General features: G+C 42.1%; 2 protein-coding genes across 2 annotated transcripts; one reads left to right on the top strand and one right to left on the bottom strand.

The window, feature by feature from the left end:
* Positions 1 to 20878: 20878 nt before the first annotated feature.
* LOC139384066 (fibrous sheath-interacting protein 1-like) lies at positions 20879 to 65007 on the top strand. The gene is made up of 10 exons (XM_071128703.1): positions 20879 to 21049; positions 23672 to 23729; positions 23834 to 24003; positions 24095 to 24176; positions 24470 to 24565; positions 27952 to 28088; positions 28270 to 28383; positions 32701 to 32868; positions 50329 to 50463; positions 64765 to 65007. Exons 1-10 carry the CDS (start codon positions 20879 to 20881, stop codon positions 65005 to 65007), a joined length of 1374 nt encoding a protein of 457 aa, XP_070984804.1.
* A 9523-nt stretch (positions 65008 to 74530) lies between these two features.
* On the bottom strand, positions 74531 to 87867 carry LOC139384062 (thrombospondin-1-like). The gene is made up of 22 exons (XM_071128699.1): positions 87526 to 87867; positions 87307 to 87387; positions 86608 to 87167; positions 86244 to 86319; positions 85934 to 86026; positions 85711 to 85820; positions 85262 to 85387; positions 84533 to 84629; positions 80577 to 80750; positions 80295 to 80471; positions 80028 to 80201; positions 79643 to 79923; positions 79308 to 79526; positions 79108 to 79215; positions 78554 to 78713; positions 78317 to 78435; positions 77608 to 77842; positions 77215 to 77442; positions 76819 to 77090; positions 76607 to 76704; positions 76360 to 76499; positions 74531 to 76256 (listed from the first exon to the last, which is right to left on the bottom strand). Exons 2-22 carry the CDS (start codon positions 87368 to 87370, stop codon positions 76249 to 76251), a joined length of 3519 nt encoding a protein of 1172 aa, XP_070984800.1. The 5' UTR covers positions 87371 to 87387; positions 87526 to 87867; the 3' UTR covers positions 74531 to 76248.
* Between the last annotated feature and the right edge of the window lie 26713 nt (positions 87868 to 114580).

The raw sequence follows: 114580 nt of genomic DNA, 5'->3' as shown, positions 1-114580 counted from the left end.
TCATGGTTGAACATTGAAAAGCTTGAGGTAAATGATGACACTGGGGCAGAATTGTTTTACAAATGGGACAAAAAATCTATAAAAACCATCACAGACAACCCTTTAATCATACATTCTGTCCTGGCATGGTGCAAACTGCATGAGCTGTTCAGACGAGGGGGATTCCTTTCCCCTAAAACCCCTTTATGGAACAATAGATTGATTCCTATGTTTTTCCAGAATAGTAACTTTAGACCATGGTCTGATAAGGGGATCACTCTTCTGGAACATTGTTACGAGGAGGGAGTTCTTATGACTTTTGATCAGCTGAAACAGAAATACCACTTGCCTAACAGGGACTTCTTTAGCTACCTACAACTATGAAACTTTATTAGGGTGACTCTCAAGGGACAATGGAACCTACCTAAGATGTCACCTATTGAACAACTCTGCCACGCAGACCAACCACTGTTCAAGACCATTTCCCGTGTATACGATGCTCTTATGTCAGGACTAACACTGCCTGGGCTAGATAAACCCTGACTTAGATGGGAAAAAGATCTGGGTATTGATCTTGTTGAGGGTCTATGGAGTGACCTATGCAGGGATGGTGTTACATCCACATTGAACTCCAGATACAGACTGATCCAGTTTAATTTCCTCCATCAGCTCTATATCACCCCATCTAGACTGTTTCCTCATGGAATGCAATGTAATCGGGCATAATCGGCATCCAAAAATGCAGATTACCGATTGTTATGAAAACTTGATCGCCCCTAATTAATCGGCCGTGCTGATTAATTGGTCGTCCTCTAAATGATAACTTTGAGGTTCGTAAGGATAGCGTAGCCAACGAATTGTCATCCAACATAATGTGTAGCGTAACTTATTCGAAAGTCATTACTTTATTACATTGCTCAACATTTTCTTAACATTTGTCAGAATTAGTTAAAACAATGAATTTGTATCCGCTCTCGTCGGACTTTGGCTGGTTGTGAAGCACAGCCCCTTTCCTGAAGTATTGTGTTATGGGCCCGGAAAGTATGGAAATAGTGTCCACTATGTGTATACTTCGTATTTTGGTGAATGAAGTACGACATCCGGGAACTTCTGGCATACTATCTAAATCCATACTTTGACCAATATCCATACTATATACTCAATTTACATCACAAATAATAGGGTTAGTGCGGTTTGTAGTAGGTGCCTGACACAGGAGGTTGTTGGCCCCTTACTTAGGGAAGATGGGCTCACTGTAATGGCTGTAGTGGAATGATATCAAATACAGCCAACATATGGTTTCCATCTGTTTGATGCCATTCCATACTCTCAGTTCCAGACATTTTGAGCTATCCAGCAGCCTCTTGTGTTGTCATGTGCATCGGTTTGTGTAAAGAACTGCAACGCTGCTGGGGTTTTCGCACTCAACAGTTTCCTGTGTCTATAAAGAATGGTGCACTACCCAAAGGACATCCAGCCAACTTTACACAACTGTGGGAAGCATTGCAATCAACATGGGCCAGCATCCCTGTGGAACGTTTTCAACACATTGTAGAGTCCATGCCCTGAGGAATTGAGGCTGTTCGGTGGGCAAAAGGGGTGGGTGCCACTCAATATTAGAAAAGGTGTTCCTAATGTTTGGTATGTGTAAATATACATGTTTTTATGTCTTAACATAAATGTAATATGGGAGAGTATGTGAGTTTCAACATAGATTATATCAGTTTCAATCTGGCTTTCCAATTGTTTACTTCTGAACAGTTAGTTCTGACCCGGTTCCAAACTAAACAATATTCTGGTTTATATGGTTCCTGTTCCTTTTTAAACCTCAGAAATGTACTTTTAGCTTGACATTAAATTACTTCACCAATCACTGCGGATAGAGCAGCTTGCTATAGGTTGCAAGATGTGACAGAAATTTTGCGAGTGAGGAGAGAGCGATAATGATCAGCTTTAATATTGCACATTGTGGATTCTATCAATGTAATTGTGTGCATCATTTCCAATCCCGCATATATATATATTTTTTAAATTTCCTTTATTTTTTTCCCTTAACGCTACCACCCCTCCCCTAGGCTTGTACTTTCAGCTTATACATACAATATACATTTTACGGACATTTTCCATGTTCTCTTTAAAAAAATAATAATTGTCCCACCCTTCAGCTACCCTCAACACCTCCCATCTATCTCTGAAAACCATCCCGTTTTGATTTCTAATCGACATATATTTTTAAACTGTGCTGTAATGTTTCACAAAAGTTCTGAACATTTCTATTCTCATAGTTTCTACAGATTGTAAATTAAAGATGAAAATGTTTACTAAGAGTATGATATTATTGATCAATGGACTATGGATTTTCAAGTCACCCAGCAGTGCTATTTGCAGAGTTCGCTCCAGGTAAATGTTGCAACTCTTCAGCCATCCCTGAACCTGCGACCAAAAACAAGCTGCAGTTCCAAAACAAGTGATCTAATGAGTCTCTTCACAGCAAAATCTGCAAACCTGGGATGGTTGTATCCCCATATACAGTGGGGCAAAAAAGTATTTAGTCAGCCACCAATTGTGCAAGTTCTCCCACTTAAAAAGATGAGAGAGGCCTGTAATTTTCATCATAGGTACACTTCAACTATGACAGACATAATGAGAAGAAAAAAAATCCAGAAAATCACATTGTAGGATTTTTAATGAATTTATTTGCAAATTATGGTGAATGAACGGCCTCTCGAAATCAGGGTGAGCTAGCATGACACAATTCCAAAGAGCATCCTTCAGCTTCTGGAATGCAACGACACACTCCTCAGTCCAATCCGATAGCGTCAGCTTCCGGAAAATCCCACTGTTGCCCTTCTTCCCATCTCTTCCTCTTCTCTTTTGACCCCCAGTGAGTGCAAACAAAGGTCTGGCTATAGCAGAACAATCAGGAATGAAGTGCTGGTAATATAATGCCATACCCAAGAAGGATTTCAGCCTCCGAGCAGAGGGAGTGCATCCATCTGCCTCCATCAGCTGAGCTTGGCTCATCTTGGCAATGGCCTCCACCTTCTCAGGATCCACTGACACACCGTCCTCTTTAATGATATGTCCGAGGAATTTCACTGTTCTTCGTAGAAAGTGGCATTTTTTGGGTGCTAGCTTGAGATTGTTGGCTCTTAGACGGCTAAACACAACTTCAAGTCGCTGTAGAGCCTGTTCCTCGGTGGGTGCAAAGACCAACAAGTCATCTAAGTAACAAAGGAGATTTGAGAAGTTTAGGTCCCCAAATATACTCAACAGGCCGGCCAAATCCACCTCTAACCCGGACGACGCTGGGCCAATTGTGAACCTCCTCATGGGTCCCCCGGTCATGACACAGCCTGGGAATGAACCCCGGGTCTATAGTGACACCTCTGCGCCACTCATGAGGCCCCAGTGCATGGAGAAAGTAGATACTTTTTCGACCTTATTCATTTTCCTTGAGCTTGGAATTATTAGAAAATAATAAATTGTGTGGAAGACACACCTCTACCACACAATTTATTTTATCTCCAGACCAAACAAATAGCATAGCATGCTATTGTAACTGGTATGAAATGGCTAGCTAGTTAGCGGGTGCGCGCTAATAGCGTTTCAATCGGTGATGTCACTCGCTCTGAGGCCTTGAAGTAATTGTTCCCCTTGCTCTGCAAGGGCCGCAGTTTTTGTGGAGGGATAAGGTAACGATGCTTCTTGGGAGGCAGTTGTTGATGTGTGCAGAGGGTCCCTAGTTTGAGCCCAGGTTGGGGGCGAGGAGAGGGACGGAAGCAAAACTGTTACATTGATGCTGTTGACCCGGATTACTGGTTGCTGAGGAAAAGGAGGAGGTCAAATGGGCGTCAAATGGTGGGGGGTGAGTGTAACCGGTGTGAAATGGCTAGCTAGTTACCGGGGTGCTTGCTAATAGCGTTTAAATTGGTGACATCACTGAGACCTTGAAGTAGTTGTTTCCCCTGCTCTGTAAGGCAAGTAATGATGCTTCGTGGGAGACAGTCGATGTGTGCAGAGGGTCCCTGGTTTGAGCCCAGGTAGAGGGACTGAAGCTACACTATTCTCATGCTTAAATTCAAGGTCAGAGAAAAGTGCATTAAAGACAATTACGTTCCATTTACGCACGCTTAACTCGGGTCGGAATTCCCCCGTAAGGGAATAGTATGGTCACATCAATATGAATGTGAAAAAAGAACAAACAGAGAAAAAACAAATGAACATATAACAGTATTTATTCATCGTGTACATATTCATATTAAGGATCTATGTTTGTGTATATTAAAATATTTGTAAGAAATATGAGAACTTTATTTTGAAGTTAAAATTACATTCTTTGCCAATATAAAAAACATATTTTTCCTAAACTGCTTTACCCAGGAGATGGTGATGTGAGTCTTTCAGGTGCTTCTAGGGCGCCGTAAAATCTAGTGGACGGGACGCTTCTTCAAGGCTCTGTGCTATCTGGGATTGGCATGAAAAATCTCCATTGAAGTTTAAGTGTTTAGGGTAGGGATGTCCAAATGAGCCAGGATAGCACTGACCTTTCCTCAAGGCTTCCACTATTTACCACAGTCAATATTGGATATATTGTAAAAATTCCCCCAAATAATAAAATAGCCTTTTGGCCTTAATTTAAGGTTACAGTGTGGTTAAGGTTTAAAATCACATTTTAAGAAGATACATTTTATAAATGGGTGGGGTGTGTGACTGTGTGGCTGTGGTAACTAGTCATCCTGTTGTGTTGTTTCACGTTAATTAATTCTGTGTTCCTGGTCCAAAATGTCTGCCCCATTATAGCTGATTCTAAATCCATAATAATACATATACAGTGCCTTGCGAAAGTATTCGGCCCCCTTGAACTTTGCGACCTTTTGCCACATTTCAGGCTTCAAACATAAAGATATAAAACTGTATTTTTTTTGTGAAGAATCAACAACAAGTGGGACACAATCATGAAATGGAACGACATTTATTGGATATTTCAAACTTTTTTAACAAATCAAAAACTGAAAAATTGGCCGTGCAAAATTATTCAGCCCCTTTACTTTCAGTGCAGCAAACTCTCTCCAGAAGTTCAGTGAGGATCTCTGAATGATCCAATGTTGACCTAAATGACTAATGATGATAAATACAATCCACCTGTGTGTAATCAAGTCTCCGTATAAATGCACCTGCACTGTGATAGTCTCAGAGGTCCGTTAAAAGCGCAGAGAGCATCATGAAGAACAAGGAACACACCAGGCAGGTCCGAGATACTGTTGTGAAGAAGTTTAAAGCCGGATTTGGATACAAAAAGATTTCCCAAGCTTTAAACATCCCAAGGAGCACTGTGCAAGCGATAATATTGAAATGGAAGGAGTATCAGACCACTGCAAATCTACCAAGACCTGGCCGTCCCTCTAAACTTTCAGTTCATACAAGGAGAAGACTGATCAGAGATGCAGCCAAGAGGCCCATGATCACTCTGGATGAACTGCAGAGATCTACAGCTGAGGTGGGAGACTCTGTCCATAGGACAACAATCATTCGTATATTGCACAAATCTGGCCTTTATGGAAGAGTGGCAAGAAGAAAGCCATTTCTTAAAGATATCCATAAAAAGTGTTGTTTAAAGTTTGCCACAAGCCACCTGGGAGACACACCAAACATGTGGAAGAAGGTGCTCTGGTCAGATGAAACCAAAATTGAACTTTTTGGCAACAATGCAAAACGTTATGTTTGGCGTAAAAGCAACACAGCTCATCACCCTGAACACACCATCCCCACTGTCAAACATGGTGGTGGCAGCATCATGGTTTGGGCCTGCTTTTCTTCAGCAGGGACAGGGAAGATGGTTAAAATTGATGGGAAGATGGATGGAGCCAAATACAGGACCATTCTGGAAGAAAACCTGATGGAGTCTGCAAAAGACCTGAGACTGGGACGGAGATTTGTCTTCCAACAAGACAATGATCCAAAACATAAAGCAAAATCTACAATGGAATGGTTCAAAAATAAACAGATCCAGGTGTTAGAATGGCCAAGTCAAAGTCCAGACCTGAATCCAATCGAGAATCTGTGGAAAGGACTGAAAACTGCTGTTCACAAATGCTCTCCATCCAACCTCACTGAGCTCGAGCTGTTTTGCAAGGAGGAATGGGAAAAAATGTCAGTCTCTCGATGTGCAAAACTGATAGAGACATACCCCAAACGACTTACAGCTGTAATCGCAGCAAAAGGTGGCGCTACAAAGTATTAACTTAAGGGGGCTGAATAATTTTGCACGGCCAATTTTTCAGTTTTTGATTTGTTAAAAAAGTTTGAAATATCCAATAAATGTCGTTCCACTTCATGATTGTGTCCCACTTGTTGTTGATTCTTCACAAAAAAATACAGTTTTATATCTTTATGTTTGAAGCCTGAAATGTGGCAAAAGGTCGCAAAGTTCAAGGGGGCCGAATACTTTCGCAAGGCACTGTATAATCACCTAATGTTGTGTTAGATCTTTGTATCAATTTACGTTCTTGTGAACATTACAAGTTTTGAACTTCTGTTTGCTATTTATGGCCTGTAGGCCTCATTGGCCTGAGCTCATACGACTCGTTTTTGAGTGAAAAAAAGCATAATGTATGGATTATTTTGACTATAATAAATACTCAGATGAAATGTATTGTGCTATTTATCACAGACTACTTTGTGTCAAAGTTTAACAAGGACTCTCACCTCACCAGTGTCATGATCAAAGATATGATCAAGAGCCTCACATATAGTATATAATTTGGTCATTGTGCTGCCACAGAATGAATTGTGAGCAAGGCCTCAAAAAATATTTTATATACCAGAGCTGCGAGAAAAGTTCTAAATATTATTGAAACAATGTTGCAATTGTTTGTGATAATGCCAACAGGTGTAGTTCCTGTGGGGAAAAGATTCTAGTGGGGGTTGCCATGGAAGCCAAGAAGGGGAGTGAGGTGTGTGTGTGTGGGGGTCTGGAAGATGAAGTGTGTCCATCTGATGAATGGGCATGTGCCTGAACTCAATTGTATACACTAATTGTAGTCTCACCCATTCATTTCTAAAGACCGGTCAATGACCGGGAACACCACAGGTGTACAAAAGTTAAATAAAACACCCACAATGTAATGATAATCATCAACATGTATTTTGTGTGTTCAGATGCCCTGTGTGGACAAAGTAATGGAACCTTATGACAATCAGATTAAATGAACTACATTTTTCAGAGAGAGAACTTGTAAATCGGTCCAATTCGACCGGAACACAGCAGGAGTGTTAACAACTCTTCAACAACAACACAGCTTCTAATTCAGCCACCTCGGTAACTTGCTAGACAACATAAGCAAAACATTGAAGCTATTTAAACTATTTTGTGTGTATTAACCTGTTTAAACAGTCTGCCAATTTAACTATGATTAAAATCCATTTCATATGTACGTTCTTAGTTAGTGATACTAGCTGGTTAACATAGCTAATCGCTAGTAATGCTAAATTACATTTTCACATTTTGTTACGTTTGTATTAAAATGTTTATTTCCATCAATCTTCACACAATACCCCATAACGACAAAGCAAAAACTGTTTTTTAGGCTTTTGCAAATTAATTTTTTGTGATATCACATTTACATATGTAAATGTATCATTTAGGTGCCTTTTGGCAAACTCCAAGCGGGCTGTCATGTGCCTTTTACTGAGGAGTGGCTTCCGTCTGGCCACTCTTTCATAAAGGCCTGATTGGTGGAGTGCTGCAGAGATGGCTGTCCTTCTGGAAGGTTCTCCCATCTCCACAGAGGAACTCTGGAGCTCTGTCAGAGTGACCATCGGGTTCGTGGTAACCTCCCTGACCAAGGGCCTCCTCCCCCGATTGCTCAGTTTGGCCAGGCAGCTCTAGGAAGAGTCTTGGTGGTTCCAAACTTCTTCCATTTAAGAATGATGGAGGCCATGGTGTTCTTGGTGAACTTCAAGGCTGCAGGAATTTTTTTGGTACCCATCCCCAGTTCTGTGCATCGACACAATCCTGTCTCAGAGCTCTACAGACCATTCCTTCGACCTCATGGCTTGGTTTCTGCTCTGACATGCACTGTCAACTGTGGGATGTTATATCGACAGGTGTGTGCCTTTCCAAATCAGGTCCAGTCAATTGAATTTAACACAGGTGGACTCCAATCAAGTTGTAGACACATCTCAAGGATGATCAATGGAAACAGGATGCACCTGAGCTCAATTTTCGAGTCTCATAGCAAAGGGTCTGAATACTGTAAGTAAAGTATTTGTTTTTATTTTTAATACATTTGCAAAAACGTATTAAACATTTTTTGCTTTGTCATTATGGGGTACTGTGTGTAGATTGAGGAAAAACAATTTAATTAATCCATTTCAGAATATGGCTGTAACGTAACAATATCGATGAAGTCGAGGGGTCTGAATACTTTTCGAATGTACCGCATATGGACTCACTGTGTGAAATGATAGGGGTTGACATGATTTTTGAATGATTACCCCTTCCTCTGTCCCCCATACATACATACATACAGTTGAAATCGGAAGTTTACAAACAACTTAACCAAATACATTTAAACTCAGTTTTTCACAATTCCTGACATTTAATCATAGTAAAAAATCCATGTTTTAGGATCAGTTAGGATCACCACTTTATTTTTAGAATGTGAAATGTCAGAATAATAGTACAGAGAATGATTTATTTCAGCTTTTATTTCTTTCATCACATTCCCAGTGGGTCAGAAGTTTACATACACTCAATTTGTATTTGGTAGCATTGCCTTTAAATTGTTTAACTTGGGTCAAACGTTTCGGGCAGCCTTCCACAAGCTTCCCACAATAAGTTGGGTTAATTTTGGCCCATCCCTCCTGACAGAGCAGGTGTAACTGAGTCAGGTTTGTAGGCCTCCTCACTCACACACGCTTTTTCAGTTCTGACAACAAATTATCTATTTGATTGAGGTCAGGGCTTTGTGATGGACACTCCAATACCTTGACTTTGTTGTCCTTAAACCATTTTACCACGACTTTGGAAGTATGCTTGGGGTCAATGTCAATTTGGAAGACCCATTTGCGACCAAGCTTTATCTTCCTGACTGATGTCTTGAGATGTTGCTTCAATATATCCACATAATTTTATTTCCTCATGATGCCATCTATTTTGTGAAGTGCACCAGTCCCTCCAGCAGCAAAGAAGCCCCACAACATGATGCTGCCACCCCCATGCTTCACGGTTGGGATGGTGTTCTTCGGCTTGCAAGCGCCCCCCTTTTTCCTCCAAACATAACTATGGTCATTATGGCCAAACAGTTCTATTTTTGTTTCATCAGACCAGAGGACATTTCTCCAAAAGTACAATCTTTGTCCCCATGTGCAGTTGCAAACCGTAGTCTGTTTTTTTTTATGGACGGTTTTGGAGCAGTGGCTTCTTCCTTGCTGAGTGGCCTTTCAGGTTATGTCGATATAGGACTCGTTTTTACTGTGGATATAGATACTTTTGTACCTGTTTCCTCCAGCATCTTCTCAAGTTCCTTTGCTGTTGTTCTGGGATTGATTTGCACTTTTCGCACCAAAGTACGTTCATCTCGAGGAGATAAAACACGTCTCCTTCCTGAGCAGTATGACGGCTGCATGGTCCCACTTGCGTACTATTGTTTGTACAGATGAACGTGGTACCTTCAGGCGTTTGAAAATTGCTCCCAAGGACGAACCAGACTTGTGGAGGTCTACAGTTTTTTTTGGTCTTGGATGATTTCTTTTGATTTTCCCATGATGTCCAGCAAAGAGGCACTGAGTTTGAAGGTAGGCCTTGAAATACATCCACAGGTACACCTCCAATTGACTCAAATTATGTCAATTAGCCTATCAGAAGCTTCTAAAGCATGACATCATTTTCTGGAATTTTCCAAGCTGTTTAAAGGCACAATCAACTTAGTGTATGTTAACTTCTGACCAACTGGAATTTTGATACAGTGAATTATATGTGAAATAATCTGTCTGTAAACTATTTTTGGAAAAATGACTTGTGTCATGCACAAGGTAGATGTCCTAACCAACGTTCAAAAGTTTGTGGTCACTTAGAAATGTGCTTGTTTTTGAAAGAAAAGCACATTTTTGTCCATTAAAATAACATCAAATTGATCAAAAATACAGTGTAGACGTTGTTAATGTTGTAAATTACTATTGTAGCTGGAAACGGCAGATTTTTAATGGAAACTACATAGGTGTACAGAGGCCCATTATGAGCAACCATCACTCCTGTGTTCCAATGGCAAGTTATGTTAGCTAATCCAAGTTTATAATTTTAAGGGCTCATTTATCATTAGAAAACCATTTTGCAATTATGTTAGCACAGTTCAAAACTGTTGTTCTGATTAAAGAAGCAATAAAACTGGCCTTCTTTAGACTAGTTGAGTGTCTGGAGCATCAGCATTTGTGTATTCGTTTACAGGCTCAAAATGGCTAGAAACAAAGAACTTTCTTCTTCAAGAACAATCTATTCTTGTTCTGAGAAATGAAGGCTATTCCATGCGAGAAATTGCCAAGGAACTGAAGATCTCGTACAACACTGTGTACTACTCCCCTCACAGAACAGCGCAAACTGGCACTAACCAGAATAGAAAGAGGAGTGGGAGGCCCCGGTGCACAACTGAGCAAGATGAAAAGTACATTAGAGTGTCTAGTTTGATAAACAGACGCCTCACAAGTCCTCAACTGGCAACTTCATTAAATAGTACCCACAAAACACCAGTCTCAACGTCAACATTGAAGAAGCGACTCCGGGATGCTGGTCTTCTGATTTTCTTGTTGTTGCAGAAAATTAGAAATGAAAATAGATAGCGACAATTGTCTTACACTGTGCATTTCCATTGAACTGTCTTGTCGATAAAAACCAATACGGTCCAGCTGCGACGTCATGTCTCAGAGCAGTCATTCCTCAGGGTCTTTTGGTTGCCACCTACTGATATGTCATCTCTTGGGAAAAGTGGTGGTCGAAAGGAGTGGGGTTTTGAAAAGAACCATATAAGGAGAAGTGGGGATTTCGAAAGGAATCTTTTAAAACATGATATTTAAATTATTATTGTTATTTTAAATATTCAATAATAAATAATACATTGTAAAATTAATGCATTTTATATAAGTTAAGGCATGATGTTACAGCTGGACCCCTCTCATAAAAACAGCTGGACAAAATGTTGTCACACCAAAAAAATTCTATACTTTTTCCTAAAAAGCTCTCCTGATCAACACCTGTGATTGCTTTATGCCTCTCTCTAATGTCAATATACCTTGTCTACTGCTGTATTGGCTAGTTTTTATTGTTTTATTTCACTGTAGAGCCCCCAGTCCCGCTCAAAATGCCTTAGATAGCTCTTTCGTCCTACCCCACACACATACGGAGACCTCACCGAGGTTAACTGATGCCTCCAGAGATGAAACCTCTCTCATCGTCACCCAACGCATAGGTTGTCTTTACATTATGCCTTGAATCTATTCTACCACGCCCAGAACCCTGTCCCCAACGCACTAGACGGCCAGTTCTTATAGCCTTTAGCCGTACCCTTATCCTACTTCTCTGTTCCTCTGGTGATGTAGAGGTTAACCCAGGCCCTGTAGCCCCCAGTTCCACTCCTATTCACCAGGTGCTATCATTTGTTGACTTCTGTAAACATAAAAGCCTTGGTTTCATGCATGTTAACATCAGAATCCTCCTCCCTAAGTTTTTTTAATGCTTTAGCACACTCCGCCAACCCTGATGTCTTAGCCGTGTCTAAATCCTGGCTTAGGAACGCCGCCAAAAATTCTGAAATGTCCATCCCCAACTACAGCATTTTCCGCCAAGATATAACTGCCAAAGGGAGTGGAGTTGCAATCTACTGCAGAGACAGCCTGCAGAGTTCTGTCATGCTATCCAGGTCTGTGCCCAAACAGTTCGAGCTTCTACTTTTAAAAATCCACCTTTCCAAAAATAAGTCTCTCACTGTTGCCGCTTGTTATAGACCCCCCTCAGCCCCCAGCGGTGCCCTGGACACCATATGTGAATTGATCTCGGCGTTACTCTGGACCCTGATCTCTCTTTTGAAGAACATATCAAGACCATTTCAAGGACAGCTTTTTTCCATCTACGTAACATTGCAAAAATCAGAAACTTTCTGTCCAAAAATGATGCAGAAAAATTAATCCATGCTTTTGTCACTTCTAGGTTAGACTACTGCAATGCTCTACTTTCCGGCTACCAGGATAAAGCACTAAATAAACTTCAGTTAGTGCTAAATACGGCTGCTAGAATCCTGACTAGAACCAAAAAATTTGATCATATTACTCCAGTGCTAGCCTCTCTACACTGGCTTCCTGTCAAAGCAAGGGCTGATTTCAAGGTTTTACTGCTAACCTACAAAGCATTACATGGGCTTGCTCCTACCTATCTCTCTGATTTGGTCCTGCCGTACATACCTACACGTACGCTACGGTCACAAGACGCAGGCCTCCTAATTGTCCCCAGAATTTCTAAGCAAACAGCTGGAGGCAGGGCTTTCTCCTATAGAGCTCCATTTTTATGGAACTGTCTGCCTACCCATGTCAGAGACGCAAACTCGGTCTCAACCTTTAAGTCTCTACTGAAGACTCATCTCTTCAGTGGGTCATATGATTCAGTGTAGTCTGGCCCAGGAGTGGGAGGGTGAACGGAAAGGCTCTGGAGCAACGAACCGCCCTTGCTGTCTCTGCCTGGCCGGTTCCCCTCTTTCCACTGGGATTCTCTGCCTCTAACCCTATTACAGGGGCTGAGTCACTGGCTTACTGGGGCTCTCTCATGCTGTCCCTGGAGGGGGTGCGTCACCTGAGTGGGTTGATTCACTGATGTGGTCATCCTGTCTGGGTTGGCGCCCCCCCCCCCCCCCCCCCCCCCCCCCCGCCTTGGGTTGTGCCGTGGCGGAGGTCTTTGTGGGCTATACTCAGCCTTGTCTCAGGATGGTAAGTTGGTGGTTGAAGATATCCCTCTAGTGGTGTGGGGGCTGTGCTTTGGCAAAGTGGGTGGGGTTATATCCTTCCTGTTTGGCCCTGTCCGGGGGTGTCCTCGGATGGGGCCACAGTGTCTCTTGACCCCTCCTGTCTCAGCCTCCAGTATTTATGCTGCAGTAGTTTATGTGTCGGGGGGCTAGGGTCAGTTTGTTATATCTGGAGTACTTCTCCTGTCCTATTCGGTGTCCTGTGTGAATTTAAGTGTGCGTTCTCTAATTCTCTCTTTCTCTCTCTCGGAGGACCTGAGCCCTATGACCATGCCCCAGGACTACCTGACATGATGACTCCTTGCTGTCACCAGTCCACCTGGCCGTGCTGCTGCTCCAGTTTCTTTCAACTGTTCTGCCTTATTATTATTCGACCATGCTGGTCATTTATGAACATTTGAACATCTTGGCCATGTTCTGTTATAATCTCCACCCGGCACAGCCAGAAGAGGACTGGCCATCCCACATATGCTCTCTCTAATTCTCTCTTTCTTTCTCTCTCTCGGAGGACCTGAGCCCTAGGACCATGCCCCAGGAATACCTGACATGATGACTCCTTGATGTCCCCAGTCCACCTGACTGTGCTGCTGCTCCAGTTTCAACTGTTCTGTCTTATTATTATTCGACCATGCTGGTCATTTATGAACATTTGAACATCTTGACCATGTTCTGTTATAATCTCCACCCGGCACAGCCAGAAGAGGACTGGCCACCCCACATAGCCTGGTTCCTCTCTAGGTTTCTTCCTAGGTTTTGGCCTTTCTAGGGAGTTTTTCCTAGCCACCGTGCTTCTACACCTGCATTGCTTGCTGTTTGGGGTTTTAGGCTGGGTTTCTGTACAGCACTTTGAGATATCAGCTGATGTACGAAGGGCTATATAAATACATTTGATTTGATTTGATTTGATTATAGACCCCCCTCAGCCCCCAGCGGTGCCCTGGACACCATATGTGAATTGATCGCCCGCCATTTATCTTCAGAGTTTGTACTGTTAGGCGATCTAAACTGGGATATGCTTAACACCCCGGCCGTCCTACAATCTAAGCTAGATGCCCTCAATCTCACACAAATTATCATGGAACCTACTGGGTACAACCCTAAATCTGTAAACACGGGCACCCTCATAGATATCATCCTGACCAACCTGCCCTCTAAATACACCTCTGCTGTTTTCAACCAGGATCTCAGTGATCACTGCCTCATTGCCTGTGTCCGTAATGGGTCCGCGGTCAAACGACCACCCCTCATCACTGTCAAACGCTCCCTAAAACACTTCAGCGAGCAGGCCTTTCTAATCGACCTGGTCCAGGTATTCTGGAAGGATATTGACCTCATTCCGTCAGTAGAGGATGCCTGGTTATTCTTTAAAAGTGCCTTCCTCACCATCTTAAATAAGCATGCCCCATTAAAAAAATGTAGAACTAAGAACAGATATAGCCCTTGGTTCACTCCAGACCTGACTGCCCTTGACCATGCAAACAACATCCTGTGGTGCACTGCATTAGCATCGAATAGCCCCCGAGATATGCTACTTTTCAGGGAAGTGAGGAACCAATATACACAGGCAGTTAGGAAAGCTAAGGCTAGCTTTTTCAAACAGAAATTTGCATCCTGTAGCACAAACTCTAAAAAGTTATGGGACGCTGTAAAGTCCATGTAGAGTAAGAGCACCTCCTCCCAGCTGCCCACTGCACTGAGGCTAGGAAACACTGTCACCACCGATAAATCTACGATAATCAAGAATTTCAATAAGCATTTTTCTACGGCTGGCCATGCTTTCCACCTGGCTACCCCTACCCCGGTCAACAGCTCTGCACCCCCCACTGCAACTTGTCCAAGCCTCCCCCATTTTTCCTTCACCCAAATCCAGATAGCTAATGTTCTGAAAGAGATGCAAAATCTGGACCCCTACAAATCAGCTGGGCTAGACAATCTGGACCCTCTCTTTCTAAAATTATCCACCGCAATTGTGGCAACCCCTATTACTAGTCTGTTCAACCTCTCTTTCGTATCGTCTGAGATCCCCAAAGATTGGAAAGCTGCCACGGTAATCCCCGTCTTCAAAGGGGGAGACACTCTAGACTCAAACGGTTACAGACCTATATCTATCCTACCCTGCCTTCCCAAGGTCTTTGAAAGCCAAGTTAACAAACAGATTACCAACCATTTCGAATCCCACCTTACCTTCTCCGCTATGCAATCTGGTTTCCGAGCTGGTCATGGGTGCACCTCAGCCACGCTCAAGGTCCTAAACGATATCATAACTGCCATCAATAAAAGACAGTACTGTGCAGCCGTATTCATTGACCTGGCCAAGGCTTTCAACTCTGTCAATCACCACATTCTTATCGGCAGACTCAACAGCTTTGGTTTCTCAAATGTCTGCCTCACTTGGTTCACCAACTGCTTCTCAGACAGAGTTCAGTGTGTCAAATCGGAGGGCCTGTTGTCTAGACTTCTGGCAGTCTCTATGGGACTGCCACATGGTTCAATTCTCAGGCCGACTCTCTTCTCTGTATACATCAATGATGTCGCTCTTGCTGCTGGTGATTCTCCGATCCACCTCTACGCAGACGACACCATTCTGTAAACTTCTGGCCCTTCTTTGGACACTGTGTTAACAAACCTCCAGACGAGCTTCAATGCCATACAACTCTCCTTCAACTGCTCTTAAATGCTAGTAAAACTAAATGCATGCTCTTCAACCGATCGCTGCTCGCACCTGCCCGCCTGATTAGCAATCACTACTCTGACGGTTCATATTTAGTACTGTGCACCTTCCATAGTCTGTTCTGGACTTTGGGACTGTGAAGAGACCTCTTGTGGCATGTCTTGTGGGGTATGCATGGGTGTCCAAGCTGTGCGCCAGTAGTTCAAACAGACACCACGGTGCATTCAACATGCCAATACCTCTCATAAATAAAAGTAGTGATGAAGTCAATCTCTCCTTCACTTTGAGCCAGGAGAGATTGACATGCATATTATTAACATTAGCTCTCTGTGTACATCCAATGGCCAGCTGTGCTGCCCTGTTCTGAACCAATTGCAATTTTCCTAAGTCCTTTTTTGTGGCACCTGACCACACGACTGAACAGTAGTCCAATTCATTTGTAAAGATTGAAAAAGTAAAGGGCCTAGACAGTTGCCTTAGGGATTTCCTGATTCTACCTGGATTATGTTGGAGAGGCTTCAATTAAAAGAACACCCTCTGTGTTCTGTTAGACAGTTAACGCGTTATCCACAATATAGCACGTGGTGTAAAGCCATAACACATCAGTTTTGCCAGCATCAGACTATGATCGATAATGTCAAAGGCTGCACTGAAGTCTAACAAAACAGCCCCCACAATCATTTTGTCATCAATTTCTCTCAGCCAATCATCAGTCATTTGTGTAAGTGCTGTGCTTGTTGAACGTCCTTCTCTATAAGCACGTTGAAAGTTTGCTGTCAAGTTGTTTACTGTAAAATAGCATTGTATGTGGTCAAACACCATTTTTTCCAGAAGTTTACTAAGGGTTGGTAACAGGTTGATTGGTAGGCTATTTAATCCAGTAAAGTTTTTTTTACTATTTAATCCAGTAAAGGGTTTTTTACTATTCTTAGGTGGCGGAATGACTTTTGCTTCCTCCCAAGCCTGAGGGGACACACTTTCCAGTTGGCTTAAATTGAAGATGTGGCAATATCGTCCGCTATTATCCTCAGTAATTTTCCATCCAAGTTGTCATTGTTGATGGACAACAATAATTTTTTCACCTCTTCAAAACTAACTTTATGGAATTAAAATGCCTGTCTTTCATAATTTATTCAGTTATACTTGGATGTGTAGTGTCAGCATTTGTTGCTGGCATGTTATGCCTAAGTTTGCTAATCTTGCCAATTAAAAAATAATTGAAATAGTTGGCAATATCAGTTGGTTTTGTGATGAATGAGCCATCTGTTTCAATGAATGATGGAGCTGAGTTTGCCTTTTTTCCCAGAATTTCATTTAAGGTGCTTCAAAGCTTTTTACTATCATTCTTTATTTCATTTATCTTGGTTTCATTTTTCTTCTTTTAATTCATTTTAGTCACATGATTTCTCAATTTGCAATAACTTTTCCAATCGGTTGTGCAGCCAGACTTATTTGCCGTTCCTTTTGCCTCATCCGTCTCAACCATTACATTTTTCAGTTCCACATCAATCCATGGGGATTTAACAGTTTTTACAGTCATTTTCTTAATGGGTGCATGCTTATTAGCAACTGGAATAAGCAATTTCATAAATGTGTCAAGTGCAGTGTCTGTTTGCTCCTCATTAAACACCACGGACCAAAAGATATTCAACAACAGGAATCACTACAAAACTTATTGTATGACTTCTTATACATTATATTAGGCCCAGCCTTTGGAACTTTGTTTTTCCTAGATATGGCTACTATATTATGATCACTACATCCGATGGATCAGGATACTGCTTTCAAGCACATTTCTGCAGCACTAGTAAAGATGTGATCAATACATATTGATGATTTCATTCCTGTGCCGTTTGTTTACTGACATATTCAATATCTCCCTATCCCAGTCTGCCGTCCCCACTTGCTTCAAGATGTCCACCATTGTTCCTGTACCCAAGAAGGCAAAGATAACTGATCTAAATGGCGATCACCCCGTAGTACTCACTTCTGTCATCATGAAGTGCTTTGAGAGGCTAGTTAAGGATCATATCACCTCCACCTTATCTGACACCCTGGACCCACATCAATGTGTATATCACCCCAATAGATCCACAGATGATGCAATAGCCCTATCCCATCTGGACAAGAGGAATACCTATGTAAGAATGCTGTTTATTGACAATAGCTCAGCCGTCAATACCATAGTACCCTCCAAGCTCATCAATAAGCTTGGGGCCCTGGGTCTGAACCCCGCCCTGTGCAACTGGGTCCTGGACTTCCTGATGGGCTGCCCCCAGGTGGTGAAGGTAGGAAACAACACCACTTTGCTGTTCCTCAACACTGGGGCCCCACAAGGGTGCGTGCTCATCCCCCTCCTGTTCACCCATGACTGTGTGGCCTCGCATGCCTCCAACTCAATCATCAAGTTTGTAGATTACACAACAATAGTAGGCCTGATCACCAACAATGACGAGACAGCCCACAGGGAGGAGGTGAGGGGCCTGGCGGAGTGGTGCCAGGAAAATAACCTCAACAAAACAAAGGAGCTTTTTGTGGACTTCAAATTAAATCAAAGTTTATTTGTCACGTGCGCTGAATACAACAGGTGAAATGCTTACTTACAGGCTCTAACCAATAGTGCAAAAAATGTATTAGGTGAACAATAGGTAGGTAAAGAAATAAAACAACAGTAAAAAGACAGGCTATATACAGTAGCGAGGCTATACAAGTGGCGAGGCTACATACAGACACCGGTTAGTCAGGCTGATTGAGGTAGTATGTACATGTAGATATGGTTACAGTGACTATGCATATATGATGAATAGAGAGTAGCAGTAGCGTAAAAGAGGGGTTGGCGGGTGGGACACAATGCAGATAGCCCGGTTAGCCAATGTGCGGGAGCACTGGTTGGTCGACCCAATTGAGGTAGTATGTACATGAATGTATAGTTAAAGTGACTATGCATATATGATAAACAGAGAGCAGCAGCAGCATAAAAGAGTGGTTGTGGGTGCACACAATGCAAATAGTCTGGTTGGTCATTTGATTACCTGTTCAGGAGTCTTATGGCTTGGGGGTAAAAACTGTTGAGAAGCCTTTTTGTCCTGGACTTGCCATGCTGTAGTAGAGAGAACAGTCTATGACTGGGGTGGTTGGGGTCTTTGACAGTTTTTAGGGCCTTCCTCTGACACCGCCTGGTGTAGAGGTCCTGGATGGCATGCAGCTTAGCCCCAGTGATGTACTGCGCCTTACGCACTACCCTCTGTAGTGCCTTGCGGTCAGAGGCCGAGCAATTTCCATACCAGACAGGTTGTGTCGACTTCAGAAGACAGAGAGAGCATGGCCCTATTCACATTGACAGGACCTCAGTGGAGAAGGTGAAAAGCTTCAAGTTCCTCTGCGTACACATAAATGACAATCTGAAATGGTCCACCCACACAGACAGTGTGGAGAAGAAGGCGCAACAAGGTAGAATTGAGAGCATCCTGTACGGCAACTGCACCGTCCGCAACCGCAGGGCTCTCCAGAGGGTGGTGCGGTCTGTCCAATGCATCACCGGGGGCAGACTGCCTGCCTTCCAGGATACCTACAGCACCCGATGTCACAGGAAGGCCAAAAAGATCATCAAGGACATCAACCACCTGAGCCACGGCCTGTTCACCCCGCTCTCATCCAGAAAGCGAGGTCAGTACAGGTGCATTAAAGCTGGGACCGAGAGACTGAAAAACAGCTTCTATCTCAAGGCCATCAGACTATTAAATAGCCATCACTAGCCGGCTATCACCTGCTTACTCAACCCGGCACCTTTGAGGCTGCTGCCCTATCTGCATAGACATGGAATGACTGGTCACTTTTAATGGAACACTAGTCACTTTAATAATGTTTACATACTGTTTTACTCATTTCATATACTGTACTCTACTGTATTTTAGTCAATGTCAGTCAGACATTGCGCATCCTAATATTTATATACTTCTTAATTCCATTCTTTTACATTTAGATTAGTGTGTATTCTTGTGAATTGTTTGATACTACTGCACTGTTGAAGCTAGGAACACAAGAATTTCGCTACACCCGCAATATCATCTGCTAAATATGTGTATGTGACCAATAAAATTGGAATTGATCCCTAGCTTTTTGTTTTTTTTTGTATTCTAGGGAGTCTCGTGAGTAGACTGGACCCTGGTTTTATGGATACACAATCAATCGTTTTTCCTGTACAGTGAAATTTGTTTGTGCAACATAACAAAAATAAAGACTTTTCTTAAACATTACATCTGTAAATTAAGAATAATTATACAATCAGAATAATTTCTTATTTCTTAATTGTATATTTTTTGTCAGTAGGCTAATGTACCTAACCTTCATTTACTTAAGCTTACTTACTTAAGTTTCCGTTTCTCAATGTGCTACACCTTATTTAAAATATATATATAATTTAACTAGGCAAGTTAGTAAAGAACAAATTCTTAATTACAATGACGGCCTACCCCAGCTAAACCTGGATGACGCTGGGCCAATTGTGTACTGCCCTATGGGACTCCCAAACACGGCCAGATGTGATACAGTCTGGATTTGAACCAGGGACACCTCTGGCATGGAGATGCAGTGCCTTAGACAGCTGCGCCACTCAGGGAGCACTTATTAAATTCTTTATCTTATATGAAGTAGAAATGCTCGTAAACATTTCCCTGATTTGGTTATACTTTTTTAACCAAATGTTTATATTACGCACTATGCGAAGCTGCCAAAAATATTGATATCGTATCATACACATAGCGTTTTACCTCGGACTTGTATTTTGAAGGCAAAATCTGAAAACGGGAAGTCATGTGGATAGATGCTTCTACGGGTTTCTTTTGTGAAGCTAATGTTAGTGCAATCTGTGATCCTTGGGACGTCCCTACTCTAAACCCATATAACCTAACTATAACCATAACCTAACCCTACCATTTTAAATGTCAACTTCCCAAGGATTCCAGATTGCACCAACCGTGATGCTAATAATACATATGCTTTATATTCAAAGTTTGTAGTTACCACATCCGGGTCTTTTGCGTCCTTAGTTACCATTCGGAAAGAAAAACATCACCACCCTTGCCTACACAGCTATCAGGTATCTAGGCTATATTTATAATTTAACGAAAAATACAATAGAACATTTGATTTATTTACCAATATACTTATTGCAAAATGCTCTATTCTAATATTGGGTTACGTTAACGTTACCAGAGCACCCATGGATATTACGAGAGGCAGTTTAGATGATATCTCCCGCCCGGCATCCAACGAGCGTTCTCGCCCGGGTAGCCGTGTATCAACTGTGTCACTGCCTGACGTCGGAAGAGTTTTTCATCCCAGCCCGACGTCCCTGGTGGTCCTGAGCGATGATGCCCCCAACAATAAGCAGGTAATGTGCTTGCATGCACACTTTGTGCGTGTAGAACAAGATGACCTGACATATGCTCCTCAAGAAGTAAAGGGTCAAGTCAAGAAAACACATTTGGAATAATGTGCCAAGAAGGGGACACAGTTTGAACCTGATAGTATCTGGTTAATGTTTCACAATTTCCTTTGGGTGGTGGGCCATTCTTGATACACACAGGAAACTGTTGTGGTGAAAAACCCAGCATCATTGCAGTTCTTGACACAAACCTACTACCATACCCAGTTCAAAGGCACTTAACATTTTTGTCTTGCCCATTCACCCTCTGAATGACACACATACACAATTCATGTCTCAAAGGTTAAAGAACAATTTTCAAGCCACCTTCTCCCCTTCAGCTACACTGATTTTAAGTCGATGTAACAAGTGACATCAATAAGGCATCACACTGTAGCTTTCACCTGGATTCACCTGGTCAGCCTATGTCATGGAAATAGCAGGCATTCTTAATGTTTTGTATACTCATTGTATAAAAGCACCACCATATTTGGTTCTGTTAGCTAACTGTCCAGGTTGGAGCTTTGTACCTGAAGGTCCCATGTAGAGGCTGTGTTGTGTGGTTGCTGTGCATGTTTGTTCAAGAACCATTTGAGGACCTTAGAATAATTTGGTGTGGTGGAGTTTCTTACACTTTTGTACTGTGTTTGGAGGCTTTGATGATGGCTTTTGGGTCTGGGTAGACAAAATATCCACAGGAAAGTATTATTAAACCGACTTCAACACACAAGTCTCACTGTGTGGTGAATATTTGTTTGCTCGAGACCTAAGACGCATGCATGTAATTCATGCATATTAACTGAAGTCTTGCAGCTGTTTTACATGGTTTTGCGCATGTGACAAAAATTTAAACAGCAGTACTTTAAATAATACTTTCCTATGGATATTTTGGCAAAAATGTTGACCCACTGAAGGACCAATCGCACACAGACAACCGATAAAGTAAGTTCAAATGTATTGGGGGGGTACTGTCACGCCCTGACCTGAGTTTGCTTTGTTTTCTTTATTATTTTGGTTAGGTCAGGGTGTGACAAGGGTGATATATGTGTTTTTGTATTGTCTATGGGTTTTTGTAAGTCTATGGGTTTTCACTAGTCTAGGTATTTATATGTCTATGGTTGCCTAGATTGGTTCCCAATTAGAGGCAGCTGTTTATCGTTGTCTCTGATTGGGAACCATATTTAGGCAGCCATATTCCTTGGGTTATTTCGTGAGTTTTTGTCTATGTGTTAGTTGCCTGTGTCTGCACTTATCATATATAGCTTCATGTTTGTTTAACCCTCTAACCCTAACCCTCACCCTCTAACTCTAACCCTCTAACCCTCTAACCCTAACTCTCTAACCCTAACCTAACCCTTTGTTCTTCGTCTTATTAAAGAAGGTCTATTCATCTCACGCTGCGCCTTGCTCTCCTCCATACATCGAACGTGACACTTTCCAAGTTTTTGCAGTGCTCTGTTTCAGACTGTATACCAATAATTGGTATCACGGTCTGATTTATTATATTTTAGTCAATGCTCTTATCCAGAGCAACTTACAGGAGCAATTAGGGTTATAAGTGCCTTGCTCAAGGGCACAATCCCTGCTCAGGGATTCGTTTCAGCGACCTTTCAGTTACTGGCCCAATGGTCTTAACTGCTAGGCTACCTGCTGCTCTTATTATTAGGCAAGGGTTGAGCAGTGTAGCCTATTTTCAACCAGTAGAAAATGAATGGTGGCAGAAGGCGGTTAACTAACTCTATGTAAACTTTGATAACTTTCTGAACTATACAGAAATAGTAAGAGCATCTTGGTGTGTTCTCTTAACTTGTCTTTTTGTCTTTGACTGTTACCCAGTCCTTACAAGGCAAGTCAACCCTAACCTTTATCCTAAACGTTGCTTTAAATATACTACCATTCAAAAGTTGAGAGAATGCCAAGAGTATGCAAAGCTGTCATCAAGGCAAAGGGTGGCTACTTTGAAGAAACTCAAATATTACATATTTTGATTTGTTTAACACTTTTTGCTTACTACATGGTTCCATATGTGTTATTTCATAGTTTTGATGCCTTCACCATTATTCTACAATGTAGAAATATAGTAAAAATAAAGAAAAACCCTTGAATGAGTAGGTGTGTCCAAACTTTTGACTGGTACTGTATATATATCTACCTCTAGTAAGGTTTCTTATTGTAACATATTGCTGGTTATTTCTTGATCCGTGCCTGTTTGGCAACACTTTTCCCACCTCCGAAGGTACAGTATATCCATAATCGGTAGACTTTTCTGATTTGAAAAGTCGTCATTTGCATCACCAAGGTGTGCCCAAGAAAGATTGAAATAATATTGAGTAGTTATTTATGATGCAAGGTGATTTGTTGATTAGTCAGTTTCGACTCGCCTTTAAAGCCGGCTGCAATGTTGAAAGTGCAAAAGCGAAATTCATGGGAAACTATGCCTCCGCTTCTTGTCTGGAAAGCCCTTAAGACGGAATGTTAATGTTAAAATAACTATACTGTTTTTAACTGTAAACATGACTGCCTCTTGACTTTCCCCATCAATGGGCCTAGAACCTGTGGGTTGAATAGATGTTACAATTACTTTCCTAGGATCACAGCAACTCACATGAAAACCTCAGGTCTCCAGATGAAAGTCTTCCTGAGAAAGGTAGGCATAAGTACATATCACAATGACATTTTAGGACGTAGAATACTGAAAAGAAAATGGATGAACATATTTGTATGCATGCATTTCTTTGAATGGATTTCCAGATCACTCCATTGGAGATGTATCTGATGAGGAGAACGAAGATCCAGAACTCCAGAAGGCCATCAAGAAAATGAAAATACTTGACAAAATCTTGGCTTCAAGGATCTCAAATGAAAAAGAGGTCAAGAGAAAAGGAAAGGAGCTCCATCAGAAACTATGGCAGGAACTATTGGTAAGCACAGGGATACGCAGAATACACACATTAAATGACATTTTAAGAATGTCTATATGTTAAAGGATGTTTCCTACCTATTTCTGTGCAGCAGATAAAGCCCAACAGATCTTCAGAATGGGCAGATGAAGCAGAAAATACAAGGATGTTTTTGTCCCTGGCTCCTTCCAGTAGTAAGTGAAATATTAAACAGTAATTCCAGAACGCAGATCAGTGTGGATACTGTTTACAATGCACATTAACTGGAGCTTTGAGGACAATGTACTCATGCCAAATTACTATTCCAAGATATACAGTATAAATCACGTTTTGTTTTGTTTATCACCATTTTTGATCAGCTTTTTTTTGTATGGGATATGTCACAGCAAATTGATAACATTATTTAGATTCAGTTTCAGAATTTGAATATGGTCATTTACTATTAATATACAGGCTTAGTGTAATAATCCATTTTCATTTTCCATAGCTCATGGATCCAGTGAAGAATTGGACTTTGCTCCTGTGTTTGGGACTCAAGTGCCTGACAAAGAGTATGAAAGACACAACAGACAAGTGGAGGAAAGTGAGTTTGTTTAAATATGCTGGAACACAATTATACATTTTACATCATAAAGTTGCTCATATATCTGTATGTAGGCCAATGTACTCTGTAACTAGTCCTGTAACTCATGCTGCCAAACATACCCTCGTAAAACTGACCATCCTACCGATCCTCGACTTCGGTGATGTCATCTATAAAATAGCCTCCAACACTCTACTACTGGTTGAATATAGCTACTCTACTCTGCTAGGTAAAGCCCCGCCTTATCTCAGCTCACTGGTCACCATAGCAGCACCCACTCGTAGCAAGTGCTCCAGCAGGTATATCTCACTGGTCACCCCCAAAGCCAATTCCTCCTTTGGTCGTCTTTCCTTCCTGTTCTCTGCTGCCAATGACTGGAACGAACTGCAAAAATCTTTGAAGCTGGAGACTCATATCTCCCTCACTAGCTTTAAGCACCAGCTGTCAGAGCTGCTCACAGATCACTGCACCTGTACATAGCCCATCTATCTACCTACCTCATCCCCATACAGTATTTATTTATTTATCTTGCTCCTTTTTGCACCCCAGTATCTCAACTTGCACATTCATCTTCTGCACATCTAAAATTCCAGTGTTTAATTGCTATATTGTAATTACTTCGCCACCATGGCCTATTTATTGCTTTAACTCCCTTATCTTACCTCATTTCCACTCACTGTATATAGACTTTTTGTTTTATTTTGTTCTACTGAATTAATGACTATGTTTTGTTTATTCCATGTGTAACTCTGTTGTTGTATGTGTTGAAATGCTATGCTTTATCTTGGCTAGGTCGCCGTTGCAAATGAGAACTTGTTCTCAATTAGTCTATCTGGTTAAATAAAGGTGAAATAAAAAAATAAAAAAATAAAAAAGTAACAACGTTAGGACTATATTGCAATGTAGTTTTATTATTTTACGCTAGATGGCAGTATAACCCTAGGAAACAATGCAACTATTTTGTGGTTTCACTGTGTATTCAGTTTTCTTGATGCTTTCATTCCTGAAAACACTGCATAGGCTACATCTTTCCCTCCAAACTATCCATGAACAACTTTTCCCATCTTGAATTTGCTGTTTGCTGGATGACATGTCACTCAGTCATAGTTTGAGAGCCATGAACATTGTGGAAATGGGCCCTTTTCAATTGCATGTATTTCAGTGGTCCAGAAACTGTAATTGATACATGGTCATTTGGAATACTTCCTTAGATTGTTGACAATGTCTCTCCAAAGCGTCTCAGGATGATATCAGACAGAGCCTTCAAATGGTTCTTAAACTCCTAAGTTTACACGTTTACCTGCTGGAATCCAAAAATGCATGAACAGCTCCCAGCAGTGGAGGATCCTCAGAGGAGGAAGGGGAGGACCATCCTCAGTAAATTTAATAAAAATAGAAATAGTGAAACATTTTTTAAAAAGTTATCCATTTTAGATAAAACTATATTAAATACAGTGCATTCGCAAAGTATTCACCCCTTGACTTTTTCCACATTTTGTTACGTTACAGCCTTATTCTAAAATTGATAAATAGTTTATTTATCCTCGTAAACCTACACAAAATACCCCATAATGACAAAGCAAAAACAGGTTTTTAGAAATGTTTTCAAATGTATTAATAATAAACAAATATCACATTTACATAAGTATTCAGACCCTTTACTCACTACTTTGTTGAAGCACCTTTGGCAGCGATTACAGCCTCAAGTCTTCTTGGGTATAAAGCTATAAGCTTGGCACACCTGTATTTGGGGATTTTCTCCCATTCTTCTCTGCAGATCCTCTCAAGCTTTGTCAGGTTGGATGGGAAGCGTCACTGCACAGCTATTTTCAGGTCTCTCCAGAGATGCTCGATTGGGTTCAAGGGCTCTGGCAGGGCCACTCAAAGGACATTCAGAGACTTGTCCCGAAGCCACTCCTGCGTTGTCTTGGCTGTGCGCTTAGTGTCGTTGTCCTGTTGGAAGGTGAACCTTTGTCCCAGTCTGAGGTCCTGAGCACTCTGGAGCAGGTTTTCAACAAGGATCTCTCTGTACTTTATTCTGTTCATCTTTCCCTCAATCCTGACTAGTCTCCCAGTCCCTGCCGCTGAAAGACATCCCCACAGCATGATGCTGCCACCACCATGCTTCACCGTAGGTATGGTGCCAGATTTCCTCCAGATGTGACGCTTGGCATCCAGGCCAAAGAGTTCAATCTTGGTTTCATCAGACCAGAGAATCTTGTTTTTCATGGTCAGAGTCCTTTAGGGGCCTTTTGGCAAACTCCAAGTGGGCTGTCATGTGCCTTTTACTGAGGCGTGGCTTCTGTCTGGCCACTCTACCATAAAGGCCTGATAGTTGTCCTTCTGGAAGGTTCTCCCATCTCTACAGAGGAACTCTGGAGCTCTGTCAGAGTGACCATCGGGTTCTTGCTCACTTCCCTGACCAAGGCCCTTCTCCCCTGATTTCTCAGTTTGGCCAGGCAGCCTGCTCTAGGAAGATTTTTGGTGGTTTCAAACCTCTTCCATTAAATAATGATGGAGGCCACTGTGTTCTTGGGGACCTTCAATGCTGCAGAAATGTTTTGGTACCCTTACCCACATCTGTGCCTCGACACAATCAGGTCTCGGAGCTCTATGAACAATTCCTTCGACCTCATGGCTTGGTTTTTGCTCTAACATGCACTGTCAACTGTGGGACCTTATATATATATATATATATATATATATATATATATATATACACAGGTGTGTCCCTTTCCAAATCCTGTCCAATCAATTGAATTTTCCCCAGGTGGACTCCAATCAAGTTGTAGAAACATCTCAAGGATGATCAATTGAAACAGGATGCATCTGAGCTCAATTTTCGAGTCTTGGCTTGGATTGTTTTTTTCGCCTGGCCATATACAGCTGATGTGTATTGAAGTCTGCCAGCGAAGGGAAAAGGTGAGAGGAGGAGAGCTCATAGATGCGAGAAGGAATACAACCTGGCTCCTATGAAAGTGAACTGTGTTTACGTGTGGTCAGGGGTCTATTCATTCCGCCGATTCTGTTAAAAAAACGTTTCTAAAATAGAAGCAAATGGAACGAAACGGGGATAAACATACTTGAATTTGTCCACCCTAGATCAGCTAGATGCAGGCAAAATGTTCTCTCGACCTGTGTGCATCTACATTGTAAACATTCATTCATAGGCTAGGTTGTAGCAACCTCATGATGGGTATATGGAACATTTGAGTATCATTCATGTAGTAGCCTATCAATGTTACATTGAACTGGGTGAATGGAATATGAATGACAGTCATCCAATATGCTGTAATAGAAATAAGGCCATGCTCATGAAAAAAAAAAAAAACATCCTCCTGTACCAACCGCCACTCCTGTACCAACCGCCACTGACTCCCACACAGGTGAAAAGGATCTCAACACCACAGCAGCAGACTTGGCTGAAGTGTGTCACGAAGAGAGGGCAGACGAGTCAGAAGGCAGCCAGAGTGGGGTTCCCAGGGGCAAAAATAAACAAGACTTTGTGAAGAAAAATATTGAGGTATGTCAAAGTTCATGTTGGGCAAAGTGCATGACTTTGGAGTCTCACATTACTCATGTTATGTTTTTTCAATGGGAAATTAATATAGTTCTTCAACTCAAAGACTCAGGGGCCTGATTTGAAAGTAACTACAATCTGATCTGATGAATGATTGTTGTCACTACTTTGTCAAACATGACAGTTGGCGAGTGGTGCTGGAGGCCCAGTGCAGATGACACAGGAGGAGAAGTATCGTCTCGAGGAGCTCCTCAGAGACATGGAGGAAGGGGACAATGCTGGGAAGGCAGGCTGTGAGGTAGGCCAAAATACAGTCCTGATGGTGAGCATGTGGTGTAGGAGGACTCATGTTTTCAAGTGTCTAAATGTGGCAAACAGAGTTCATCTAGACTGCACCATTTGTCTCTCTCGCACAGCACTTGGTCTACACACAAACATTTCACTTAATATGTTTAGGGTAGTAGTAGCCAGTAATCACTCGTTATCATGTATTGAGCAACGTCTTTCAAGCACTGTGTTACTCACACAGCTGTTATGGTTGTTGATATGGCCATTACTCATGAGTACACAGAGAAACTGTTTAAATGATCTACCGTTTTGAAGTAATTTGCTAATCAAATCGAAGTGGCCTAATTAAACTGGCCTAAACGCTGACCTACTTTACAATTACAGCATACAGTGCCTTGCGAAAGTATTCGGCCCCCTTGAACTTTGCGTCCTTTTGCCACATTTCAGGCTTCAAAAGAACTGAAAACTGCTGTTCACAAATGCTCTCCATCCAACCTCACTGAGCTCGAGCTGTTTTGCAAGGAGGAATAGGAAAAATTTCAGTCTCTCGATGTGCAAAACTGATAGAGACATACCCCAAGCGACTTACAGCTGTAATCGCAGCAAAAGGTGGCGCTACAAAGTATTAACTTAAGGGGGCTGAATAATTTTGCACGCCCAATTTTTCAGTTTTTGATTTGTTAAAAAAGTTTGAAATATCCAATAAATGTCGTTCCACTTCATGATTGTGTCCCACTTGTTGTTGATTTTTCACAAAAAAATACAGTTTTATATCTTTATGTTTGAAGCCTGAAATGTGGCAAAAGGTTGCAAAGTTCAAGGGGGCCGAATACTTTCGCAAGGCACTGTATGTTGTAATATTCACTACTGTTCAAACGTTTGGGGTCACTTAGAAATGTCCTTGTTTTTGAAAGAAAAGCACAAAAAAAATGTCCATTAAAATAACGAAATATTTATCAGAAATATAGTGTAGACATTGTTAATGTTGTAAATGACTATTGCAGCTGGAATATTTTATGGAATATCTACATAGGTGTACAGAGGCCCATTATCAGCAACCATCACTCCTGTGTTCCAATGGCATGTTGTGTTCGCTAATCCAAGTTGATCACTGGCAGCTTCATGAAATAGTACCCGCAAAACATCTCTCAACATCAACAGTTAAGAGGCGTCTCCTGGATTCTGACCTTCTAGGCAGAGTTGCAAAGAAAAAGCAATATCTCAGACTAGCCAATAAAAAGAAAAGATTAAGATGGGCAAAAGAACACAGACACTGGACAGAGGAACTCTGCCTAGAAGGCCAGCATCCCGGAGTCGCCTCTTCACTGTTGACGTTGAGACTGTTGTTTTGCGGGTACTATGTTTAGCTGGGTAGCTGCCAGTTGAGGACTTGTGAGGCTTCTGTTTCTCAAACTAGACACTCAAATGTACTTGTCATCTTGCTCAGTTGTGCACCGGGGCCTCCCACTCCTTTTTCTATTCTGGTTAGGGCCAGTTTGCGCTGTTCTGTGCATGGAGTAGTACACAGCATTGTACGAGATCTTCAGTTTCTTGGCAATTTCTCGCATGGATTAGCCTTCATGGAATAGACTGACGAGTTTCAGAAGAAAGTCCTTTGTTTCTGGCCATTTTGAGCCTGTAATCGAACCCACAAATGCTGATGCTCCAGATACTCAACTAGTCTAAAGAAGGCCAGTTTTATTGCTTCTTTAATCAGAACAACAGTTTTCAGCTGTGCTAACATAATTGCAAAATCGTTTTCTAATGATCAATTACTTTAAAAGTGATAAACTGGGATTAGCTAACACAACGTGCCATTGTAACACAGGAGTGATGGTTGCTGATAATGGGCCTCTGTACACCTATGTAGATATTCCATAAAAAATCTGCCGTTTCCAGCTACAATATTCATTTACAACATTAACAATGTCTACACTGTATTTCTGATCAATTTGATGTTATTTTAATGGGCACTTAAAACCTTTGAACGGTAGTGTAGTTTAGATTTGGGCAAATCCACGGTAACAGAGTGATGCTGAGACTCAGAATTTTCACTTTAAAATGTATGTCAAACTAAGCACAATGGTTGCAAAGTTAAACAAGCCAAAGGTGAAATATCTGAGTCTCTGCCTGACTCTGTTACTGTTGAATTGCCCATATGCACGTTTTGAAACAATGACTACTTGGCAGCAACGGTAGCTGATTTTGACTCCCCATAGTCATTATTTACCAGATGTCATGTGCCATGCAAAGGTCACAGGGATTGCCACATCTTCTGAATATTAGACAGCAATCTTATTTAGGATTATGGTTTATTGGTATGTGCAGAAAATCTGTACTTATGCAGTGCCAGGTGCATTTGAATAGCCACCTGTATTCCTATGTTTAATATAATTTGTGAGAGTGTTTGCCACCTGGAGCAGACAGTTTTCTGTTCTGCAGCCACCCACTGACCCACACCCTGTAAACTTCAAATGGTTGATTTTTAGGTGCAATTTTCCCCTAATGGCTTAGCTGGCAGCTGTGGCTGCGAAGCCTGAATTTTGAGGTCAGTTATGATGAACCTTGCCCGTCTGATGAGAGGACCTAGACTAGCACTTCTCTCACATACGGTACCATTTAGTCTGACCCGGACTGCCATGCATCTCTGGAACATCTTGCCAACGTTTTGAAGTCTGGCTGCTGTATTTATGATGGTTTCCTTTACTTTTTTAGAACAATACTGCTGTAATTACGTGGCGGATATCAAACCGAGAGGAGCATACATATAGATGCTGGGGTCTTTTATTGGTTAGAATTAGACTTCCTGTTATTGCGTGGCGTGCTGTTATGAATGGCTGTTGAATAGGGAGCACGTATTTCATGTTGATAGTCAGGAATCCACAGTGACCATGCGGGCAAGTGCACCCAGATAGGGAACTTGGCAGGGCCAAGTAGGACTCATAATCAGTTACAGGCCATAGCGCTGCGCCTGTGTCTCTCCTCCTGAAACACTTTCATGATGGCCTTGCCTCCATTACTAGTACGATCCTCAACTGCATATTGTACTAGAAACCTGGGGTGATAAACATGGCATCACACTGAGTGCTCTTTGAAAGGCTGCCTTTCCATAAACACAGGAATACTTCTCTCTTTCGAAAGTGAATCGCTTAGGTCTACCTCAGGTCCCACTGTGTTTTCAGTGTAGGACAGGATACAATGTTCCTCAGATTTGGCTGTAGTTTTTCCTTAAATTAATCTTACAGATCATAGGTACAGTAATACAGTATATAGGCCTTTTGATACAGGGTGTTGAAGAACAACTCTGTGCGTCATTCTCTATGCCTCAACAATATAAATAAATGAATAATGTGTCCAGGACCCTGGATAGCCCTGTTTTATCATGTCTCCTCCTAGATCAATCCTGTTGTGCTGCACATCCAGTAGCTGACTGATTAGTCTGTTAATGTGTCAATTTGTGCTCCTAGAAATTAGACGGTCCTCTTTTTACATTCACATTCTATCATTCTACTGTATTCACATTCGATTGGTCGACTATATTACTGCATCTTTTTATCACAAAGTAATCTCCCACAAAAAACAACTGTAACTGGGCATATAACTAATGGGTTATAATGTTATTCAGATGGGTCATTTTGAAGTCTTTGGTTTGTGCTAGTTGATAGTGGAAGCTTTATGGCTCTGTTTGTTGATAAAATTTTCTCCTGTTCACTCATCTTCATGCACTGAGATCATAGCGTAAAAGGGTTTGGCTCTCTCTGTGGAGCCGCTACTGAGATCTCTGAGCTTAGCAGTAGAGCTGCTGGACATGTCTTAGCTCATTACTGGGCCCAAAATGAGCTCACCATCCACCTGCTGTTTCATATGATATAATGTAAGCCTTACGAGACAGTCACTCATTGTGAGGCAGAGGCAATTGTTAAATATTTGGCATTTTGTAGAGTTCTTGGCAAGACCCATGGAGCAGTGACCAGTAGTCTGTCTTCTCTCCAAAAGCGAATTCCGGGTGCAAGAAAGAGTTGTATTTAGAGTACCTTTCGTAAAGAGTGTGTAATTTGTGACAGTAGTTTGGATGGGAGGTCAAATAGTCCAATTTTATATTTGAATAATAACCGGAGGGTAGATTTAACTTGGACATGGCTTCGGTTCAGTTTTGAAGATATAGGGTTTGCCAAGTATTTCTGACAGAATTCTCAGTTGGGAGTCTGTTTTTTGGGCTCAACCTTTTTTCTTTTTCTTTTATTTGGGGGACATTTTTGTGCCCTTGCTACTTGGAGGGAGGGACCGCTTGTCATATACTACAGCCTATATGTTGTCTTCTTCCTAGGGAGACAAGTGGGCCGCTCCAGTGCAAGCGGGTGAGGGTTACACCCCCGAACCAACAGAACGAGACCAGCTAATTCACATTGACTCCAGACTGCAGCTTCTCCTTCCTGTTGAAGACTTCCTGTCTGTGCGAAGCCCCTACCCTGACCACAGTCTGCCCCAGGCCCAGGTATGTACTGTACAGCCCAAATGTCTACTGCCTAATAGGTCTGGGTTCACAAAGGTGCCATTAACTACTCAAAACACCATCTCTACTTGCAAAGAGCCAAGGTCATTAAGACTCATAACATGGTCAACACAGTGGGACATCAACTACAGACTCTTGTAAAAGCTCTGTTCATTGAACCTCAGGCAGACCCAGTTTCATAAAATGGGAAAATGTGTAATTTTGTGTTGTTAGTTTGCACCCTAACTTTAGTACTCTCATGTTGAGTCATATTTCCCCAACACCCATGCTAAATATAACATAGTTTACCCCTTGTAAATTGTAAAAAAAAACAACAACAAAAAAACAACAACATCAGCAAATTGTAGGCTACTTTTAAGTTACTGCTAGACTGAGCTTAAGAATTGCCCAATAAATATTCATTCACTTTTCATATGTTGCATGCGCAAATCTATCTGGGTTTGAGGCAAAGGATGATGGGAACGATTTCCCTTCATAGAACTACCACAATGGAAGAGGAACATTGTGTCCATTGATTCACATGAGGATTCCAACATCTCCTTGTGTGCTGTTTGAACGTATTGTTCTGGAGTGGCATGGTCATTTATCTGCTCATTAAAGAAACCTATGTGCTACTTGAAAGTCAACTCTCAACTGTTTACCATTTCATCACTGAATATATCATTTATCTTAGATTTGAATTTCAATGGCAGAATAATAAGGTGAATTCATTCAGCTTCTACATTAGGAAAGCAGAATATGTACCTTTTCTTCAGGTTAGGTAGATGAGACTGAGCTTGTTGAGGAGCCTAGATAAGACTTGGTAAGGCATGACTCCTGTGGCTCCCCTCGTTTACTGGGTCTTTGCAGAAGAGGAATCAACACAATAAAAGACAACAATAGTCATAATCAGTATTGATACCTCTTCGGTAAAGACCATTTTTGAGGACATTTAAGTTCATTGTATTGGCACCAGATTATCTTTTGTCCTCACTTTAGTGACTTCTCCCAGACATGAGCTCACTCAGAATTATCTCAGAACCTTATTGCTAAATTCACTAGGCCAGATGGCATCCTCATCAGTGTCTTCTGTTGAGGCCGTGTTCCTGGGGAAGATGTTTTTGAAGTCATAAAATGTTTTAGGATAAGAATTTTGAGCATCTAGGGTATCATTTAATTCTGTCACTGATTGGATCACAACTTGGAAAAAGAATGGCCATGGAATCCCAGCTTTTCAATGTCAAGTTCACGTTGTATTTCGTAATGTCCTGAGTATTTATTGTGCTGGAGAGGAGTAGATGAATCTCTGCCTGTCCGATTTGACTTTTTCTCATGCTCCCACCAGAGGCCTAGATCTTTTCAAACATTCAAAGAATATTAGTTACAGAATGTGACACTGAAGGGACCATGCAAAGTTTGATTTCGAAAGGTAAAAATAATATATCCAGTGTGATGTTGCAAGCGGCTGTGCCCATAAAATAGTTTTTAGCAGTTTGATTGCCATATCTGAGGGGGCAGGGACTTGATGCTATGGTCACAGTTATCACGCATTAAAGCTGGACTACAGTGTTGTCACGCCCTGGTCTTAGTATTTTGTGTTTTCTTTATTATTTTGGTCAGGCCAGGGTGTGACACGGGTGATTTATGTGTCTTGTCTTGTCTAGGGGTGTATTAGATTTATGGGGTTGTGTTTAATAGAGTTGTCTAGGAAAGTCTATGGTTGCCTAGAGTGGTTCTCAATCAGAGGCAGGTGTTTATCGTTGTCTCTGATTGGGAACCAAATTTAGGCAGCCATATTCTTTAGGTCTCTTGTGGGTGATTGTTTCCTGTCTTTGTGTTGGTTGTTTTGTAAATTGTTCATTTTTTCATCTTTCATTAAAGATGTATAAAGATAACCACGCTGCATTTTGGTCCTCCTCTCTTTCCAGAAGAAAACCGTAACAAGTGTCAATAAATCAAGACCTTGTTCTGTCTGCATTTTTGTCCAATTTTTGCTATTGACATGTTCTGTTCAATGTTCTCTACCTATATAGTACTCTGAATACCCCAATTAATGTTGTTAAGTTCAAAAGAATACAAGATAAAAATTGTTGACACCATTCAAACTAATGAGGGTTTGGAACTTTAAAGCCAATTATCTGAGAATCATCTTTTGGCAGATAGAATGTTATAGTCCCAAGCTCTCTAAATCACTATATACACCAGCCCTTCATTCTGCCTCAGTGGCGGTAAATCCAAGGGTGGTCGTAAAATTATATGCTTTTGTTTTGTGGTTGCCTTTCTTCTCGGCAGTAGCTTGCACGAGTCTGACTCATAATTGAAACCGTTTGGATGCACTGTAGTAACCTGCTTACGTGCCGTACACACACCGCCAAGTTATCGGAAAAAGTGATTTATTGGAAAGGTCTTCCTTGCTCACACTATACAAAATGAAACAGAGTGTGTCTTTTTGAAAAACACATGTTAACCTTCAACTAACAGATTGCTGTTGGAACAATCTCATTTCAGATCGATGATCTTCTACATTTGACATGGAAGAGGCAACTGTTTAAGAGTTAACACCCCATCATGCCCAGAGCTTAATGACAGGGCTGCTCAACATAGAGAAGTGCCAGCCCCACACATGGCACAACCTTATCCCTTTTATTTAGAGGCATCCTGATACAGTTGCAGCATACTACATGCAGATGGAATAGTGTCTCCTTAATCGTATTCTTAATCTCATCATACCGCAGTGATATTTTTTACTATTTTGGAGTCCGGTGTCCTCAGACCAAGGCAGAAAATACATTTGAAATGCCTTTTTTTGTTACTGAGACCTTCTACCGCTCACGCATATCTTAGTTAGGGTGTGGTCTTGTCTACATCCTGGTTTGTAGTCAGACATGCAGCCTTTGGTTTAGTGGTGGACCTAGCCCAAGTTGAGTTACTTGACGCTGACGTTTGATTTTGAAGTTCTCTTTTATACATACCTCCACTCTAATGTAAAACACTGGCATGCAGGTCTTGGTGGATATTGTACTGATTTAAATGAAAGATGCATGGATTCCTGAAAACCCATGTTGTTAAATGGCTCATGAACCAGATTCTAAGAAGCATCCGTCAAATGGCCCTTTCACGGCAGGGGTGTTTCCTGTCTCAGGTGGAAGGCTTACATAAGTGAGGCCCTGGACTCGTTCCCCTTCCATGTTTTGATTTTTATTCTAGGAAGTGGCCATGTTTCATATCAATCTCATACCTGTGTAAACATGTATAAACATATAGTTAACCTCACCTTGTTGCAAATAGGATGTGGTACTAAGAAGTTGTGGACATGGCTGCCTATCATTACTGTATATGCACCAGCCCCTTACAGTGTGTTTGTGTGGGAATGTGTGTACCACCCACATGTTAAATCTAGAGGTGGGGACTCAGTTATGAGCATCAGCTGTTGAGTGGTGCAGCTTTTACATATCTGTATAACACATGCTATTCCTGCAAGAGGGGGCTGGTAGAGAATGTAGTGGTCAAAAGGGGTGGTCACCATGGCAGCAGATGCAGTGGGATTTGACTATGGAACAATTTCCTTAGTGACTGTTGCGATTGCACCTGATCTTTCTCCCAAGAATATCAAGGCCTTGTTAACGTTTGCCTCGTAACTCCAGCATTTCTATTGTTGTGTGCTGGCAGGTTATTTCTGCTATAAGTCTATGAGGTCACTTTGTGGGTTTTGAAGAAACCTATGGTTTCACTGCACTGAATGGTGAGTCAGAGACCAACACAGAAAACGCCCTGCTGACCACCACATGAGCAGAGTGTTGACTAGGCCTATACTTTGCAAACTCAGCTTATTTGATATCTTAAAACTCCTTAGCAGCTTTGGCAATGTGTACTAGCCCGTCTTGCCATGCCATCGCTACAGGACTAACAAATTGCACCGAGACTTTACAGATGGTGTCATCTCTCAAGCAATCACAAATATTCCCTAGTCCTAGAATGACCTAGAATGTTGTATGAGGAGGTGTTTTGTTCCACGTTTTGAGCACTTCTGTTTGTTTTTCTTTCCCAAGACCCACTGTGATATTGATATGACAAAATGGGGCCGGTGTAGATTTCAACAGAACAACATCAGTTCCTCTAATCCTTTGCCAATAGGAAGATGGGAGTAGAATTCTTTGCCTTAATATTAGAAGAAAATGTCCTCCTTGATATATTAAAAACACTGCCGAAGGCAACAATACAAAAGGTATGTTCTGTTTCTGGGCATCTGCTTTAGTTTTAAAGTCCAACTTGTAGTACATTGCACATTGTTAAACCAATCTGACACAGTTGAGCACCAAGCCATTTAGACTAGCACGACCAAGGCAAGAGATGACAAGGCGGCCAACCTACGGTCTGGTATCAACCTTTGAGGATAAAGTATAAAACAGGATGGTAAAAGAGAGCTTGGCCTTGGGAGCAGTGAGATGTCATCTGGTGGCACTTTAATGTTTCTTGCCTGGGTAAAGAGACTGTACTCCACACCCTTCCCTTCCCTAGCCTGTAATTCCCATGAAACAGGTTTATAGACTCTTTATAAACACGTTTCCCATTGGTGTTATCCACAGGAACACTGGTGTTTATTTATTTGGTTAACTTACTTTGTTTTCTTTTTTATTCCGATGTTAGACTCATGAGATTGATATAGGCCTGGGCCTATACTAGTGATACAATGATACATGGATTTAAGAAACAAAGGCACTGCAAGCTATTTAAAATATGCCTTCTAATAGCCTAAAGCAGGCAATCCTTTATGGGAATCAATTCCCTAGTAACTTGCCTTGCCTGATACAGTTGTAATGATATTATAGATATAGCCAGTCGTTCAGCAGTAGGACAGGAAATGAACACATTTTCCTGCAGTCACTACTTGTCTGAATGTATGGCCCTGGCCAGCTATATATTAACTACTGGCACTGCTCCCTGTTCAGCAATCTGTGTCCTTTAATAAACGTAATTGTATAATTAAGCAATGAGGCCCAACGGGGTGCGGTATATGGCCAATATACCACTGCTAAGGGCTGTTCTTAATCCCTGAATGCTGATTGGCTGACAAAACATTTATTTTTACTGCTATAATTACGTTGGTAACCAGTTTATAATAGCAATAAGGTACCTCAGGGATTGGTGGTATATGGCCAATATACCACGGCTAAGGGCTGTATCCATACACTCGTTGCGTCCTGTGTAAGAAGTAAGAACAGCCCTATTGGCAATATACCACAAACCCCCGAGGTGCCTTATAAGTTTCTCAACTAATTCATGTGCGTCATTCTTTGGCTAAAGTTATCTCTACTTCATATTGTTGAAGGGTCTAAAGGGGGGATGCCAGTGGTTAGTAGTCTACAATGTCTCCCTATGCTTTAGCTGAAGTGTTGGGTTGTGATGTGTTGAATAGCATAAACACAGAGGCAATAGATTACAACTGATGTTAGTATAGGTCCTCCTTTGCCGAGAAATTTTACCCATGCAAGACTTCAAAAAGATTACACACTATAATTTCCTCCAAGCTTTACATATGGTTCAATTGTATTGCATGCCTGTTGTGAGACATAAGACATAATATTTGTGCAATATTGTATTCCATGTTCTTTTTGGGTACTAGATAAGCCATGAGGTTTTGATCTACGGAACAATGATTGCTCCAGACCACCCTCAGTTCCCCAGGAAGGAACTATAAAGTCCAGATGACCCACGAGTACGTCTTCTAATACCTCAGGAATGTCCCGCAATCAGAATGTCATCTGCTGATGATCCACATGCTGTTGTAAAAGCTGAACTCTTGTGTGAGGGAAGGAAAAGGTCAACTTCGACACAAGCTAATATTGTAACTAGGACATTTGAAAGATGTAAATATATACTGAAAAAAAATATAAACGCAACATGTAAAGTGTTGGTTTCATGAGCTGAAATAGAAGATCCCAGAAATGTTCCATACGCACAAAAAGATAATTTGCAATGATAATCCATCCACCTGACAGGTATAGCATATCAAGAAGCTGATTAAACAGCATGATCATTACACAGGTGCACCTTGTGCTGGGCACAATAAAAGGCCACTCTAAAATGTGAAGTTTTGTCACACAACACAATACCACAGGTGTCTCAAATTTTTATGGAGCATGCAATTGTCATGCTCACTGCAGTAATGTCCACCAGAGCTTTTGCCAGAGAATATCATGTTCATTTCTCTACCATAAGCTGCCTCCAACGTCGTTTTAGAGAATTTGGCAGTATGTCCAACCGGTCTCACAACCGCAGACCACGTGTAACCACGCCAGCCCAGGACCTCCACATCCGGCTTCTTCACTTGCGGGATCATTTGAGGGTGTGCTGAGGAGTATTTATGTTTGTAATAAAGCCCTTTTGTGGGGAAAAACTCATTCTGATTGGCTTGTCCTGGCTCCCAAGTGGGTGGGCCCTTGCCCAGTCATGTGAAATCCATAGATTAGGGCCTAATGAATGCATATCAATTGACTGATTTCCTTATATGAACTGTAACTAGGTCAGATCTTTGAAATTGTTGCATGTTGCGTTTATATTCTTGTTCACTCAGTATATGATCCAACATTGTCTTCTTTAAAAAATAAAAAAAGATTAAGTGTATATGTTTTTCTTTGTCAATCAGGTCTCTAGTAAGTAGAGGGATACTGAGAGAGATCCGTGTGGGCTTCAGTGTATGTCTTTGTCGGTTGAGTAGTGTGGGGTTAAGGGGTTGTTGCTGTTGGATTGACCTCTATGTCCAGGCATCACTGTGCAGGTGGAGCTGCATTTCACACCTCTGTCTGCGAGGTGGGGAGAAGGATTAAGGGTCATGGCTGGGCAAAGCGTCAGTCTGACTGAGAGGACTTTAGCCAGTGCTTCCGCACGGCACGGCAGACCCCAGAGCTCTCGCAGCGCAGAGCTCTTGGCGAGGCATGTGGAAAGGCCTTGGCAGATAGCCAGAGTCCACGTGGCACAGCCCAAATATGAAGCTCCGCTGTAGCCCAGCCTGAGAGGGGAGCATGCTTTTCTAAGAAACAACCGCTCTGAATGAGTCAGACTAGTTCCTGTTTTCATTAGTACACATTCATCTTTCACTGCTTAAAATGAAGAGCCCTGTCAGAAGGTCACCTGCAAGACAACAAAATGTTGTTAATTTATTAGATATGCAAAACAGTGAATAACCTTTTTCAAGCTAGACAGGGTCGAGCATGGTTAGCACTAGGATGAGAGTTTAAGCCCCTGCAAGAGCATTAGCCCTATGTCAATGTGCATCATGTCTATTGTTTTTAGCATTATCAGTGATCAGAATGCACTGTGGTCCTTGCTGCATTATTGGTTTGTTTATCTTATTTTCTACTATGTTCGGAAAACACAGGCCCTGTTTGGCTCCTCTTCAGTCTGTTGACAAGGGAATGGTGCAGTTTCGGTGGCTCTTGTTATTCTTACCTGAATCTGGACTCCTGTAGTCAAGAATAAATCCAGCATCAATATGCTTTCAAGCTGCTGCCATGCATCGACTGTCAGAATAAATATATGGCTCCTATGAGAATACACATGCTGATAGATAGTACGTGCAAATGTGACCTAATTAGTTGTCTTGTTGCAGTGGGAGGGCTATGAAGTGGTGTCTGTATCAATAGGGATCCAGCTGTTGATCTATCTTGGCAAGCAGCAGGACAGATGGGACCCACATTGGACTCTTGCAGGCACTGCTCAGTATCAGTCTCAGTGGCTGTTCTTCACGAATAAAACATTCGCGCAACGACATGTCACTTTTTCAGGTACATGACCTAAAACATATGATAAATGTCCACACCTCTGATATGATTCCAGGGGTTATCTTAACCCGTACCACTGATTAATTGAGTGTATTTTAATTTTGTCTTGAGTAGGGCTGTGGCAGTCATGACATTTTGTCGGCAAGTTATTGCCATGAAAAGGTCTGCCGGTCTCATTGTAATTAATGAACTGAAACACCTTTAGCATCTCCAGGCCTCCATGCGTAATTTAATATCCATGATTTATTTAAGTCAGGACTAAAGAAACATTATGATAGAAGAACAGAAAATGAGTTGGCCTAACCTACCCTATGTTATCTGGCTATGCTCCATGCCATAGGCTGTAGGCTTTTTCATTTATCTGACAAGATATACTTATAAGTCCTGTGCCATTATTTTATATTATATGATTTTAAAGAAAGAATAATATAATTTAAGGATATTTTTCCCGTTCTGGAGTGAGTGCACATATGAAGTGGCTCTGTTGAGTGTAAAAGTTATCATTTGAAATAACTCTAAATCTAGCATATAGGACCTATTTGGCAACGTTAGTTGTGAATGATACAAACAAAGGAACAGGGGGGGGGGGGGGGGGGGAAGACATGGCATCTGTATGCACTCAAATAGGCCGAGAGCTTTGCCGCCGATATGTTTTTCGATGATGCCGGGTAGGTTACTTCGGTTTTATAGTGGAGCTGTGCTTCATATGAGCTGCTGAGAAATAAATATAACAACTTATTTCACTCCATGCATCAACCACTGACGAAAATGCGCTCGCTACACAAACTCTGTATGCCATGGGCTCTCCAACCCCTTTCCTGCAGCTACCCAGTGCTTCATTTGGGAAACCAAGTGAAATCTGTTCGGGAACATCGATAGGAACATATTTTCGCAGTTGAACATATTTCACTAAACTGTTGACAGCCCCTCTGCGCACTTGAGAAAGTAATAAAGAAGAGCGAGGAAGAAATGGAAACGCATGGTGGTGAGATATTCTGTATAGCTAAAGGTAATGTGTCACCCAATTTTGTTATGAAAATTGAAAAAAATCCCTATTACTAGACTATTGAAAATCAAATACAAATTCACTATACTTGTGGGCTAACTGGAAGCCGCCCTGCACAATCAATGAACCAACAGCATTGCCTAGGGCTCTACGTTCTCTCCCAGACTCGTGGATATACATTTTGGCGTGAAGCAGTATGCATAATAATACAGTCCACACTCGAAGGTGATTACTCAAATTTGTTTAATTTTAGAGTATAGGCTAGACCAGTGGTTCCCAAACGTTTTATAGTCCGCACCCCTTCAAACATTCAACCTCCAGCTTTGTACCCCCTCTAGCACCAGGGTCAGCGCACTCTCAAATGTTGTTTTTGCCACCATTGTAAGCCTGCCACACACACACTATACGATAAACTCACATTTATTAAACATAAGAATGAGTGTTTGTCACAACCCGGCTCATGGGAAGTGACAAAGAGCTCTTATAGGACCAGGGCACATATAATAATAATCAATCATTTTTCTCTTTATTTAGCCATCTTACATATGAAACATTATTTGTTCATCAAAAATTGTTAACGACAGGTTAATGAGAAGGATGTACTGGAAAGGATGCACACAACTCTGCAATGTTGGGTTATATTGGGGAGAGTCTCAGTCTTAAATCATTTTCCACACACAGTCTGTGCCTGTATTTAGTTTTCATGCTAGTGAGGACCGAGAATCCACTCTCACATAGGTACGTGGTTGCAAAGAGCATCAGTGTCTTAACAGCGCGAAACTCTGAGCACAGCCCTATCCAGAAATCTGGCAATGGCTTCTGATTAAATTCAATTTTCACAGAAACGCTTGTTGCAATTTCGATGAGGCTCTTTCGTTCAGATATCGGTAAGTGGACTGGAGGTAGGGCATGAAAGGGATAACGAATCCAGTTGTTTGTGTCATCCGTTTCGGGAAAGTACCTGCGTAATTGCGCACCCAGATAACCCAGGTGCTTCGCTATATCACATTTGACATTGTTAGTGAGCTTGAATTCATTTGCACACAAAAAATCATACAATGATGGAAAGACGTGTTGTCCTTGTTAATGCAGACAGAGAAGAGCTCCAACTTCTTAATCAGCCTCAATTTTGTCCCGCACATTGAATATAGTTGCAGAGAGTCTCTGTAATTCTAGATTCAGATCATTCAGGTGTGAAAAAACATCACCCACATAGGCCAGTCGTGTGAGAAACTCGTCATGATGCAAGCAGTCAGACAAGTGAAAATTGTCAGTAAAGAAAACTTTAAGCTAGTCTCTCAATTTAAAAAACGTGTCAATACTTTGCCACTTGATAACCAGTGCACTTCTGTATGTTGTAAAAGCGTTACAAGGTCGTTGACCATATCATTGCATAATGTAGAAAATACACCAGAGTTCAGGGGCCTTGCTTTCACAAAGTTAACCATTTTCACTGTAGTGTCCAAAACATATTTCAAGCTGTCAGGCATTCCCTTCGCAGCAAGGGCCTCTCGGTGGATGCTGCAGTGTACCCATATGGCGTCGGGAGCAACTGCTTGCACGCGCGTTACCACTCCACTATGTATCCCTGTCATGGCTTTTGCGCCATCAGTACAGACACCAACACATCTTGACCACCAAAGTCCATTTGATGTCACAAAGCTGTCCAGTACTTAAAAAATATCCTCTCATGTTGTCCTGGTTTCCAGTGGTTGGCAGAAAAGGATGTCTTCCTTAGTTGACCCCCCATAAACATAACGGACATATACAGTTGAAGTCGGAAGTTTACATACACTTATGTTGGAGTTATTGAATCTTGTTTTTCAACCACTTCACAAATTTCTTGTTAACAAACTATAGCTTTGGCAAGTCGGTTAGCACATCTACTTTGTGCATGACACAAGTAATTTGTCCAACAATTGTTTACAGACAGATTATTTCACTTATAATTTACTGAATTTACTGTTTACATACACTAAGTTGACTGTGCCTTTAAACAGCTTGGAAAATTCCAGTAAATGAGGTCATGGCTTTAGAATCAAATCAAAATCAAATCAAATCAAATGTATTTATATAGCCCTTCGTACATCAGCTGATATCTCAAAGTGCTGTACAGAAACCCAGCCTAAAACCCCAAACAGCAAGCAATGCAGGTGTAGAAGCTTCTGATAGGCTAATTGACACAATTTGAGTCAATTGGAGGTGTACCTGTGGATGTAAGTCTGGTTCGTCCTTGGGAGCAATTTCCAAATGCTTGAAGGTACCACGTTCATCTGTACAAACAATAGTACGCAAGTATAAACACCATGGGACCATACATCTGTCATACCGCTCAGGAAGGAGACTCGTTCTGGCTCCTAGAGATAAGCATACTTTCCTGCGAAAATAGCAAATCAATCCCATAACAACAGCAAAGGACCTTGTGAAGATGCTGGAGGAAACAGGTACAAAAGTATCTATATCCTCAGTAAAACGAGTCCTATATCGACATAACCTGAAAGGCCGCTCAGCAAGGAAGAAGCCTCTGCTCCAAAACCGTCATAAAAAAGCCAGACTACAGTTTGCAACTGCACATGGGGACAAAGATTGTACTTTTTGGAGAAATGTCCTCTGGTCTGATGAAGCAAAAATATAATTGTTTGGCCATAATGACCATCGTTATGTTTGGAGGAAAAAGGGGGAGGCATGCAAGCAGAAGAACACCCTTCCAACCGTGACACACGCGGGTGGCAGCATCATGTTGTGGGGATGCTTTGCTGCTGGAGGGACTGGTGCACTTCACAAAATAGATGGCATCATGAGGAAATTAAATTATGTGGATATATTGAAACAACATATCAAGACGTCAGTCAGGAAGTTAAAGCTTGGTCACAAATGGGTCTTCCAAATGGACAATGACCCCAAGCATACTTCCAAAGTTGTGGCAAAATGGCTTAAAGACAACAAAGTCAAGGTATTGGAGTGGCCATCACAAACCCCTGACCTCAATCCTATAGAAAATGTGTGGTTAGAACTGAAAAAGGAGGCCTTTAAACCTGACTCAGTTACACCAGCTCTGTCAGGAGGAATGGGCCAAAATTCACCCAACTTATTGTGGGAAGCTTGTGGAAGGCTACCCAAAACGTTTGACCCAAGTTAAACAATTTAAAGGCAATGCTACCAAATGCTAATTGAGTGTATGTAAACTTCTAACCCGCTGGGAATGTGATGAAATAAATAAAAGCTGAAATAAATCATTCTCTCTGTAATGGTTTTCCTCCTCCACGTCTGAAGAGGAGAAGCGAAAAGGATCGGAGGACCAAGATGCGGCGTGGTAAGTGTTCATGATGTTTAATTTTAAAGACAAACTGAACACTAAAATACAAAAACAATAAACATAACGTGAATAACCGAAACCGAAAATAGTACAGTGTGGTGAAAAACACAGACACGGAAACAAACACCCACAAACAAACCCAGGCTACCTCAGTATGATTCTCAATCAGAGACAACTAATGACACCTGCCTCTGATTGAGAACCATACTAGGCCAAAACATAGAAATCCCAAAATCATAGAAAAACAAACATAGACTGCCCAGCCCAACTCACGCCCTGACCATACTAAATAACGACAAAACAAAGGAAATAAAGGTCAGAACGTGACACTCTCCACTATTATTCTGACATTTCACATTCTTAAAATAAAGTGGTGATCCTAACTGACCTAAAACAGGGAATTTTTACTAGGATTAAATGTGAATAAGGAATTGTGAAAAACTGAGTTCAAATGTATTTGGCTAAGGTGTATGTAAACTTCCGACTTCAACTGTATCTTAAAAGGACAGGAAAGTTTCAAATGAATGTGATGCAGATAAACTGTGTTACAAATGTGTTCCATTATTTAAACAATTTGATGCACTGAATTAAGCTAATCTTTACGCACTTAATATGAACTTTTAGCAACATTTAATTTTAATGAAAGTGCTTCATAAGATTATAATGGTGTTTGAATGTTTTTTTTATACCGGTTTTGGGAATAGTAATCCCATGTAGAAAATGTCTGCCCCCCTATAAATACAGTGCCTTGCGAAAGTATTCGGCCCCCTTGAACTTTGCGACCTTTTGCCACATTTCAGGCTTCAAACATAAAGATATAAAACTGTATTTTTTTTGTGAAGAATCAACAACAAGTGGGACACAATCATGAAGTGGAACGACATTTATTGGATATTTCAAACTTTTTTAACAAATCAAAAACTGAAAAATTGGGCGTGCAAAATTATTCAGCCTCTTTACTTTCAGTGCAGCAAACTCTCCAGAAGTTCAGTGAGGATCTCTGAATGATCCAATGTTGACCTAAATGACTAATGATGATAAATACAATCCACCTGTGTGTAATCAAGTCTCCGTATAAATGCACCTGCACTGTGATAGTCTCAGAGGTCCGTTAAAAGCGCAGAGAGCATCATGAAGAACAAGGAACACACCAGGCAGGTCCGAGATACTGTTGTGAAGAAGTTTAAAGCCGGATTTGGATACAAAAAGATTTCCCAAGCTTTAAACATCCCAAGGAGCACTGTGCAAGCAATAATATTGAAATGGAAGGAGTATCAGACCACTGCAAATCTACCAAGACCTGGCCGTCCCTCTAAACTTTCAGCTCATACAAGGAGAAGACTGATCAGAGATGCAGCCAAGAGGCCCATGATCACTCTGGATGAACTGCAGAGATCTACAGCTGAGGTGGGAGACTCTGTCCATAGGACAACAATCAGTCGTATATTGCACAAATCTGGCCTTTATGGAAGATTGGCAAGAAGAAAGCCATTTCTTAAAGATATCCATAAAAAGTGTCGTTTAAAGTTTGCCACAAGCCACCTGGGAGACACACCAAACATGTGGAAGAAGGTGCTCTGGTCAGATGAAACCAAAATTGAACTTTTTGGCAACAATGCAAAACGTTATGTTTGGCGTAAAAGCAACACAGCTCATCACCCTGAACACACCATCCCCACTGTCAAACATGGTGGTGGCAGCATCATGGTTTGGGCCTGCTTTTCTTCAGCAGGGACAGGGAAGATGGTTAAAATTGATGGGAAGATGGATGGAGCCAAATACAGGACCATTCTGAAAGAAAACCTGATGGAGTCTGCAAAAGACCTGAGACTGGGACGGAGATTTGTCTTCCAACAAGACAATGATCCAAAACATAAAGCAAAATCTACAATGGAATGGTTCAAAAATAAACATATCCAGAATGGCCAAGTCAAAGTCCAGACCTGAATCCAATCGAGAATCTGTGGAAAGAACTGAAAACTGCTGTTCACAAATGCTCTCCATCCAACCTCACTGAGCTCGAGCTGTTTTGCAAGGAGGAATGGGAAAAAATGTCAGTCTCTCGATGTGCAAAACTGATAGAGACATACCCCAAGCGACTTACAGCTGTAATCGCAGCAAAAGGTGGCGCTACAAAGTATTAACTTAAGGGGGCTGAATAATTTTGCACGCCCAATTTTTCAGTTTTTGATTTGTTAAAAAAGTTTGAAATATCCAATAAATGTCGTTCCACTTCATGATTGTGTCCCACTTGTTGTTGATTCTCCACAAAAAAATACTGTTTTATATCTTTATGTTTGAAGCCTGAAATGTGGCAAAAGGTTGCAAAGTTCAAGGGGGCCGAATACTTTCGCAAGGCACTGTAACCTTTTTCATATCTGGCCCCTGTAAGAATATAGTTGAATGGCTCTGAACTATTAGTTTTTAAAAAAAATATATCCTAGCTGTGCCATTTAGGAACTAGAGCAAGCACATTTGTTTGGTTTGGAGCACAACCCTGCCTCCCCGCCATCACACAATTATTGTAGTTTAAGCAATTCAAAAATTGCTAATTTTAAAATCGAAATCTGGGTCTGGTGGGCATCATTTGAAAGCTTGTTCTAATGCCAACATAACTAGCTAAGTTATAACATATGATCTTACAGTGTTAGGCTTTCAAAAGTCAATTCAGAGAAACATATCGTTATTTTGTTGCGCATAGAAAGGAGTCATGATTCAGGTGCGTGCATTCACAATAGACAAACAGGCTCATTCTGTTCAGATCAACCCAGGGTATGATGCCATGTCATCTATTAACTGTACATCAAACATAGTGGTCAGAAACATTGACACTGTATATGGCATGAGTTTTATGATATGCACATTTGGACTCACGGTTGTTTGGCTTGCTTGCAGGACATCAAAGCGGTATTTATTATAATACTCAACGTCGCATCTTTCATTTACAGCATTTCCCTCACTCGAGACAACAAAACATTTGCAAAAGTTGTCCAATTAGTGGGAGGGATGGGGGCAACTTATTGTTGCTTGCGTTGCTCAAGTTCTGAACGGCTGACAGTCAAACCCATACAGCGCTGTGGAGCGTAGTGCCTGAGCTCTGACGTCATATATAGCATGTTACTGTACAGCCACTGTATTCCAATTTAGGCGCTTATCAGTGCCCAAATCTGCCATTCAACCCTCATGAGGGTACAAGTGTACAGGGCTACAGTGAGTTATGTTGCAACTGAAAATAGTCAAACTGATCATTCAAATTATTTAATTTGACTTAATCATATAAACACTTAATAAATGAGAGATGGAATCTCTTGCTCAGGTTAGGCATATCTTAATCAGACACAGGCTAAGTTGTCTTTCCACTGTGTAGAAATGCTGTTGAATGGATAAAATATGTGCCCTGCTGTGGACTCCATAGTGTATATATTGATAGCTCTAACCTTAATTACAGTACATTCAATAGAAATCCCACAGGATACCCATGTAGCCTATGTGGCTATTATAAGTGTTAAAAAGTCAATGGTATTTCAAGCCTAAATGTATGTCTCGTCTTCTGACAATGGTTGTGATTTCTTGAAAGTAGGGCAGAATAACCTGTCTTTTCCAAATTAATGGTCTGTCTTTCCCAACGATTTTTGAGAAAACATTTTTTAGAAACATGTAGTTAGTGGTGTGAATAAGGTAGTAAAACTAGACTTTAATTTGTATTTTGCCTTGTTGGGTCAACGTGTTTCTCACTCAAGTGCACGAGAGCAACCTGATCCCACAGTGGTAGTCCATTGTGAGGTCCATTGTGAGGTCCATTGTGAGGTCCATTGTGAGTGAGTCTGAAGGGCTCTAATAGCAACCACTGAAAAGAGACATCACATGGAGGTTGTCATCATTTCCCTCAGGCACAGGGAAACTACAGGGCATTTATAGGTGAAGCCACACACACTCCACATGCCATGGGTTAAAAGAGGGCCTTTCTTTGTTAAAATCTCAAATTGATCGAATAATCTCATAGTGCTTGATGATTTCGTGGACAGAAACGTGGATATCAATAGAATTGTGATTGACACTTATTCTGTTAAGTTTATGAGGTCTTATATCAGACATAAATGTACAAAATGAGTGTAATGCGTTGTTACTGAGCTCTCAACTCTGAACTCAACTTGTATATGAACTCATAAATGTGTCATAACAATTATTTACTTTTTTTTGTTTTGTTGCAAAGAACAGGCCTCTCCCATAACCTACAATGTCACAATGAGCGAATCTCACTCAAAATGTCTATTTTTAATCATATTTCCATCAATTTGACATTATTAGATCATAAATAGTGCTGCATGTCAAGCTGACCAGAGGATATGGAGACTTTAACCACATATCACTGTTTATACACACAAAAATAACCCTGTGGTTGGCTACATCCTCTTAGAACCAACCATTATTTTACTTAGTTAGGTCTTAAATATGCACTCATTTATTTTAGGGGTTGGATTGTGACCTTACTACAGGTCATCTATTGGTCACTCAAAGCAGGAAAGAAAGGACTCTCCAGGAACCTAAGTACAAGTGTATTTTCTGAAATATTTGGTACAACCCGTTGCTATGAATCACCTTAATTTTAATTTACAAGAAAGCACCGTAATGTAAACATTATAAACATATGTGATCTATGGATTTCTGGGGTAGATATCTGTGTCTCTATGGAGTCTAGACCTCATGATGATGCCTGCTCAGAGTTTCTCTCCTCTGTAGCCAAGACCTACCTAGTCCTATGGTCTACCCATGAAACAGATCCCATGGTCATGACAAGTTCTCGAGGCCTTCTCATTCATCAGCTCTGGATAGTCCTCCAGGCATGATTCATCTATTTCCTCCTGACCCATTTTCAACATTTGCTTTGGATGTAGCATACTGCAGTCTGTGTCCCCAGCTTACAAGTCCATGCCATAAATATGAGATTTATGTTGGACCCCATGAGAAGTGGAATGGGGTTATTCAGTTTCCTCAGCTCTTACGACGGTTTGGTTTCAACTCTCCTATGTCTCAGATTTTTTCCCATAAATCTAAAACATAGTACAGAAATCTGCCATTGGGATTCATAGCATTGTATTGTATTGATGACAGAGCATCATTACAGTGAAGTTCTACAGACAGACTAATTAGACTTTAGGATGATGGCATTTTTATACAATGTAGTTAGTTATTGGTTTAAGTAGAAGTCTTTTGATGGCTGTTTCTTCTGTGACAGTTTCAACTCTACCTTATGGAAGTCCCCTCTGCTTTTATGGTCAAGTGAATGTCTCCTTCTACATGTGTGACGATTAGTGGTGTGTTCCCCATGAGAACATTACTGTCTGTTGTGTGTCTGTCAGGATCTGGAGGCTGGCTGGGACAGGTTGCCAGGAGAGAAGGTCCTGCAGGATATAAGGGAGAAGAGAGGGCAAGAGAGGCGTCTCCAAGAGATCCAGCTGCAGCTAGAGCTGCTGGGCCAGGGCCAAGAAATGACTGTGAGTTCAAAGCAGCCACACACGCACACCACAGCGCGCGCACACACACGCACATTTATATACAATCACTAATACACACATATGATCAAAGTGGACCATTGACTCCACAGTGGGAATTCCACATGCACAGATATGCATGCACACACACTGACACAATTCATATAGTTTGTAGGGGAATTGAAAAGAGCCTTATCACTGCTGGCAAAAATGTCACAGGGCATTGGGCAATTAACCTCAGATTATGCATTACATTATACTGTAAGCAAGTCATAATTTTATTGCACTGTGCCTAGAATTATAGGTAGCTGCCAAAATAAAGGAAACACTTGAGCCAATGAGGGATACCACAGAGGTGTGGCACGTGAGCAATTAAAACATTCCATCATGCTTAGGGTCATGTATAAAAATGCCCAGTTTCCCAATATTTTGGCTACCATGGCTAGAAGAGATCTCAGTGACTATGAAAGAGGGGTCTCAAAGGAGCATATGAGGTTTAAAGGGTGTGTCAGTCACCAGATTTCAAACCAATTGAACACTTATGTGAGATTCTGGAGCGCCGCCTGAGAAAGCGGTTTCCACCACCATCAACAAAACACTAAATTATGAAATTGTTTGTGTAATAATGGTGTCGCAGCCCTCCAATAGTGTTCCAGACACTTGTAGAATCTATTCCAAAGTGCATTGAAGCTGTCCTGGAGGCTCGTGGTGCGCAACACCCTATTAAGACCCTTTATGTTGGTGTTTCCTTTATTTTGTCAGTTACCTGTAAATCCAATGACTTTATTTTTTAATGCTGTATCACTTTTTATTTCTTTAATGGCCTTATTTATGAATTCTGAACACATTTTACTCTTCATTTGGGAACTCGTTAATTCCATTGATTGTCTGTGCCCAAGGTTACTTTTTAGTGTTTAATGGCTCACTGGAATTCTTCCCTCAAAATCTATTCCCCCAATGTCCCCTGGAAACAATTGAGCATGGCCTCGTTCTGGGACTCTGTAGAGTTACAATCACAACTGGCAAAAATTCTGGTTTCTAGGGACAAAAACACGTGAACACAGGAATGTACCTGCAACAAAGGGTGATGGATTTGTTTCCTCCATCCACTGACATTTGTTACTTTAATTTATTGTGTAGCAAAAGAGGGCATCAGCCGTCGATGTGGCAGCTCTTTACAACCCCACACAATATGGCTTTCTGGGGTACCTGCCTCATCCCCATTTGGTAGTATGGATGTTTTTTGTAGGTGTTACTTTCGGAGTCTATGAAATATGCCTTGATCTCATTTAGGGCTACCACTTTACCAACTGGTTGTACACTTTGCCATGGTGAACCACAACTCAACTTATCCATGCTTAATTAAAGCATCAGTAGACACTATTATGCTAAACAATTAAAGGTCCAATGCAGCCATTTTTTATCTCAATATCAAATCATTTCTGGGTAACAATTAAGTACCTTGCTGTGATTGTTAGCTTTATACCAAAGGGCAACTAGGAAATAACACATATGGAATCATGTAGTAAACAACAAAGTGTTAAAAAAATCAAAATATATTTTATATCTGAGATTCTTCAAAGTAGCCATCCTTTGCCTTGATGACAGCTTTGCACACTCTTTGTATTCTCTCAACCAGCTTCATGAGGTAGTCACCTGGAATGCAATTCAGTTAACAGGTGTTAAATGTATTAAGGAAAGTAATTCCACAATTCAGTTGTATTGTGACAAGGTAGGGTTGGTATACAGAAGGTAGCCCTATTTGGTAAAAGGCCAAGTCTTTGGCAAGAACAGCTCAAATAAACAAAGAGAAACGACAGTCCATAATTACTTTAAGACATGAAGGTCAATACGGAAAATTTCAGTGCAATGCGGAATATTTCCATACGGAAAATTTCAAGTGCAGTCGCAAAAACCATCAAGTGCTATGATGAAACTGTCTCTCATGAGGACCGCCGCAGGAAAGGAAGACCCAGAGTTACCTCTGCTGCAGAGGATAAGTTCATTAGAGTTAACTGCACCTCAGATTGCAGCCCAAATAAATACTTCAAAGTTCAAGCAACAGACACATCTCAACATCAACTGTTCAGAGGAGACTACGTGAATCAGGCCTTCATGGTCGATTTGCTACAAAGAAACCATTACCAAAGGTCACCAATTAGAAGAAGAGACTTGCTTGGCCCAAAAAACACGAGCAATGGACATTAGACCGATGGAAATCTGTCCAATATAAAATATATTTTGATTTAGCACTTTTTGGGTTACTACATGATTCTATATGTGTTGTTTCATAGTTGTAATGTCTTCACTATTATTCTACAACATAGAACATAGTAAAAATACAGAAAACCCTGGAATGACTAGTACTGTATATATAACACAGGAAAATCACTTTTTGACTACAGTGGGCCTCTAAGTAAACCACACTCTAAATTATATTATAACATAAAAAGTCTGTTTTAGCCTCATTTGTGCAGAACAAATTGGATTTTATGTTAGCTAATTAAGGCCAAATCATCTGGAGGATACTCTCATTATGAAAACCACCACCTAAACAACAACATGATTCTGTTCTCAGACTAGATTTATGTGTTCTACATCTAGATTTACCCCTAAACTAATCAGAACCCACTCATTTAGGTGTTGTAAGAGTATGGTTCTAGAGTTTGATTGTATTGGTCATAAATGGAAACAAGCGTATAGGGAGACTAGGTTCACAGCATTGACATGGTGAGTTTTCTTGGTCCAAACTCAGCTGAGTGCTTCATGTTGATGTTCCTGCAGCCTGGTTACAGCTCTTTTGGTACCAGCCAATTGTGTCTGTCCTTAGGTCTTTATTTTGCCATCCATTCTGCAAAGTTATTGCCCTGGTTAATGTGCCAGGAACAAGCCTGTAAAGAGAGGCAACACAAGCTTAATCTAGGGGACTAGGGACCCTGTAAAAACTGGGATAAATCAAAAACATAATTCTGCGTATGCTGCAATGAACTGGAAAATATCTCCCCTCCAGATCAATAGATCCTAAATAAATAGCTTATAACTAACTACCTGGAGCAGTAGCAGTGGCTTCTCTCCCAAGACTTTGTAGAGGGAGGAAAAGAGGTATGCTCTCTCATATTGTTTAGTCTTGAGTCTCTGGAATTCCACACTTTTTGGAGAGGAGGAAAATCTTAAAAGCTTTGGTGAACTAAATTGTTGATGTAACTCACAGATTAATGACCAGAGACGACCTGTGTCCCATCACATTTGATGGATTTCATTGTGGTTGACAGAATTTTAAGTGTCTTATCTGTATGGATCATGGAAAAACACATTCACTCATTTTATTCCAATACAGTGCTATCTATGTATTGGTAACTGCCAAAATAAAGGAAACACCAACAAAAAGTGTCTTAATGGGGTGTTGGGCCAGAACATCATGCACATTGGCATAGATTCTACAAGTGTCTAGAACTTTATTGGAGGGATGCAAGCAATACCATTCTTACTCCCATAAGTGTTAAATTGGGTTGAGATCTGATGACTGAGACATGCATATGGTTTACATCGTTTTTATGCTCATAAAACCATTTAATGACTACCCTGTGGATGGGGCATTGCCATCCTTTCGGGGCATAGCCATGTTAGCCAAAATAATGGCCAAACTAATGCCCTGCCCAGCATTTATATAGATAACCCTGAGCATGATAGGATGTTAATTGCTGATTTAACTCAGGAACCACACCTGTGTGGATGCACCTGCTTTCAATATACTTTGTATTGCTCATTTACTCAAGTGTTTCCATTATTTTGGCATTTACTTGTATATGTCATATTCTTGCTTCCTACATTTCTCTGGAATCAGATCTGAGGATTGCTTTATTGGCGTCAGTGAAGCTTCCCTGTTCCAAATTCTCCTGACCCCCCAACTCCTCTCTCATCAAAGTCTTTAATTTCTCCCACCTTCTGTTCCCAATCTTGCTGGAATGCCTCTGTATCATGTTGATATACATGAACCTTTAAATATCGTCTCATTCATTTATTATGACCATCTATTTGGTCCATTGTGTGATGACCCTTCTCAGTTTCTCAGTAACAAAAATATAAAAAAGTATACTTTTTGAGACGTGATAACCCTGCTCTTCAGCTGTCTGCAACAGGGCAAGCTAAAATGTTATTCCCACTCTTCTGGCTCTGTCCCAATATCAACAGTATGAGGAAGCACAATCACAGAATTTACAGTAAGACAGGATACATCCAATGGGGCACTCCTCATTTTATCACTAATACATCATTAATACTGTCATTAGCCATTGTCTCAGATTTTATAAATGACAATCCAAAAGCCATGTTTATACACACACTTCCACTTTTGACAAAAAATATTAGATGTTAGATCTCTGTGAAGTATTGTTGTAGTTGATATATTTTTCACACAGTAGTTGTTGACAGACTAGTACAGGCTCAGACTGTGCCGATTAGAAAATAAGCCTGTCGTATGTGGAATGTGTTTGCTCTGGGCAGGTGGAGGTATGAGGGAAGGGAGTAGCTAGAGGCTATGGCTCTGACACATCGTGGGTGGAAGGCTGGCTCTGCTGTCAGAGACCTGTTATGCTCAGTATTCAGGTGGTGTAGTATATGGGCTCTTTGTTCTGACAATCTGGTAGTTTCATAACAGTTTTCCACATAAGAGCGGTCAAGCTTTCCAGAAAGGCCTGTTTTTCTGTGTCTGTGGGGAGGAAAGCACAGGAATGTGAATGACGGATGCTGCTGCACACTGCACTGCTACACACCCTGGATGAGTATAAAAAATTATTATATGTGTATATATATAAACTCAGCAACAAAAGAAACGTCAACTGCATTTATTTTCAGCAAACTTAACATGTGTAAATATTTGTATGAACATAAAAAGATTCAACAACTGAGACACAAACTGAACAAGCTCCACAGACATGTGACTAACAGAAATGGAATAATGTGTCCCTGAAGAAAGGGGGGGTCAAAATCAAAAGTAACAGTCAGTATCTGGTGTGGCCACCAGCTGCATTAAGTAATGCAGTGCATCTCCTCCTCATGGACTGCACCAGATTTGCCAGTTCTTGCTGTGAGATGTTACCCCAGTCTTCCACCAAGGTACCTGCAAGTTCCCGGACATTTCTGGGGGGAATGGCCCTAGCCCTCACCCTCCGATCCAACAGGTCCCAGACATGCTCAATGGGATTGAGAGCCAGGCTCTTCACTGGCCATGGCAGAACACTGACATTCCTGTCTTGCAGGAAATCACGCACAGAACGAGCAGTATGGCTGGTGGTATTGTCATGATGGAGGGTCATGCCAGGTTGAGCCTGTAGGAAGGGTACCACATGAGGGAGGAGGATGTCTTCCCTTTAACGCACAGTGTTGAGATTGCCTGCAATGACAACAAGCTCAGTCCGATGATGCTGTGACACCCCGCCCCAGACCATGACGGACCCTCCACCTCCAAATCGTTCCCTCTCCAGAGTACAGGACTCGGTGTAACGCTCATTCCTTCGACGATAAATGCGAATCCAAGCATCAGGCTAAACCGTGACTTGTCAGTGAAGAGCACTTTTTGCCAGTCCTGTCTGGTCCAGCGACGGTGGGTTTGTGCCCATAGGCGACGTTGTTGCCAGTGATGTCTGGTGAGGACCTGCCTTACAACAGGCCAACAAGCCCTCAGTCCAGCCTCTATCAGCCTATTGCGGACAGTCTGAGCACTGATGGAGGGATTGTGCTTTCCTGGTGTAACTCGGGCAGTTGTTGTTGCCATCCTGTACCTGTCCCGCAGGTGTGATGTTCAGATGTACCGATCCTGTGCAGGTGTTGTTACACGTGGTCTGCCACTGTGAGGACGAACACCTGTCCGTCCTGTCTCCCTGCAGCGCTGTCTTAGGCGTCTCACAGTACGGACATTGCAATTTATTGCCCTGGCCACATCTGCAGTCCTCATGCCTCCTTGCAGCATGCCTAAGGCACATTCACGCAGATGAGCAGGGACCCTGGACATCTTTCTTTTGGTGTTTTTCAGAGTCAGTAGAAAGGCCTCTTTAGTGTCCTAAGTCTTCATAACTGTGACCTTAATTGCCTAAGTTGTTTGTGTCTAAACGACCGTTCCGTTCATTAATTGTTTATGGTTCATTGAACAAGCATGGGAAACAGTGTTTTAAATCCTTTACAATGAAGATCTGTGAAGTTATTGGGATTTTTACGAATTATCTTTGAAAGACAGGGTCCAGAAAATATATATAATTCTGTTGATGTGCTCTTGAGCAAGGCACTTAACCCTAATTGCTCCTGTAAGTTGCTCTGGATAGGAGTGTCTGCTAAATTACTAAAATGTAGGAGGGGAGGATTCTCCCTTTATCTAATTCTGACTTACTCAGAGTGGGTTTGTTTTGGGCTCTGGCCAAGTGGCCACTGCCTACCACTGGGCGAGACATCTAATGAAAGATTTAATGGAGCACTTTACCATTTAGCAGAAATTAAACATATTTCCATAAAGACTCTCCTGCCGGAGTGTGAATAAGGCTTACTCACCCTTGTATTCACACCCAAAATACTACAGTTCTATAGTTCTACAGTCCTTCTGGTCATTATGTATACCTGTAGGTGTAAACCCACTTGATGCATTTCACTACACTCGCAATAACATCTGCTAACCATGTGTATGTGACCAATAACATTTGATTTGATATTTATCCGAGTCAGGTCAAAGTGCATCTGTCATAATCTCACTAAACGAGCCATCCCTCAGCAGCCCTCTACTGATGAAGACCAGAAGAGGGCTTCCTGTTGTATCTTATCTGTTGGACTTACAGGAGAAAGTAGGGTTAAGTGCCTTGATCAAGGGCACATCAACAGATTTTTCACCTAGTTGGTTTGGGGATTCAAATGCCCCCCCCCCCCCCCCCCCCCCCCCCCCCCCTCACACACACACACACACACACTGCTGCTACTCTCTGTTATTGTCTATGCATAGCCACTTTAATAACCCTATCCTCATGTACATAGTTACCTCAATTACCTCGACACCGGTGCCCCGCACTTTGACACATTGACTCTGTACCGATACCCCCTGTGTATAGCCCCGCTATTGTTATTTACTGCTGCTCTTTATCTCTTACTTTATTATTTGTATTTTTTACATTTTTAGGTATTTTCATAAAACTGCATTGTTGGTTAAGGGCTTGTAAGTAAGTATTTCACTGTTGTATTCGGCGCATGTGAGAGTTTTTTTGTTGATTTGATTCAAACCAGTTGACCTTTTGTTTACTGGCCCAACGCTATCCGCTAGGATATACCAGACCTAATCTTATCCCCAGGCTAAGTTGACCTTAGTGGGAGTGACCATATAATTATATGGGAGGGAACTTATTAAGTCAAGTATTTGTCCTAATTTAATTTTAGTGAGTCACACATCCCTTTATTAGAGTAGAATTGGCCACAGGTTACTTTGGCTGAAGTAAAAAGTGGAGGTTTGTGACTGAAGCCTGTGCTTGTAACTTGAGCAGTCCACAATGTGGGAAGCTAGCACCGAACCCTGCGTGTACAGGATCTCAACAGTGAGCCATCCGAGGTGATGTAGTCCAGGCTGGGATTGGGTGGGCTGGCCTGGGCTAGGTGAGGTTGGAGGTAGGGGGTGGCTGGAGAATTTGAGGGTGTTGATAGATGCAACTCTAGTGGGCCACATGTGTGAAGGGGAAGCTATGATCTGTTGACAGCTGACGTTGTTGTTTGTTTGAAAAACTTCAACGCAAGGAAGAATTTGACTTACCTGGATGGCGGATGACACATTGGTGGGTGCTTATATTTGTCCTGTTTGTCCAATGATCTTAGAGTTACAATGCTATACAATACAAGTACATGGGGATGACTGATTTTACAGTGTATCAACTGGCCTTGAAAGGTAGAGCTTTGATATGTCTTTCACTTTCTTTTATAGTGTGAGAAAAAGAGTTGCGGGTGGTATTTCACTGTGACAATGTTTAATGAGATAGAAATAGATATTATAATGCCTATATCATTAGGAGAGGCAGTCACTAATCATCTGAATCCAGGGTCTCCTCTTACCCGCAATTCAAATTCGACAATAAACAAACTTACCACTTCCCTAATTTACCCTGCAAGTGTAATATATGCATGGACATGGTTCAGCTGGTGTTATATGGATTTTGTTATATGAATTCTTATTAAAGGTTTAGAATATTTGACTGTCTGAAATGAACCATATGGGTCTGTCTGGTGTGCATGTGGTGCAACCAGAGTGGGGAACATGGAGAGATGTCCGTCTCTCTGTCTGGCCCAGCCTCATTAGGATTCTGTAACAACCGCCAGGCATATGACCTGGATCTATACACCATGTCTCGTTCTAATCCTTCAGACCTCCAAGTCTTCCCTTCTCTAGAATATAGTTGATCCTCGGCAGCATCACATTTATGTAGAAGTATTTTTGTTCTTTGTAGTTGATGTCTTTATAGCCCATACACTATCAGAATTTGGCAATTTCCTTTCCATAGTGTTACTTACAAATTGATCAGAAAGTTGTAATTCATGCTTTGTGTTCATTGTGCCATAGGCAGCTTCAGTCAGAAATGAGATCAAGGAATCTGACACCTCTGCCTTATATTTCACATGTCCGTGTGGAGGTTGTATCGCTGTGAGGAAGCTGACCACAACGGGTCCGCAACTGCCAACTTCCTGACTGGCTCAGAGTTGGTCAAAAGCAAACATGTATTATTAACTTTTATTTATTCAGGGTAGCCCAATTGAGACCAGGGTCTTATTCCCAGTGGTGCCCTGAGTTCATTTTTAATTTTTTTTTTACAAACGGGAAGAAACATCTGCATTACAAAAAAAACAAGAAGAGTACAAATAACCACAATGCACAACCTCAACAAAATGTCAGCAAAGAAACCATTACAATCAATCAAAACAACTACAATCCTCACTGAGTTCATTCAACACCAGAGTCCTAAACTGCACTAGTGGCACCAGGGAATCATGATGTAAGGAATTTTGTTGGTTATTCCAACAATGGGGGGCACTAAAACTAAAGGGGGATTTACCTAAATTGGTCGAGACCAGAAGGAACTCAAGAGTTATACAAACCTTTTGATACAAGATGTAGTGGCAATTATTATAACTGTCACCTGTAATAAAGCGAAAGGTGCTATGGTAGACGCCATCGAAAGGTTTAAGAGTAGTGGCTGTTGTAATCTGGTACATGGTGTCACCATAGTCAAGAACTGGCAGGAAAGTTGACTGTAAAATATGCTTCCTGCTATTTAGGGAGAGGGGACAAGATCATTTTAAAAAAAGAAGCCACCTTCAAATCTTGGATTTTTAACTAGCTTATCCATATGTTTTTCAAACATTGTCTTTATCAATCCAAATGCTCAGATATTTCTAGGCGGGAACCCGATTGATGGGAGAACCATCTAATGAATAAAGATGTAGTTCATCTGAAACATGTTTGTGAGATATTAGAAAACAACATATATTTAGTCTTGCCCGCCTTAAGTACAAGTTTTAAACCGACCAGGGCTTTCTGTAAGGCAACAAAGTCGCATTGCAGCTGTAACAGCCTGGGCAACATACATAATATTGTGCCATAAATGTTTCCCAGCTCACTCCCCAGAGCGTTCAAACGGATTGTCTCACAAAGACATGCATTCTCCAGGCTGTCCTTTTCCCAATGGAACCAGCGTTTGATCGCTTTGCTCTGCATTACAGGCCTGACGGCCTCATTCCCCACTCAATGATAACCCTGTGAGAGTGCAGTCCCAAAACACAGCACCTCATTGAAACAAGTCACTTTTCATTTCTTTTGGATAGGGTTCCTCACTTTCCTGTCAACGCAGCACTTTCTCTGTTTGCTGGAATGTGGTCTCTGGCATTCCAGAAGCCCCGGCTGCAGCACAGGCCTTAACGAGTGGGTGCTGTGGAGAGCAGACTGGGCAGAGACAGACTGGGTAGAGACACACTGGGCAGAGACAGACTGAGTACAGACTTGGCAAAGAGACTGGGCAGTGACGGACAGGGGAACATACATCAGTCACCCAGCAACACCCCCGGCCCGTACGGCAGAGGGGCATCTAGGGTCAGCCACTCCGTTGGATCAGAGCACTTTGTTATAGCCATTAAGGCTTCTCTCTCTCCATAGGGGAAGCTCACATGTGCTTCCCATGTCCAACGCACATGGTATTGGTAAGCCTAGAGCCAGAGGTACTCATTACTGCAGGCTGACCATGGAGTGTGTTTTATTGCCTCATCCATGAGCACTCAAATGCTGACATACCTGTAATTGACCGGTGGTGTTTTAATGACAGTGGTTTCAAGTTGAAGTAATGGCTCATTTACAGGACAGCACATGTATTTCTAGTCACTGTCGTTCCCTCATGGCCCTTATCTTTTAGTGTGTGAGTCAAACACACCAGTCAAAAAATTATAGTGTATACAGGTTGAGAGAAAGGTTAAGTGTGTAATGTTTTACTTAGTGGTTAGTGTTATCACCATTCTGTACACACCATTAAGAGGCCCTAAGCCAGAGCCAAGGACAGAGGCCTAAGCCAGAGCCCCATGCATCCTCTTCCCTCAGTGCAGGGGTTTCCTTAGGGCCCCTTGGCCATGCTAGGGTTGAAGGTCAAGTCCACAGGCCAGCGGCAGAGCAGCATGGGGTGCTTAATGCATGGGGTAGAGCAGGAATGTGTCCGAGGAGTGTACACCTCTGGCCGTTGTCAGCAGGGAAAGGATGATATGCTGTGTGGGTAATTGCAGGGGTCGTAAATGAGTAACACCGCCCACCCTGTAATGGCCTAAAGCAGTAGTATTCAAAGTTGGGGTCGTGGGGGAATTGCAGTGGTGTTGCAAAATAAAAAATGAAGAGTACAGATTATTTTATGGGACAAAATACAAACGTTTTGAGAAAGATCATTTGAATCATATTTTGTTGAGTAAATGTATTTATTGGTTCTCTTAATTTTTATTTGAGAGATTCAAATGTAAGGAATTTAAGGTTATTTGTTGGTGTGAAAATATTAATTTGGCGATTTGTAAGGTTGTGTCATTAGATGTGGGGTGGACAGAATTTCTAGTGAAAAAACAAATGGGGTCTCGGCTGAAGAAGTTTGAATACCACTGGCCTAAAGGGTGTCATTTAAGCAATAAGGCCTGAGGAGGTGTGGTACATGGCCAATATACCACAGCTAAGGGCTGTTCTTATGCACGACGCAACGCGGAGTTAGCTATTTACCACAAACCCCTGAGGTGCCTTATTGCTATAATAAACTGGTTACCAACGTAATTGGATCAGTAAATAGTATTTTTTTGTCATACCCGTGATATAATTAAGCATTAAGGCATGAGGAGGTATGGTATATGGCAAATATACCACATCTAAGTGGTATGGCTATATACCACAAACCCCTGAGGTTCCTTATTGCTATTATCAACTGGTTACCAACGTAATTAAAAATACATGGCTGTCAGCCAATCAGCATTCAGGACTCGAAACACCCAGTTTATAAAGTCTGATATACCACGGCTTTTAGCCAATGAGCATTCAGGGCTCTAACCACCTGGCTTATAATACTTTTTAGAGGACTTTCAACATACACAAGCTGAGGGAGAGACATCTAGCAAGCAACTGGGTCATGAGGGGCTGGTGAGTTTCAAAGGCTGGAAAGAGAAGGGACATTGATGAGCGATTAGGCCGTGTTCCCATTATGAGATATCAAGGAGAGTTTAAGGAACGGGGTAGCGAAAGAGAATTCTACTTTTCAATTAGCATTACATTCTTGCCTTACCTATCGTTGTGGCTTGAAATGTGTAATTTTTGGTCTACACCTCAAATTGAACGTAAATATCCCAGTAGCCAATTGCTAGTAAGAACAAACATTTGAACAATGACAACTTTTCTTCCAAAACATATTACATATTGAATAATGCAGCCAAACCATATCACACTCTTGAATAATGCGAACAATTCACAAGCTATACAGTTGCAGTCGGAAGTTTACTTACACCTTAGCCAAATACATTTAAACTCAGTTTTTCACAATTCCTGACATTTAATCCTAGTAAAAATTCCCTGTCTTAGGTCAGTTAGGATCACCACTTTATTTTAAGAATGTGAAATGTCAAAATATTATTAGAGAGAATGATTTATTTCAGCTTTTATTTATTTCATCACATTCCCAGTGGGTCAGAAGTTTACATACATACACTCAATTAATATTTGGTAGCATTGCCTTTCAATTGTTTGACTTGGGTCAAACGTTTCGAGTAGCCTTCTACAAGCTTCCCACAATAAGTTGGGTGAATTTTGGCCCATCCCTCCTGACAGAGCTGTTGTAACTGAGTCAGGTTTGTAGGACTCCTTGCTCGTACAAGCTTTTTCAGTTCTTCCCACACATTTTCTATGGGATTGAGGTCAGGACTTTGTGATGGCCACTCCAATACCTTGACTTTGTTGTCCTTAAGCCATTTTGCCACGACTTTGGAAGTATGCTTGGGGTCATTGTCCATTTGGAAGACCCATTTGTGACCAAGCTTTAATTTCCTGACTGGTGTCTTGAGATGTTGCTTCAATATATCCACATAATTTTCCTCCCTCATGATGCCATCTATTTTGTGAAGTGCACCAATCCCTCCTGCAGCAAAGCACCCCCACAACATGATGCTGCCACCCCTGTTCTTCGCGGTTGGGATGGTGTTCTTCGGCTTGCAAGCCTCCCCCTTTTTCCTCCAAACATAACGATGGTCATTATGGCCAAACATTTATTTTTTTGTTTCATCAGAGCATAGGACATTTCTCCAAAAGGTATGATCTTTGTCCCCATGTGCAGTTGCAAACTGTAGTCTGGCTTTTTTATGACGGTTTTGGAGCAGTGACTTCTTCCTTGCTGAGCGGCCTTTCAGGTTATGTCGATATAGAACTTGTTTTACTGTGGATATAGGTACTTTCGTACCTGATTCCTCCAGCGTCTTCACAAGGTCCTTTCTGTTGTTCTGGGATTGATTTGCACTTGTTGCACCAAAATACGTTAATCTCTAGGAGACAGAATGCGTCTCTTTCCTGAGTGGTATGACGGTGTTTATACTTGCGTACTATTGTTTGTACAGATGAACATGGTACCTTCAGGTGTTTGGAAATTGCTGGATGAACCAGACATGTGGAGGTCTACATTTCTTTTTCTGAGGTCTTGGCTGATTTCTTTTGATTTTCCCATGATGTCAAGCAAAGAGGCACTGAGTTTGAAGTTAGGCCTTGAAATACATCCACAGGTACACCTCCAATTGAGGTGTACCAATTAGCCTATCAGAAGCTTCTAATGCCATGACATAATTTTCTGGAATTTTCCAAGCTGTTTAAAGGCACAGTCAACTTAGTGTATGTAAACTTCTGACCTACTGGAATTGTGATACAGTGAATTAAAAGTGAAATAATGTCTGTAAACAATTGTTGGAAAAATTACTTGTGTCATGCACAAAGTAGATGTCCAAAACTATAGTTTGTTAACAAGAAATATGAGTGGTTGAAAAGCGAGTTTTAATGACTCCAACCTAAGTGTAAACTTCCGACTTCAACTGTACATGCATATGATACGTCTAACACAATACATACATTCGACCTGGTGAAAATCAGTTTTTGGGACCTTACTTGCTTACCACTTTTTCCATGTGCTTTCTTCCTTCACAGAAAATGATGACCTCTCCCTAAATATTTGGTCAAATTATGCATTTTTAAAGAAAATACCTCAACTTACCCCTTTTGCTCAACTTACCCCACTTTGAAAATTAATCCTCATTGTTAAGTTAAGAAAAAGAGCCTTGATAATACAGAAGTTACCAGACACTTGACATTTGATTTCTGTCATTTGTGTAATCCATTTCTGTGCATTGGCTATCTCCTTAAACTCCCTGCATTTCCAAAAGGCTCTGCGAAGACCCTTACTTATCTGTAGAAAAACAACCTCTTGTCCAACTAGAAGTGTTTTAGGCAACTGGAAATTTGTTTAGTTGGATTGTCCAACTATTTTGTGGGACACAGTCCCACCAAGCACAGGGACATTTGTGGCAGGTTCATTTATCATCATGAAATACCACTGCTATCAATGGTAGAGCATTTTCATCGGAGCTTATCGGAACCAAGTCATCGGCCTACTGAACAATGACTTCAGTAGGAATACTGCTGGGAAGTGATCTTAGACATCTTCAGTGTTTTTTGTTCAGTATAGTATTTTGTCTCTCTGTCTTTGTCACTGTCTCTATCTCTCTCTCTCTTGCCCTCTCTTTTTCTAGTTTGACAAACCAATACTACTGGAGGAGCAGCTGATGACTCTGTTGGATGAGTATGAGATATCACAGAGCTGGGGACATGGTCTGGGGAAAAGGGACACATCACCCAGGGACAACTCTGATGCGGAGAGCCTGCCGGACAGCACCCCCCGTCTCTCTGACTATATCCTGTCAGAGTTGCTTAGAGATGCATACACCACCAGCTTTAGCCAGTTGGACAAAGCCACCACTATGTGTTCACCATAGAGTATTAACACATATGTTGGGTGTGACAAATGTAGAAATGTGTATATTTACTGTGCATTCAGAAAGTATTCAGACCCCTTGACTTTTTCCACATTTTATTACATTACAGCCTTATACTAAAATGGATGAAATGCATGTTTTGCCCTAATCAATCTACATAATGCCCATAATGACAAAGCATAAACAGGTTTATTTTTTATTTTTTTGTAAATGTATGTACAGTGGACTCCAAAATTACTGGCAATGCACAAACAATACTTTAAAAAGTATAAACAATATAATTATAGAGAGAAACTCAAAATACCAACATGAGAAATACTGTACATTATTAATGTTTCAATGGAACCAACCAAAATCATTAAATTATTTAATACAAAATAAATGTAACCAAAATCAAGGTTTCATAATTATTGGCACTCCTCATTTAGTACTTAGTGCAACCACCTCTGGCAAGTATAACCGCATGTAGTCTTTTCCTGTAATGTTTGACAAGGTTAAGGAGCACATTGGGTCATTATCTTGTTGGAAAGTCCACCTACGGCCAAGTCCCAGCCTTCTGGCAGAGGCAACCAGATTGTCAGCCAAAATTGCCTGATACTTGGTAGAATTCATTATGCCATCAATCTTAACCAGTGCCCCTGGACCTCTGGAATTAAAACAGCCCCAAAACATCACTGACCCCCCTCCATATTTAATATTTCACCGTGAGTATGAGGTGCCTCTCCTTGTATGCATCTCTGTTTCGACGCCAAACATGCCGATGCTGTATCTGACCAAAACGTTCAATTTTGGTGTCATCTGACCAGAGCACCTTCTTCCAGTCCTAATTTAAGTGACGTTTGGCAAACTCCAAGCGCTTGCGTCTGTGTCTTGGAGTCAGAAAGGGCTTTCTTCTGGCAACCCTTCCAAAGAGACTGTGGTTGTGGAGGCCACCAAGGCCTGCAATTCTTTCACAGTGATTCTTGGGGATTTTGTTGCTTATCTCACGATCCTCCTCCCTATCCTGGGGGGCAAAATGCATTTGTGTCCTCTACCCGTGAGGTTTTCAACTGTTCCATATCTTTTTAATTTTCTAATAATTGCCCGGACAGTGCTCAGTGGTATATTCAATCGTTTGTGGATCTTCTTGTAGCCATTACCAGATTTATGAAGGTCTATGACCATCTGTCTCTTTTGAACTGCTAGTTCTTTTGTTTTCTTCATGGTGTTGGATGACAGTGGGATATTGCATGGGATATTGCTCATTTTTATACCCTAGTGAAACAGGAAGTGACTTAATGGCTCAATATAGTTCCTTAAGACTTAGATAAACTTAAATAAGTCGAATTTAATTTGTGGTTTAATTTTGGTAGATGTTATTTACAATAATCTTTAAGGGTGCCATTAATTGTGAAACATTGACATTGATTTTTAATTAAATCAATCAATTATTTTGGTTGGTTCCATTGAAACATTAATAAAGTACAGTTTTTCTCACATGTTGGTATTTTGAGTTTATCTCTATAATTATATTGTTTATATTTTTTATAAGCATTGTTTGTGCATTGCCAGTCAGGGGTGCCAGTAATTTTGGGAGCCCACTGTATATAATAAAAATAAAAATAAAAACACATTTACATAAGTATGCAGACCCTTTACTCAGTACTTTGTTGAAGCACCTTTGGCAGCAATCACAGCCTTGAGTCTTCTCGGGTTTGACGCTACAAGCTTGACACACCTGTATTTGGGGATTTTATCCTATTCTTCTCTGCATATCCTCTCAAGCTCTGTCAGGTTGGATGGGGAGCGTTGCTTAACAGCTATTTTCAGTTCTCTCCAGAGATGTTCGCTCGGGTTCAAGTCCAGGCTCTGGCTGGGCCACCTAAGGACATTCAGACATTCAGTGTCCCGAAGCCTCTCCTGTGTTGTCTTGGCTGTGTGCTTAGTGTCGTTGTCCTGTTGGAAGGTGAACCTTCGCCCCAGTCTGAGGTCCTGAGTGCTCTGGAGCAGGTTTTCATCGAGGATCTCTCTGTAATCTGGTCCTTTCATCTTTCCCTCGATCCTGACTAGTCTCCCAGTCCCTGACGCTGAAAAACATCCCCACAGCATGATGCTGCCACCACCATGCTTTACCGTAGGTTTCCTCCAGACGTGACGCTTGGCATTCAGGCCAAAGAGTTCAATCATCAGACCAGAGTGTCTTTTTTCTCATGGTCTGAGAGTCCTTTAGGTGCCTCTTGGCAAACTCCAATCATGGCATGTGCCTTTTACTGAGGCGTGGCTTCCATCTGGCCTCTACAATAAAGGCCTGATTGGTGGAGTGCAACAGAGATGGTTGTCCTTATGGAAAGTTCTTCCATCTCCACAGAGGAACTCTGGAGCTCTGTCAGAGTGACCATCGGGTTCTTGGTCACCTCCCTGACCAAGGCCCTTCTCCCCGATTGCTCAGTTTGACCAGGCGGACAGCTCTAGGAAGAGTCTTGGTGGTTCCAAACGTCTTCCATTTAAGAATGATGGAGGCCACTGTGTTCTTGGACCTTCAATGCAGCAGAACTATTTTGGTACTATTTCCTAGACCTGTGCCTCGACACAATCCTGTCTCGGAGCTCTACCGACAATTCCTTCGACCTCATGGCTTGTTTTTTGCTCTCACCTGCACTGTCAACTGTGGGACCTTATATAGACAGGTGTGTGCCTTTCCAAATCATATCCAATCAATTGAATTTACCACAGGTGGACTCCAACTTGTAGAAACTGCTCAAGGATGATCAATGTAAACAGGATGCACCTGTGCTCAATTTCGAGTCTCATAGCAAAGGGTCTGAAAATCTCTGTTTTTTTTTAATTATACATTTGCCAAAATTTCTAAAAACATGTTTTCGCTTTGGGATTATGGGCTATTGTGTGTAGATTGACGAGGGGAAAAACAACAATATTTTAATTCATTTAAGAATAAGGCTGTAACATAACAACATTTGGAAAAAGGGAAGGGGTCTGAATACTTTCCTAATACGCTGTATATGGTTATATGGTGCTAACAACCAGGCCTGTGGTCATGTCACCACAAGGGCAGCAAAATGGGTTTCTTCCAGACAGACTCTCCCACACCAACTAACACACAATGACTGTATGATTCGAGTCTTGTTAAACTGTGTAGTGTATAATCATAAGAATATAGATAACCATATTAAACAAGTATTTTGATGTTTGTCAAGGCTTTATACAATGTCTTAAGATTTCCAAAATGGCGTGATACATTATGAAACATTTAAACCTGTAACTCATTTTTTGATTGCTCTATTGTGCCTTTTACAATGATTGCTCCCCTAGGTCTGTATATTCTACTTGAGTATTTCCATTCATTTACACTTTCCTGTAGGTCCAAATGAGGAGTCAGAACAGTAGGAGAGCCCATTGTATTAACCCTGCTAATGTAGATGAGAACAGACCGTTTCTGGTCTCTTTAAACTTAACAACGGATTTATTTGACCGCATAATGTACTGCATGCATAACCATTTAGCTGTGAGCAGTGGGAGTGTGGGCCTGTTGGACAGACAGACCCCCATGTACCAAACTGCCCAATGATTTCACTACAACAGTTTCACTCCAATTCACTTAGTCAATCTATATGTGCAGTTGAAGTCGGAAGTTTACATTCACTTAGGTTGGAGTCATTAAAACTTGTTTTTCAACAGCTCTACAGATTTCTTGTTAACAAACTATAGTTTTGGCAAGTCAGATAGGACAGCTACTTTGTGCATGACACAAGTAATTTTACCAACAATTGTTTACAAACAGATTATTTCATTTAATCACGATTCCAGTGGGTCAGAAGATTGCATACACTAAATTGACTGTGCCTTTAAACCGCTTAGAATATTCCAGAAAATGATGTCATGGCTTTAGAAGCTTCTGATAGGCTAATTAACATCATTTGAGTAAATTGGAGGTGTACTTGTGGATGTATTTGAAGACCTACCTTCAAACTCAGTGCCTCTTTGATTTTCATGGGAAAATCTAAAGAAATCAGCTAAGACCTCAGAAAAACAGTTGTAGACCTCCACATGTCTGGTTTATCCTTGGGAGCAATTTCCAAACGCCTGAAGGTACTACCTTCATCTGTACAAACAATAGTACGCAAGTATAAACACCATGGGACCACGCAGCCGTCATTCTGTCTCCTAGAGATTAACGTATTTTGGTGTGCAAATCAATCCCAGAACAACAGCAAAGGACCTTGTGAAGATGCTGGAGGAAACAGGTACAAAAGTATCCATATCCACAGTGAAACGAGTTCTATATCGAAATAACCTGAAAGGCCGCTCAGCAAGGAAGAATCCACTGCTCCAAAACCGCCAGACTACGGTTTGCAACTGCACAAGGGGACAAAGATCGTACTTTTTTGAAAAATGTCCTCTGGTCTGATGGAACAAAAATAGAACTGTTTGGCCATAATGAACATTATGTTTGGAGGAAAAAGGTGGATGTTTCCAAGCCGAAGAACATCATCCCAACCGTGAAGCACATGGGTTGCAGCATCATGTTGTGGGTGTGCTTTGCTGCAGGAGGGACTGGTGCACAAATGGGTCTTCCAAATGGACGATGACCCCAAGCATACTTCCAAAGTTGTGGCAAAATGGCTTAAGGACAACAAAGTCAAGGTTTTGGACTTCAACTGTATCTGACGGGACACAGATGTTGCAATCTATCAAATCATTATTGCAGTTATTGGCAGAATAATACTCTTCAATCAGAGTGATTTGAGGAGCCAATGATGTCCTCTAGGTATGGTCTGCTTACCTTCATTCCATAACAACGAGGTCAACTCTGAGGTAGGGAGCAGTAGCAAGGTGGGGCTGTCTGGATTTGGATTTGGCATGAATTTGCAGTGTTGCCATTGACTGTCAGAGATGTGCCCTGTAAAATGACTGAATCAACATTCTATTTGTAGACAATAGAAAGTACAAGCTCAGTGTCTCTTCTACAGAAGCCTTAACAGCAAAGGCTGTAGGTCTGTGGAATTCCTCAGATAGGTGTGACTCTAATCTATTTGAGGTTTCATTCACTGGGCAATTCCAAGAAAAATAGACATAGTGCTATATGGGTTATATTGTGTAATAGCTCTACATTAGTAATGGTATTCTAATGGCGGCACACATTCCCATAACACAATCCTTTAGAAGGCTTTGGTGCTGAAGTCCTATGGCTCCTGAGCAATGTTCACTAAAAATGTTTTTTTTGCAAACTTGAACGTTGTGAACATTCTGTGCAACTTCCGCCCTGAATTTACTGTGAACACTGAGGCTGTACCCGCTTTAAGTTTTAGCAGTGGTCAAGTAGGCTACTGTGGCTATTTGATCATAATGTAGGCCTACCAGAGTGGCCTACCATCAAAAACAATGGAGCAAAACACCCCATAACATTTTAACATAGAAATAGCTGTTAAATCATTCAGCCTACAGTAGCAGCCAATGTGTGGTGTTCAATGACTACATTCCATGAGGCTTAAAAAAAAAGAAAATACTTCCAGGGCTTGACATAAACCTGTTTAGGAGGTGACTTAAAATGTTATGTTTGATGCAATAAACCACTTTACAAAATAAATGCATTATTATTCCCATACCATTATTACAGAGAATCAGACCAATTATGCTACGCACTGCCTATTGGCTACTTACCTTATTCAAGACCGTCTCAAAATACAACACTTCCCCTAAGACATAAAATAGCTCTTTACCTGATTTGCCTTCAAAGATGGACAGAAATACACACGTTTTGTGCTCTTGTTGGAAGCAACCACTCCCCCATTGTTGACCCGAAATGAGCTATAACTTCTTACTACTCGGAAGTCATCTTTATTCTCGCTCAGAAAACTCCCATGGCTTATTTTTCAAATTGTCATGTTTCGTTTCTAAATGTCTGCGCAAGAGTGAAGGTTTCCTGCAAGAGACTAAAGGTTAATGTGATTGGATGTTAATTATTTGACTAGGCTACCTGTATTTGACATTTGTTTTATTTCGCTGAACACTAGATGGTTGAATTTTATTTTTGGCAGTGAAACGAGGCTACGCAGGCGGAAAAAAACCCTCACCCAAATGTATATCCCCGTTGGAAAATATGAATGTTCTGTTTAAAAAAAAAAAGTGAATCACATTTTTATTTGGCATACCCCTGATGGCATTGCGCGTACCCCTGGGGGCTTGCATACCTTAGTTTGGGAATACGTGGTCTATTGTATCAAAATCTTTGGCCAAGTCAATAAAAATAGCAGCACAATATTGCTAAGCATCAATGGCAATGGTGACATCATTAAAGACATTTAAGGTTGCAGTGATACATCCATAACCTGAGCGGAAACCAGATTGCATACCAGAGAAAAAACTATAGACATCAAGAAAGCCAGTCAGTTGATTATTAACAGCACTTTTTATGAACAGGGCAAAATAGAACTAGGTCTATAACAGTTAGGATCAGCTTGATCTTCACCTTTAAATAAAGGATGGACCGTGGCTGCCTTCCAAGCGATAGGAACCTCCCCAGAAAGGAGAGAGGCTTGGCGATGATAGGGCCAGCAACCTTAAAGGAGAAAGGGTCTAAAATATCTGACCCAGATGTTTTTTCGGGGGGTCAAGTTTCATGAGCTCCTTTTGCACTTCATGAGAGGTGCAAAAGCAGAAGCTTTGTCGCGGGGTAGGGGAAAAAGAGGGAGAAGCAGAGGAAATGTGGGACGGGCAAGGAGGCATGGCTGAGTCAAATAGGAATCATGACTTAAGAGCCCAGCTATGTGCTTCTTGTCAGTAGCAACCACATCATCAACATGAAGGGACATGGTTAGCTGTGATGAGGAGGGTTTATTATCCAGGTCTTTAACCATTTCCAGAACTTATTGTGAGAGAACTGCCCCTTAAAGTAACTAACTTTGGCCTTCCGGATACCCTGAGTGCACGTATTTCTCATTTGCCTGAACGAGAGCCAGTCAGCTTTAGTATGTGTATGCTGAGCCTTTCGCCAAATGCAATTCTTGAGGTGGAGAAACTCTGGTCGAACCAGGGGCTGAACCTGTTTTTAATTCTCATTTTCTTTATGGGTCGTATTTAACAATACCACTGAAAATATTAAAAAAGAAGGTCCAAGCGTCTTCGAAAGAGAGGGTCAAGCTGATTCTATACCAATCTATACCATTAAAGTTTTTTAGCAAGCGTCTATGACAAATCAGGAAAGGTCATTTCACTGAGACATGTGTAATAGCTTCTAGTGTTAATGTGCAGAAAACCCAGGCTTTTACGAGAGCAGAAATCAGTGAAGCAGATACCAGAGCACAAGCCAGAATTGGGGCTAGCAACTGTAGATGGTCCAGGGTGTACATGCACATTTCCAGATATCATCAACAGTAATACATCAAGGCACGGCATAATACAGGGAGAACTCTGCAGTGCTGATTTATGACATCTGAATGTGCATCAGATGGCAACAAGATCATATTGTACAGAATTTTCATCAGGTAACATGAATACAAAGCCGGTGAGAGGTGGTTAGAATAGGATGGGAGGCCAAAGTCTGTGTAACCAATAGATCAAATAGTCCCAAGTGTGGGAACTAACAGTCTGTCCCACGGTTGGGTAAAAAAAGTTTGTAGTCAACAAACTATGCAAGAGTCGAGGCAAATAGCAAAATGCGCAAGAAAATAATATATATATATATATATATATATATAACGACTTGAGGCTAGCCATTGTAAGTTCAGTGTCACTCGCCAAAAAAGTGCGTGTGTGCTGGAAGTGAGCGAAAGCTCGGGATTGAGGGGAGAGTGTGGTGGGGGTACCTGTACCAGACAGGGGGAGACAGGGCACATGGTGAACAGCACGCCAGGTGGAATCCAAGCAGCAGTGCAGCAGGCAACGGGACTAGGTGTTACACCCACTTGGGAGAAGCTTTTATTTCTGGAGGCAGATTTCTTGTGGAAAATTCCAGTGGATGGTCTCTGAACAACAGGAGGAGGCTTCAAAGACTCCTGCCACTTGTTGGGCCCAAAGGCCTCAACACCTTTCACTTCAAACCTCAGCGCTAATTGAAGTTGTATCTGGTCTGTCCTAGCAAGCCTGGCAGCCTTAACTCAGCATTCAGTCCCCATAAAATAAAATCTATCATTGTAATGTACTTTATTTATTTATTTGTATTTTTTCTTCTTTTCTTTCAAAATAGCATCAGACCAAACACTACTCACTCAGTTCCAGGTTGGATGGTGTCCTCAGGTCTCTGCTGTTTGTTTGCTTGAGCACCCTCCATATTGCTTGGAAGCAGGTAACCTTGGTTACAGTAATCTATCTGGTTAATTTTGGCCAAAATTAGGTTGTAGTTTTTATCTGGAGCGAAGGCCATGCTGTGGAGGGTAGCATTCTGCATATGTCCTTGCTGACTCCAAATCTATCCTTTTGTAAAAAATCAAATTTCAATCAATCAAAGGTATTTATAAAGCCCTTCTTACATCAGCTGATGTCACAAAGTGTTGTACAGAAACCCATCCTAAAACCCCAAACAGCAAGCAATGCAGGTGTAGAAGCATGGTGGCTAGGAAAAACTCCCTTGAAAGGCCAGAACCTAGGAAGAAACCTAGAGAGGAACCAGGCTATGAGGGGTGGCCAGTCCTCTTCTGGCTGTGCCGGGAGGAGATTATAACAGAACATGCCCAAGATGTTCAAATGTTCATAGATTACCAGCAGGGTCAAATAATAATAATGAGTGGCTGTCGAGGGTGCAACAGGTCAGCACCTCAGGAGTAAATGTCAGTTGGCTTTTCATATCTGATCATTCAGAGTATTTCTACATGTCAAAAACATGTTGAAAAATGTGAGAGCTCGCATGCAGCTGTGTCTCTCTTTCTCCCTCTCTGCACTCTCTCTCATAATGGGGACCATTCGTGTAAGTAGGCCTATATTTGCATATAGGCCTACTTCAGCTCTGATTGGTAATTGTGCACTGGTCTGTGTAGAGTACTGCTTGTCCATGCAATAAAATCTTAGTCCAATGCGCTGTGCCTACAAGAAAAGCTCTTGCACAGTTAGTTTTGCATACTAAATCTTGCATCGTTCGTTTTGTTTCAGTATATTACATTGAAAGTGGCTAATATTGCGTTGATTCGATCACAATTCCCACAGTAGAGCGAAACGTTGAAAGTGTTAACTAAAGGGGAAAACTGTCAAGTTGAGTGAAGTTTGATCTCGTTCTTCTCTGCAGGGGCTCATATTTCTTCTGTGTGGTAGTCCTAGGGGAGCTGTGCGCCTATGTGCATCTTAAAGAGAACATTGCTCCTGTGATCGTTGAATGTGGTTAATGTTCTAAAACTGGGCCATAGTTCATCTTAAATGATCGTGCTGTTGACTCTCAAGGATACTCCCTTTCTCAGAGGGCTCCCAGGAATCAAGTAATAGATTCCAGCAGTTGACAGAATATGGCATCTATCCCTGTAATGCTTTGTAATACTGTAGTTATTAAAACTGAGAATATACTGTATCCACAAGCAAGCAAAGGACACTCAAACAAACATTTTTTCCCCCTTGTGTATTTATTGTTTGGTTGAGATTACAAAATAACTGACAGAAGTAGAAACAACATTTGGGGAGTAAAACTATGGTAAAAATGTTTATAGACAAGCATCACTAACAGTAAAAAAAAGAAAGGAAATATACAAAACAAAACAATATTCAAAGACATCCTCATGTCAGTGTGCAAACAAGTTTATACAAACAGAAACACAGGTCACGTTTCTTGATAAATTATTTAAATAGCATTTATCTACACATGTGAAATAACCTCTTAACATAGAACAGACAATCCTAACAATAATTTATCCATTACAAATGCACAGGACAGCATACACAAAAAAAGCCAACCAAATTCTGCTGCTAAAAAGGTACTATCATGTTTTGTTGGTTTCAATAAAAAAAAATAATGAGGTAATATTTGTACATAAAGGTTTTCCTTTGTTTTTACCATCAGAAATGTACACACATTCTCAAGCACACAAGTCAGACATACTGTGCAAAAGAACAATGAGATTTAAATGACACCTAATTAGTCTATTTTGGAAGGTTGGAATGAGGGATAATACTGATAGTACTGAACACTGTTATAAGAGGACTTTTTAGAGGAATTTATCCCGGTTTCAAGATTTCAATTATTTAGAACAGGTTTCTATGAAAATAAGACACAGAGATGAAAAAAGACAAGAGATATCCTAACTCTAGGATCATGTGTCAATACTCTCAAATGGTAACAAACAAAATATGTAATAAGTTATATACAACCTTAGTAACCATAGTCCTTTTAAGGCAGGTTAGACTGACCCATGTGGTTTTTGTCCCTCCACTTATGTCTATACTAAGATGAGAGAAAACAAAAAATATCTTCCTGGAATTCTGGCGAAATAGCAATTGTGTTGTTGTTGTTCGCTAGTAGTCTATATTGGCTTTTGGTGCAAGTCCTGGTTCTATGCTCCTTCCATATATCATCTAGAGTTCTTTCCTGAAAAACCACTTGGCAAGCCTGGTCAAACCCTGAGGACATACTTCATACTGAGCTGATCTTCAAGGGTCTACTAAAAGCCAATTAGTTACCAAATATAACTATTTCTAGACTCAGGGGGAATTTAAAGTTATCTAGAATTTAAAATTGTTAATGCATTGACTACAATTGGCTTAGGTGCCTTTATCACAAAGCTCTTCATGGGTAGCATTCACTCTCTTTGATGGTAACAGTCAATCCATACTGTCCATGGTGCCTCCACAGTTCCTTCAACAGGTATCTCTGGCCCACCTGTAGAACATCTACTGCTTTCTTAATTTGGAAACAACTCAAGTCCTTTTGGGTCCACAGCAGATCTGAAGTAATGCTCAAAAATAAAGAAAATACTCTTCCCTTTGGACCTCCATCCAGAGAGGGGATACCAACTAGTTCAGAAGTGCAGAGATATCTGTCTGAGTACAGCTAGAGAAACAGAAACTTCAGAGACGGAGAGAGACCGATTTCTTCACTGAGCAAAGTTATGCTCAACCTGCTGTTAGTGCAGGGGTCTAGTCATCACAGGGCAGTCAGTTGGCCTATGTCCTGAGGTCAGTCTGCCTCAATGCTGCACACTCGCTCTCCATTACACTAATGTGCGCGTCACAAAGGAAAGAGTAATAAAGATATGGTCCCAGGTCATACGTTACATGTATATTTGAGCAGGTAGATACATTCTTCTAAGAGCCTCTCTCTGGTCTAATTTATGAATCTGGAGGAAAAGGAGAAGAAGAACAAATCTGTTAAATCCCTGTAAAAATTCAGACTCAAAGTATGTTTTTTGTTTGCCAAAACATGAATAAAAAGCATCTTACCTCTGCATTCGTATTTGAGGTCTGAGAAGTATGTCATCTCCTGAGAGAAGACATACATGCCTAGTCTTCCACCAGCATAAGTCTTGTCGTAGATATTTCCAGAATCCGCCATGATTCTCTTGCCTTCATACATCACAACTCTAAAAGGAGGGAAGATGACATGAGATCAGTAGCTCATGAAAGCAGGAGTTTGTGTGGCCTTGGTAAAGGCGGAGGACATTCAGAGCTAAAGGTAATCTGAGCTCACCTGATGAGTCCAGACTTGGGCCTGTGGACCAGGTGCCATCTGTAGGCAGTGTAGTCTTTCCAGCCAATGTTCTTGGGGTCGTGCCACAGAGTACGTACCTAAGAGGATGAATAACAAAAATACATGAGAAATGTTTCCTACCCAGTGGTTTTCTCTCTCACTGCTTTTAGATATGGCCAGTGCTCTCAATGTGGAGGGAATGCTAAGTGTACCTGTCCAGCAGTGTCACCGGTGTGCCAAAGGGCGTTCCTCAGATGCTCCCCAGGTCCTGTGGTGGAGTTGACTACTTTGATGGACACTCCAGAGTAGCCCTGAGCTCTGGTCGGGGTGTGGGACCAGTAGGTCTGTGTGATCTGCTTCCACATCACCACATAGAACCTGGAGCTGGACTGGTAGCCAAACACAAAGCCAGCGTAGTCATCATCCCTGTCTGTGTTGATGAAGAACGTTCCACTGAAGTCCACTGCGTTAAACTCATCGAACCCTATAGACAACAAAGAGCGATGGTTAGGACTTTTCTCAATGGACCCATGATCTACAAATGGTAGTTATTTTTGTAGTAGTTTTCCTTAGTTCCAAAGGTGTTATATTATTGGTGCAGTACATACCAACAGCGATGCCAGGGTCACAGTTGACAGTCTGCACCAGCTCTTTGCCCTGGTGGCGGACCACCCAGTTGGGGTCTATCTGGGAGGTGCCCTTGGGGTCCAGTGGTACCATCTGGAACCTGCGGAAGTCCGTCTCGCTGATGGCAAAGTTCTCAGGGCACACATCGTAGATATCAAGTATGTTATCTTGGTCAAAGTCATCTTTGCAAACATCTCCACGACCATCACCTGATAGGAGAAGGCAGAGAAAAACACTTAGACACTCCGGCATGGAGACAACAGGCTGACCCAATGTTAATCTCTGTGACACTGCACTTCTGTAGCGAGTACTGTATCTTTCTAGATGAATCGTTCTATAGGTCAGTTGAATAGAGCTACTGGAGAGTGACTCACCATCAGAGTCCAGCTGGTCAGGGTTAAAGGCCAGCCTGCAGTTGTCCTTGTCGTCAGGGATACCGTCGTTGTCGTCATCGTGGTCGCAGGCGTCACCCTTGCCATCTTTGTCGTGGTCGGCCTGGTTGGCGTTGGGGATATAGGGACAGTTGTCCATGTTGTTCTGATGACCGTCCTCATCAATGTCCTGGTTGTTGTCGCACTTGTCACCCACACGATCTGAGTCAGAGTCAATCTGGAGGACAACACAATTCATTTAGTCTTCACAAAAGCACATTCTTACACACTTGCATAAGAGAAACTTCTCTCTACATCAATGCACTCAGACATGATGAATGTATTTCACCACTCATCTCCCTTAACATGAGAAACGCTATTATTTCCCTCATCTTAAATGTACCCCATTGTCTTCAGGTATTCTAGCAAGCCCTCTTCAAACAAGAATCCTGTGTCCTTTCACCTTGGCAAGACTACACACACACACATTCATATCGCTTCAAAAAGGGGGAATGAATAAGGGGAGGAGGAGCATTGTACAAATTCTTCTCACAGCTTTCTCATTCCTGTCTTTCATTAAAACTCACCACTGATGCAATATGTGGCTACTGTCCTAAAAGGCAGGGGGGCCTATGAAAGTTCTACATCCCTCTAGGGAAGATATTTGATAGGATTGGGTTCTTATGTATTAGAAGATGAAAGCTGCAGTTACCTGGTCTGGGTTGTGCTCAAGAGGGCAGTTGTCGCAGTGGTCTCCCACTCCGTCCCCGTCAGTGTCTCTCTGGTCCACATTGTAGACATAGGGGCAGTTGTCCCTCTCATTTAGAATACCTGTGAAGTGAACACACACTTACATCGGTCTATGATACCTTTTAATAAGGACTTTGACAATGACTGACAGCACTGAGAAATGTAATTTTCTGGTGCTGGAGTAATGATGATGTCTTACCATCACCGTCAATGTCAATAGCACAGGCATCTCCCTCTCCGTTGTTGTCTGTGTCGACTTGGTCAGGGTTGCTCTCATGCACACAGTTATCACAGCGATCACCAACGTCATCTGTGTCCACATCATACTGAGCGGGGTTGTAGACCATTGGGCAGTTGTCCTATTATTAAAATGTTTGTTAAAGAATACCATTAGTACATTGAAAATACAGTATTAGAGAGGCTATTGTATTGGAAATGGTAAAACTCTGACTTTACAGCTAGCTAGTGTGTGAGTGATTGTGCTGGAATCTGATATTTCACTCTGAGAAAGCTAGTGTTTTCTTACCGCATAATTTCTCCCTGGCCTATTTACAGTATGCACACTATGAATTATGGGCATAAGGCCATGCTGTTTTGCACTTTTGGCCACAAGCCCAAAATTATATTATTTCTCATATTTCTCCCTGACTCCTCTACTTTCTCTAGCCTAGAAGAGAAATGCCTACTGATTGCTATGTTTAGTTTCTCTGTGGATACCAAAGTCCTGAGAGAGAGGATGTTTTGATGTCTCACCCTATCATCAGGGATCCCATCATTGTCATCATCGTGATCGCAAGCGTCACCAAGCCCATCTTTGTCATGGTCCTCCTGCCCAGAGTTGGGAAGGTTTGGACAGTTGTCCTGCAAAACAAAAGGGTTGGTTAGAGAGCCATAACCACAATAACACAGTGGAGAAGCTAGGAATAGACTGTGTGTAGTGGGGTCCTTCCTACTTTCTTGCAGTGGTAGGTGGCGTTCTCCACACACAGGAGGTCTTTGTTGGGCCATCCATCCAGGTCGGTGTCATCTCCACAGATGTGGCCATTGCCAGCGTAACCAGGTTTGCACTCACAGCGGAACATGGTGTCGCTGAACTGACCCAGGTAGATACAGTTAGCATTCTTGTTGCAATCATGGGTGCCGTCTTGGCAGGGGTTACGGGGTGTGCACACCTAGGGGGAAGGGAGAGATATGTAGGGTTAAGATGTGCTTCTGAGCTCCTAGCATCAGAATAAAAATGAATCCTCTCATTCTTGTATTTTGCCGCAGTAGTCAAAGGCTGTCTCACCTGTTTCTTGGCTGTGGCCTGCTCCACTCCCCTCCCGAAGGGCTGTGGTCCTGAGTAGCGAGGGGGGCAGGCAAGGCAGTTGTAGCCAGGCTCAGTGTTCTCACAGCGGTGGACTGCATTGAGTGTGAAGCATGCATCAGGGACCTCCTTGCACTCGTCGATGTCCTTGCAGTTGATGCCGTTTCCGGTGTAGCCCACTGGGCATGAGCCACATTTCCAGGAACCATCATCAAAGCTGGTACACTTAGCTCCAGCAAAGCACGGGTTGGACAGACAGCCATCTGTAGACAGAAGCATATTGATTTTAAATACTGAACAATATTGGTTTTGTACACTGTTAGGTAAAAAATAACAAATACCATAATCTATTGATAAAAATGCTTACTAATAGGGCAGTCCTCTTTGCCACACAATTGGGATGTTTTGGTGTCACCCTGACATTCCTTCCCATTGTACTTGGGGGCAGGGTTGTTACAGAGACGCTGGCGAGTCTGGAGTCCTCCTCCACAGGTGACAGAACAGGTGTCCCACAGAGACCAGGGTCCCCAGCCTCCGTTAACTAAAGGACAGAGAGAGAGAGATGAGTTACACCTGTATCTCCAGACAGATGGATATATATGTGCATGTGTTTAGATGCTGCTCTTCTGCTTACTTGGACAAGGTGATTCCTGGCAGACCTCTGTCTCTCGGCCCTGTCCTTGACAGTCTCTGCCTCCCATCTGGGGAGTGGGGGAGTTGCAGAGGCGGATGCGGGTGATGACTCCCTCACCACAGGTCACAGAGCAGGAAGACCAGGGAGACCAGTGGCTCCAGCCACCATCCTGCTTAACTGTAGAGGACAGACATGTAATTATTAATGAATGTGCTATTACAGTACATATGAGAAGGATGTTACTGAGAGAGACTGTAGAGTACAAATAGTAGGTTTACTCACAGCGCTTGTCACATTCCTGAGGGTAGCAGTCGCGGGTCTGCACGGAAGTGCCTTCGCAGTTGCTGTTGATGCGGTCGCAGGAGCGACCTCGCTGCTGGATACCCCGTCCACAAGACACAGAACAATGGGTCCATTCAGACCAGGGGGACCAGCCATCCTCAGCATAGTCACTCGCTGGGGGCAGAGAGATAATGGGAGAGCTATTACCACAGCAGAACTCAGCCAGGGGGGCAAAGGACTTGTGAAGAACAGTGCATTTTTAGAATCAGTTTAACCCAGGAGATTTGAGACTTGGCATTCCAAGGTCAGGGAATGTGAAGGACTGAGAAAAGTTAATGAAAAGTAAAATGGAAGACATTTGGCAAGTTAAAATACACCTCATAGGCAGGTTGTCAAAAAAGTGAAACTTCTAGGGCCTCCTAAGTGGCGGAGCGGTCTAAGGCACTGCATGGCGTCACTACAGACCCAAGTTTTATCCCAGGCTGTGTCGTGACCGGGAGTCCCATAGGATGGCACACAATCGTCCGGGTTAGGGGAGGGTTTGGCCGGGGGGCTTTACTTGGCTCATCACACTCTAGTGACTCCTTGTAGTGAGCCGGGCGCCTGCAGGCGTCTGTGTTTCCTCCTACACATTGGTGCAGCTGGCTTCCGATTTAAGGGGGCTGGTGTTAAGAAGTGCAGTTAGGCGGGTCATGTTTCGGGGGATGCATGGCTTGAATTCCGCCTGTCCCGAGCCCGTTGGGGAGTTGCAGCGATGAGACAAGATCGTAATTGCATCGCAATTAAATATCACGAAATTGGGGGGGATATGCAGTTGAAGTCTGAAGTTTACATACACCTTAGTCAAAAACATTTAAACTCAGTTTTTCACAATTCCTGACATTTAATCCTAGTAAGGATTCCCTGTCTTAGGTCAGTTAGGATCAGCACTTTATTTTAAGAATGTGAAATGTCAGAATAATAGTAGAGAGAATGATTTATTTCAGCTTTTATTTATTTCATCACATTCCCAGTGGGTCAGAAGTTTACATACACTGAATTAGTATTTGGTAGCATTGCCTTTAAATTGTTTGACTTGGGTTAAACGTTTTGGTTAGGCTTCCACAAGCTTCCCACAATAAGTTGGGTGAATTTTGGCCCATTCCTGCTGACAGCTGGTGTAACTGAGTCAGGTTTGTAGGCCTCCTTGCTTGCACATGCTTTTTCAGTTCTGCCCACACATTTTCTATAGGTTTGAGGTCAGGGCTTTGTGATGGCCACTCCAATACCTTGACTTTGTTGTCCACAACTTTGGAAGTATGCTTGGAGTCATTGTCCATTTAGAAGACCCATTTGCGACCAAGCTTTAACTTCCTGACTGACTGATGTCTTGAGATGTTGCTTCAATATATCCACATAATTTTACTGACTCATGATGCCATCTATTTGCCATCTATTTTGCACCAGTCCCTACTGCAGCAAAGCACCCCCTCAACATGATGCTGCAACCCACGTGCTTCACGGTTGGTATGGTGTTCTTCGGCTTGCAAGCATCCCCCTTTTTCCTCCAAACATAACGATAGTCATTATGGCCAAACCGTTCTATTTTTGTCTCATCAGACCAGAGGACATTTCTCAGAAAAGTATGATTTTTGTCCCCATGTGCAGTTGCAAACCGTAGTCTGGCTTTTTTTATGGCGGTTTTGGAGCAGAGGCTTCTTCCTTCCTGAGCCGCTTTTCAGGTTATGTCGATATAGGACTTGTTTTACTCCTGGATATAGATACTTTCGTACCTGTTTCCTCCAGCATCTTCACAAGGTTGTTCTGGGATTGATTTGCACTTTTCACACCAAAGTACGTTCATCTCCAGGAGACAGAACGCGTCTCCTTCCTGAGCGTTATGAAAGCTGCATTGTCCCATGGTGTTTGTACTTGCGTACTATTGTTTGTACAGATGAAGGTGGTACCTTCAGGCGTTTGGAAATTGCTCCCAAGGATGAACCAGATTTGTGGAGGTCTACAATTTTTTTCTGAGGTCTTGGCTGATTTCTTTTGATTTTCCCATGATGTCAGGCAAAGAGGCACTGAGTTTGAAGGTAGGCCTTGAAATACATCCACAGGTACACCTCCAATTCACTCAAATGATGTCAATTAGCCTATCAGAAGCTTCTAAAGCTATGACATCATTTTCTGGAATTTTCCTATCTGTTTAAAGACATAGTCAACTTAGTGTATGTAAACTTCTGACCCACTGGAATTGTGATACAGTGAATAATACGTGAAATAATCCGTCCGTAAACAATTGTTGGAAAGGTTACTTGTATCATGCACACAGTAGATGTCCTAAATTACTTGCCAAAACTAGTTTTTTAACAAGAAATTTGTGGAGTGGTTGAAAAATGAGTTTTAATGATTCCAGCCTAAATGTATGTAAACTTCCGACCTCAGTTGTATATATAAATAATATTTGAGATTCTTCTTCTACTATTTTCTACATTGTAGAATAATAGTGAAGACATCAAAACTATGAAATAACAAATATGGAATCATGTAGTAACCAAAAAAGTGTTAAACAAATCAAAATATATTTTAGATTCTTCAAAGTAGCCACCCTTTGCACTGATAACAGCTTTTCACACTCTTGGCATTCTCTCAACCAGCTTCATGATGTAGTAACCTGGAATGCAGAAGATAGCCCTATTTGGTAAAAGATGAAGTCCATATTCTGTCAAGAACAACTCAAATAAGCAAAGAGAAAAGACAGTCCATCATTACTTTAATAAGAAATGAAGGTCAGTCAATCTGAAAAATTTAAAGAACTTTGAAAGTTTCTTCAAGTGCAGTCGCAAAAACCATCAAGAGCTATGATGAAACTGGCTCTCATGAGGACCGCCACAGGAAAGGAAGACCCAGAGTTACCTCTGCTGCAGAGGATAAGTTAATTTGAGTTACCAGCCTCAGAAATTGCATCCCAAATAAATGCTTCACAGAGTTCAAGTAACAGACACATCTCAACATCAACTGTTCAGAGGAGACTGTGTAAATCAGGCCTTCATGGTCAAATAGCTGCAAAGAAACCACAACTTAAGGATAACAATAAGAAGAACAGACTTGCTTGGGCCAAGAAACACGAGCAATGGACATTAGACCAGTAGACATTTGTCCTTTGGTCTGATGAGTCCAAATTTGAGATTTTTGGTTCCAATCGCCGTGTCTTTGTGAGACGTAGAGTAGGTGAATGGATGATCTCTGCATGTGTGGTTACCACCATGAAGCATGGAGGAGGAGGTGTGATGGTTTGGGGGTGCTTTGCTAGTGACACTGTCATGATTTATTTGTAATTCAAGGCACACTTAACCAGCATGGCTACCACAACATACTGCAGCAATATGCCATCCCATCTGGTTTGCACTTAGTCCCACTATCATTTGCTTTTCAACAGGACAATGACCCTAAACACACCTCCAGGCTGTGTAAGGGCTATTTGTCCAAGGAAAGTTGTATTGTGCTGCATCAGATCTGGCCTCTACAATCACCCGACCTCAACACAACCGCAGAGTGAAGGAAAAGCAAGGGCTCAGCATATGTGGGAACTCCTTCAAGACTGTTGGAAAAACATTCCTCATGAAGCTGCTTGAGAGAATGCCAAGAGTGTGCAAAGCTGTCATCAAGGCAAAGGGTGGCTACTTTGAAGAATCTAAAATATATTTTGATTTGTTTAACACTTTTTTGGTTACTACATGATTCCATATTTGTTATTTCATAGTTTTGATGTCTTCACTATTATTCTACAATGTAGAAAATAGTAAACAAAACGAAAAACCCTTGAATGAGTAGGTGTGTCCAAACTTTTGACTGGTACTGTGTATATATATATATATATATATATATATATATATATATATATATTTTTTTAAAGTTAAACTTCTAGTTCAAAGTCCAGCTCACAAAAAAGTACTACAAAGAATAATACTCACGGTTTCCACAACGTGGGCAGCACTCTCCATCAGGCACGGTGGCATTGGCACAGGGCATCAGGGGGCAAGAGATTTTGCGACACACAGTGGCAGAGTTCTGTAGAGAGGATTGCTGGGATTAGTAATGGGTTTGTCTCCAGAGCAGACTGTTCGGCAACAGCAAAGGAAAATAATCTGGATCATTAACTTTGCATTACGCAAAAGCGCTTGCTGCTTTGCCAGGATTAATTGCTATGTTTGGGAACATTGGGATGGTCTCTGGCTAGGGCAGGGAGTTCACCGCTATGCTACCACCCCAGTTCTGTGCACCTGCACTGGATTCAGGCAAGCAAGGTGCTGGGGGGAAGGATAGTGACAGTGGAAAGGCAGAACAGAGGGTCTGAGCAAATGTCCTCATTAAAGACACATTCTTGATACCTATCCAAATAGATAACCCTTAGTGAGAGAGTAGGTGAGAAAGAGAGGGGTTTGACAGGGCAGACCCCCCCCCCCTCCCACCCACACACACACACACACACACACACTGCTTTATTGCCATTCTCTCTAACACCTTATTAGAGGTGAGGTGATGGATAGCAGACGGACACAGGGGCTTTGCTTAAGTCTATAAACACAAGAGCCCATTAGCACCTTATTACAGAAGGGGTTTAGGAGCTACTGCCTGGTTTTCACACAGCTTACTACTGGCCGGATTACTGGATAACTGCATTCCAAGGTGATGACACCTACCTGGCAGGTACACTCTGTGCAGTCGTCCACAGTCCACTCATCTTTGTCCTTGTGCACAATGCCGTTGTGAAGACAGACCCCACTGTGGATGTTCATCTGGTTCATGAGCAGAGTGCTCTCCTTATTCTGCACACAGAGGGGAGGTAGAGAGAGGAGCATGGTTTCAGACACGAGGATGGAAACTTTTACATAGCCAAGGTTCCAGTAGAAATGAATCACCAACCAACATTGTGATTAAGACGTAGCTTTATTTAACTGAAGTAAATACAAATTAAATGACAGTCAAACATATTTGTGTACTCATATGGGAGTCATTAGGGATCTGGCAGGGAATGCCATTCCAGGGACAAGTGGCTGTGCAGTGGAGAGGTTTTAACTGGGAACAGATAGACTAGAGAGGGAGGGAGAAAGGATGACAGTGTGCAGACCAAGCTGCTTCCTATGCTTACCACTCTGTTGAGCTCATTTGACAGCTGCTTAACAATCACACCAAGCCCCTTGAGCTCCTTGAACATGCTGGTGATATCCTCACAGGAAAAACCACAGACCTGCTGAATATCTGGAGAGGAGAAAAGCAATCCGTTAGTTACCTACCTCTTTCACATTAACAGTTGTACACAGACCAGTATTAAGCAAATTACTTTGTCCATGGAGTGTGAAGTCTGGTCTCACCTTTGGTTTTGTGGCCAGTGTAATCAGTCCTTATTGCTGGGCTGGACCCATTTACTGGGTTGTCCAGTGTCATGACATCAGTCAAAGTTGCAGCTGGAGAAGAACAGACATTAATTTCCACACACAGCATAATAACACCCACTGTGAATTGGCTTTAATGACCATAGCAATAGAGTTACTATTAATTATATTTGTTAATGGAATGCATTTAGATTTGTACAATTAACAAGCATTGGATAACATATACCATACACAGTAATTCCAACATTAAATGCAAAAATAACGTTTATATTTTGTAATTCACACGTACAGCTTTGGCATCCCTTATTGCGTAAAATCGCCTCCAAAGTGGTTCCAAAAACGAAGCGCACGTTCTGAAGCACTCCCTGCAGACGGACACATTGCATTTGGAGTTATTCCATATCCACACATTTACATATTTTCAATACATTTTCTAAAGGATCATAATGGCGTATTTGAAGTTTTATGTCGAACATTAGGCTACATGTCTGTTTGTGTGACTATCCTCGAGCACCAAACGCTGCGCTGCTCGCAATAGCTTCAGGACAAGGTTAGACTTACTCAGACTAGGCTATAACTGTAACATTTATTTGTATACAATTACAACATTATTTGCAATGTATTTATGAACTCATAAATTAATTCATATTTACCATAAATCTATCTTTCACAGCTCCTTTTCCGATCCTCAGACGGGCAATGTCGGCAACCTCATGCGTCAGGACCTTTTGGATGGGCACGTCCATTTCTGATATATTGATCTCTTCACACCCGACGAACAGCTGGGCACGATCCTCCTGAATGAACAGCGTGATATTCTTCCAGTGTCCAGTCGCTAGATCCGCATCTTCTATGGACACTACCTGTTGCTTGTTCCCGGTGGAGTATACCACATCCAGAGTTTGCGCCTTGCCATTAGAAATAATTTCGAATAACGGTCCTGATCCGTCATCCCTCTCCACAGTCAAAAGACTGCCCCTGGTTTTTTTGAACTGCTTGAAGTTGACCAGGAGAAGGAATCCCCTCTCAGCTTGTATCGAATCAATGAGGTCCCTGAAGGAGATCTCGGGAACCGGGGGGATCAGGTCTGCGTTCAGGATCTTATAGGCTGGGCTGTAAGGATCTGCGCCTTTTACCAAGGTAACACCTTGGTGCCTTTTGTTCACTTTCACAAGCTCGAATAGGTCGTATACACTGTTATCATCTCTACTCTCTGTGAAGGGAGAAACTGTAGTGAGTCTCTATGGGCAACTTTAAGTTCACAGATAAACTATTGACAGACCTTTTAACAGAATGACTCCATTGTTGATTTTAATATTTCTATATTTAATTAAACATTTACAAAAACTCACCTGCCACCCTGCTGCCCTCACAATTCCAAAGCACCAAAAGGAGAAAAACTCCTGTCAGCTTCATCTTGAAACCTCAGAAATCTGTTTAAACCAGAAGGTAGAAACACAGTTAAATAGGTATTGTCATTTACACACTTCTAAAGATTACAGTCCAATTATAAAAACGTAATAAAAAGCTTATATTATTCGAAGAAAATATTATGATTAGAATTTACCGACCTGAATAAAATAAAATAAATAAGTCACAGATGGATAAGTTGAAGAAACTCCTTGATTGTCAGAGCTTCGTTGTCCCGTTATTTCTTCTTTAATTCTCCAATTTATTCCATGTGTTAAATAGTCTTCGCTAAAAACTCTCAAGTTCGTTCTGTCTTTATTCCGATGCTCAGACTATTCTACTAACACTGTGGACATAAGTGCTATTTAAATAGTTTTGTGACATTCCTGAGACAACACTTCCTCCAATCAGAGCACAGAAGGAAAAAGGGACGAGCTTATTACCTCAAGAAGCTGAGCGTAATATCCGAGACATACTTTCAGAGCTGATTTCCATCAGCGGATAAATATTTTATAGATGGACAGAAGCCAAGTGGGGTAACCCGTCATTTCCTGTATAAAAAAAAAGGAGCATACCTTATTTGTGAAATATGCTTCTCTCTTTATTTTCATTGTCGCTTTTTAATACATAAAAAAAAGGAGCATACCTTATTTGTGAAATATGCTTCTCTCTTTATTTTCATTGTCGCTTTTTAATACATTTCAAATAAACTGGATCATAATAAACCATGTAGATCCCTTTAAAAAAACGTGGGTGAAGTTGTTAGGCCATATGTTATGGCGGGAATTATATAGAAATGGAGAAACATTTACTTTAATAAGCTATAATGGAAAATACATCACATCAATGTATATGAATAGGCCTATGTCTGCTTTTTGAGAGGATGTGTATTGCTGGCCTATTCCTCTTGCCATTCACAGTTCATCCACCGAGAGCCGTTGTGAGTTTAGGCTACACCTTTGTGTTGGTCAGACTTTTCACTAACACATACACAGAGTACCAAAACATTAAGAACACCTGCTCTTTCCATGACAGTATACAGTGCCCTCTGTAATTATTGGGACAGTGAAGACTTATTTCTCCTTTTGGCTCTATACTCCAAAATACTTTAAATCAAACAATGACTATGAGGTTAAAGTGCAGACTGTCAGCTTTCATTTGAGGGTATTTTCAACCACATCGGGTGAACCATTTAGAAATTACTGGACTTTTTGTAATAGTCCCCCCTATTTTAGGGGAGCAAAAGTATTTGGTTCCATATTCATAGCACGCAATGACTACGTCAAGCTTGTGACCCTATCTTGAATAATGATGAGTTAGAAAGTATAGACACACAAATGTCATAACCCCAAGACATGCTATCCTCTCACAATTACAATAACAGGGGAGCTTACCATTTTGGGGTGGGTATGATATTTGTGCATTTGTAACTTTCTCACTCATCCTTATTCACGATTCATTCTGGATTATCCATAATCATGGTAGCATCCACATCCATGTAGAAGTGTTTAGAAACATATTATATTCTTACTTACAATAAAAGTGACTTAAAAATGACACAATACATGATTTACAAAGAATTTCTATTGGGCACAAAATATTCTGAAACAACCAAAACCAACAGAAATGCATCCAACAAATATGTATAGGGTCACAAGTTTGATATAATCATTGCATGCTTGTAAGGGGTGCGTAACTGGTGGCAGGGAAGTCAGACGCAGGAGAGCAGAACATGGTAAATAGCCGGAGCAGTTTAATACCAAAACCAACGGCATCAAGAAAATAACAACTTGGGTACAAAACCCGACACGCACCAGTCAACATGTGCACAAGCAAACAATACCACACAAAGACATGGGGGGAACAGAGGGTTAAATACACGTAATACACGTAACACGTAATGAGTGAATGAAAACAAGACAAAACAAATGGAAAATGAAAAATGGATCGGCGATGGCTAGAAGACCGGTGACGTCGACCACCGAACACCGCCCGAACAAGGAGAGGAACCGACTTTGGCAGAAGTCGTGACAGTGCTATGAATACACTTTTTACTACTTCAAATGCACCTATAAGTGAATTTGTCCCATTACTTCTGCTGCCCTAAAATGGGGGGACTATGTCCAACAAGTGCTGTAATTTCTAAATGGTTTACCTGATATGGATTAAAATACTCTCAAATGAAAGCTGACAGTCTGCACTTTAACCTCACAGTCATTGTAAAATTTGAAATCCAAACGTTTGAAGTATAGAGGCAAAAGAAGAAGAAATTACTGTCCCAATAATTATGGAGGGAATTGTAGGTAGGAGTAAAGTGACTAGGCAACAGGATAGATAATAGACCAAGCTGTGGCAGCATCGAATGTGGAGTAGTAGCAGCAGCATATGTGGTGAGTGTATGCGTTTGTGCGCATGTTATGTGTGTGTGGGTGTATGTAGTGTGTGTGTATGCGTGTGTTGGGGTGTCAGTGTTAGTAAAAAAAAAGGGTCAGTGCAGGTAGTCTGGGTAGCCATTTGATTAGCTATTTAGCAGCCTTGTTTAGCAGTCTTATGGCTTTTGGATAGAAACTGTTCAGGGTTATGTTAGTTCTAGACTTGGTGCACTGGTACCACTTTCCGTGTGGTAGCAGAGCGAACAGTCTATGGCTTGGGTGGTTGAGGTCTTTGCCAATTTTTTAGTCCTTCCTCTGACACCGCCTGGTATAGAGTGATGCACTGGGATGTACTCACCACCCTTTGTAGTGGTTTAGCATCCACTTCATTAGACCACTTCCTTATTGAGCGTGTCACTGGTACTTCCTTTTTTAGTTTTTGCTTGTAAGCAGGACGCAGGAGGATAGAGTAATGGTCTGATTTGCCAAAGAGAGGGAGAGGGAGGGCCTTGTATGTGTTTATGGGTGTAGAATAAAGGTGACCTAGAGTTTTGTCACCTCTAGATGCACAGGTGACAAGCTGGTAAAAAATGTGGTAAACAGATGTTAGTTTTCCTGCATTAAAATCACCAGCCTCGAGAAATGCAGCCTCTGAATGTGCATTTTCTTGTTTGCTTATGCCCCTATACAGCTCATTGAGTGCAGTGTTAGTGCTAGCATCGGTGTGTGGTGGTAAGTAGACAGCCACGAAAAATATAAATGAAAACTCTCTTGGTAAATACTATGGTCTGCATTTTTTTATCAAGGTATTCTAACTCAGGTGAGAAAATACTAGCGACTTCTTTAAACTTTGAGATTGTGCACCAGCTGTTGTTAATGAAGCGACACATTCCTCCTCCCGTCATCTTACCCAAGTCTGCCATCTGGTCGATGCATAAAAAAACAGCGAGATGTATGTCCATGTCCTTGTTCGCCCATGACTCTGAGAAACATAGGATATGTTTTTCAGGTCCCATTGATAGGATAGTCTCGAACGGAACTCATCCAGTTTGTTCTAAAGTGATTGTACGTTCTCCAATAGAGCAGAGTGTAATGGGAGTCTATTTGCTCGCCTTGGTATTTTCATCAGGATGCCGGCTCGCCTGCACTCTTTCACCGCTGCTTCCTCTTTCGAGTCCCGGGGTTAAGGCCTTGTCCGGAGTAAGCAAAACATCCAGACCTGCAAATGTTGGTCCAAATCGAAGTTACCAATGGTTGTTATAATGTCCAGAAGCTGTTTTTGGTCATAGTTAGGTGATGGCGGTGACATTATGTACAAAAAAAGTTAAGATCTGCATAAAAAAACACAGTAAAAAAACACAGATCACGTGAAAGGTAAAGCCGTGCAGTAGCCTCTGAGTCATTCCTAAAATCTCTAAAGCCCCTTTCACTGCATCTGTCTCCTCTCTTTTGGTGTCAACTCAGACGCTAGACCCCTGCTATGTAATGACAGCTTCCTCCCTTCCTGATTGAGACTTGTTCCACATTTCACTTTTGGCAGGAGATTATGCATTTTAGCCCAAATCAATGTTAGCTAATTCTTGGAATAGTAACTTCCCTCCAGATGTGGATGAGGAGCACAGATTAGGATGACAGTGATAGAAACACTCTGGACAAACAGCAGGGGACTCACAGCACCTTACCGCCTATGCATCATCACTTATGTAGGATCTTAATTTGATCATCCTGTTTCAGGATAACCTTCCTGCAATGCAGGACATTTAAAAATTGTAGTGTATTTTTAGGTTTTAAAAGGCGTCAACCCCTACAAAATTGTTCATTCATTTTAATCCACATATTAACGGTTAATGTGAAACCTATTGTCATTATTATTATTTTTTTAACTATTTTTTTCTTACGTTACCAATCTATGCTTCAGTTACCATGTCAAATAACAAAAGCATAGATTGGTAACAACAACAATAAAACATATTGCACACAGAAACTTGCGGCCAAGAGTAAATTGGTCAAAAACAATGGCACTAATTGGCCTATAGGGGGTGCTGTTATAAGCAGTCTCACTTAAACCCTCAAATCTGCCGCCCCATTAGATCTAGACTTCAAACTTTGTATGTATGTGTCTTTCCTCGTGCTGAACAAATTTACCTCAATGACCCATAAGGTCCGTCAAGATATATTTTCCTCCATCTTGGACATTTTGGAAAACCTTTGAAAGCTTATCATGAACCATCTCATGATCCAAATAACACCAACTTCACTAAGGGATTGGTTAAAGGGAAATTTCTAAAATGTTCAAATTCATGTTCATCATCTCCAGCACCACCCTAGGTTTTGTAATAAAAAATATAGAAGATACGTGTTTCCAATGTCATCATCGGTGTGCATTGTGTGATTTTTGCAAAATATGATTAGGCATTGCCTACTAATTGTCTACTATTTGATTAATGATGTCATTGGAAACACTTTTCTTCCTCTATATTTTTTACTGCAAAACATAGAAACGACATTTTCACATATGTTGATTTTGAGCTGGTGCTGGAGATTGGAAAATTATTTTATATTCCCCTTTAAGAGGTGGCTGAGTTAATGATAAATCAGAAAATCTACATGTCCATTTAAATCCTTTGTAAATCCCCTTCACAATGGCATGTCAACTTGAAACGTTTTAGGGTCATCAAAGACATTACCATGATGAACCGTGCTCAGTTGATATGGCATTGATATCTTAAAAAATAAGGAAACTATGAACAATTCATTTTTTGTTTGACTATGTAACGCTAAAATAATCATATACAATCTTCTCATGGACTAAAAGTCAGATTCACTCCAAATTTGGTCTTTGGACTCATCACAATAGTCCCTAAAGAGTTTGAGAAAATAATGTTGATGCATTTAATGATGGCCACACTATGATATACATGCAAAAAAATATTTGTTTATGGGAGTTCTGGGTTATCACATACTCGGTCACAAAATGTAGTGTGCAGACTCATTGTTCGACATTGCAGCCGAGAGTGCAGGCAACTGCTGCATCAGATGACCTGGCCTTCACAAGTCACCTAACCTCAACCCAATTGAGATGGTTCGGGATGAGTTGGACCGCAGAGTGAAGGAAAAGCAGCCAACAAGTGCTCAGCATATGTGGGACCTCCTTCAATTCTGTTGGAAAAGCGTTCCTCATAAAGCTGGTTGAGAGAATGCCAAGAGTGTGCAAAGCTGTCATCAAGGCAAAGGGTGGCTACTTTGAAGAAACTCAAATATAAAATATATTTCAATTTGTTTAACACTATTTTGCTTACTACAAGATTCTATATGTGTTATTTCATTGTGCTGATGTCTTCACTATTATTCTACAATGTAGAAAATAGTGAAAATAAAAAAAAATCCTTGAATGAGTAGGTGTGTCCAAACTTTTGTCTGGTACTACATGTTTCACTCTTAACTACCCATATACTGACCCCATACAGATGAGTGATAAGATATTGCAGCTGCAGGACTCCCACCTCTTTGACCCCATAAACTGTCATTGGTCTATTAGACTTTGCGTGATCCAGCAGGCAAGCGTTAGCACACTAGCAGATTCATCCCTGTTCCTTGAAGTCTGGAATCTACAAACACTCATGATGAGACAGTAAACGTACATTAGCACTCACCACCACCACCAGACTGGACACTTTCCCACTTCGTGCCCTGCAGCCATGCGTTTTTACTGCAGCAACAGCAAGTCCTGCAGCAAGTCCTTACGAAAAGAGGTCTGCCGTGAAGGAGTGCATGTATTTGTTTTGGCTAACATTTCACATTTGGGGTCTCTCTGATGGCGTAGCCTATCACATGAGTGCTCAAATGTTATCTACTGAGTAAATGCTTCAGTAAACTATCTCCTGAAAAATCAATAAAAGACAGCAGTGCCAGTGCTTACATTTGTGAGAGCACAAAGCAGATCATGTACAGGAGGATCAAGCAACCTTGAATGGCACGTTACCATCATCAGATGACCACAATGAAGAATTACAGGGGGACACCTGACATGGCTCTAGCTGGAGAGATTAAATTAAGGTTTTACGCAAAAAAGTCTCTAGCCCCCTTTCCATCAAACAGCCAGATTCTTCTATGGAAGTCTCAGAACCAAACCATATTTTACGAGTGAACATGAAGGAGTTTGTTGCCAGACTTTGCCGAAAGGTTTTTCTTGTTCTACTGTTTGTTCTCTAGAACATGCCAATGTCCTGAAATGAACTTGAACTGCTGGCCATCGTAAATCATTGATGGTAATCCACACTTCATCCCTAAATGCTAACAAGGGAAGTATAGCTTTTACCATGGCATTGGAACTGCCTAGCACGACTTGATCTAAATGAAGTTCTATGAAATAACGTCATACTTGTATAAAGTATGTATACAAGTATAGGCAACATGTTTGGAGGTAACTTAGCGAAAGCACTTCCAATGCAGTGTGTTAGCATGGTTCGCATTGTTAACTTTGGAGTCCTCCTGGATCCATGCTTGGAAGAAGATGATTCATTGGTTGCAGTGACTCTGTCCGATTCCTGTAAGTGAGGTCATAGTGTGAATATGTTGGATGCACTTCTCTCAAAGGCCTTGTCTTCATTCATTGTTTATAGACAGACGCCAAGTCATCCGCAGTGCTCCCTGTGCGCCAAAGATGCAAGCCCAGAACATTCTAGCTAATTGGCTCAGAGTTGGTGATAATGGACGATCAGCTGCCTTTCAGGCCACTTTGTTTTGCCATGTGCTGTACTACATGTATGGAGGAATAAAGCCCCTCAACTCTCAGTCCATTACATTCAGGACTGTAAAAAAGTATTTTGAAAGCCACCCTGAAACACAGTGTGCCGTTTGTAAATGAACCGTAAAGCATTACGATGTGCAGAGCAACAGGATGTATCATCACATCATTACATTAGAAGTCCTCCTGGCGACCACACGTGTAGATAACGATGACATTGTCTGAGTGCCATGGACATGCCATCTGTATTTCACTACTTCAGACTCTCGCCAGTGGTTGAAAAGCTGCAGTTGACTGACTGGCACCTGTGGAACAGAATGATTCTGAGAATCCCATACTGACACTGATGAGGTTTAGAAGAAAAATGATTGGAAAGGTAACTCATATGATGCCTCATGATATTGTTCTGATATTGTCCTTTCAAGCTTAGTGAAAATGGCATTTTTGGGTAATAGCAAAAACACAAGAACATACCATGATCGTTGTTACTACAGAATATGGAATTAAGTTGTTCCAAAAAAAAAACAAAGCAGATAAATATGTAATCATTACTAGTACAAAGCAAAATTATTTTCACTATAATCATACATCATGTTTTTGGGGGGAACTTGTCCTGTTCCATTGCTATCCAGTGGATATTGTACAAACTACTGTTTCATCAGTTCATTCAGTTCTATTAGAGAAAGACCAAGCAGCTGTAGGGATTATCTTATTGTATTTGTTTGCTTTTTCGGTATGTGAACACATCTGTACCACCAATGCTATATCATTTAAAATCTTATTGACAGGGTACCGTACCTTAGAGTATTGCCAAACTATCGTAATTTAATAATATGGCATGAATGTAATCTGAGGGACTGGTCATAGCTGTTCATGACTTAATAACTGAGTGGTTGATAAGAGTGCATTAGTAGAGTGTTGCACACAGTGAACAAATATGCACACACAAACAGACAGCCCTTTCACTGTACAGAACACCAGCATAGCCTGCCTTTCCCACTAGCCAACACTGATTTGAATGAAAGTGAATTCTTCAGTGAGGGTTTGCAGAACGATTCGAAGGTCAACAATGGTATTTCATCCTCCCACATATACTTCCAGTTTTATTTGCTGTGGCTACTCTGCTTTTGCCCATTCTGATAGTATGGGCGTTTTTAGCTGCTAAGGCGCTGGATGATGTTGAGACCCATGCATCGAAACTGCTTTGAATAATGGCAACGAATTGAAGTCAAACCTCTCCCTTGTGCCACCCCCCAGACACTGAGCACCCATTAACAGCCAGTCGGCCACAGCTCTCCACAGTGCGCCAGCATACATCATCCCCCTGACATCATAGTAATCTGCTGATGTAGAGGTTCTAGACCTGACAAAGTCACATAACAGATCTGGATATGAGTCCATAGGGAGCTCTGGCTCTCAATGCTCCTACAGTATGAGTGTAAACACTTCCAGTGCTTTTTATTGGACCCTTTACAGGGCCAGAGTGCTCTGATGGGAAAGAAAAGGGCACAGACAGCTCACAGGTTGGTATTTTAACTGCTTTAGGCATTGGGCTAGTTCTGTCTGTGGGTTTGGAAACCAAAGGTACTGCACGCAACACTGAGTCTTACTACAGTCATGCTTTTATCTGCACTTTTTGCACCCCACAAAAACCTTATGAACTAGGCTTTGGATAAATAAACTGATCTACGTAGCTGAACAATATAAGGTTATTATGACCATACACGTGTAGTTAACAATGTAGGATTATGAAACAATGTAGGGTCATCACCATCCACGTGTAGTTAACAATGTAGGCTTATCACCATCCACGTGTAGTTAACAATGTAGGGTTATCACCTTCCACGTGTAGTTAACAATGTAGGCTTATCACCATCCACGTGTAGTTAACAATATAGGCTTATCACCATCCACATGTAGTTAACAATGTAGGGTTATCACCATCCACGTGTAGTTAACAATGTAGGCTTATCACCATCCACGTGTAGTTAACAATGTAGGCTTATCACCATCCACGTGTAGTTAACAATGTAGGGTTATCACCATCCACATGTAGTTAACAATGTAGGGTTATGAAACAATGTAGGCTTATCATCATCCACGTGTAGTTAACAATGTAGGGTTATGAAACAATGTAGGCTTATCACCATCCACGTGTAGTTAACAATGTAGGGTTATCACCATCCACATGTAGTTAACAATGTAGGCTTATCACCATCCACATGTAGTTAACAATGTAGGCTTATCACCATCCACGTTTAGTTAACAATGTAGGCCTATCACCATCCACGTGTAGTTAACAATATAGGCTTATCACCATCCACATGTAGTTAACAATGTAGGGTTATCACTATCCACGTGTAGTTAACAATGTAGGCTTATCACCATCCACGTGTAGTTAACAATGTAGGCTTATCACCATCCCGTGTAGTTAATAATGTAGGGTTATGAAACAATGTAGGCCTATCACCATCCACGTGTAGTTAGCAATGTAGGGTTATGAAACAATGTAGGCTTATCACCATCCACGTATAGTTAACAATGTAGGCTTATCACCATCCACGTGTAGTTAACAATGTAGGCCTATCACCATCCACGTGTAGTTAACAATGTATGCTTATCACCATCCACGTGTAGTTAACAATGTAGGCTTATCACCATCCACGTGTAGTTTACAATGTAGGGTTATCACCATCCCCGTGTAGTTGACAATGTAGGCTTATCACCATAAACGTGTAGTTAACAATGTAGGGTTATGAAACAATGTAGGCTTATCACCATCCACGTGTAGTTAACAATGTAGGGTTATGAAACAATGTAGGCTTATCACCATCCACATGTAGTTAACAATGTAGGGTTATGAAACAATGTAGGGTTATCACCATCCACGTGTAGTTAACAATGTAGGGTTATGAAACAATGTAGGGTTATCACCATCCACGTGTATGATTTACTCACACTGAATAAACATCTGCTTTCGATTGTTGGATCAAAAGCTCTTGTTGCAAATCACTTGATCATATCACACCGTGCACTGGCACATAATAGGAGAAAAAGTGTCAAATGAAAGCCACGCGATGGAAACATTAATCATTTGGAAAATAAAAGCAACGGTCAATTGCATTACAATGCATCATCCATACATATCACGTAGCCAAGGCAGTCGTTGTTGCCATGTACTGTATCATCCATACACAAGTCACAGATAGTTCAGTAGGGTAAGCTATCTCTGATTAGAAACAACTGGAAAAAACCAAGGGGAATTCCTCAGACATTGATTGCTCGGGAATCCCTTTTATCCCAGGTTTCAAGAATGTGCAAATTAACAACAGAACAAGATCATCGCTCATTTACAGGAAGTATATGTTCTTTGCAATGTAAGTCAGAGTATCAGAGGGGATCCCTCATTGTGGGCTTTAGGAGTTCCCCCTCTTGCATAGCTGAGGTACTCTGGGAAGTGAGATCTGCTGTCCATGTTTTACTATCATGATTTGTGGCACATGACTGATCAATTTTTAAAAGGCTAGTAACAAACTACCCCCTTCTTCTGTGAAAGTATTTATTGTCATTTTGGACTATGAAAACGACCACGAAAACCTGTGAAAGCATACCGTACTGTCCTCCCTTCCTATTTGTGGGGAGCTCTCAGTGTGTCACGTCAGATATTATTATTTGTATGGAGAAGTAACCAATTGGAATAGTTTTATGACGCATATCTCCATAGTGCCATCCAAGCTCAGGGTCTGAACCCTTTCCTGTGCTACTTTGTCCTGGACTTCCTGATGGGCCAACACCAGGTGGTGAAGGTAGGCAACAACACCTCCACCACACTGATTTTCAACATGGGGTCCCCACAGGGGTGTGTGCTCAGCCCCTTCCTGTACACCAGGGGTGGGCAATTCCAGCCCTCTGGGGCCTGATTGGTGTCAGAGTTTTGCTCCAGCCCCAGCTAACACACCTGACTCCAATAATCACCTAATCATGATCTTCAGGTTAGAATGCAATTTGATTAATCAGCTGTGTTTGCTAGGGATGGAGAAAAAGTGTGACACCAATCAGGCCCCTGAGGACTGGAGTTGCACACCGCTGCTGTACACCCATGACTGTGTGGTCATGCACATCTACAACTCAATAATCAAGTTTACTGATGACACAACAGTGGTAGGCCTGATTACCAACAACGACGAGACAGCCTACATGGAGGAGGTGAGAGCCCTGGCAGAATGGTACCAGGAAAATGTACATTTAGTCATTTTTAAAAGCACTAATCATTTAGTGGATGCTCTTATCCAGAGAAACTTACAATAGTGATTACATACAATTTCATTCTGGTCCTCATGGGAATCAAACCCACAATCCTGGCATTGCAAGCAGCCATGCTCTACCAACTGAGCTACACAGTACACCTCTCCCTCAATGTCAACAAAACGAAGGAGCTGATCGTGGACTGCAGAGAGCACATGCCCCAGTTCACATCAACGGGGAGAGGGTCAAATACTTCAAGTTCCTCGGCGTGCACATCACTGACGACCTGAAATCGTCCCTTCACAGTGTGGTGAAGAAGGCTTGCCATCTAAGACCCTCGCACACTTCTATAGATGCACCATTGAGAGCATCTTGTTAGGCTGTATCACCGCCTGGTACAGCAATTGTACCGTCTGCAACCACAGAGCTCTCCAGAGGGGGGTGTGGTCAGCCCAACGAATCCCCGGGTGCACACTGCCTGCCCTCCAGGACATCTACAGCGCCCAGTGTTCACAGGAAGGCCAAGAAGATCATCAAGGACCTCAGCCACCCGAGCCACAGCATGTTCATCCTGCTTCCATCTAGAAGACGGGGACAATACAGGTGGATCAAAGCAGGGACCTAGAGACTGAAAAACAGCTTCTGTCTCCAGGCCATCAGACTGTTAAACAGTCACCACTAGCCAGCCTTCGCCCAATACCCTGACCTGAACCTTAGTCACTGTTATTACCCGCCTACCACCCGGTATTCTACCCTGCACCTTAGAGACTGCTGCCGAATGTACATAGAGTCATCCTATATAACTACTGCTGTACACACCTTTTCAATTCATATACTGTCCATACTGTCTATACACACCATTATGACCAAAAGTATGTGGACACCTGCTCGTCGAACATCTCATTCCAAAATCATGGGCATTAATATGGAGTTGGTCCCCCCTTTGCCGTCTCCACTCTTCTGGGAAGGCTTTCCACTAGATGTTGGAATATTGCTGCGGGGACTTGCTTCCATTCAGCCACCGTCTCTTCGCAGATGAGCCCTGCATCCATGAGGTACTATGGTTTGTAAGGCCTCTTTAGATAAGGCTCCAGCCCAAACAAATACAGAAATGTAGGAAGAAGGTTTGATTATCTTCATCTTGATTCATGATTATGTTGACTAGGTGTCATAAACAGCAAGTAACCGCCCCTCGAAATAGGGCTTCTGTTTGGTTTCAGTCTGTGGCTTACACTTGGGTCCATCTCCTACTGTTTATATGGTTTCCATGCAGATAGGTAGGTAGTACACTCTTAGAAAAAAAGGGTTCCAAAAGGGTTCTTCGGCTGTTCCCCATAGGAGAGCCCTTTTTGGTTCCAGGTAGAACCCTCTGTAGAAAGGATCCTACATGGAACCCAAAGAAACAGATGGCGCCGAAAGAAATGCCAGCAGTTTTACGGGCGCCTAACCAATTGTACTACTTTGTGGTTTCTTTGTGTTATTTGTAACTTATTTTGTACATAATGTTTCTGCCACCTTATCTTACGGCAAAAAATAGCTTCTGGATATCAGGACAGTGATCACTCACCTAGGATTAGACAACAACAACAAATATTCAACAAGCAGGACTCACAGGATGTACTTCAGACACCCAACAAGGCCGAAATCCCTGTCATTGTCAAGAGAAAGAGACGCAGGTATAGAGGACATAGGAAGGGGTGCCTCGTAAGGATCTATATTTGTACACAACAGCTGGTGCATGAAATCTAAGGAAGTTTCTAGATTTTGCTCGCCTGAATTAGGGTATCTCATGATAAGCTGTAGACCACACTATTTGCCAAGAGACATTTAATCTATTTGTTTCGTAGCTGTTTATTTACCACCACAGACGGATGCTGGCACTAAGACCGCACTCAGCTGTATAAGGAAATAAGCAAACAGGACACCGCTCATTCAAATCCGGCACTCCTAATGGCAGGGAAACTTAAATCAGTTTTACCTATTTTCTATCAGCAAGATAAATGCGCAACCAGAGGGGAAAAAATTCTAGATCACCTTTACTCCTCACACAGAGACGCATACAAAGCTCTCCCTCGCCCTCCATTTGGCAAATCTGACCATAATTCTATCCTCCTGATTCCTCCTTACAGGCAAAAAATTAAAGCAGAAGTACCAGTGGTCAGATGAAGCATATGCTAAACTACAGGACTGTTTTGCTAGCACAGACTGGAATATGTTCCGGGATTCTTCCGATGGCATTGAGAAGTACACCACATCAGTCACTGGCTTTATCAATAAGTGCATCGAGGACGTCATCCCCACAGTGACCGTACGTACATACCCCAACCAGAAGCCATGGATTACAGGCAACATTCTCACTGAGCTAAAGGGTAGAGCTGCCGCTTCAAGGAGGGACTCTAACCCGGAAACTTATAAGAAATCCTGCTATGCCCTGCGACGAACCATCCCACAGGCAAAGCACCAATACAGGACTAAAATTGAATCATACTGCACAGGCTCCGAAGGTCGTTGGATGAAGCATGGCCTACAAACTATTAAAGACTACAAAGAGAAGCACAGCCGCGAGCTGCCCAGTGAAACGAGCCTACCAGACGAGCTAAATCACTTCTATGCTGGCTTCGAGGCAAGTGACACTGAGGCATGCATGAGAGTATCAGCTGTTCCGGACGACTGTGTGATAACTCTCTCCGTAGCCGACGTGAGTAAGACCTTTTAAACAAGTCAACATTCATAAGGCCGCTGGGCCAGATGGATTACCAGGACGTGTGCTCCGGGCATTTTCCGACCAACTGGCAGGTGTCTTCACTGACATTTTCAACATGTCCCTGATTGAGGTTATAATACCAACATGTTTCAAGCAACGACAGTCCCTGTGCCCAAGAACACTAAGGTAACCTGCCTAAATGACTACAGACCCGTGTCCGCAGCCATGAAGTGCTTTGAAAGTCTGGAAAATGCTCATGTTAACACCATTATCCCAGAAACCCTAGACCCACTCAAATCTGCATACCGCTCAAAGAGATCCACAGATGATGCAATCTCCATCGCACTCCACACTGCCCTTGGCCAAAAGGAACACCTATGTGAGAATGCTATTCATTGACTACAGCTCAGCGTTCAACACCATAGTGCCTTCAAAGCTCATCACTAAGCTAAGGATCCTGGGATTAAACACCTCCCTCTGCAACTGGATCCTGGACTTCCTGACGGGCCGCCCAAAATTGGTGAGGATAGGTAGCAACACATCTGCCACGCTGATCCACAACACTGGAGCCCCTCAGGGGTGCGACCTCAGTCCCCTCCTGTACTCCCTGTTCACCCACGACTGCATGGCCAGGCACGACTCCAACACCATCATTCAATTTGCAGACGACACAACAGTGGTAGGCCTGATCACTGACAATGACAATGATCTGGCCGGCTGGTGACAGAATAACAACCTATCCCTCAACGTAATCAAGACAAAAGAGGTGATTGTGGACTACAGGAAAAGGAGGACCAAGCATTCTCTCTACTACCGCATGGCAAGCAGTAACGGAGCGCCAAGTCTAGGACCAAAAGGCTCCTCAACAGCTTTTATCCCCAAGCTATAATACTCCTGAACGGGTAAAGCTACCCGGACTATTTGCATTGTGTCCCGCCTCCCGCCCCCCTCCCCATCCCCCCCTGCCAACCCCTCTTTTACACTGCTGCTGCTTTCTGTTAATCATCTATGCATAGTCACTTTAACTATACATTCATGTACATATTACCTCAATTAGCCTGACTAACCGGTGCCACCGCACATTGGCTACCCGGACTATTTGCATTGTGTCCCGCCACCCCCCACCCACCAACCCTCTCTTTTAGGCTGCTGCTACTCTCTGTTTGTCATCCATGCATAGTCACTTTAACTATACATTCATGTACATATTACCTCTATTAGCCCGACTAACCGGTGCCCCCGCACATAGACTCTGTACCGGTACCACCTGTATATAGCCTCGCTACTGTTATTTTCACTGTCATTTTACTGTTTAAATTTCTTTACTTATTGTTTACCTAATACCTATTTTTTACTTAATAATTGCACTGTTGGTTAGGGCTTGTAAGTAAGCATTTCACTGTAAGGTCTACCTACACCTGTTGTATTCAGCGCACGCAACAAATATACTTTGATTGAGCTGACAGGCTCAGCTTTGAATAATTTATTTTTGGTCTCCTCACAGTAAATGTACCTTAACCTCATGATCAATGAAGAAATAGCTGTCCTCAAGCGCTCACATTCAGAATAACATGATACTAAGCACTGACGTCTGGAATAGCCATGAATTGAACACATTCCGAAATATCGCTGTGTTTTCATAAGAAAGACGAGGAATTACACAACTGAATTATACCTTTAAGGTATTTTACAGATGTTAGCTCCACAGCCACATTTCCTTTCACTGAAACCCTGCACATCAAAGAAGGGGAGAAATTAATTGACTTGGCTGGATTGCATCATATCCCGATTGATTGATTTTTGATGTTGGATCATGTATGTATTACATCCTCTTTTTAATTTCGACAATGATTCTGTCAAAATGGATTTTTTCAGCTTCTTTTTTTCTCCGTACTAGTTATCTATAACCAACAACATGTTGTAGATTCACCTTCAATAATGTCCCGATCTCAAGTTTCTACTAGAATAATAGAATAATTCTGTTTCTAGTGTAAAATATAGTCATACTTTATACACCAGTTAAGAGTTCAGTGAGACCTGGCATTAGACTGAAGGACATGCAGGCTCTCCCTAGTGATTCCTGCCAAAGCTCAAAGAGGTCGACATGGAACTCTCCAAGACTAACTGTGCATAATTTACAATCATTTGTTACAGGGAATTGGCCAGTAGAAGCAGATGTTCATTGGATGGGTCCTAACTAGGATCTCAGCACAAGCAGCATGACTATTTATCGCTGGTTATTCATACTGAATGTTTGAACACATTAGCAGACTACGAATGTCATCGTTTTATGATAGTCAGGGGCAGAAAACCCTCCTCAGCTACAGACTAGGGGTGTTGACCAACGTAGAAACTAGGCTTGATTTCTGTGTCTAGTCCCTTCATGCAAAGCCCTTGAATGTGATTTACTACCTTTTCTTGTCAACATTGAAATTCGAGGTAAGATGTTTTTTTCTCTAATTTACCATTTCAAAACATGGGAGGTAGGTATGCAGACAGTTGGCCACAAAAACAGTGAAGGTTGTCTGCAAGATCTAGTGACACGTGCCTGCTATGTGCTCATGTCTAGATTAATAACTCCCTGTTCTCTCCCACATTGGACGTTAGATTACAGTATGTGTTCTTAGTCACCATTCAAAAAGAATGACGACTATTATTCACGTGTGTGTGTGTGTGGAAGATTAAATAAATATTTGGTCTGCATAGATAGTCTGTCTGTATTTGGTCATATTTAGCAGCGATTAGAATCTTAAGACTCCTAAGCTGCAAGGGCTGTAAACAAGACATAAACCATGTGTTCTGCACCTACTGTATATATTTTCCCATATTTGGAGTAAGAATCACATCCCGTGGAGGATCCCAAGGATAACACTTGAAACTCAAACCTGCAGTCGAACACGTATGCCTATCCATTAGATTTACTGGGACATACGCTAGATTTATTGGAACAAGCAGGAAAGCGGTTGAGTGAGGCATTCCATTGAGCTATAAAACTGGAAACTGCGTCCAAGATGGCTGACCGTTGTTTTCAACGTGATCTACCCATGTTCACAAACCCCGTTTCGTGGTTGCAGCCATGTTTCTAGATCCGGTTTTACTGGGACGTCTACACCTGCACACTAGCACTCGGTGCTCACTGGGACCCTCTGTGAATATCGAGAACGTCATCACATCATCCAGAAGCATGACAGACAATGGATGAATATAAACATTTTATATCTTCGGCTGAGAGTGATGAAAAACAATCTGCCTCAAAAACAATTATTTAAATAATTAAATGGATGTTTGTGCAAAAAGGTGATGAATAAAGTGTTTTATTAGGAATTTTCTCATTATACTTCTCTACGGGGCCGAATGGGAATTGTCTTTCTGAGCCGGACTTCAGTTAAACTGCAATTCCGAAACTGTCCTCTTGGTACAGTGGAAAGCGTGCTTCTAGACCGGAACCCTGGGGCCTTAAGGCAGTCTGGGCTCCGCTAGACAAACTAAAGCTTTGTTCACATTGGCAGTTTGAAGTGACTAAAATCAAATTTTTCTGCATATCCGATTAGAATCTGTTCTTTTTCCTGCAGATTTGAACTGCCAAAAAGCACATGGAATCAGATATTTTAAGCCACATTTCAAACCACCTTTGTAAGTGGTTTGAAGTCAGATAGAAATCTGATTCCTGGCAATGCGTCTGAATGGTCAAATCTGACTGAGTTGCCCTCAAGTGGTTTTAAAACTGTCATTTGGCATATTTTGTTGCTTGCTAGCTACTCTGTTGACAGTTTGACAAGAACATGTGTTAGCTACCTAGCTCGTTAAAGGAGTAGTTCACTATTTTACAACTTGATGTTAGATGGTTCTTCACCCTGAAAGTAGTCCATGGAGCAAGATAAACTGTAATCCATGGTTCAGATTTCTTTGAACATCCACGACAAACTTCAGCTAACCTTAGCCACCACAAGCTAACAATCAATGGAAGTGATTTGGGCATTAGAGCATGTTTAACAAAAGAATGTCCAAATAATCTGAAATCTATTCAAATCAACGCCATGTTTGGTTTAATGTTACTAAAATGTGATTTGGCAATAAAAAATAAGATAAAAATCACTTCCATTGATTGTTAGCTTGTGATTGATAAAGTTAGCTGAACTTTGTAGTGGCTGTTTTTAAAAAAATACTTTTTTTTTTCTCCTCTCCCATACACTCTGTTCAGGGTGAGTAACCATCTAGTTTTATGTAGTAAAAAGGTGAACAACTTCTTTAATTGTTTACAAACAAATTAGTGAAAGTGCTAGAACGCTCAACATCTTCCTAGTTAGCTAAGTGACTGCTGTGGCTAGACAAAAATGACTCGTTTTGAAAGTTGGATCATCATATCTTTTGAGGCTTTAAAAGTGTTATTACACTATGATTCTGAACATTCAAAGGAAATGGGAAACATCCATGGCAGGCATTGTTGTCACTTTAGTTTGCTACATAACCTCTGAGCGATAGGAAGCAGGAGCACTACCACCAATCAGCCTACAGTACACCACAGCATGCACACCCATCGTTACTATGACAGCTAGTGTAGCCATGTCAGCAAAGGACTGCTGTCTGAACACACAAAAAAATCAGATTTGGTCACTTCTAATTTGATGTTTGGACAGTCAGTATTAAAAACTATTCGCTATTTCTATGCTTCCCAGTCTTAAGTTTGGTTTTTGCATTTTTTACTTTTGGTTTTGTACACAAGCTTTAAACAGTTGAAAATACTATATTTTTGTGTTATGGAAAATATATTTCACAGCGGTTTAGATTGTACAATGATTCTCTACACTATACTTGCTTATTTTGTCACATAAACTGAAATTAGGTTAACTATTAGAATTTTAGTAACCAGGAAATGGCGGAGTGTGACCAAGGCAGTGTGACCAAGGCTTAAGAGGCTTTCTCAGTGCCCTCACACACACACAGGGTGTTTCTCAATATGCATACATACCGTGCTCCACACTCTCATGCTCCAAGTGCGTTCTCCGATGATGTTCTCTTGAGTACGTTCTTGTGAGGATGAGAGTGTGGAGTATGCAGAAAACATTACATTTGAGAAGCACTTGCACTCGCCCTAGTGTATTACCTCAAACTGCACCTCCCCATTCGCTGAACCTTCTTCCAGCCAGGACAAAGGCAACAATAGAGGCAAAACAAGATATGCACAAAGCAAACGGTTACTTCATAATTATCAGCTAGCTATATGTCAATCGTAATAATCTATCTAAGCTGCTAAGGTAACAGGCAAAAAATGCCTAAAACTAATGTAATGCAAGGTAGATGTTAATTATTTGTGGCTAGCTAGCCAGTTAGACCTATTGACTTACTATGGACTTACCCATTCACTGAACCTTCTTCCAGCCAGGACAATGGCAAAAGAGACCAAACAAAATATACACAAATCAAATGTTTTACTTCATAACTAAATCAGCTAGCTATATGTAAATTGGAATAATCTACTGAAGATAATGAGATAGTTTAACAGGCAAAAATGACCTAAATTGATGTTATGCAAGGTAGATGTCAATTCTTTGTGTGTAGCTAGCTAGTTAGCCCTATTGACTTACTATGAGATGTATGCACATTACAGCCAAAACATGCCAAAATTAACACAGTATGTATTTATTAATGTATCAAGATATAATATTGTAGTCAGGTGACTTATGAGATTGAATGGGTAACATTTTTTCTTGCTTCAGCTCAAATATTGAACACCATTGATTTCAATACATTTTCCATCCTTTTTTACTTGATTGTGCCATATTTCTGTGCATCCTTTCCATTGACGCTTGTGTTGATGCATTCTTCACATACTTTGATTTGGACTAATACTCCAACCCTCCTGTGCTCCAATTTGCATGCTCGGAGAGTGGTAGTATGCATTTTGAGAAACACCCACAGTACAGTACAGTACTTTTCTAAAGGAGGTTTCCTGTATCTTCACACTGCTGTTTGGGGGTACTTACAGAGACGTGTGAGATTGTACTAAAGTTGTACATGTTTGCCAAAGTAGAGCAGCAATATATCCAATAAAGAAATGAATCAATGCTTCATTTTGTTGCTTTATAATGAGCCAAGAGCAAAATGCTAACAGTCAAAGCAAAGTCTGCGACTTCTCTGGCGTATTTACAACACAGTTAGTCACCAGACACACCAGAATATTTCTGTTAATTTCCATCCAGTTTCTTTTAGTTACTTGACCTAGATCATGAGATCACTAAATCATCATATGGGCCAACATTACATTTTCCTACTCAGTGATGTGGCCCCTAACTGTCTGTCGATGGGGAGTAATTTGTTCAGGAAGCTTTATTCCTGAAATCAGGTCAGTGGTACATCCTCTTGGACCAATATATCTGCTGTGGGATTTCTTTAGCAGATGATACGGGGCAGTAGAAAAACAAGGAGTCCATCGAATGTCAACAAATGACTAATGTTCCAAATCAGTTGTCTTCAAAGGTCAAAACCTCTTTCATCAAGTTTCACAAACATCCCTGATGAAGACAAGCTGGTAAATCAATCAATAATACTGTACGGTCATTATCCTTCTCTTTTTTCTCTAGATTTTTTCCTCTACACTGATTGCACACAGAATGTGCCATGGAATACCTGAACAGCTATAGCACTTATTGTCACGATCGTTGGAATGAATGGACCAAGGCGCAGTGTACTCCACATGTTTAATAAATATGCAACTCAACAAAAATAATGCAGAAGAAAATGAAACGTGACGTTCTGGGCTGCTCACAGGCAGCTACACAAAAACAAGATCCCACAAACAACAGGTGGGAAAAGGCTGCCTAAATATGATCCCCAATCAGAGACAACAATAGACAGCTGCCTGAACCATACCAGGCCAACAAAGAAATAGAAAACATAGATTGCCCACCCTAGTCACACCCTGACCTAACCAAATAGAGAATTAAAAGGATCTCTAAGTTCAGGGCGTGACAGTACCCCGCCCCAAAGGTGCGGACTCCGGCCGCAAACCTGAACCAACAGGGGAGGGTCCGGGTGGGCATCTATCCTCGGTGGCGGCTCCGGTGCGGGATGCAGTCCCCGCTCCACTCGTGGTTACGCCAACTTCGGTGGCGCCTCTGGTGCAGGGATCGTCGCCGGAAGCTCCGGACCGTGAATCACCGCCGGAGGATTCGAACCGTGGATCTTCGCCGGGGACTCCGGACTGTAGATCTTCGCCGGGGACTCCGGACTGTAGATCGTCGCTGGGCACTCTGGACAGTAGATCGTCGCCGGGGACTCCGGACCGTAGATCGTCGCCGTGGACTCCGGACCGTAGATTGTCTCTAGAGGCTCCAGGCCATGTATCATCACTGGAGGCTCCGGGCCATGGATCATCATCACTGGAGGTGAACCGTCGCTGGAGGTTCCGGACTGTGAACCGTTGCCGGAGTTTCCGGGCTGCAGACCGTCAGCGGAGGCTCAGGACTGCAGACCGTCGCCGGAGGCTCTGGGAACCGTCGCCGAAGGCTCTGGACTGCGAACCCTCGCCGGAGGCCCTGGACTGCGAACCCTCGCCGGAGACTCTGGACTGCGAACCCTCGCTGGAGGCTCTGGACTAGGAACCCTCGCTGGAGGTTTTGGACTGGGAACCCTCGCAGGAGGCTCTGGACTAGGGGTCGTCGCAGGAAGCCTGGTGCGTGTGGCCGGAACTGGTGACATGCACTTCAGGGCTAGTGCGAGGAGAAGACACAGGATGTACTGGACTGGGGAGGCACACTGGAGGCCCGATGCGTGGGGCCGGTACAGGTTGTACCGGACTGGTGACACACTCTTCAGGGCGAGTGCGAGGAGCAGGCACAGGACACACTGGACTGGGGAGGCGCACTAGAGGCCTGATGCATGGGGCAGGTACAGGTGGCACCAAACTGGTGACATGCACTTCAGGGTGAGTGCGAGGAGCTAGCACATGACGTACTGGGCTGTGGAGGCGTACATCAGGGTGAGTGCGGGGAGCAGGCACAGGACGTACCGGACTGGGGACACGTACTTCAGGCCGTGTACGAGGTGGAGACACAGGACGTACCGGACTGGGGAGGCGCACTGGAGGCCTGATGCGCGGGACCGGCACAGATTGCACCGAACGGGTGACACGCCTGTGTTGCCGCATACTCCTGGCCAACTCCATTCTCCGGTTTCCATCCTCGCACTGTTCTATTGACTCCCAGGCGGGCTCTGGCGCTCTCCCTGGGTCGACCGACCACCTCTCTCCCTCCTCCCAGGTTGTCTCTGGTTCGCACCTCGGCACCGCCGACCACCCCGTGTGCCTCCCTCAAAAAATATTTTGGGCTGTCTTTGTGGCCGCGAACCCCGGTGTCGTCGCTGTTGCTCCTTCGCTGCCTCCGCCTGCTTCCATGGCAGGCTGTCTCCTGCCATGATTTCGTCCCACGTCCAGAATTTCCTCCACTCCTGGGCATGCTGCTTGGTCCGTGGGTGGTGAGATCTTCTGTCATGATCGTTGGACTGGACCAAGGCGCAGCAGGGTGGAACTTAGAGTTCCACATATCTAACAAGTAATATAACCTAACAATTTCACAACAACTACCTTATACACACACTACCTTATACACACACATGTAAAGGAATGAATACGAACATGTACATAAAAATATATAATTAAGTGAAGGCCGAACGGCATAGGCAAGATGCAGTAGATGGTATAGAGTACAGTATATACATATGAGATGAGTAATGTAGGGTATGAAAACATATAAAGCAGCATTGTTTAAAGTGGCTAGTGATACATTACATCAAGATGGCAAGATGCAGTAGATGGTATAGCGTACAATATATACATATGAGATGAGTAATGTAGGGTAAGTAAACATTATATAATATAAAGTGGCTAGTGATAAATTGATTACATCAACTTTTCCATTATTAAAGTGGCTGGAGTTGAGTCAGTATGTTGCCAGCAGCCACTCAATGTTAGTGATGGCTGTTTAACAGCCTGATGGCCTTGAGATATAAGCTGTTTTTCAATCTCTCTGTCTCCGCTTTGATGCACCTGTACTGACCTCGCCTTCTGGATGATAGCGGGGTGAACAGGCAGTGGCTCGGGTGGTTGTTGTCCTTGATCATCTTTATGGCCTTCCTGTGACATCGGGTGGTGTAGGTGTCCTGACCTCACTACCCTCTGGAGAGCCTTCCGTTTATGGGTGGAGCAGCTGCCATACCAGGCGGTGATAAAGCCCGACAGGATGCTCTCGATTGTGCATCTGTAAAAGTTTGTGAGTGTTTCTGGTGACAAGCCAAATTTCTTCAGCCTCTTGAGGTTGAAGAAGGCGCTGCTGTGTGGGTGGGCTATTTCAGTTTGTCTGTGATGTGTACGCCTTAAAACTCTCCACCCTCTCCACAACTGTCCTGTCAATGTAGATAGGGGGCTGCTCCCTCTGCTGTTTCCTTTCATCTTCTTTGTTTTGTTGACATTGAGTGTGAGGTTATTCTCCTGACACCACACTCCAAGGGCCCTCACCTCCTCCCTGTAGGCCGTCTCGTCGTTGTTGGTAATCAAGCCTACCACTGTAGTGTCGTCTGAAAACTTGATGATTGAGTTGGAGGCGTGCATGGCCACGCAGTCGTGGGTGAACAGGGAGTACAGGAGAGGGCTGAGAATGCACCCTTGTGGGGACCCAGTGTTGAGGATCAGCAGGGTGGAGATGTTGTTACCTACCCTCACCACATGGGGGCAGCCCGTCAGGAAGTCCAGGACCCAGTTGCACAGGACGGGGTCGAGACCCGGGGTCTCGAGCGTAAAGACGAGTTTGAAGGGTACTATAGTGTTAAAAGCTGAGCTGTAATTGATGAACAGAATTCTTACATAGGTATTCCTCTTGTCCAGATGAGTTAGGGCAGTGTGCAGTGTGATGTTGATTGCGTCTTCTGTGGACCTATTTGGGCCGTAAGCAAATTGGAGTGGGTCTAGGGTGTCAGGTAGGGTGGAGGTGATATGGTCCTTGACTAGTCTCTCAAAGCACTTCATGATGACGGAAGTGAGTGCTACAGCGTGGTAGTCGTTTAGCTCAGTTACCTTAGCTTTCTTGGGAACAGGAACAATGGTGGCCCTCTTGAAGCATGTGGGAAGAGCAGACTGGGATAAGGATTGATTGAATATGTCTGTAAACACACCAGCCAGCAGCATCTGCGCATGCTCTGAGGATGCAGCCGGGGATGCCGTCTGGGCCTGCAGCCTTGCGAGAGTTAACACGTTTAAATTTTTTACTCACGTTGGCTACAGTGAAGGAGATCCCGCAGGTTTTGGTAGCGGGCCGTGTCAGTGGCACTGTATTGTCCTCAAAGCGAGCAAAAAAGTTGTTTAGTGTGTCTGGAAGCAAGGCATCGTGATCCGCGACGGGGCTGGTTATTGTTTTGTGGTCCATGATTGACTGTAGACCCTGCCACATACTTCTCGTGTCTGAGCCGTTGAATTGCGACTCCACTTTGTCTCTGTACTGACGCCTAGCTTGTTTGATTGCCTTGCGGAGGGAATAGCTACACTGTTTGTATTCGGTCATATTTCCGGTCACCTTGCCCTGATTGAAAGCAGTGGTTCGCGCGTTTAGTTTTGCGTGAATGCTGTTATCAATCCACGGTTTCTGGTTGGGGAATGTTTTAATAGATGCTGTGGGTACGACATCACCAATGCACTTGTTAATAAACTCGCACACCGAATCAGCGTATTCGTCAATGTTGTTGTTCGCCGCAATGCGGAACATATCCCAGTCCACGTGATCGAAGCAATCTTGAAGCGTGGAATCAGATTGGTCGGACCAGCGTTGAACAGACCTGAGCACGGGAGCTTCCTGTTTTAGTTTCTGTCTATAGGCTGGGAGCAACAAAATGGGGGAGAGCCTTATATGCGTCACGGAAGTTAGAATAACAGTGGTCTAGGGTTTTGCCAGCCCTGGTAGCACAATCGATATGCTGATAGAATTTGGGGAGCCTTGTTTTCAGATTAGCCTTGTTACAATCCCCGGCTACAATAAATGCAGCCTCAGGATATGTGGTTTCCAGTTTACATAGAGTCCAATGAAGTTATTTCAGGGCCGTCGATGTGTCTGCTTGGGGGGGAATATACACGACTGTGATTATGATCAAAGAGAATTCTCTTTATAGATAATGCAGTCGGCATTTGATTGTGAGGAATTCTAAGTGAGGTGAACAAAAGGACTTGAGTTCCTGTATGTTGTTATGATCACACCACGTCTCGTTAATCATAAGGCATACACCCCCGCCCTTCTTCTTACCAGATAGATGCTTGTTTCTGTCAGCGCGATACGTGAAGAAACCAGGTGGCTGTACCGACTCAGATAGCGTTTCTCGAGTGAGCCATGTTTCCGTGAGAAAAAGAACGTTACAGTCTCGGATGTCTCTCTGGAATCCTACCCTTTCTCATATTTCGTCTACCTTGTTGTCAAGAGACTGGACATTGGCGAGTAGTGTGCTCGGGAGTGGTGCGCAATGTGCCCGTCACGGAGCCTGACCAGAAGACCGCTCCGTCTGCCCCTTTTTCTACGGCGTCGTTGTTTTGGGTCGCTGGCTGGGATCCGATCCATTGTCCTGGGTGGTAGGCCAAACAGAGGATCCGCTTCGGGAAAGTTGTATTCCTGGTCGTAATGTTGCTGAGTTGACGTTGCTCTTATATCCAATAGTTCCTCCCGACTGTATGTAATAAAACCTAAGATTTCCTGGGGTAACAATGTAAGAAATAACACATTAAAAGCCAAAATAGTGCATAGTTTCCTAGGAACGCCATCTCTGTCAGCGCCGGAAGCTAATCTGCGTGAACGTGCCTTAGGCATGCTGCAAGGAGACATGAGGACTGCAGATGTGGCCAGCCTAAAACAGTGCTACAGGGAGACAGGACGGACAGCTGATCGTCCTCGCAGTGGCAGATCACATGTAACAACAACCTGCACAGGATCGGTACATCTGAACATCACACCTGCGGGACAGGTACAGGATGGCAACAACAAGTTACACCAGGAACGCACAATCCCTCCATCAGTGCTTAGACTGTCCGCAATAGGCTGAGAGAGGCTGGACTGAGGGCTTGTAGGCCTGTTGTAAGGCAGGTCCTCACCAGACATCACCGGCAACAACGTTGCCTATGGGCACCAACCCACCTTCGCTGGACCAGACAGGACTGGCAAAAAGTGCTCTTCACTGAGGAGTTGCGGTTTAGCCTGATGGTTGGATTCGCATTTACGTCGAAGGAATGAGCGTTACACCGAGGTTTGTACTCTGGAGCGGGATCGATTTGGAGGTGGAGGGTCCGTCATGGTCTGCGGCGGTGTGTTAAAGCATCATCGGACTGAGCTTGTTGTTATTGCAGGCAATTTCAACGCTGTGCGTTAAAGGGAAGACATCCTCCTCCCTCATGTGGTACCCTTCCTGCAGGCTCATCCTGACATGACCCTCCAGTATGACAATGCCACCACCTATACTGCTCGTTCTGTGCGTGATTTCCTGCAAGACAGAAATGTCAGTGTTCTGCCATGGCCAGCGAAGAGCCCGGAATTCAATCCCATTGAGCACGTCTGGGACCTGTTGGATCGGAGGGTGAGGGCTAGGGCTAGGGCCATTTCCTCCAGAAATGTATGGGAACTTGCAGGTGTCTTAGTGGAAGGGTCGGGTAACATCTCACAGCAAGAACTGACAAATCTGGTGCAGTCCATGAGGAGGAGATGCACTGCAGTACTTAATGCAGCTGGTGGCCACACCAGACACTGACTGTTACTTTTGATTTTGACCCCCCCTTTGTTCAGAGACACATTATTCCATTTCTTTAGTTTGCTGAAAGATAACGCAGTTGACAGTGAGAGGACGTTTATATACATTTCACGGATTACAATAGTTATATTTTGTTTGTCTTTAATCCCAACCAGCTACCCTCAACCCCTCCCATCTATCTCTGAAGGCCATCCAGTTTGATTTCAATTTGCCATATATTTTAACTGTGCTGTTTCACAAAAGTTCTGAACCTATATACATTTCATGGACACAGCATATTTTAAATTAGTTATTTTGTTGTTTTTAGTCCCACCTTTCAGCTCCACTCAACCTCTCCCATCTATTAGCTCCACTCAACCTCTCCCATCTATCTCCGAACC

Source organism: Oncorhynchus clarkii, chromosome 25, assembly GCF_045791955.1.
Source record: "Oncorhynchus clarkii lewisi isolate Uvic-CL-2024 chromosome 25, UVic_Ocla_1.0, whole genome shotgun sequence".
Taxonomy (NCBI): Eukaryota; Metazoa; Chordata; class Actinopteri; order Salmoniformes; family Salmonidae; genus Oncorhynchus; species Oncorhynchus clarkii.
This window is presented reverse-complemented; position numbering and strand designations above follow the sequence as displayed.

Excerpts from the sequence above, each read along its gene's own strand:
- LOC139384066 (XM_071128703.1), top strand. The coding sequence starts at position 20,879 with ATGGATATTACGAGAGGCAGTTTAGATGATATCTCCCGCCCGGCATCC. Across the intron at positions 24,004-24,094 it reads AACTATGGCAGGAACTATTG|CAGATAAAGCCCAACAGATC; the intron begins GTAAGCACAGGG and ends ATTTCTGTGCAG. Across the intron at positions 28,384-32,700 it reads CTGGGAAGGCAGGCTGTGAG|GGAGACAAGTGGGCCGCTCC; the intron begins GTAGGCCAAAAT and ends TCTTCTTCCTAG.
- LOC139384062 (XM_071128699.1), bottom strand. The coding sequence starts at position 87,370 with ATGAAGCTGACAGGAGTTTTTCTCCTTTTGGTGCTTTGGAATTGTGAG. Across the intron at positions 86,027-86,243 it reads CAATAAGGGATGCCAAAGCT|CTGCAACTTTGACTGATGTC; the intron begins GTACGTGTGAAT and ends GTTCTTCTCCAG. Across the intron at positions 77,443-77,607 it reads TGACCAGCTGGACTCTGATG|GTGATGGTCGTGGAGATGTT; the intron begins GTGAGTCACTCT and ends TTCTCCTATCAG.